Consider the following 144,179-nt stretch of genomic DNA (forward strand, 5'->3'; position numbering starts at 1 on the left):
TCCCTTATAGTCTTCAGAGTAGAAATAAAGGAAAATTGGTCGAAACTGATATCATTAATTATAAATATTTATTATGTTTAATATTAATATAATAATATTGTTATTTTAATTGAAAAGTTTTAAGTCAACATTAAATCAAGATTTTAGATATTGACTATTGGTTGATGAAAATATAAAATAATGTAAGTGTTGTATTCTCATAATGTAAATAATTTCTCTTAACATGTGTATAAACTTCGAAACAGCTATTTTGATTTTTAATATTAAAATGATAAATGCTATATAAGATATTATTATAGTTCATAGATTTTATATTACACTCTATTCGGATTATATCATGATGATAATCATGTTTTTATGATTGACAGATATAAGATATTTTTCAAAAAAAAGATCAATCGTGGATTATTGTAAAAATTGATGTTTAATTTTTGTTATTAGAATAAAAATAAGAAAAAGAAATATAGTTAAAATTTAATCATAGAGTATCGTCATCAGAGGCTATATTCTTAAATTCAAATAAAATATATGATAATTTCAATAAAGTAAAATTTCCATAATTATATCAGAAGAATTCACATTGCAATGTAACGTTGTTTATTCTTTGTATTCGATTTATAAAAGGTGTTAAAGTAAAAGCCCTATTATAAATATTTGCACTCAATTTTTATATAATCGGCACCCTTTAAAACAAATAAGTTTATATTTTATTTAAATAGCTTTCTTGCAAAATTATAAGGTTTCTTTTAAATAAATATTATTTTCTTTATGGCATTAAATCATTTTATCATTATAATCTTCCTTTGGCCATAAATAACAAGTTTAAAAATATAATATATGAAAATAAAAATTGAATCTTTTTATAATTATTTTATTAGATGATCCTACACTACACAAAACATAATGCATAGAATGCCCTTAGACTATATAAAGAAACACTCTCAACTGAATGTATAATTAATTTACAAGTTGTATTTATTTTTCACTCAATATTTCTATTTTTTTAATTTTTCTTATTTTAATTCTGAAAGAAATAAAAAAATTATCGAAGTTGGTAAATATATATTTCTAGTTATTAAAAAAATCGAAAAGATAAAATTTACTGTGGTTATTTAAGAATTTTTCTGTTGCTTATGAAGATAAAGTATTTTAGTATGATTCTATTTATCTCAGATATTATTTTAATTAGTGACTGTATACATATTTTAATTAATTTATTGCATTATTGGTTTAAATAATTTAGTCGTATTTTTAAATTTAAATACAATCGATTACGATTATGTTTAAAATAATAAACAATTTTAATCTTTCGCAGACACATTCTTGTGATGGGTGTTTATTTTACCCCTCAACTGATATATACTTAGATTGGAGAATGCTCTTACAATGTTTTAATTAAGATATATTTTGAGTCAACTATGCTACTTCAACTTTCCACATTAGATGCTTTCAAGGAATGGCTTTCTCAAAATCTTATTAATAAACAAGAAAACTAAATTTCAACTAATCATGCTTAAAATAAAATATAACATAATCAATTTGAAATAATTCTTTGCATTTCACATGAACTTTTTATGTTTTTTCAAAATATTTGCTACTCCCCCCCCCATTCCCTCACTCTGAGTATGCGTATGTATGTAATCTTATTCTTAATGTATAATTATGGAAAGTTTATATTTAATTTATAGGACATTACACTCATTATTCGTTTCGACAATAATCAGAGATAAGTTACATTGATCTCAAATATTTAGTTATTATTAAAAATTAGCCTATACATACATATTAATTTAAAGAATTATTGATTATAATTAACTATATTTTAATTCTTTAAGAAGAATGGATCTATTTTTAAAAATATTTAGTGAAAATGAAAATACCCTTCCCCCTCTCTCTTTTTAACTACCCTCATATTTAGATATTTTCAATTCCTTGCCTATTATATATAGTACTATATTTAATCATTTAATAATGTATTTATTTTTATATATAAGTTTTACTACTTTTATAAATAAATTTTTTTAAAGCCTCTATTTTGCTATTGGTTTATTTGTGGAATTTATCTTTTTAAATATCTCTTCCATATTTTATCAAAGACCTAATATTTTTTACAAAAAAAAATAATATCGTCTGTATTGTGTCACAGTCCATTTGTTAATATTGCAAGACAACAATATAAAATAATAAATATAAACGGTTTATGATTTTTTGAAAATATAAATTATTTTGTTTTGCAAAAATATTAATTTCTAACTTTAATCACTTTAAAAACATGAAAAATATATTATACCTTATTTTTCTCATCTTTAAAGTAGATGTGCATGGCTTAACAGTCGAGGTTTATAATTATGATATAATATTTTTTTTTAATTTACTGGTTAAATTTATATACATATTTTTTTTGTAGATTTATAATAATTTATATTAAGGTAAGGTTAAAATTTGGACAATAATCATTATATAATTCTTTATGATATAATTATGATCAAACTAATTATTATATTATGCATAGCCAGAATTTTATTTTTTAGAATGAAATTACTGTACTAAAATTATAATAAACACCCTTTAGTTTTTAATTTTTTATAAAAACTGAAGTAAAATAGATATATTTTAAGTTTTTGAATTCATAACATTGTGATATAATAAGGTATGGGTATGCTAATAAAAAAGTATATTTTACACTTTTAAAGTTATTGGAGAATTTTATTATCCTTCCACCAATTTATGGCAAAGGTTTGTATCTGTAGAGGTCAAATTGTTATACAACTCATAGAATTCCCCAGATATTCTTGACATCTACATTGGATTTTTTTAAAATTTAAACTATTTTTTTAAAAATTTTTAGTTGCTTTGAATTATTTTTTACTATATATGAATGATTCTAAAGGGAAATGTGAGTGAGTAAATGTTCTATTAAAATGGTTCTTTCTTTATATAATTCTAATATGCTTGTATTCGAAAATATTTGAACAGCTTTTTAAAGTTTCAAACTAAACCAATTTTATTGGTTTTACAAACAAAATTTGATTCATTATTTCTTTATCTGAATCTAAACCAGAACTAATATTTTTGTTTTGGTGTTGATCTGAGATTTATATTTTTAGGCTAAATGGCTAAGGCAAGGTTTTAAAATGAATTTTAAAAAAATCGAATCTTTTCAAACTAATTTAAATTGTATCATTTAATATGTTGGAATTAAAAAATTTTATTAGTAATCTCTAAAAAAACAATATTGAGCCATGTACATTAAAATATTTTATTAAAATTCTCAGGAGGTAGAAGAAATTGTTTGGCTGAGAACACTGTTATATTGTCAAATAGCAATATAGAAAATTTTTTAAAATTATTAATGATATTTAGTCAAAATTGATTATTAATCTTTAAAAGGTTCTAACTAGCTCACAAGCTTCTTTTTTTATAGGTTTTCATTTATATCTCAAATTTTTTAATGGTTCCAATAGCATTTAAGTTTGGCAAATCATAACGGTTATTTAACAGTTTGGTTTTGGCATAATAGATTTGTTCAAAGTTTGGTGATTTAACAATGCTACCTCCAGATATCTCAATTTTTATTACCTAATTCATATTATGACTTCATATTTTTTCCTAATATAATGGGCCACACTACTTTTAGATTGGAATTTATTTTATTTTTTTGCTATTTAGATTTTTTTGAATTTAATTTTAGATTTGGATTCATTTTGTTTGCTAATTTTAGATTTAGATGTCATATCATTGGCTAATTTTTGATTTAAATCCCAAAATGATATTTTGGACACACCATACCTTTCCAGCATGGTTGATACATTTTTATTATAGTAAAAAGTTTTTTTTTATTGGTATAAATAAAATATGCTTCAAATTTATCAAAAATATTTAGAAAAATAAGTGGAAAGAGTACCACCTCTCCCAATCATCGGGAGACATAAATATTTTAAATAATTTTAGATGAGATGAAGGGGAACGTTGCATTGATTGCTCCATCATATTTAAAATCTGTTTTTAATCTTCAAAATTAATAATTTTATAAACAATTTATCAAAGTGGTCATTCAATATACATCAAATTATATAATTTGTAAAGTAGATCTTGAGAGCTTTGATTCAATAAATATATTATATTAGGGATTATTAATATATTGTTAAAGGTAAGGCATTCTATAGCTAAGAGTGATTTTTGCCATACCTTTATAACGTGATTTTCAATAGTCATATTATCCTTCATGAAAGGGTGTATATCATTTTCACAGATATTATATAAAATACACCTTATTCTGAAGGATAAAAAAAACGCAGAACCCAAATGCTTTAATATAGGTCATTTTATTTTTAACCGATTATGAATAATCCCTGATATAATCATTCATTAAGCAGAGCTCACAAGACCTCATTCCCATCCCTATAAGCTCGATGATACTGAGACCTCTCTGATGACTAGAATCATAAATTGAATACTGCCTATAAGGCCCGTCCGAGTTACCCCTCCAAAATTTTTAGTTACACTGCTGTGATGTATTGTAACATCAACTACAAGAGCCTCAAGTAGCACTTAAATAAGGGTAAGAAATATATTTATAGCATTTTTTTAGCAGAAGATAAGGGCGAGATTTTCATGGATACGCTCTTGATTGGTTGTCAGATTTTCGATGACATACACAAGTATGAATGAATATTTAAAATAAAAATAAAAATCAATTCAAAATTATGGAAAGATTTGTAAGTAATTAAGACGATCAACATGAAGGGAGTAACGAGATGCACAGTCGTAAGGTGAAACTATCCTTCTTCCACCACCACACCACCCCCCAACCCCCGCCCCTTTTTAAAACTATTTTTTTATTTTTTTTAAAAAAAAAGAAATCGATAAAAAAAAAATTAAATTCCAAAAAAAACAACAACAAAATGAAACTTTATAATTTTGTATCATAAAAAAAATGGTTATCGTTAGAATCTATTGATCCGTTTTTTTAATGCTAATAAATGCGGAAAGTGCAAAATCTTAATCAAATCGAGGATAGATTTATTTTTTTACATGCACTAGGAAAAAAGGAAACGAAATAATTATTATTTTTTTAATATTAGAAAATAATTATATATATATATTATATATTAAACAAAATTCGATATTTTGTCGATCCTCCCCCCCCCCCTTCTCTTTTTAAAGAAAAAAAAACATAATTGGTTAATACTTTTTTTGAAATTATGATGATTGTTGCGATTGTCGATAAAAAGAAAAGTTCTATATCGATTTTTAAATAGTTAGTTGTTTTGTCTTCTTCCCCCCTTTTTTTTACTATAGCCAAATCAATAACGAATATGTGGTTCGAGGGTTAATCACCTAATTCGGCCCAATCTACAGGCGCCTGTCGCTAAATGTCGGCTAATACGGCTCAATCTACAATCCGTTAACATTGAGACGTTTTAAGTCATATCAGTTTTTATCTCAAATTTTAGCTGCTATATATAAGCAGAATCCCTAGGCCAAAGTAATAGTTTTGGGCTAAAATCTCGGGTTTAACCGATTGTTTTAGCCGACAAATTGGCTTAATAACGACTAGAAACCTAGTAATTATTACCCAACTATGAAGAAAAAACCCGGTAAATATTGAAGCTTCTTTAGTTAATTCTGTGTAATTTAGTTACATTTCTAAAAAAAGAGCTAGAACTCTAACGGTAGCTGACAGATAACTAATTGCCTACTTAATACAAAGTTGTCATTACTCATAACTAACTATATTTTTATATAAAAAAAATATAATTCTAACAAATTGCATTCCAGTGTTTTTTTTAATATGTAACTGTAAATAGTTACAAATTTGGAGTTACCTATCTAGAACAATTAAACAATTACTTCTTATATTAAGTAATTTTTGATAACATTTATTTTTTACCGCTTCTCCCAAAGGGGCTATAAAAAAAATAGAGAAATTAAATTAACCAACTAATGGTAAAGGGATGGTTGATCAATATTATTTCAAAACTCTCATATTTCAAAATGGTACGGTATCATTTTTCAAACTTTTTACGAGGATCAATTTTCAAACATGTTGTAAAGTGGCTCGATTTATCCTATTTTAAAATAGGATTTTTTATCGAGGATAACATCACCCCAAGCCTCGAAATTTTTGTTGATAGATGTCCAATCATTTCTGGCATCTGTGAACTAAATTTACAGACCCATAAATATTGGGTTAGCCCCTTTTTTTTAAAAACACTACGCTCTTATATTATTCTACTTAAATATTGTATCTCTTATATGAATACATAAATGTCGCATATAATTGTTAGAAATAAAAAACGATTGATATATTACAAATATGTCGAGAAGAATATTTATAAAAGAAAAAAAAACTATGCTACGCGCCAATTATTATATTCTTTTCAGATCAGATCGACTTCGAATCCTATATACAAATTATTTATTTTTGAAGTTAATCTTAAAAAATCGTTTTTTTTGGGGGGGGGGGGGGTGGATTGGAGCATTCTATTCAGAAAAGTAACTTAAGATTATAGGATATTTTTGGTAAAATTGATTCTCACTCAGGATATTATTTAAAAAATTGGCTAAAGCTAGAAAACCTTCTGAAGTTCCAAAATGTTGAAATATATGATAATTCTTAAAATTTTCTAGAATTATGTTTTGGGTCGTTTTTATTTTTACACAAAATAATGAAGCATATTTTGTTTTTTCCCATAAAGTTTCGAAAGTTCGCGAATTTTTTTTTTTATTATTTCGGGTGGCCTAAGTGTAACGTATATGAATGGTTTAAAATCATTTTCTAATCTCAGACAGCTATTTGGAATTCTAAAAAGCGAAGGGGGAAACTAGACGAGTTAAGTGCGCAGACGCAGACCAAGATTTGGAAGAACTTTAAAAAAAAAAAATTAAATATCAATAAAATAAATATAATCTGGACATTTTCAAAAAAGATAAAATTGATGGGGTGAAAATAAATCAATATCTTTTCTATCCCTTGAATTTTTTTTATCACTATTTAATATGGACGAGGGATGGAAGGGAAAAGACAGTGTAATTGAGGTTTTATCGATTATTTTTATTATAAAATTTATATATTCTTTCGAATAACTAAATGACTGACGGCAAATTATTACCCCCTCATCCTGTCAATTAAAGGTGATATAGATGACAGAATGTAAAATATGCCCACCCATCCATTTTTTTGAGTTTTTTTTTACGCTACTTCCAAAAGCTGATATACTTTTTCGGGAGATACTTAATAGGCATTTAGATTTAACTAGGAATGTAGGAAAACGAAAAAAAAACTCCATTTTAACAATGGACGAATTGAGTTATAAGATTTCGCAAAATATTTGGAATAGAATAGGTATAAATACATTTTTCCATAAATATTGAAGTAAAACTTGAAAAAAACACGTCAGTTTTTTTCCCCCAAAAAACGGTTATTTTTTATTTAAATCCTGGAATAAAACTGACAAACAACCTAAAGAAAGTTTCATCATCCTAATCAGAGTATCGGCACTTGAATTAGAAATTCTGGTAACTTAATATCTTAACAAAAGAAAAAAAATGCTTCCATTTTCTAAAATTTGGGAAAAAATGATTTCTTAGATTTTTCCTTCCTTCTTTCTTTTATTCGCTTCTGAATCTCATCTATAAATACAAGATTTGTTTACGAAACGTTAAATCAACTTTTGGTTTGGGACAATGATTATCTTTTAAACTGCGCCGATTCAAAATCTCTTTGTTGTCTATTATTGGCCCGTGTCATATCAGCCATTACGTTTTAAAGAATAACTAGTCGCCTTTTTAAACAACCATATTTCGATATAATACGAGATCGATAAAATCCAATTTTTTTAAAATATTTTTCGTGGAATTGTTATCTAGATCGCAAATTAATTTTTTATTTATCATTCCTTTATTTTTTATCATGATTTTTTTTTGTTAAAATTTTATTTTCATAGTAAGTAATCCTAAACCGTTGATTGGTTTATTTTATTTTTTCGAAAGTCGCATTAAACGCCATCCCAAATTCCAAACTAGGTATCGATTTTTTTTATATATAAAATGCGATGCGAATGGTTCGTGACAAACATTCATATTTTCAAGAATATATGACGGCGACATCTGTCTTAAAATATCCTTAGAAAGTTTGCGCCAACGGACCAATGAAACGAGAGAAATTTTCTAATAGCTTTTATTTGTATATTAAAATATTGTTAGGTAAGAAATTGGTCAAACCAATTCCCCCCTCCCCCCCATTTTTATCAATAGCTTTTCATGTTCAATGCTTTTTTTTGGTAGAATTACCCACGAATTGAGCGTTCTAAATTCCGCGTTGCAAACGCGAATAACGCATTTTGGTATCATGCTAATTGATCAAATTATAGCTTGGCGTTGGAAACAACTTTAAAATCATTCATTCATTTTGCTCGTCGGTTATACGACTCCAGTTCTTTAAAAAACTCCGTTTTTTGTTCTCTCACAAGAAAACCGACAGAATTTTGTCAACCAGATAAAAATAATAAGGTGAGGGGGGGGTTGGACAACTGCACGGGCTGTCCATGCCCGACCCGAAAACTTGGGTAATTATTGGTCAATTATACAAATATGTAAGAAAAAGTAACTTATCTTTTAAAATGAAAAATGAAAATATAGGATTCAAATTTTTATTGATGATATTGGAAGAAGAATGCAGTTACTCGAGAATTGATTTATCGGGAAAAAGTATAAAAGATGGATATAGAACACTATAATTCTCAGCCGAAATCAAATTTTGGCGGTAAAAAATTATTATCTAACCCTCGAGATTTCGCGCGTATATGACGGAAAGAAAACCCTTTTTTGATCCGAATCTCGAGTCTTACACAATATTTCTTGTTTAAATTCTAGGTTTTTGACAACACCGACATTATCTTAAATATAATCCACCAATCATCACAATTCTTTTATAACTTGCTCATTTACAAAAACTTTTATTTTTTAGGCGGTGTTCCAAAATATCGAAGAATTTAATATCTAAAACTTTCAGGCCATTTTTTTTTTTAAAAAAAAACAATAAAAATATGGCCATAAACATTTAAATATTTTTTAAAAACTTTATTTTTTAAAAAAAACATATAAGCTTTGAACTCAAATCTTATTAGCAATTTAATTTTTAAAGAGTTATAAAATTTTCATTAAAATGATTTTTCAGCGTGTTTTTTTTGTGTTTTTGATATCAGAGACTTATCGGCCCTAGGCCCGACCCTAGAGCCGTATTTTAATTTTTTAGAAACTTTTTTTAAAAAAAATCCGGGCCGAGCCTTGAAACATAACCCGTGGCAGGCCGGGCCGTAAAAAAATTTTTGAAAAAAAAAATCGTTTTTAAAATATTAGTGTCATTTTAAAATAGATTATCTTCGATTCGTAAAACAAGATAAAAAATTAAACTTTAAAAGGTGCAAATATTATTGATATTTTCTAATTAATTTTTTTTTTACCTTAAAGCTCATGATATTTACCAACAGATGTCTTAAAAAATATCCATAACTTTCGTCACAAGTATTTGATATAAAAAATTATCTTTTAAATTATTCATACATCAAAATAGGTAGTCACAATCCTTTTAAGACTTTTTATTAAATTTATTAGATTTTTTTTTTACCTGTGTTGTCAACTCTCACCCCCCCCCCCCCCCTACAATCTTTTAAAACATTCTTTTATATCCTCTATACAAATTAAAAAATATCTGAATAAAGATGTCGTCAAAAATTATTATGATTTTTTTTTGGATAATACACATAACATAACGCATCCATGACGATGTTAGAAAAAAAATATACATAATTTAGTTTTAAATTTGTATTTAATTCCAAAATTTCGACCTATAAGATTTAGTTTAGACTGATGTGTTATAAAAAAAGGTTTAACTTTGTATACACGAAAAAATATACCTTTTATTTATAAATATTTTTCTTTAAAATTTACAAACTAACAATTTTATAATTATAATAAGCACATAGTTTTGTTGGCAATCGAAATACAAAATTAACTTAAAATTATACAAGTTTTTATAATATCAAAAAAAAATCCTTATTTGATCCAAAAAAATTATTTTCGGCTATCAATTTAAGTATCGAAAAAAAAATATTATAATTACTTAGTTGGCAAATTAAAAAAAAATTTTTTATCTGTAAAAATTATATAATAATAATAATAATTGGTCGTATTGGCTAAAAAAAATGTCGGTAAATGATACCGGAAATAGGTGGTTAAACAAGTGATATATCGGAAGGCTCACTCGAGCGCGTTTTAATATACGGTAATCATATGATTTGTTGTAATTTTAGGCTATTGTCTAAAATATCAAAAAGAAAAATCTCGATTCGCGAACTTTCGAAATTTTATCGAAAATTAAAATATAAGCTATGATAAAAACGTGTCCAAAATATAATTCTAAAACTTTTCGAATTTTTGACAAAAAATGATTTTTGGACAATAGCCTACAATTTCCATATATTTTATACTCGAAAATTTATGACTTCATATTTTCTAGCATTGTTAAAGTAGCGACTTACTTTTTTTTTTAAATGATGTATCTTTTAACAAGTTACTTTAAAAAAAGTAACGATATTTTCTTTTATATAATGAATTAATTAAATAATTCAATTTCCGAACTAATTTTCCTTGTCTTTTTTTTTACTATTTCAAACGGTGACCTCTTTCAATTATACAAAATAACTTTACAATTAATTTACGCAAAAAAGATATTTCCTATAGCGGCTATTTTTTGTTTGTAGTTGATAAAATTAAAATAATTTAACTAATTTATTTATTTTAATTAAGGCCTATACACATATATATTTTTGCAAATACATTTTTAATACGAGCTTTTATTTACCTGTTTTTTATTTTCTTATTAAGGAGACGAAAAAATATAAAACATTGTTTTTTTTCTCTGTTTTTTTAAAGTCTGCCAATATTTTGTTGGAAATTTTTCATTATCACTCACAAATCATTATAATATCTCTCTCCGCTCATTTGGTTATATTATATATTTTTTTTAAATGTTTATAAGGGACGAAAGGTATATAAAACATTGTTTTTCTTTCTGTTTTTTTTAAATTTTTATTACTATAACTATGATTTTACGAAAAAAGGATAATACCGATATTTTATTGCAAATTTTTAAAACCTGCCAATATTTTGCTGATCATTATCACTCACAAATCTCATTTGGTTATATTATATGTTTTTTAAAATTTTTAAAAGGGACGAAATTTTATAAAACATTGTTTTTTTTCTGTTTTTTTTAAAAAAAAATTTTATACAAATTTTTAAAGTCTGCCAATATTATGCTGGAAATATTTCATTACCACTCACAATCATAATATCTCATAAATTTTTTAAGTTGAATTTTTGGGTTTCAAAATTTCCCTTAAGATGATTTTTTTTTGTTTTTTATATTTGAAAAAAACTGTTTTTAAATAATAAAAAATTAATTTTATAAATTTAATTTTGGAATACTAACATAATTTTGTTAATATTATTTTTAAACCCCCTTTTTCCGTTTATTTTATTATTCCTACTCTTATTGTCCCAGCTTGATCGATAGTATGGGTAAGTTTACTGGGAATTTAAAAAAAAAATGTATTCCTAACGAAGTTTCAACATTAAAATATATAATTTGCGAGATTTGTTTAATAACTGAAGTGGGGTAATCACTGTGTTTTTTTAGCCGTTTAAGCCAATTTTTAAACCGCGTTTTTAGCCGAAAACTATGACTTTGTCCACGGGGTTTTTCTTAAAAACACAGGTGCTCAAATTGGAAAGGAACCAATATAAATTTAAACGCCTTAATAATTGACGAATTTTTCCCAGCACTCTCCTGTAAGATTGAACCAATAACAACTACAAATAGGTATTCGATTTGTCATAAAATAACAATACGCTAACTTGCGGATTTAATCTTATCGAAATTTGAAATGTAATTATTTTTTAATGTAATTATAATTTAAAGTATTTAAACTACCTTATTATGAGATAAAATGAATTACAACTGTTAATATGTATTCCTTGATTATTTGATTATATCCTAATAATTTAAATTTTTATAAGTTATTTATATCATAAGAAAAGAATCTAAATTCAATTTATAAGAGTTTAAATTTTTTTTTTTTTTTTTTCAATACCTTGACATATTAATTTATCTCATTATAAGTCTTATTTCGATATTTCTTCAATGAAAGATCTGTAATATAATATTTAATTTTTTTCTATTAAACACCGTCAAGCCTATCATTTACTCTTAATAACCAATACAAAATTTTTCAAGTATATATTTTTCATTTTATATGACTTTACATCATTTTTTATAAGTAAATGATTGCAATCCACTACTTCCATTTTTTTTCCCGAAATTTTAATTGTTTTTTATAAAATATATTTTATAAATTTCAGAGACCTTCAGAGGTATCATTTACACAGCCCAGCCCGGGTTTTATATTTTCAGGCCCGGCCCGGGTTTATATTTTTAGGCCCGGCCCGGGTTTATATTCTCAGGCCCGGCCCGGATTTTTTAAAATTATATTTTATTTATTTATGATTTTTATAGCTAATAATGGCGATTTCAAGTATTTGGTTTTAAAATAATCCACCCGGGGCCTGGGTATTTTTTTTAAAATTTTTTTATAACCGAGTCGGGCTTAGGTATTTAATACCATCAACCCCGTCATTCTTGACGGGTTACCAGCTGATATAATTATATTAAAGTATTATTGTGAGATAAAAAGGAAATACAAAATATTATTGTATATTCCTTTACTATTGAATATATTTATTAATTTTTATAAATTATCATAAGAAAATGAAACACACTTAGTATATATCAGGAAAAATTTACCTAAGCATTTGCAGTTTATCTTGGCATTCGCAGTTTATCTAGGCATGCGCAGATATTAACCAAAAATGAAGTCCCACCCCCCCCCTTATATTTTTAAAAACCGTGAACATTAATTCTAAATTTATCGTTTATTATAAAAGTAATGCGTCCACACGTTTTGATAGAATTTATTTCATATATACCCCCCCCCCCTTCTCTTTCCCTGACTACTAATAGTTTTCAAAAAATTATATCGTTTTTTTATTATACAAAGAAAGGTATAAGAGAAGAAATTTTTTTATCTTTTGCGAATTTGAAACGCCTAAAAATTGGCAAAAAATTTAAAAAACCAATAAACTCTTTAATAAATGTATATATATTTTTTTAAAAATTAAATTTACACCTGCTAATTTTTAATATAATATTTTATTGTTACACAGTTTAAAATAGTTTATAAAAAACCAATTATTTTAATCTATCTTTTTTGTCTGCGAACACATTTTTCATCCCTTCGATTTTTTAGTAAAAAGAATATATTAATTTTTTTATTTTTTTAAAAATAAATATAAAAAAATGGTTTATAATTGCTTTAGCATAATAGCATTTGATGATTAGCAAAATTTAAATCTCTTCGGCGAAAATCAGTGCAGTTACGCTACCGCTTAGCGATTCTCGTTATCGCGCTTAACTACAAGCCAGGCCTAAAGCGTGAAGCGTGGTTCCTTTAATTATTTTGTTCAAAAAATTATTGATTATATTCCATAACATTTTTTTTATATTTAAAAGTGGACTTTATAGGGATTTAAGGGAATGATATTCCCTGGAACGAAATTGGAAATCCCCGAATATTTATTCATTTAATTTCCCAACACTTTTGCAATACAAAGAAGTTTCAAACTTGGAAAAAGATTATGCGTTTCGAAATATATCTTTTCCTGAAGGTATTTTTGTGTATCAGCCATGTTTTGCCTCCTTGAAAGGCGATACTATATTAGAATATTTAGTGACCACAACTTATATTCTGAAATTACATATATTTTTAAGGTAGTTAGTTATTTTAATAATCGTTCACAAATGCATCAAAAAAAATGTTATCCTTCAAATTCAGTCCTGAGATAGATTCATTTTACATTAAAATATATATTGTCCCTAATATTTTGATATTTTTGACAATTTTTTTACAAAGTTCCAATAAAAATTTTTTTTAGCTAAAAAATATCATTCCACTTTTCTCTTTTCCCCGTGGACTGATATCTATTTTGTTTGAAATCTAAGTTGACGCACTATAGTCACGATTGCATATAACTTTTACTTTATAGGCAATCTCAAGACTTCCCTGATATACTTATTGCACCCATCATATCCGGTCATTTATTTAAAAAATTATGTTTAAATATTTCACTTCGCTAAGAGATTTACCTCAAAGTAAAAGCCATAATTTTATGAATAATCTTCTTTTTTAAATATAGCAGTGTCAAATGACAATTTTGCAGGTTTTTTATTTTAAACCCTTACCATATTAATAACAGCTGATTAGAATGCCTCAACTTATTCATAAAATGAACTTTTTCTTCCATATTTGATGGCATTGATGCTTATATTTATAGTTTACGAACTGGATACTAATTTTAGGTATGCGACAGTATTCTATCAAGTACTTCATAATATTTGTCTGAAGATTTAATATCCATTTACGTTGAATCTATTCAAATTTTTCAGAGATGCCATTCGCGACAATCAATTTTTGTCCTGCCATCTTTTATCATTATAGTGCACACAAAAGGGGGTATATCATTAAATTACTTTTCTGGCATCCCCTCGGGGTAATACCTATTCCCTTTTTTGAAACTTTTGTTTAAATTGAGGTTGCCTTTTTTTTATTAATATCGTCGATTCAAAATTTTAAATAAGTTTCTAAAAATAAGGATTGCCTTTGAAAATTATATTATCGTCTGCGTTCTTATTTTCTTTAATTTCTAAATATTCCTTTTTTTAGGATTATAAGTAAGTTATTTATAATACGTCTTTATATAATATTACAAAGCGAAGAATAGAAAAAAGTAATGAAAAAAAACCTATTCTCGTTTTTTTAAGTAGTTGCTAATGCTAAACGGTAATTTTGTCAACAACGCATGCGCACTATTATACGCTCAGAAGCTCTGCCATAACCCTCAGCCTCAGTTAATCCAAAATTGTAATTTTTTTTTACCTCTTCTTTCTATTTCACGATTATGTAATATTTTTTTTAAAAAAAACAATTGCATTTTCTAAAACTTTAAATTTATTCATTATATTTTTTTTTACCTTTATTCAAACAAATACAAATAAAAAAAACTTCCCCTGCCTGCCTGCTATTAAAAACAATTTATTGTATTAAAAAGTAATATGTGGTAAGTAAGCATTTTTATTGAATTTTTGTGTTTAAAAAAAATATAATATTTCTTTTATATATATTAAAATGTTTTATATTTTTAATTTTATATATTTAATTTACACCTGTCGCCAAATGGAAACCATTATGAGCTGAATGAATTGAAAATCTTTTTTTAATTTAAATATTTTAATCATTTTTTTCAATACGTTGTTGGCTCTATAAGCCTAGTATTTTTGTTAAATTGAAGTATATGATATGAAAAATAGCGTTAAAAAATAAAAAACATTTTTTAAAAAACGCATTATAAACTGTTACGCGTTTTTTAAAAATATATTATATAAAACGCAACCTATTTTATTTAAAATACATTATATATGAGAGAAGAAGCTTAATCTCTTTTGAAGAAAAAAAATTATATTCTTGACTCTTGAGTATGAAGGGACATGGAAGCAGATTTAAATCTTGATTTTTTATTCGTAAATTATTGATTTTAATCATGCCCAAACCCAGACTTAATTTATTTTTTATATTTTTATTTTAAAAATAAATGATAATTTCATTTAATGTTTTTTTATGTCTTCTTATGTCTAGTTCATCTTATTATAAAAAAAAATGTCTCTCCTTATGATCTATAATAATAAACCCTTTATCGTCTGCCCTAATTAGCGATCGTCTGCCTTTTTACGAAACCCTTTTTTTTGTGTATTAAGATATATATTTTTATAAAGTTGTAATACATAAATTGAATAAATGATTTAAAATATATGATATCGTCCATTCCATGTCAAATAAGCAAGAAAAATTTTAATCATTAGCAATTATATTACCTGAGATATGGGAATTAAAGGTAAGAATCGTATTTTAAAAAAAAAACCCTTTACGGATGGTAAATAATTAGTTTAAATATTAGAATCTATCATTTCAATTAACACTAAATCAATAATTTAATTGATCCCAAAATTTGAATAACATCGAAATTTATTATTCAATAGTAAATTTGTAATTACTGACAAGTGTCAAACCTAGATAATGGGTGAATAGAATTATCATGGACTATGGGTCATTGAGGTCCGGTTTTAATCGTACTCTTTGTCTACTATTTCATTTCATATCGTTTGGGGCGTACAGATAAAAAGTAGTTATCCAATCCGATTACAAATATATAGTCGTAATTGTCCTAGTTTCTAATAGGTATTGTTGATATTTAATTTAATAATTAAAATGTCAATCAAAAAAATCATTTTTATTTCCCTTATGTGTTTTTTGATATAAAATATGGGAACATATTTTCTTCAATTAACAAATCAAGATATATTTTTTCGTTTTGAGTTTTGTTTTTATTGGTAAAAGATCGTCATTATTTTTATATTTAAATATGTAATTATTTTGTATATGATAATAGACCACTTTTAATTTTTTTATGAAAATATTAATTTTTCTGGATTATGTGAATTAATTTTTTTGATATAATTAATTTGTTTTATTGGATTAATTTTTTTGCAATCAATTTTTTTATATTAATTGAATAAAGATATTTAGCTTTGAAAATAGTGTATGTTTCAAGGGTTTAAGTTTAAATCTTTTACTTACTATTAATTAACCTTCTTTAAAAGATATTTAGCTTTGAAAATAGTGTATGTTTCAAGGGTTTAAGTTTAAATATTTTACTTACCATTAATTAACTAACTTTTTTAACATCTTTGATATTTTATATTGGTGCCGTGACCAGGTAATAATAGTGGTGAAATAAGAAAAGGAAGGGATGTCATCTTCATTAGCTGATGCCATTCCTTTGGAGAATATTCCGAGAGATCTCCGTTTAGGGAAGGAATGACCTGATTCGCCTCGCTATGTATTCTCGATATACATTTTAAACAATTGCTAACTTGAGAGCCTTTGTAATAGTATTTCCTCCCATATTCAAATAAATGTTGTGAGGACCAAGACTCAAGATCTTTTAAAGGTAGTCCCGCTTGAGAAGAAATAGTAGTAAGTAAATTGTCCATAAACACTTTAAGATAGTCTGTTGGAGTCAAGTTTAAAGACAATAATTCTGCTTGTGATGGCATTTGCAAAAGGACAACCTATTGTCTCCCTGTCCCATTAAATCAATTTTGGCACCAATTTTGAAGGCGGCATATTGGATTAAAGTTGCCGTGAGGAGGGTTTAACCTTTTTGTCTCAAACCTTCCAACCAGCCTTCGGGTCCATGGTCACATCTCCTATCGTCTTCAGGGTCAAGTGTAAATTTGTTTTGTTGAGGGGGCACCCATTTATCTTCAAAAATAAGTATGCTTTCTTTTGGAAATATTTGTGAATATGAATAAATATTTTGGAGGTTAAACAGGTTGTCTAATTCCAAAAACGTTGGAGTTGCAAATTCTAATCGAAAATTTGTGCACCAAGAAGAAAAGTCTAGAACTATAAAATGGCAGCTAATACTATTGTAATCAAGGGTGCCGTCATTTGGCATATTGTTATTTGTAGCTTTTCTTCGGACATGGTCATAGTTTGACCTGCTATATACGGGAGAATAAAATCATCTAAATTCTTTTCGGTACAAACTTGGTAGATCCTCATTTCGGGAGTCATTTTTCCATAAAGCGACCTGCTAATTTCAATTCATTATTTTTGACAATTGCAACCAGAATTTTCCATGAAGTAGGAACATCTGGTTCATTTATACGATCAATAATTTTTTTAGCACAGAAATCATCTGTTAGTATAAAATTTACAAGAGCACTTCTATTTGAGTATTTAGGTCCTATTGGGAAGTAACCGTACATGCTTCGGTGTGCCTGATGGTCATATTCATGTACCTATTCCTCACGAGATGGTATTGCTTTATCAGCGAGTAAGTCTGAAATATCGACGTGATAATCGAAATCTAAAGTTTATAAGACTTTGCTATTCTCTGTTTGTAATAATATACTTGCAATAACTAAGGAAGGCCATGTTAAAACATCAAAATATTGTCTAGGCTCTTGTAAGAATAAACGACATAAAGATATTGTTTCGGATCTACCTATAGTATTACAACATCCATATAGGTCATTATTTTACCTTCGATCAAAAGACGTTCATCTCGCCTTAGAGATGTCCGGATTATGGAAATGTTTTGGCCATCCCATTATTGATATGGACTCGGCAGTTTCAAGCTGGATATCCAAGGGTTCAATATATAAAGGTAACCTCAATTATATGGGAACAGAGATATGTAATATGTTTTAATTTTTTCGCGCGAATATTATAAAAGAAACAGGAAATGGCCCAATATCGAAATGCATCCGAAAATTCATCCTGTAATTAAAAGTGCATATTTGTCAAGCAGTTGGCCGGTCGTAGAAATCAATGGAGTCCAAGTCATTTTTCCTTCGTAACTTTTAACAAAACTTTAGATTTCGGTTATCATGTCGATATTACAGACTTACTCGCTGATAAAGCAATAATACACTCGTGAGGAATGGGTACATGAATATGATCATCAGGCACACCGAAGCATGCACTGTTACTTCCCTACAGGACCTAAATACTCGAATAGAAGTGCTCTTGTAAATTTTATGCTAAAAGATGATTTCTGTGCTAAAAAAATTATTGATCGTATAAATGAACGAGATGTCCCTACTTTATGGAAAATTCTGGTTGCAATTGTCAAAAATAATATTGAAATTAGCAGGTCGCTTTTATGGAAAAATGACTCCCGAAATGAGAATCTACTAAGTTTGTACAGAAAAGAATTTAGCTGATTTTATTCTCCCGTATATAGCAGGTCAAACTATGACCATGTCCGAAGAAAAGCTACAAAGAACTAGCAGCCATTTTATAGTTCTAGACTTTTCTTCTTGGTGCACAAATTTTCGATTAGAATTTGCAACTCCAACGTTTTTGGAATTAGACAACCTGTTTAACCTCCAAAATATTTATTCATATTCACAAATATTTTCAAAAGAAAGCATTCTTATTTTTCAAGATAGATGGGTGGCCCCCTCAACAAAACAAATTTACACTTGACCCTGAAGACGGTATGAGATGTCACCATGGACCCGAAGCCTGGTTGGAAGGTTTGAGACAAAAAGATTAAACCCTCCTCACGGCAACTCTAATCCAATATGCCGCCTTCAAAATTGGTGTCAAAATTGATTTAATGGGACAGGGAGACAATCAGGTGGTCCTTTTGCAAATGCCATCACAAGCAGAATTATTGTCTTTAAACTTGACTCCAACAGACTATCTTAAAGTGTTTATGGACAATTTACTTACTACTATTTCTTCTCAAGCGGGACTACCTTTAAAAGATCTTGAGTCTTGGTCCTCACAACATTTATTTGAATATGGGAGGAAATACTATTACAAAGGCGCTCAAGTTAGCAATTGTTTAAAACGTATATCGAGAATACATAGCGAGGCGAATCAGGTCATTCCTTCCCTGAACGGTGATCTCTCAGGAATATTCTCCACAGGAATGGCATCAGCTAATGGAGCTGGCATCCCTTCCTTTTCTTATTTCACCACTATTATTGAAGCAGGGCACTTACTGCGTTTTAAATTATCCTGGTCACGGCACCAATATAAAATAATCAAAGATGTTAAAAAAGTTAGTTAATTAATTGTAAGTAAAATATTTAAACTTAAACCCTTGAAACATACACTATTTTCAAAGCTAAATATCTTTATTCAATTTATATAAAAAAATTGATTGCAAAAAAATTAATCCAATAAAACAAATAAATTATTATCAAAAAAATTAATTCACATAATCCAGAAAAATTAATATTTTCATAAAAAAAAGAAAAATGGTCTATTATCATATACAAAATAATTACATATTCTTCAAATATAAAAATAATGACGATCTTTTATCAATAAAAACAAAACTCTTACTTCTTGGCCAAAATCTCGAGTTCGTATTTATAGTTGGCTAAATCTAGTGGTTTGACAACACTAGCTAAATGTGATTTGTGACAGATACTTTTAAATCCTAATCTTATATATTTTTAGTTACTTTTAAATTTTATGCATTATAAATGAATTGAATATCCATCAATGCATATCTTATGCAAATTATTAGTATCGAGCCACCTTACCCCCCCACCCCAAACATCCGGTTTACTGATTGAATAAGAGCCGAACGAATTTATAAACAATATATTTTATTTTTTTTTAAAAAACTTCCAAAAAATTGACGAATTGAAAATATTAACCAATAAGATGATACCGAAAGTCTCGTGATTTCGCCAAAATAGTGCCAAACTTTTGCCATTTTTTGTGGAACTAGATATTATTATTTAAATCAATGCATAAGTAATTAATTATTTTCTATTATCATTTAAAGGCCATGGTAGGCAATTCCCTTTATCTCCCCGATTTCAAGCCTCAGATTGTCATGAAATGCGGATATTATAATCAATACCTGGACAGGACTGGAATATGGTTATCCGATTCGAATGGTATTTGCACGGACAACAACACCGCCATTACCGAGTACTGCAGAAATGTAAGTTTAAAAATCATCGTGCTCAGACTCAATGCTGTCTTATACCCCCCCCCCTGGTTTAGCGTTAAGCGGCAAAGTATACAACGTACGATTTTGTATACTTTGGCGCGAATTCGGGCTAACGGCGAATGCGGGGGTTTATTATGAGCATTTAAAAAAGTCTAACTATAAACCGTTTTAAATTTGGCTCGAAGCTTTTTATCAAAAAAATTTTTTACATTCTATCCTTTTAAATTAAAAATAATCATGGGTATAGATTTATCCTAATCTAAATATAACCAACATAATGCCGATGGGGAAGACCATCAAAGTCGACAATTGGTGCGCTCCCGATCAATTGAAGTGTGACAAAGTTTTTGACGTCTATCCTATCAGATGTTTGGGTAAGTGATAATTTGGCACATGACGAAAAAAAATTTGAGCATTATGGGATTTAGGGATATGCTAGATACGATATTTTTACCCATTCCGGTATGGGATCCCAAAAATTTGATTATCCGGCCGGGTTCAATACCGGTTTTTAAAAAAAATTTTCCAACTCCCTTAATACGTAGAATGTGAATAATTTATAGGGTAGAATAAACTTTAAGGATATGGTTTCACGAATACAATTTTTATACCATCTTATAAAGAGGAGAGGAATATCTCATGTTTTTTATTTTAAATTACATGAAAAAAAAACAGTGAATTTTTAAACATTTTTACAAAATTAAAAAAATCAAAATCGTTCGGCTGAGTATTATAATGTTCTATATCCATTTTTCGAAATTTTTTGCAGGGGAACATTTTTTTAAAGAATTATTTCTAAATTATATTTTAATATTTTCATTGTATTTGGAAGAATACATTGCTAAAGAATTGGATTTTGTCGAAAAAGATATGCATTTTTGAAATATAGATGTAGAACACTTAGAACACTATAATACTCCGCCGACGATATATTTTTTTAAAAACCGGGTTTGAAGGAAATATCTGGTATCGGACAACGAAGTATTCAATTCTTTTCAACACTTTACAGTATTCTCGCGAATATTAAATGAATCATGCTAATTCTCGTTCCTTTGGTATTACAATCACCAAAGAATGTATGTTGTTTTAAAAATAATTTTTCTTTAAATTTCCGTTAACTTTTATCTATTTTTGTCGCGATTGCCCAAAGTCGTTTATTGGGCTGTTCCGTTAAAAAAGTGAACTCACGAAAAGTGTCAGTTAGGGTAAAACAGAGTCGACGGTGGATTACCATGTTTGAAAAGAAATGTATCGTATTTTTTTTACCCGATATATGATAGAATTTATTGGCAAATCTTAAATAAATAAATTTTTTTGTTTCAAATAGAAGGCAAATTCCAGAGCGAAGCATTATTGGTGCCCGAGGGGTGCGTGTTTGATCACGTGCACAGTTCCAAGTTATGCAAGGGCCAAGATTATTGGAAGGCCAAAGCTGCCCAAGCCTGCGCGATCAAATTTAACAACGTCAATAAGATGCCCAGAAGGAATAGGGTTCCTATTGTCGATGTCGCGGCCCTCAACTCTAAATCACCCCTGAGGAGTTATTCTATGCTCTTGCCGTGCGATATAGGGGCCTTTTCGGGCGTGGAATTCGTCTGCTGCGCCAATAAAAATGGCGAATCCCAAGGCGAAGACATCAAAATACCGAACGATGTCGTAAAAGGGAGCAAAGAAGACGGAGATGATTACGTGGTAGAAGACAACAGGACTAAACAAAAGGGGGAAATCGCGGATAACAACGTTAACAAAATAGGTATTCATTTTTAGTTATGATGAACTCATTACCAACAACGCATTAAAAAGTGTATTAAGACCAAATGTAAAAAGGCATAAAATGACATTCAATGGCGTCTGCTACAGTTGACTTCATTTTATATACAATTTTTAAGGTAATTTCTTCGGTTATATGCCATTAGTCATAATCATAAATATAAATTTGAATCCTCCCCTTCCCTATCCAAACCCCGACTTTAACCAACACAGTTTAATCTTTAATAAATACGTAGAAAATGGTGGTCGGGCGATATCCAGCTGATATTGACCGAACAACTCACGTGATCCCATTCAGATTTTTGAAGCTATAAATGAAAAATGCAATTTTTCAACAAAATAATAAGTGAGTTAGTTGTATCTTCTATCAGGATTTGCAAGAATGAATATTTTCTAAAAAAACAGAAAAATTGTTTTTTTTCCTCCGAAAAAAAAAACTGTTTTTATTAAATTAATACCCATCATTTTAAACTTCCTTTTATACATGCACAATTTAATATCTTTAAAATAAATTTAAAAAAATTTCCCATAGACCTTTTTTACAATTATAAATAATTTTATTTTAATATCGATTTTTTTTCCCCGCTATCTATCTATAAATTCCGATCTAAAAATGGGAAAAAAAATTTGTCAGCCATTTTGTTTTTTTTTGAAAAAAAATAAAAAAAACCAATTTATTTTATTATTTTTTTGACCATAACAAACGGATAGAGATAGTGAAGTGAGAGAAGTAAATGAAGTTCGTTTACCTTTTTTTTCGCTTTAAAAAAAAAATTAAATGAGATATAAATAATAATCGAGATAAGGGGCGGGGGTTGGGTGGGTGGGGACAAAACGGACAGGTTCGCTCGAAAACGTTTTATCGAAATTGGACAACAACAAATAATCGCGAAAAGGCAGGAGAAAAAAAAATCTAAAATTAATAGTTTAATGAGGTTATTAACACCTTATTTATTTTTATTAATTCTTATCTGTACATTTTTTTTTGTCCCTAATAAAAACAAAAATGTTAAATATAAAAAAAAAATTCAATAAAAATAATTGAAAAAAAAATAATCATTTTTTTTTTAAAAAAAGGAGTTATTTTGAAGAATATTGTAGGAAAGAAAGGAAATAATCCTTCTTCTTTTAATGGCGATTTTCAGGTTTATCCAGGTTGGCCAGTTTTTCCTCTGATTTAATTATTAGGAATTTTTGAAGCAAGGTTTTTACAGGATGACCTTCCTGACATCAACCCCTTTAGGTGGTTTTAACACCCCATCGAGAAGACGGTGATCTTATTCTAGACCCAGACTACAGGGAACCTTTTAGGCCTCCGCCACGACGATGCTGAGGGTAGGATGCTAAAAATTGGGAATCTCGCTTATATCTCCTAGAAAATTTTTAGTAAATTCGAAATTAGGGGAATAAACACTCTTATTTAAGTTTAGAATTCTAATAACAAGTGTTTTACACGGTTAGCATCTAATTAATATTAATTTCAAATTTACTTTAAAAAAAATTTCTTGGGAGATATGAGAGAAATTTTTCCAATTTTTAAGCGATTTTAAAACCTATCCCTTAAGATATAAATACTAACTAACCTGTAATATTGGAGAGCTCCACGTATTAAAGCGCGTACTTAATCCTTCTCTACTCTGGTGGGGTGCATGTTACCCCAAGCCTGTTCAAATTTTGATTACTTTAGAACAGTCAAGGCCCGAAACCCTGTCAGGGTAGTCATAACTTGAAAAAAATAAATCTTGACCTGAAGATGGATAACTACTCGTGGATGACTCTTTTTCGAGAAAAATGATTACTATTATCAAAATAATCATAACAATGAATATATAGAAATGGGAATATATTTGGGTTGAAATTAGGGGAAACTATACCAAAGGAATTTAAGGCATTATTATTTTTTGGAATAATTGAAGGGTTGAAAACAAAATTAAATAAAAGTGTTTTGCAGCATCTCAAATTAGGGGGTGTGGAAGTGGAAAACGTATAAAATTAATTATGATTGAAAAATGATGAGGCATGGATTTTATGATTGTCCTTTCTACCCTCAAGGAGATCAGCTAGACCTTAGGTTTAATTCAGTGAAATTTGTTACGACCGCCATTCAAAGTTTAACATTTAGTTCGCTTAAACCGGCTATTCCCGAAACTCCCCCTTTTATCAGTTAATCTTCAGCCACCCTGAGGACTCACCATTCCAAATTTGTAGTTTCTCATAAAAATCGGCATTACTTAAACTTTTACACCATTTCATTCATTTAAAATAATATACGTCAATCAACTGTGATTCTGCATCGGTCCGAATTTTTCAAGCCCGGACCGACCTGCCCGCCCCGATCCCGAACAATTTTTTTTATTTATTATTTGCCCCGAAATAAATGTAACCTTCCAGAAGGTTCTATTTATAGAATGGTATGCGTTGATTTAGCGGAGAACGCTGGAACAATTGACAACTACTACCAGCGCCACAAGATTATTTCCCTTATAATTTAAAATAAGTTGGTTATTAAATTACTGTAAGGTGTGTATGTTTTGTGTCCAACAGACGCACTCGATGTGTAGAATATAATTATTTTTTTTAAATGGGTTAAACTATAATGAATCTTGGAAAATAATTCCCCGGAAAAAAAAATCCCAGTTTAATAAGATATTAAAAAATGACAAAATTAATAAAATTAGAGATCCACGAAATAAAAATGTTTAAAATTTATTTTTTTAAAAAAAAGCCATTCCTTCGCAGAACGAACCTTCCTACCACTCCCTTAGAGCTCAAACGATCATTTTAGCGACCCCTCCTACCGTAACTTACCCAACTTCTTCACGACGAACTCCTAATAATTCAAGCGCCAACGGGATCAACCCATTTACCCAAATCGACGGAATCATCCGAAACGGACGTTACGCAGGAAACTACTGGGGTAACGGATGATGGAATGGAGAAGGAGCAAGGGGGCATAAAAACTTACTATTCCGCCTTCGATAAGGACAAGGAACACGAACGCTTTGTCGGCGTTAAAAACTGGATGAAAGAGAAGCGGAGGAAGACCATCATTAATCTCATGAGAGATTGGACCCTAAGCGAGAAGCGGTACAACGATATCAAGGCCAAGGATCCGTATTTAGCCCAGAGATACAAACAGGATATTAGCAAGGTATTATTCGTTTTGTAATGATCGTTATTATTTTCCAAAAAAATTATAGTTGAAAACAAGTAACGAATTAAGGTAGCTCGTTACATTACTCAGTACTTTAAATGTTTTCTCTGGGCTTTGACTTAGCCACTTCTCGGAGAATGGGACGACCTTCAACCGCAGAATGGGTGGGACGAAGATTTGTAAATCAAAAAAAATAAGGCTTGCTAGAATGGAAAATGAGGGGAAATAAAATACACGTAAGTTAAAGAGGGATAGCTCATTTATAGCTTATGACGTAATGGTTTAGTATTTTTTTAAATTTGAATTTAAATAATAATGTTGAGGGCATTAAAATAATAACGTTGGAAAACTAGCAGGGCCGTTAGTCACGTGACGGTAATGGTGAATCGCAAATGATGATGGATCACATATAAGGGAGAAGTGGCATGAATGGCCATGATGTCGTTTTTGTCAAAAAAAAAAAGATTAAGAAATGGGCTTAAATCCAACAAATATGGTAAATATTACACAATATTAAATTTTAAAAACTAAATTTTCTTTTATTTATATTTTCGAAAAAAAAACTAAATTGATTAAATATTTTTTTTTTTACTAAAGCAGAAAAATTTTAATATTTTTTGAATAATATGAAGAATTAAAAATAATAATCTATTTTCTTTTTTTTATAATGCTATATTATATATATTTCCAATTATTACAATACAAATTATTATAAAATAAAATAACAAACCAAAAAGACGACTATTTTATATAACAAAAATAAACTAAAAATCCATATTTTTACTCACTGCCTAACATCAGCTCCACCCTTCAGAAGAAATCCTCTTCTTCTCTGCGTCCGACAGAATTAAATCCAAGAAATCCCCCAATGCTCTCGACCACTCTGAGCGGAGGTTTACTGCCGGAGGAGCGCGTAAGAAGACAAGATGGGGCGTGTGAGATGAAGATTGGAAAATCGATTCCTAGAGGCTTGAAACACCGGATGACTCGGCAAACGGCTCAGAGTGGCCGAGAACATTGGGGGATTTCTTGTATTTTATTATGTCGGAAGCGGATAGGGAGGAAGAGGATTTCTTCTGAAGGGTGGAGCTGCTGTTAGGCAGTGAGGAATTTTAGTTTATTTTTGTTATATATAAAATAGTCGTCATTTTGGTTTGTTATTTATTTTTTTTAAATATAGTTGTTTATTTTTTATAATCGGCATTTGTAAAAAAATAATAAATAATAATAATTTGTATTGTAATAATTGGAAATATGTATATCTTAGCATTATGAAAAAAAGAAAATACATTATTATTTTATTTCTTCTTATTATTCAAAAAATATTAATTTTCGGCTTTTGTGAAAAAAAATTAATATTTAAACAATTTTGTATTTTTTTTTCGAAAATGGAAATAAAAGAAAATTTAGTTTTTAAAATTTAAAATTGTGTATATATTTTCGGTATAAGAAATAAATTAAGAAAGAACCGATTTAGAAAAAAAAAAGAACCACTTAATCAAAGTTATCAAAAAAAAAGGAAGTAAGAACTCTGAACCGAAAGAATCCCAAAACTAGGGACTCTAACAGAATTTAAGGGGTACTCAATATTAAAACTACCGATCCCACATCTCCCTTTAGTGGCCTTAAATTTGTCAGTTACTATAATATTTCCTACCAAGTATGGTAGTGAGGAAAATAGGAATCGGTTGCTCTCTTTTATTTTGGGACACTTTATTTTTTTTTAACGAAATAAAATATAATGATTTTTTTCTTACTCGTAATAATTTTTTCATTTGAACAAAAAAATAAATAATTTTTCTCCTTTCTTCTGAAACGCAACCAAAATTGATTTGTAAAATATGGAAGACAACAATTATCAAATGATAATGAAACTCTGGAAAAAATGACAGCTGTCTTTTATTTAGTTATTTTTATCTAACTAGTGTTGTTAAACGGCTCAATTTGAGCAAACGGCTAACTCAATATTTTAGCCAGAAAAATAAGGCCCTAATTATCGAGATTTCGATAATATATGTCTAAACCTTTGTTCCTTCAACAAACAAAATCTTGAGTTGTTGCGTAATAGTATTCTGGATGAAATATTGAGTTAGCCATTTGTAAAAACGGCTCAAAACGAGCCGTTTAATAACACTAATATGTCATATCTACTGCCAAATAAATATGAATTATTTATTAATATAATTAATCTAGAAATAGCAATTTTTAATATAAATCCTTTTTAATAAATATATTAAAAGAATGGACTGCGCAAAAAAAAATTCAAAAAAAAAATTTTTTCGCAAACAAAAAATGACTTTGCAATTTATCATAAAAATGACTATACTTTACATAAAAAAAAATATAAACACTTCCTGTATTTAAATTTTGATATGGGAAAAAATTACGAATACTACTGGTTAAAAATTGATCACGCGATCAAAAATTAGAGCAATAATATATATATTTTCATATGATTTTAAAGAAATCAATATTAATGTAATAATATTGATATATACATTTTTAAATGGTTGTTTAGAGTTTTCAAAAAACGATTTCAGCACTCGAAGCCGAAGAAAAGGCGCAGAAGAAGCAGCTGACAGCTATCCACGAACAGAGAGTCACCTCTTTACTCAACACCAAAAAACGAAAATTCATGTTCGAATTTTTGAAGGAACTCGAAAAACCATATCCATCAGTAAAAAAAAAATACATATTATCATGATTCAAAATCAATAAATGATATACCAAATTTTTTATTCATTCCTAAAAAATTATGCATCAGTATGAGACTAGAAGATTAGAGGCAAATGATTTTCTAAACTTTGTATTTTTTTTATAAATAATATATTTAAAAACATTAGGAAAACAAATAATTTATATTTCGAAGTTCGTTATCCAGTTAGTTTTACAAAGTTAAAATGTTCTTTTTATAACAAAATTAAAACGGCATCTAACTTATTCTTTTTTTAAACTTTACGTGCTACCATTTTGGAAGTCGGCTCTAACACAAAAATAGAAATGTGACAATATTTATATATTTCTTCTATAAAAGCCCGATCATCTTAAAATCGCCCTGGAACGTCTCCTTAGAGCCGAGGAACGTGACAAAATGCACGTGATCCACTATTACGAGCACTTGCTTAATTCCGACCCTGAAGCAGCCGCCAGAGTTAAACGCGTGGTAGCTAGACATATTATGGACGTCGAAAGGAGGTTTAATAGGTCACTGGCCATGCTCAAAAGACGCCTCCCCACTTCTAGCTATGACAAAATAGCGCCTCATATAGGTATATAATAAAGATTATACATTTTTAAAAAAAATATCATGTCCGCGATTTCTGCATTTCATGCGACAACCCAACATGGCTTCCAATGCCGACCCTTTATTATTTAATTTCATAAATTTTATCATTTTTCGGGAACATTGTTTTTATTCTTTAATAATGAGGGTGTTTTTCGCTCTAAATTTATTAATGTATTTCTATATGATTAGCATCATTTCTTGAGACTATTAAAACGAGGAATGGAGATTTTGCCGAATTGACCAATTCTATCGTTCAAGACGAGTCAGATAAAATTCAAGCATCAATCCTATCGGAAATATCGACTTCTTCACCTGGCTGTAAATATTTTTTTATTATATTCAAGATTTTGTTGTGTGTTAGGCCATGTTCTTATATATTATTATGCTAGCTAGATTGGCCATCTATTCAATTAAAGTGTGCATACACAGGAGTTCAGCTATAGACATTATTTTATGGTGGCATTCATCGTTTAAAATTTTTTTAAAAATTCTAATTGAATGGAATTTTCTTTAAAAAAATACTGCATAAATGATTTGGAAGCTATTTTACAAATCCCCTTGTAATTAAAGTTTGTTGAACGATACTCTTTGAATGTATCGGTATGGAGCTAAATTGTTTTAAAAATGTATCTAGATACAGACAAGACAATATCATACTATCTTGATACTTTTCTCAACTCTGACCGTAATAAATGACGCTACTAATTTTCATGTTTTACTAGATATTAAATACCGATTTATACGCGGTGAAAGATTACGCTAAATAGTAAAAAATGTGATTGATCAAATATCACCTTTCTTATTCAATTTGTAAGCCGCCACCACATAATAAAATAATATATCGCATCAAAACTGTTAGATAATGATGTTAATTAGAACCCTTAGAAATATGATTTATATTATTCATCTTAAAATGCAAATGTTTCATTTAATTATATAAATTTTTTAAATTTAGCAAACACTACAACAAAATCACTGAACCTGAAATTATCACCTCAAAAATCGGATGATTCACCTTACGACGATTCCGAAGATGACGCAGACGATTCTTACGACAATGATGATGATGACGATGACGACGATGAAACGGTCGATAACGAAGTCGTTAACAACAAAATCCAGAAAAAGGTGGCAACCTCCACGACTATCGGTGAAAGTCAGATGACGGCAACCGCAAGCACTGGTTCACCCATTTTGTACGCCAAACGGAACGACGATCAATTATTTCATTATGGGGACTCAAAAAATTTGGTATTATATAAGACATTTTTTTTAAAAATATTTATTATATGATCTTTTATTTGAATTTCTTATCATTTAAATATTAAAAATATGTTTTCCCTTTAAAGCCATTTTACTCTTCGGGCCTGACTTCCATCAAAAACTCTAATCGTCACTCAACGGCCTACCTGACAACGAAATATGATTTATATTATTCATCTTAAAATGCAAATGTTTCATTTAATTATATAAATTTTTTAAATTTAGCAAACACTACAACAAAATCACTGAACCTGAAATTATCACCTCAAAAATCGGATGATTCACCTTACGACGATTCCGAAGATGACGCAGACGATTCTTACGACAATGATGATGATGACGATGACGACGATGAAACGGTCGATAACGAAGTCGTTAACAACAAAATCCAGAAAAAGGTGGCAACCTCCACGACTATCGGTGAAAGTCAGATGACGGCAACCGCAAGCACTGGTTCACCCATTTTGTACGCCAAACGGAACGACGATCAATTATTTCATTATGGGGACTCAAAAAATTTGGTATTATATAAGACATTTTTTTTAAAAATATTTATTATATGATCTTTTATTTGAATTTCTTATCATTTAAATATTAAAAATATGTTTTCCCTTTAAAGCCATTTTACTCTTCGGGCCTGACTTCCATCAAAAACTCTAATCGTCACTCAACGGCCTACCTGACAACTGTAACAATCCTAACGCTCTCGGCCTTCGCTGCCATTTTGTTAGGGGCCGTCATGATAAAACGAAGATTTACCACTATAAAGAGATCCAAACACGCTCCAGTGCCCACTTGCGAAGAGGATTGCGATGGGAAGGAAGGAAATGGAACCAACGGAAAGGCTAACGCGGGAATGTTTAAGAAGAAAATTTTCAAGGTTTTTTTATAATTAGATTTAACCCAATAAAAGTATTTATTGGACACATTTTAATTTATATGACACGATATTTATATATTACAAGTCTATAAAGCTTAAATAATTTAATTATTATCAGACGCTTCCATACTCGCTGGCGGTATATATTCCTAACAACAGATGCTTTCAAATTGGCGAATTTTTTTTTATATTTAATTTAATTTTATGAATTTCGTAAACTAGTATATAAATTTTTTATTCATTGAGTTTATTAAAAACCATTAAAACATAAAAAAAAACCAATTTAAAATATAAAAAACATAATTAAAAGAAATTTGAGAGATCGGTTTACTTGCATTGCTATAGAATCATGAATAGCAATGCAATTTACTTTGATGAATAGCCATCATAATGGCTTGTGTGAGAATCAACGGAAATATCCCATGCTTTCTGAAGAGTGGATGTGGGTCTGCTAATGCCAATTGCCCACTCAAGTGTGAATAGTGCCTTTTAGGTCAACATCATAGTAGAAATTAAACTTAAACCCCCTTAACATTGAGGAGATAAAAGCAATAAGAGAGAGGAGGGATGGGGAATAGGAACCACTCGTTATTTACATGAAAGAGAGGCATAGAGCCACGATTTGTCTGAAAATTTTATATTGACGATAGCCTCCGGAATTGTTGGATATGCAACTCTTACTTGAAGAGGAAATCTTTGTAATGAAAAATTGGAGCTGATATAATAGCATACATGATCTTGAATATGTTAAAATAATTTTTAAGTAGAAAGAACGACTGGTAGGTAGGTCTTAAATGTAGTGAGACCACCAATTGAAGAACCAAGATGACTAAGTTCTGGGTGGAATTATATTCCAAAGAGATTGGTTAATAGAATTTATGGGAGAAAATTTCTACTTTGACATATTAAGAGATAAACCCGTAAATAAATAAATATTTTTCGAAAATAATATTTTATTGATTGAATAATTGTATCTTGTTGTTTTTTTCCCAAAAAATATTATACATTCTTATTGGTGATTATTGGCCGATACATTTGAGTATCGGCTAAAACAGATGGAAATAGGTTCATCTCTCATTAGCATCAAACAATATCAGTTTTATTATTAATCTATTAAGATTTTTTTTTAAAATATAAAAACATTTTACGTTAGGATAACGTTAGTGATTATGTCGAAGTTGATAACCGATCCCTCGAAGAACGCAATTTAGCCAGCATGCAGGTGAACGGGTACGAAAATCCCACTTACAAATATTTCGAAAAAATAGCCTCCAAACCATAAAATTTGTTAAAAAAATTTTTTATTATTCCTAACCTATCATTGCTATAGAAGCAACATTTTCATTTTTCCTACTTTTTTTAATATTAGAAATTAATTATAAAATTAAATTTTGTTAGTAAGGGGGGGGGGTGTGTTTTATCCCAATAAGACATTCGTCGAAAAATTGTAATATAATCTTACTTTTTTTTTAAAACAAAAATGACATTAAGCGTATTATTGTAATCAATGTGATAATATGATAGTTTATAAAATATAATGTATATTTTAGATATTTCATTTAGATGGCAATTGACATATTTATTCTTCTTTTAAAATAAAAACCAAATATTACTTAAAGGTATAATATCAACCCGATTTTTTTTTGTAGCCCTTTGCCATTAATATATATATATATATATCTATTTTTTTACGAACTATAAAAATGAAGCTTAATTTTTCCGATTGTAAAAAGTAAGAAAGCTTTTAACCTTTTACAATTTTAAAATGTAAATTATATTTATCCACCTTATTTATGTTTGACCAATCAATATCGACTTGTCTAATTTATACATATATATATATATAATTTTTTTATATAATTTAGTGTTCCACCCCCCACCCCCCTTCCTCCGAATCACTCATAAAAAAAATATGTCAGAATTATTAAACATGATTTTATACCGATGCTTCCAAAATCAAAAAAAAAAATTAAAATAAAAATCTTTCTTTTTTTAAAAATAAATTGTTAATTTTTTTTTGGTATTTACAGAATCTCTTTAAATTTTGAAAATCAAAACTTAAGCCGACACGATTTTTCCTAGTGGATTTTAGAATTTATTTTAAATAAATATGCCGATATTTTGCCACTCATTCATGCTTCTTTTTTTCTTTTTCTTTTTCTTTCCCAACTTACAAATGAGCTAAATTATACTCAATTTTTTACAAAAAAAAATAAAATCTTATATGTAAAAATAAAGGCTACATTCCTCATCCCATTATTAATAACTCATAATGTTTAATATTATTTTTCCTAAAAAAAATATATATTTGCTATTTATTATTCCATTTAATTTTTTTATATAATATACTTATTATCATATTTTTATCCCCAATTAAAATAAAAATATATATTGTAATATTTCTATAATCATGTGTAATCATTTTATATTTTTTTAAAAAATATCAAATTTTCACAAGATTTAAAAGTTTTTTTTTAAAATTTAAATTAATGATTATTCAGCATTTAATTTTTGCATCATTAAATTTACCCTTCTTTTTATATATTAATTATTTTGTTATTATTATACAATACAGTATATCTATATTATATTATACCTATCATTATTGAACTTTTTCTGATAATAAAAACAATATTCGAATTTTTTGGCCCTTTTACCTTGCTTGTTAAATGATATTTTAAAAACCTATTTAGCAGGTTTTGAAATGATACTTTTTAAGTCACAAAAGTGTTTATTTATAGTAAATAACAATTTAACGGTGGAACAGAAATATTCGTTCAGAATAACGAGGATTTGGCAAATGCTAATTTGCACAATATCCGGCCTTAAGATAACTGCTTTTTATACACCTACTTATATTTATAAAATTAAAAATCATAACTTCGAACTGGCGCTAAATTAAGAATAATGGAGATATAAATACTTGGTAACAAATGGCATATAACAATGCTTAGACTGACGATGCATTCATAATAATGCATTTGAAAAAGCGTCGTTGAATGCAAATCAGCTGGACCCGCCATTTTGGTAATCCATATGGTAAATTATTCTCATGTTAAAAACTACTATTAAATTGATAACTTCTTATTATCTCGATGATCAGACAATTCTTTAAAGTTTGCGTGAGACATAGAAATAAATTGGCCTCGCGTTTAAAATTTTAAATGGCGTCCCCAGCTGTTTTCATTTATATACACTTCTTAATGAATACATAGTCAGTCTAGGCATTATTATGTGTCATTGATGGTAACTAATAAATTTTGTAAAAATGACAATTAAATTATCTACCCTGCCGATTACATATATGTTAGTAGCGTTGGCTCAAACTCCCTCCATATTTTTAAGATTTTGAACCCAGGCAAACTGGAAAATCTAATGATGCCCCCTGTAGGTATTTAAAGAAATAATTACATTTGGGGATATGAATATTAACTTCACAGATACTAACTAATTAAGTAATTAATTATTAAACAATTCTGATTAATTTTCTAAGTGTTTTTTCTTACTGCCCAGAGAATAAAAATTAATATTTTATAGGCTCAACACGCACATGTGTCAAAATTAGGAAGCCCCCCCCCCTTGCTTTTAGAAGAGTTATGAATTTTAGGGTGAAAAGGCGCATTACTTTGATATGATAATAAAAGCAAAAAAGAAATTGAAATGAATAATTTTGTCAGCATGGAAAGTTTTTTTAATGCATTATTATTTATTACTTTGTGAATTTTTAAATAAATTATTAATTCAATGGCTGATAATTTAAATTTAGTAATTTTTACCAACTTTGGACCATATATCTGTAATATTATTAATAGTAAGGAGTTAAAATTTTAAAATAGTTTTAAGTTATAAGAATCTTAGATTACCTTGTTAAAATTTTTTCAAAAAGATATTAATTTTTTTTTATCGATTGGTTCTAATTTTATTAAAGTTTCGTTTGGTCTTATTTGAAGGTAATTTTCTAAACTTTATTTAATGCCTTTATTAAGTATCAAAAAATATATAATAGTAATTGTGCTAAAAGGTAATATATAATAATATAGTACAATAATTTATAAAACACATGTATACAATTTTTATACAAATTTTAATATTGATTTGTAAAAAAAAGTTATAAGGAAAAAATATAGTTTTATAATTTTGTAAATACCCCATCTAACCTAACTAAAATTAGATAAGAATGTTCTCGTCGAATTTAGGATTCAATGTTATCAAAATTTGCCTGCGCAGAATCCGTAGATAATTTCAGTAAGCTATAGCGGGGTATGAAAAAGAAATTAAATGATAGAGACTTTGTTTCAGAATAATCTAATAGGCTTTTGAACTTGGGTGCATTTTATTATCCATATGTCACCTTTTAATTTATAAAATATATTATATTAAAAAATTAATATATGTATAATTTTATTTTAATTTTGAATTATATATCCAATTTGAGAATTCAATCATTAAAGGTGTACCCCACCTAGCAATCGGATTTGGTCATCATATAGATATTTGCTAAACAACGACTAAAGTTTATTAAATTCCATAAGACCAAGTTTTATTTTCAATATACATATATATTAATGAAATCACGTGAGTTTAACCATACCCCGTGGCACGGAACCATATAGTGGGCTTCAGAAAAAGAGACTGGTTTGGAACTCAGTTCGAGGTTTATAAAGTGTTTCCTCAATGATCGTCTTTAGCAATTTCAAACTTTAAATCATTATTTGAGCGCGTTTTTTAAATTTAAAAAATCTAATTTTACACGTAAGACAATGTGCTCCATCAACTGTTTGGAAATAACTCAATGCTGATTTGCTAGACATACTATCTGGTGTACGAAGAATTGCCAATATTCTATTTTCTAAATATTTTATGAATTATAAATGACTCAAAGGTTAGCTGCAAAATTGTCTAAAATTCATAAGATAGGCATTCCAAACATGATAGAATATATTTCTGGTAAACCCCGATTTTTATATTTATTAAAACACAAGCTCTAGCCGGAAAAAAACACATTGACTCTAACATATATAAATTTAAAGGGGAAAATTACGAAGGTATCTATTAATAAAAAGAGATTTTTAAAAAAAATAAAAAACGTTCAACACCATAATGCATCATTACCCCTCATAATTAACAGCTATAGACGCCATTTTGTGGTCAATTTTATTCTTTTATACTTAGTGTAAAAAAAAAATTTTTTTAAAACAAAAACATAAATGTCATTTCGTCATCATGCAGACCACCTACAACTAATAGACAGTTATATGCATTTTCAATAAAAGTATCGCTAGCTTAGAATAATACATTCATGTTATTGGTTGAAAAAAAGAGAAAAAGAAAAGATAAAATTTTCCATTTTTTTCTTTTTTTTCTATTCTTTTCTACCCTGCTTCCAGTTTTTCTTCTTTTCGCCACCTCTACCCTAGATTTTCAGGTGATCAATTTCCATTTTAAGGAATGTATACATTTCTTCTTGGTCTTATTTCAACTCATTATCTTTAGAAAATTTTCCTACCAATTAATTTATATTATGTTTAACAATGAGGTTTAAACCTTGTTCTTGACCAATAAGTTCAAGTAAACATAGCTCTATTTTCAAGAAACTTTTTGGATCCCTTATTTCCAAAAAGTAGAAAAGATAAATTTCCCATAAAAAGTGAAGCAAAAAAAAAAATTAGCGCGCTAATTTAACGATGGAAAAATTCCTGTCCGATATTTATATATCCTGCTAAATCTCAAAATTATAGATATTTTAAAAAAAACCATCCAAAATTGATTTAATTTTTGAGTATATATACCAATGACATATAATAATACCTAGACTGACGATACATTCGTTAAAAGTGTGACACCAATGAAAACAGCAGGGGACGCCTTTTGGATTACCCGTTTCGTTTCATTACTAAAAATTTTAAACGAGAGGGCAATTTATTCCTATGTCTGTCGCAAACCTTTAAAGAATTGCCTGATCATCGTGATAATAAGGAAGCAAGTTTATCAATTTAATAGTAGTTTTTAGCTTGGAATACTATATGGGTTACCAAAATGGCGGATCCGCATTCGACGACGCTTTCATATGCATTATTATGAACATATCTTCAGTCTAGTTATTATTATATATCATTAGTATTTTTTTTTACCTATCAGCTCCTTTACTCGTCTAGAAAAAGAATTTTTTTTGAAAAAAACCTACATATGTTAGATGAGCTTCTGTCTGTCACTGCAAAAAATATATAATAAGCAAGTAAAACTTTAACCTCTCTTACAAAGGGAAGGGTCTTCATCCGATCCATCCATACAATCATAATTGCAATCGCACTGAGCGTTGGGCCTTACACATTGCCCGTTTTTGCACCGAAATCCTTTATCGCAATCTTGACCAGGGGGTTGTGGGTTAGGACGATCTAAATTAAATGTTTGATATATTATTAATTTTTTTGCAAGAAAATAAGAGATTATTAATTATTTTATACACAATGAAAATTGTTTTATATGAAAAAAAAATATAGAAATTTAGTCTTTGCTAGGAACGAACCCTAACATTGCCTTTGTTGTGTCTGGAATTTCACCAACTTACTAAAAACCAAAAAAATCTTAATAAGATTATCAGATACTCATTCAAAGATTTTTGTTATTTTTACTTTTCTCACGAAGAAAACAATTGATTTTATGAAGGGATGGGGGTATTCTTTCTGCTTCTATCGCTCAAGTGTAGGGGCCACTGCCAATAAGGAAACCTTTAGAAGAGTATGATGTTTAAATGAATTCAAATACCATGGAGATTGAAATTTTCCAGATTATTCATAGGGGAATAGCGAAAGAGAGTAAAGATTAAAAATGTTGATATCATTACTTTTGCAATATTGGGGCAATTCATCCTTCCCAAATTTGCAATCATTTTTACCATCGCACACATATTCCCCAGGGATGCAGGAACCATCCGCGCATTGAAATTGATTGGGAAAACATTGCGGCATTTTAGGGGGAGGCTCTTAATTTAAAAAATAAATGTATAATATATTATGTATTAGCGCGAAATAAAATTGTTTGAGACCAAAAATTTTGTTATAATTAAATAGTTGGAATATACAAGTCATTTTAAAAATTCTGTAGTAATCAAGCTATAAATATTATCGAAACTTTTAAAACATCTTTCAGGAATTTCATCATCTCCATTCGGACAATCCTTGATTCCATTGCATACGAATTCTGCAGGAAGACATTTATCGGAATACTGACAAGCAAATTGGCCAATCAAACATCTGGAAAACGTCGGGAATTTGGGGGGAGGCGTGGGTTGGACTAATAAATAAAAAAAAATAAACATTCCATTTTGTAACCCATTAATTGGTGAATAATTTTAACCAATAGTAAATTAAAATTATTTGGCCATGAGAGTATCTCCTACATATAATTTTAGAGTTGTTAAAAGTATCGCGATACATACTTATGTATCTCGATAAATTTCTTAATTCATTTTAATGAATGTATCCTCCGATCTAGGTTAGATATCAAAGTCATTTCTAACATAACTTTGAAATAAAAAATATTTATTAAATATAATGATCATATTTTTATATATAATATATTATATATCAAATTATAAAATTAAATACAAAAAAAACAGGATTAGCCTGTACGTTGCGGATTGCTTAGAATTTTTTCTTTTAAAAAATGAGTTCGGTTCAGGTCGACGTCGGCAAGTCGAACCCCAACCAGTTCTGAGTTCGGGTTTAGTAAAAGTTCGGGTAGTTAGAAAGTGCAAGTCGTATGGTGTTAAGAAATTATTTTTACAAATGTATTTCCGTAAAAATATTTATTCGAATATATAGTGTAAAAAGGTATCTCCTATGCGACGAAATAATGCGTAAGTAATATTTTATATGGATATTGCATTTGTAATGCATTTTGGAATTCGCGGCAAAAATAATGATCGCGGTAATTCATTGGCGGAAAAGAAGATCAGTGGTAAAGACTTGCTATGAAATTGTATAATTTTGATATTTATATTAATAAAATCACTTTTTCTTCATCTTTTTATTAAAAAAAAAAATTTTCCAACCCTGGTAATTTCTATCAAGGTTCGAGAAAAATGTGAAAAACTAGGGTCCAGGGGTAAGTCTGTACCCATGGGAAAAAAAAATCATAATAAATTATTGTTGATTAATTTCTTATAGCCACATCATATTTATTTTAATGATAGTTAGGATTTTAATTTTTAAAATTTGTGAGAAAATTATAATTTTTCATATAATGTATAATGTTGTAATTAGTTTAATATATGGAATCAATCCATAGGGATTTGAGATTTTAATCTTTCTCTCTCTCTTCTCTTCTCTTCTCTTCTCTTCTCTTCTCTTCTCTTCTCTTCTCTTCTCTTCTCTTCTCTTCTCTTCTCTTCTCTTCTCTTCTGACGATGCATTCAAAATAATGCATTCGAAAGCGACGCTGAATGCAAATCCGCTGGACCCGCCATTTTGGTAACCGATTTAGTAATTATTCTCATGTTAAAAAGGCTATTATAGATTCATAGCTTTCTTCTTCCTTATTATCTTGCGTCAGGTATAGGAATGAATTGGCCTCTCGTTTAAAATTTTTACTAATGATATGGGCATTCAAAATGGCATCCCCAGCTGTTTTCATCGATGTACACTTTTAATGTATGCATCTTATCATATGTCATAGATATAAGCATAAAATTTCAAGAGGTGCACTGAATACCAAGTCAGATAAACAGTAAAATCTGTCTAATTTCATCATCGTTGAGACCGAAGATTTTTGTTCAACTTAGACAGATGCCCAAATTTGTCAAAACTAGTATTAGTTAGAAAGGAATTTGATTGGAACTAAAAAATTTGGCCAATTAGGAAGTTGCCCGAATTATCTAGAACCCAAATTAGACAAGTTTTACTCTATTTATTATTATAATATTTAACATTACGATTTTTATGAACGCATTTTTATTTATAACACATTTTCATCTACATGGCGCATTGTAATTAATTTAAATTAAAAATTAGATGTATTACTACTAGTGTTGTTTATTGCCTAAGTCTGGATATCTCGATAACATATCCCTAGAACTTTGTTTCGTCTATGGGCAAAATTTTCAGGTTGGAGTAATATCTTTTTCTGGATGAAATATTGAGCTAGCCGTTTTAACAACACTAATTATACTACATCTCTGATAAATTTCCAATATTGACAAATATGGCCAACAAACTCATGGGTGATTTGTATCAAAAAAGTATCGATAAAAAGTACTTTATCAGTATTTATACGAAATATTACATTTTTTAAAGGTGTCCTTCAACAACTCTTATATATTTGAGGGGGTTTGATTTAATAATATTTTTATTTTAGAAAAGGGCTGAAATGTTTTTTTATTTGCGTGATTAGAAATCAAAATTTTATAAAAAAAAATATTTATATAAAAACTTTTAGGGCAAAACATGGCTAACTCGTCTAGAGCGTTGGAACAATCCTGAACTTTGTCGCAAACTTTAGAACCAGGGATGCACTGCCCATTGTTGCAATCGAACTGCCCTTCGTAACATCTGCACCTTCCTGCATTCATTTTGTTTGGTTTTAAAATAAATTAATTTCAAATCATATTTTTAATAAAATCCTGCTCCTGTTATGCTTACAAGAAAGAAAGAAAGAAAGAAAGAAAGAAAGAAAGAAAGAAAGAAAGAAAGAAAGAAAGAAAGAAAGAAAGAAAGAAAGAAAGAAAGAAAGAAAGAAAGAAAGAAGCAAATAGATGTCCAAACATTTCTGCCAGCTATGGGCAAAATCTTTAACTTTTACATAATGTTATTTTGGTTATCTTAATCTTAGACCATTTTTGTAAAATAGACCCGTATCGGGTTTTTTAACAACACTACTGGAGAGGTACCATTTGCAAGGCCCGGCCCGGATTTCTTTTTCGAAAATTTATTTGGCCCGGCTTTTCGGGTTTTATATTTTCAAGCTCGGCCCGGTCCATTTTTTTTTAAAAATAAAATTTGCAGGCCCGGACCTTAAATTTATTTTTGATTTTTATAAGCTAATAATGGCGATTTCAACTATTCGGTTTTAAAATATCCGACCCGGCCCGGCCCACCGGCCCGGGTATATTTAAAAGGCCGGGCCGGGTTTAAGGCCTCGGGCCTTTAAAGTGTTTCGATCAAATAACTAAACAAAAATAAAGGCATTTATTAAAGTGGAACAAAGCCATATTTTTATTTGAAGAGATTCAAATAATTTACTTACCAGTTTTTTTGCTAACTAATTTTCTGTTCATATTTTAGAGTTAACACTTTATTTTTTTTTTTAAAAATAAACATATGTTGCTTTAGATTTTTTTAAAAAAAAAAAATTCCATTTAAGACTAAAATAATTATTCTGGAAGATTCGAGTTCTTGGAAATTAAATTTATATAAATTGCCAGTCGAGACTAAGAATGTCAGATGTGATAAAAAGGAAAATTCAAATTTTTTTAAAAAAAATAATGGCGATTTGAATAAAAAAAATGAAATAATATAGAAATCTCAGAATTTTGCGAATAAAGAAAAAAAAAGAAGAAATTGATCATTTTGAAATCGTTCACATATGGCGAATGTTTTTTTTTTAAAAAAAACTTTTTAAATATCTAGTATGGTTTGTCATGTCAATCATTTCAAATTCAGTTTTTCTAAGTTATTTTTATAAATATTATATCAAAGACCTGCAGAGGTGCCATTTGCATCGTACCCGACCCGGCCCCGGATATTTTAAAAATATTTTACACGCCCGGGTACCCGGGTCATATTGCTTTAGGGAAACTGGGTCGGCTCGGGTCTCTGTTAAAAATTACTGCCCGGATATCCGGGTCTGTGCTATAGGACTGGGTACAGCAGGTCTGTATTTACAGTATCTTATGAAATAAAGGCTATCGATTTGTGTGGCATTAGGTGAAAATGGGGCAACAATACCAGCGTTACAAACCGTGACGAATATCGGTTCGGATGTACATAAAGTTCGGTTTTGTAAAAGATAATAATATCGGTTTGGGTTTGAACATTTAAAAAGGGTTGTGTAAAGAGGTCGGGGTGGGTTTGGACCCTAAAGTCAAAATATTCTTATTATAATAATTAATAAATATTTTGTGCTTTGGCTCGGGTAGAGAAAAGTGAAATCTATACCGAGGTTAAACGGCTCGAATTTAGCCGGTTTTTTAAAATGGCCAACCGCGAGATCTTTGCCAAAAATATATCGCGCCATTTTGAAAAATATGTTCTTAAGATGGCAGGAGGGTTTGGACATGTATTTGTGAAATTTCGAGGCTTTGAATTTTTTTTTGCAAACGATCTTGAACATCGTTTAGTAAAAAGGTTTTTTTTTTATTTCAGAATTTTATTTTGTTTAAAATAGAATGAGGTCTTAAAATTATTCATTCATTCATTCATATTGTAATGTTGGTTAACGACCCTGAACGCGCGCGAATTGTGCTAGACCCGTGCTAGACCCCTTCTCGCGTAATTGCGTCAGGGTTTTCTCGCGAAAGAAACCGACAACACACTGTGCTACCCATATAAGAATAATTTAAAGGCACAAAAAAAATTTACTATCTAAATTTTCTTATTTTTTTTATAAAGTTATATATTAAATAAAGTTATTCGAACAATTTTATTTTAAATTTGAATAATTTGTCGGCAAAACTGAAAAAGAATCCTTTTCATAAGGCTAGGTAGAAGAATTTTTGACTATCTTATTTATTCTTACTATATTATTTACTAAAAAAATTCTTTTATAAACTTTATTTATATAATATATTTTTTATTTAAATCAGAAGTGAAAATAATTGCTACATTACGAATTGTTAATTTTTATAAAAAAAAACAAATGTTTTTTTGAATAAAAAACTTAATGATTCATTGATCCTAGCTAGCCTTTAAATCAATATATACTCACCTAAATTTGTATTTTTTTAAATTTTTCGTTTTTTAGCTTTAAATATTTTTAGGCACGGCTCAAAACTAAGGCGATATGAAGGCATCATTTCACCTGTCAAGTGTCAGCACAAAACATAAAACACATGTTATAAGCCTAAAAATAGTATTTAATATTGAAAATGTGTTTGCGCAAAAATAATTTGGTAAAAAGGTGATTATTTCGTATGCTAATTTAATCCAGGTAAAAAATAATTCTCTCCTTCCGATCAATAATTTTTTGGTTCAACTATCTCAGCCACTATCAATTATCTATCCGGTTAAAAATAACATTTATTTGACTGGGAGCGATATCAAGATTTTTTTAAAAATTCTTCCCTCACCCACCATTTTTTGTCAAGTGTTATATTTAGGCAGACATTGAATACCCCCCCCCCCCATACAATTCGTCAGAATTACACCTAAATGGTTAAAGAAAAAATGACCCATTTCCAGAATTGGTGTAGTTGCCTTGCTGGAGAGCAAACTCTAGTGGCAATAAAAGGCTAAACAACATATAGGTTTTTTTAGGATTATTTGGAAATCTGAGCTATACGAGACAGCCTAATCTTGGGGCAATTTGGGCTCGGCTTCGAAGGATTGGGGTTAAAAATGGGTTAATCCGTTTTGGAGTGGCCTCTAGCGGAAGCGATTTACTAACACCACACCCAGAATTTTGATCGAGTCGATTATATTAAGAATGCTCGACCTCTGATATCGACCGATAATAAAGGTATTATTATTACCTAAATTAATTTTAATATGTATAAATATGAAAATAGAAATATTTTAATATATATATATATACTTTCGGGTAAGAGTTAAGATTTTTTTTTACATGTCAGGTCAAAATTTTTAAATTGCGTGAGAAATTTGGTTAAAAACTTCTATTTTGAGGGAGAAATTTTAAAACTGGGGAGTTTTGGGGGAGGGAGATGTCTGTTTGTAAACTAAAAAAAATCGCGGGAGTTTCCCACTGATTTGGGGAGGGGTTAGGAACCTGGAAACCCTGTGTGCGCAAACGCAATATCATATAGTTTGAAGTGATAATTTTAAATTATAGGCAGATAAAACACAGATGCAGGGCTAATATATTATCCTAAGTTACGGGAAACGTTTCCCCAGTGTGGTTAAAAATTATGCTGCTTATAATATTACAAACCTGATATGTCTAACATTCGCGGTCATTTTAGGGTTTGTAAAAAAAAATTTATCGCTTCAAATATATTGGGGGCCATTTTCAAATTTTAACTAATAATATATATATATATATAAAATATCCGCTTGCTAACTTAAAATCTTATCAATTTTTCTTCAAAAAAAGTTATTGTTAGGTAGAAACGCAAAACACAAAATTTTCCCAACAATTTATATATCATTTAAAAATGGAATAGAGAGAGAAGTAAAAAAGAAATACAGAAGGAAGAAAAAAAACGCTTACCAGGTAAAATGGTCGGAAAATTGGTTGGAGGCGGAGGCGGTTTAAAGGTATAATCCTTTTTTGAAGGAGGTAGAGGTGGGTACGGGAATTTGATTCCAGTATTTACATCGTTGAAGTTTTTATTGAAGTTAGGATTCATCCAATGAGGGGGCCTGGCCTGGGGTATCAATTCAGGATTTATGACACCGCCAATCCCCCCTATATTCGATCCCGAGTAACTCTTTTTGCCGCCATTTGGATTTCCGGATGGAACGCATATGCCCCCGCACCAATAGTTGCAGCAGAACATGCCGAGCGGGCATATACCTAGTTGGAATTAGGTAATGAAAAAAATTTTTATAGTTATATAATTTCGAAAAAATTGTGGTACCTTGTTGGTTGGCATCTGATCGACATCTATCCTTACGCGATAAGCAAAAGGAGTTTAGGTTGAGTATACTTATGAAATTACCGTAGGGACTAGGCGAGGGACCTGACCCGGGAGAACATCTTGGCGGCGAAGTAGAGATCGGTGGGCCAATATTTTGATTCCCGCCAAAAAATTTGGGGGAAGATTGAGAAGGTCCACGAATAAATTGGTTAGGAAATTGATTTTGATTCCCACCAAAAAATTTGGGGGAAGATTGGGAAGATTCTGGAATAAGTTGGTTAGGAAATTGATTTGGATTTGGAGGAAAAGAACCAAAACCGTTCAGTATGGGACCGAAATTGAAGGCTGTATTGACTTTTGTTTTGTGTATGAGAATTGTTAATTTGATCATCAAATTAAAAATAGAATAAAAAGAATACAAAGAAGTATATAAGAAATGGAATGAAGATTTATAAATACGAACAAAGAATTTTACCATAAAAAAGGTCATCATATAAAAATATTCAAATTTTTGTTAATTATAATTAAATTAATAAATTGTTAAATTTAAACTTGAAAACAATTCTAAATAATTAAAAAATATCAAATGCGACCAGTTTATACAGAATGGATTGTCTGCTTGCAAAATGAATCGTCTGCTTATATTATTAATTCTTAAATATTTTTTTAGGCATGTTAATTCTATGATCCTTAACCTATAACTTGAAAGTATATTGTTTGCTCGAAAGAACATTTTGACTTCTTATATGATCACAAAGAATCTAGAAAAGTGAGGAGAATGCAATCTGAACTTAAAATTTCTAAATCTTCCACCATATTGATGATTTAGCTCACACTAAGGTAAAGATAGAAATTAAATTTATTTTAAATTTTAAAGCCAAAGGTTATATTATTATTCACACATCTTTAAAAAAAATAGGCATGGAATGGATCGCTCATAATCACGCACTGTTCATGATAAAACCCATTTTGATATGTTCTGATAACATCAAAGATAAGATTATTAGAAATAGAAATGACTATTAAGAACTTTAACCCTAAGCTAACAAATATGTATAAGTCATCTGAAGTTTGGATTCCAATTGGCAAATTTTAATTCTAAAACGAAGAAATAGTGCATTAGAATTTTGCAAAGGAAGAAATACTAAAATTGATTAAATGATCGTTTTAGATGTTCTAAATAAGGTTTGTCTTTATTTCTGATTTAGATCATATTTGTAATCATCTGGTATAAAATGAGAAAACAGATGGGCAAAGCCTCCCCACCTAAAACAAATTTGAAGCAAGATACCAAAATAAATACAGGATATTGTTTAAAGTGTTTGAAAGAACGTGGTAATAGATTATGAACGAAGAATAATTCAGAAATGAGATAGAAACGTAATATTAACAATAACAGGTTGTCCTGGATAACTTCTTTTCAAAAGTTCTAAAGAACGCCTTCAATGTTAAATATTATAAAATGCGAATTTTTACATTACACACGTTTTTTATAAGCTTTAAAATAAGAGAAATTTTAAACTTAAAATATAATATTTTTATTGTAATGCAACACCTGATATGTGACAAATTTTTATATAAAAAAAATAGATATTTCGATACTTTGGGGGTATCTATAATATATTATAACTTTTTAGTCATGTGACTTAAAAAAATATATGCAGCATCCATTTTCAATACTAATGTGATTTTTTAAAAAACGGAAACTATATTTATAAATTGAGATAAAGTGTGAACTAGGAATGTTTTTTTTTATTAGTTTGATTTTAGTGTTGCCTCACAAAAAAATTATTAGTTCAAAATAGAAAATTCCCTTTCCCAGCATGTCACTCATTTTAAAACCACGCTTATCAAAAAATATCTATATAAATCAAAAATTCAATCTAATGTTAAGATACAACACGATCAACATATAGCAATTAGTAAACAACGACCAATTTTTTTATGCAAATGAATGCAATAGGACATATTAATTTTTTTCAACACGAGTCCTTTCTACTACATATCATCCCCCAAGTAGTGGAACCACCAAGTTGGATTCAGAAAAAAAATATATGAATCTCACGTGATTCGAACCCAGAATCTTCAGGTTGAGGTATCTCAATCCGAAGGACAGGGCCAGAAGACGATCTTCGAAAAACAATTTTTAACACGTGTTACCTCGAGCGTATCAAAATTTGATTCGTTCAATATCACGCCAGGTTATATCTAACATTAACTTAATATATAGGTGAACACGATGGGGACAAAAAAATCAATTTTTTCGCTACAAGATAGTTTTAATTTTTTGATCATAAACGATGGTGGAGCTCCCGAGGGTAGTTAACGCTAAATCACTTAACTGTAAGCCAACTTAAATATGACTTAGCCAACATAGCTTATAGAACTTAAACCCCTAAGTTCAGTCTCAGCTTGAAATAAAAATAGAGGCGGGCTTCCGGTCAAAGAAACTAGTGTCCATTTTAATCAAACTAAAAGTTCGCCCTTTTTTAAATTAACTAAGATCAAATCCCAAAGTGGAAGAAAATAATTTTTTTAAATCAGCGAGTTCTTAATATCCAAAGTTCCCGATAATTGAAGATTTTATAGATTCGATTTAATATATATATATTTATATATAAAATTAGATAAAATTACCTGATATTGTCGATAAAAATATTAGTAGTAATAGGTGAAAGTTATTTTTTATGCGAGGAAGGTGATTCGGTGACAGATTTTCCGAGGATTCCAATCTCTTCCTCAAAATTCCTTCGGTATTATTACGCGTCATTTGGGGACAGGAAGAGAACGGGTAAAAGATGAGAGAATGATTTTCTTTATGGCATATAACAAAATATGAATATTTATTCCCGAAAATCTTAACCTTTTTTAATTAAAAAAAAATATTAAATAAAAATTAATAATGATTCAATAATTTTTGTGCCTTTTATTTACTTTAATATTTTTTTATATATATCAAAAAGTTTTTCGTTTTTGAAATCAAATATTTAAAAATAAAATAAAAATTAATCATAATTCAATATTACATTAAAATGAGTTATAAAACTAATATCATTCTTATTACATAAATAAAAATATGAAAAATAAATAAATATATTAATTTTAAAAAGTCACTTCAACCCCACCCCACATTCCTTTTGAAGATTGACATTTGTTTTATTGAAATCAGGTCCGAAAAAGTGTGAATTGGTTCATTGAGCCCCATAAAAAAATTAATTGGGGTCTTTGGACTAAAGCTAGTGTTGTTTCGCCCATTTTAGCCGATTTCTGAAAAAAGGCTCTATTTTATGCCGGGTTCAAACAAAGGTGATCTCAATTCTTAGAACGGGCTGAGCCGAAAAAAGCCTTATTTTTCTAAATTTCAGGTTTTCATATGGCTCCATAAATTATATACAATATTTATTTTAACTTTACCATGTTTCTTATAAAATAAATAACACTTTATTGATCCTTCTTAAACGCGTTACTGAGTTATTTACTCGATTTTCGGCCTTACAATTTGATTTGACTTATATAATTTATCGGCCGGTTGGTGGTTATAAAGTCGTAAGATTTTAAAAATCCGGGAGGACAAAACCCGAGCCAACCCGGGCCACCCTAACCGGGTCCGAAAAAATAAATAAATTTGATGACATCACAATTAAAATTGAAAAATCATTTCTTGGGATGGTGTAAGTCGGGAATCTAGATTGAATCACATCCGCAACACAAAACCGAACCTATATAAAGTTTGCAACTCGAACATGATAAGTATCTTAAAAAAGGTAGGTGAACCCTTTTGAACCTTTGTATTGACAATCAGTCAGTTTGATTGGCTTTCTGTATATCATATTATATGGTAGTAACTTACCCGAGTCTAGCGTATAAAAGTTGATACTTTGCAGGGAATGCATACTGATATATGCTCCCCTTTTCCTTTTTATATCTCTAACCAAGTTTGAATGGGAAAATGTTCGAACCCGGTTTTAAGGATTCGAACCCGGTTTTAAAGATTCGAACCGAACGAGTATTATTATTCTGAATCTAAACCACTATTCGATGTGAATCCGTTCGTTTAAAATTCCCCATTACGGCTCATATTTTTCGGTTTACTTGGAAATGATATACAAAAATATACAGCTTATTCAAAAAATGAAAATACCCAGCGTCAAGGTTTTAGCCAAAAATAGAGTCGAACTTGAAAAAGTAGATAAAATATTCGACCCTCTGAAAACCTTCGATTAAAGGACAATCATATGATGTTGGGCACTTCATTAATCGCAAGATTTAAATAATAAAGTGCCAGATTAACGCCATCTACAATTATATTTAAAATTACCCGGGTAGGTTTGGCCAAAAATATAGTCGAACTTGAAAAAGTTTAAAAAAATATATATATTTAAATCTGGGGCTTAAAATTTAGACGTTTGAAGGCTTTTGATAAAAGTACAGTCATATGATTTTGGGCACTTTAATCTTAAGATTTCAAAAAAGAAAGAAGTGAATCTTAAATTCCAAGTATAACGCCATCTACAATCATAATTAGAATATAATCATTTAGTTATCTATCATATTTACTTAATGACTAATGAGTAATGACACACTTTTTCTATCACTCCTCCTAATTAAATTATTTTCAAAAATTTTATTTTTGTATTTAGTTTTATTAACTAATTTTTGTGTTTGTCATCTATTCGCTATTTTCTCGAATCTATGCTACAAATATTTAGTCGAATTCTCAAAATGGAGGGCAGGCATGCTGTCGTTAATATTATGAAATTTTTTCAAGAATTACATTAATATATTTATTTTTTTTAAATCACATGTTTAATTTTTAACAAAAAAGACAAAATTGAATAAAATTTGTTTTTCTTTTAAAAAATAATAAAAAGAAAAGGGTTGATTTGTGTACGAGTCAAGGAAATATATATTTTTAAAAAAAAATAAATTAATTTAAATATTTTTTAAAAAAATCTAATTTAATTATTATTTTTTTAGATTTAACATCTATTTAAAGACTTCCGGAAAACTCGAGTTTTCTTAGGAATCACTAAAGCTACACGCAAGAATATGGAGATAAAGTTGCGTTCTCTTTATGACCCTCGTTATATTAGCAATTGTCCAAAACTTAATCGCACCTTTTATATTGCTTAACATGAATCTCTCCTTACAGTGCCTTAAAATATCTTGATTCATCATTTGCTAGCATTTTATTTTTAAGGAGGTCTTCTTTTCTTTCCTCGATATCATGTCAGTGGATGCATGAATGGGGCGGACAGGCAATTCATATTTATATATTTCAGAAGAGAGATTTACTAAGAAGATACAGTATACAAATTATCTAGGGGAGCCTGGGGTAAATCTTGGCCTGTTCCTTCAAATTATTGGCTGCTCTGCATCTAGTTCTCGCATAATATTTCCGATGTATTCATGGGGTCTTCGCTAGATAATTATGTCCGAACTCCAAACTATCAGAAGCCGTTTATTGTCATTAGCCCCTTTGCTTTAGTTATTTAGGCTTATATGTTATTTCTAACTTATTTACTCCTAACATTAATTACAGCATTCGACCCATAAGGGTGGTTTTTTTTTTCATTTTATTTTTTGGGGGGATGTAAAATATTATTTTTTGGCTGATAAAGTATTCATTTACATGACTTTTAAAATAACTATTTCTCACGAAATTATGTTTAAATGAATATTTTAAAAAAAATCGTATTGAATTACATGTGAAAATAAATAAATTAGCAAGTGACAAAATTATGGATAATATGGGACAATATTCTTGTCATTTAAAGTTATGATTTATTTAATTATTTGTAATAAATGGCTTATTTTCGTAGCAACTAATAGTTAAAAATTATAAATTTGAATGGAGGAATCAAAAAGAGAAGAAAAAAAAATTAACGAAAGAAGAAAAAAAAAGAAGGCAATAAGATTAGAAACAGATCGGAAAAAGAATAGAAATTTTCTTTTAAATAAAAAGATTGGAAAGAAATTTTAAAAAAAATAAAAAATAAACATTAAAAAAAAATTTTTGTATCTAAAGCCTGTATTTTAAGAATAATTGTGTTTTTTGTATAATTGAATTTTATTATTTTTTGACATAAAAAATATATGAATAAAAGCAATTCTTATTTACATAACATGATAACTTAATTAAACTTGTATTTTTATATTATATCTAATATAAATAAGTTATTATTACATAATCAAAATGTCTTATAAAGATGTTAGTTTATAATAGCAAATATTTTTAACGAAGAATTGTAATAATTCTTCCATTTTTTAATGTTAAATGAAAGCTTCCTTTTTTTCAAGTTTAATCTAACGTTTTTAATTTGATAAAGTGATATCAGAGTTGAGGGTGGGTGATTTTGTAACGTAGAACGGTTAAGAAATGTCCCGGACAATAATACCCACTTGACAATTAAAATCCATTAGTTTTTTTTTGACTTCCCGTGAGTATCTGTAAGACTAATTTTGAGATTAACGCGATACTCATAGCTCCACTTGAAAAAAAAAGTTTGTACGTTACCATATTTGTTCAAAAAATATCGCCATTGTTAGCCATTTTTAAAAAAGTAGCTTCAATACATTTAATATTTTAAAAAAAGCGTATAAATAAGAAGAATGTATATATAAAGAAAATTGAAAAATTTATTTTAAAAAAAATTATAAAAACGAATCTCTTAGGTCGCGTGTAAGGGCGTGAACCGTGAATAAAGATCAGGTTAGATTTTGCCCATAGCTATGGGCATTCATTGTGGGATCACCAATTTTTGATGAGATGTTACGGCCCTAAAAATTTATTATAGCCTTCAGAGCCGAAATGAGTGTTCTGACGGAATGATAAAAATTAAATTTGTTTTAAAAATAAAATTCAAATTTCCATGTCTCTCTTTTGGATAAATGGTCCGTCTATAACCCATGCCCATAAATTCAACTATTTCACATTCAAACGTCAAAAAAGAATATTGACATAAAATTATTACGTATACTTTATTATTTATTTTGTTACATTTTAACAGGGTTATGCATTTGGACCTGTTGTCAAATGCTGTTGTTAAACGGATAGATTTGAGTCGATTTTTTAAAACCGGCTTACTCAATATTTTATCCAGAAAGCAATCCTAAATATTTGGCTCATGAGTGGCACCGAGGTTTGGACATCTTTTAGCGAAATCTCGAATTTTCTGGCTAAAATATTGAGTTAGCCGTTTTTAAAAAATTGGCCCAAATGGAGCCCTTTGACAACGATACTGTAAAATATGATTAGGTCAATTGACCCATATTTGACCTGTCAAATTCAAATAAAAGTTAATTTTATTTTATATAAAATAGTTTATGATAAATCTATGTAATATTTTATAAATTAATGTTTCGCTCTATTCAATTTTTTATCATTTATTTTAAAATCAATTATTGGGTTAGAATATTCTTATTAATTTTATTGTTGTCGAAGTCGATTTCTTCCTAAGAAAATTGCCCAAAACTCACCAGTTTTTAAGATGAAGTAGGAATTTTTAGTAAAATATTACACCTATCTTAATGTTAAAAGTGAGGTAAAGCCTATTCCAATAACTTGAGGCCAAAATCTGATGGTTTCTTATGAAAGTTACTGCTTTACACATATTTTGGCGAGTAAATATATATGGCAGCTTTTACTTCTAAAATTTATCACTTAACCTTCAGAAATGTCTAACTTGTATCATATCACATACGATACTAAACTTATATTGGGGATCCATAAATAATAATAGTTCTTTCTTTCTTTCTTTATTTGGATCGATTTATATATTATTTTTTGTCAGATGGGAAAATATTAAAATAATAGCATGACATCTCGTTTTTTATTAAATCGGCCAAAGTACATTTATTCCTAGTGCTGTTACATGGCCCGATTAAGATTTTAGCCAAAATAATATTATGTAAACCTGGATATTTTGTTCATTGATGCTGAAAGGTTTGGACATTTGAAATCTCAAGGCTTACATAATATTATTTTGGCGAAAATCTATCACCTTGAGCTTATAACAATACAAGTAGTAAAGGTTAAAGAATAGTTTCAACTTTTAAATTTTTTTTCATATTATATATTATTGGTAATTTCCATGGAACAAAAATCTTACTTCTTTAACAAATGCTTTCAGAGCTTACTTTCTGCATATTTATATTTGCTCCAAGCATTTTATTGACGATGCCCATCTGTAATGATTGATATTTGTACTCAAAGTAATACAAAATTTGGTATTATTAATTATCTGTTAAAACCATGCTTTAGCAAAATTATTATATTTATATCAAGATCCAATCAAAAATTTAAAAATGAAATTATTTTAATATAATTGTTAAACATTACGTGTTAATTAATTAAATATAACATTTTTGAGTATATAACCGTTGACCACAAATACTCCTGTCAATTTAATTCATTTGACCGATCAACCCAGCATTTTAATATTAATATCATCCAAATCTAGAGCTGCAATCAGAAAGCTATGCCCTTGACACGGGCAATAGCGCTTTTAAATTTATATAAAAATATTTTAAATACATGAAAAATTGCCAAATGAATATTTATTTATAGATTATATAAAAAAAAATACTGTTATTATTTATTAGTTGACGTTCTTGAATTAATTAGCGAGCACAAAGCTATTTATTAGAAAAATTTTCGATTTTTATTATAGCGTTTTAAAAGAAAGATATCGAATTCACTTAAATTTATTTTAAGTTTTGTTTTTAAGGCATCAACCAATTAGAAATTATCCTTTATAATCTTTTAGATATAATGAGACTGGAAAATTCCGACTAAAAAAACACTTTATTACTTATAAGCCTTTAGTATTATAGATAATGCGGAGATACCAATCTTAAAATAATAGTCTCATAAAAATTAAATCTTTTACAAAAATTTTGGAAAAGTCGGTAGCTACCTAGCCATTAGTAAATATACGTCTAATCTTAACCCTAGCCATTATCATATATAAGCATCTAACTCCCTATCCCTGAGCGATTATCTTTAATATGTATCTAACCCTAACTTATTATCTTAATATGCATCTAACCCTAACTTATTATCTTAATATGCATCTAACCCTAACTTATTATCTTAATATGCATCTAACCCTCTAACCATGAGCCATTATCTTTAATATGTATCTAACACTAACTTATTATCTTAAATATGCATCTAACATCTAACCATCAGCCATTATCTCTAATATGTATCTAACCCTAACTTATTATCTTAAATATGCATCTAACCCTCTAACCATGAGCCATTATCTTTAATATGTATCTAACCCTAACTTATTATCTTAAATATGCATCTACCATGAGCCATTATCTCTAATATGTATCTAACCCTAACTTATTATCTTAAATATGCATCTAACCCTCTAACCATGAGCCATTATCTTTAATGTGTATCTAATCCAAACCCATTATCTAAAAATGCATCTAACACCTTAATCCTGAACAATTATCTTATAATGCGTCCAAACCCCTAAACCATTATCTTAAATATGCATCCAACAATCTATCCCTGAACCAATACCTTTAATATGTATCTAACCCTAACCCATTATCTTAAATATGCAACTAACATCTAAACATCAGCCATTATCTTTGTATCTAATCTAAACCCATTATCTTAAATTAGCATCTAACTCCCTAACCCTGCGCGATTATCTTTAATATTCATCTATCTTAATCAGTATCTCTAGAAACTATTTTAATAGTCCAAAAGAGGGATGATTTCACAAAAATATTTTCCTAACTGGTAATCGAATCGAACAAAAGAAAAAAAAATATGATATAAAATAATGGCTATTAGTTTTAGCAAAATTTACTCTTGAAAGAATGGAATAATAAAGTTTTACAGCTATAAAAAAAAATTAAGATAAGATATTATAAAAAGTATCTATAATAAATTATTAGAATGATTATTTATAAATAAGATGACATAATATAAAATAATGACATTATATATTTAAAAAAAAAGGTTTCAGTACACTGAATATAGGTAAAAATAATAATATCATATTTTGGACGGACAAAATGTAAAATTTAACAAAATATTAAATACTACACAATTTATATTTGATAATGATGATTGGCTGGCTACCAAACAAAAATATCTAGGCTTTTAGACGAGATCAAAATCTATTAGTGTTTTGGCACATATGCTCCTTTTGCAGGCTAAATGCAGGAATTCGCAAATGATCTAAAATTCATTAATTAAGTAAAAAAAATTTTTTAAATATAATATACAAAAGCCTGGGATCAAACTAAAATAATCTTACAGGCCAGCCCAAAATCCAATCTTTTTTCCGCAAACCTTTAATAATTGTTTTGTCCTAATCCCCCAAAAATGTATAAAAGTAAATTTCCTATTTTATTTTTTTAAAATCCTTTCAATTCCCGAGTCCAGTGGGGAATTTAAATTTTTTTTTACGCTTTCAAGACGTGCAGCGCTCTATTGTGTTCTAAAGAAAATGCACTACAAATAGTGTAACGTCTGAAAAAAATTTGGGGGCCAAACAAACCGGGCAAAAAAGATACGGGTCAGGTCGGACAAAATTTTCTTTCGCATATATATATATATATTTGATGAATCTCTGATATTTCATATAGGTGATAATTCATAAAGTATAGTGTTTTTAATTTAAAGCCACTCACAAGGTTTATAAATAGTTGTTTGTTTTTGGTGTTCAACAACGCATATTTTGGTTTAGGGCCTTGTAATTTAAAAATAAAAAACGAGCTAGGCAACCTTAGTAAAAAAATTAAAACTCCGGGCCTAAAAATCCTCTTACTCGAAAATTTATTATCTTTAATCTTGTTTGAAATATACCTTTTGTACTTGTAGAGTTTAGGATAATTGGCATTATGAGTTTCAAACGATTTAAAATGGTTTTTGCAATACTGGTTATACTATTCCAAACCATTTTTATAAAATCAATTTTTTGAGGTGTTTAAAAAATTTTTTTTGAAAACTATTAGCGCCATCTTTCGTTTAAGTTTTTATAGTTATTTAAAATACAAAAAATTATAGCGTCATTTTTTAGTGATCTATAAAAATAATTAAACTTTTATAGCTAAATTTTAGATAAGGGATGGTATAAATTGTCACGAAATATTACTAATCTTTCAGAATATATCATTTAAAATAATAATTAAACATACATTTTTTAAATAAGGTTAATCTTTAAATCCATGATAATTTTCATTATTGTTAATTGTCTATCCCTGTAATTTACAGAGACTGTGAGCAATTCGTCAAATGAATAATCCATAATTTTTAATTTAAAAATAAAATTATTTGTATAATCAGTACCGTCCGTCGTTCCTCTCCTAAAAAAATAAATTATTTTAATTTATTTACTTTTTTTTTACATAAACTAAAAAAAAGCGTGGATTTTATTTTATAAGCAAAATATTAAATAATGATTATAAAAAATTTAATATTTATTATATTATAAAAAAATATAAAAAATCTAACTTTGTAAAAAAGTAAATTTTCAAACAAATACAATTAATGATTTAAAATTTTCGGATGGTACCACACTCTCGTCTCGGGTGATGTATTATTTTTTTTATATGTTATTTATATTTTTTTAAAATAAATAATAACATTTTTTTAAATGGATACCTTATGTATGATTAAACTTGTGAATGAGTTTTGTCAAAATAAACATTTAATATCGTCAGGAATTACAAAATAGTTTAGTGATCTGCATCGGGGCTTATTTTTGAAACCGATCCGGCCCGAAATTTTTTTAATAAATTTTGCCGACCCGGCACGAACTCGAAAAAAATTTACCGGCTAAGGCCCGATTTATTATAAATAATTATAAATAAACGATAAATATGTTATATGGCGTCTAGTTTCTATAAATTGTTCTAGGTATATGCATATTATTATTATTGTTATTAATTTAAAAGAAAATAATATTGATTTTTTTTAATGTATTAATATATTTTTTTTTTTATTGATTGATTGTTAGATTTTAGTTTTTGAAAAATAAAAGATTTTTAAGATAATCTCAAAAGTGTTCTAGATTTTTAAGTATAATCTCAAAATAAATAAAATCGAAATAAAATTTTTTTACATAAAATTGATAAATTTAGATAAAAAAATTTATCAGGCCTAAGCTCGACCCGGCCCGGCCCGAATTTTTTTTAAAAATATAGGCCCGAAGCCCGTTCGGACCAGGTACGGGCCGGGCCTACTCTTGCAGATCTTTAATATACTTCGTGCAATATCATATTGATACTTCGGTAGAAAAAAAAAACAAAAGTTTGCCATACCGATGAAATAAGTGTGTCGTAGACCTTTTTTTAATTATTATGATCTTCATTTTGGCTCAAGCCGAAATTTATTTAAGATTTGTGTCGGTAAACGGCTGAAAACTCATCTAGTTTTCGAGTCTAAAATTGACTCAGGCCGGCTTTTTGAGTCAAATTTAGCTCGAGTGGGCTCATAACTTGATTCGAAATTTATTTATTTGTTAGCGTTGTTAAACGGCTAGCCGGATTAGCCTTGAATCGGCTTGAGCCATCGATGAGCCGGCTTGAGTCTGAGCCGATATTTTGGCTCAAAATCTGGCTGAGTTTTCGGCTAAGCCGGCTTGGCTCAGCCATTTAACAAAACTAGTTAATACTTGTAGAAACTATTTTTTAACATCATTACATGGATTTTTTTAATCGGGTGATTCATTTATTTTTATAAATTTGTAAAGAAGAAAAAAGAAAGATATTTGTTTTTTTTCTTCTTCAAATCAAATTATTTGTTAAAATTATCAATGATATTTTGAACATATCATTTTATAAATAAAAAAATGTGTTAGAAGAAAAAATGGATACCGATCAAGTTGACAGTCCTATCAGATTGACTAGTAGACTCAAATGACGTATAATAATACCTAGACTGACGATGCGTTCATTAAAAGTGTACATAAAAACAGCTGGGGACGCCATTTTAAAAATTTTAAACGAGAGGGCCATTCCTAAGTCCGATGCGAACTTTATTAAAGGATTGCCTAGCCATCGAGATAATAAGGAAGCAAGTTATCAATTTAATAGTAGTTTTTAACATGAGAATAATTACTTTATGTGCCAAAATGGCGGGTCCAGCTGATTTGCATTCAACGACGTTTTCAAATGCATTATTACAAATGCATCGTCAGGCTAAGTATTATTATTATATGTCATTGAGTATACTACAAATTTTTTTTTAGATATCTACCATTATTTACTACATTTTTTTTAAAAAATTCTAATATCTAACCTATAACATTAAATCTCCTCAAAAAATCAAAATAAGTCCCGATATTTCTTCAAATTTTAAAAAGAGGGGTTCTAGTTTCTAACTTAGCATATGAGATACCCCAAGTTGATCCTTTATCCAGTACTCTAAGCCAAGTCACTCCGCAAAGTTCCCAGACATATTAAAATGAATATTACTTGAATATGTTTATTTTTATTTGTCTGTCAGACCCCACACTAGTGTTTTTTTATGATCGCATTAAAAAGTTTGATAGTAGGTAAATATTAAATTTTATCGTGGTTTAACCCAAAAAAGTGCATCGACCGAATGGTAGAAATACCGTCTAACACTGAGTTCAATATCCGTTCGAGTATCATACTCTGAGTCTTGGAATTCATAACCTAATTCCGCGAAAGATTAAGATTAATAACTTTCTTATAACATGAACATAAACCTTAAACTACAATAATATAAGTAGAGAGAATTTTCAAATTTAAAATAGGAGAAAAATAACTTTGGAATAGGCTTAAGTGGTCACAATCACAGTGGGATATGATCTAATACAATTTAACAGCTGATCTATATTTTAAAAAAATTTAAAAATCGATCAGCTGTTAAATCTTGTAAGATCGGGGATCCCACTATGATACGGGTTAATACTTACGGGAACCAAAACCAGAACCCATTTTAAAGGATCATAAAATCGATTTTTTTTATTCCTATTTGAGCTTTCTCAAAAAAAAAATAATCTTCATTTTAAAAAAATCTTCAAAGATTTTTGAAGAGCATTCTCAAAATCTGGTTTCTGTTTTAAAATGTTGGTTGCGTGAATTGATTTTTGTTAAGAGGGATTATTTCAATTATTTATTTTTTTATTTTCTTTAACAGTTTGGAAAACGGAATACTAGAAAACAGGGGTGAAATTTTAACAACCGAAAACCACTCCTCAAGGAACTGTGAGACAAGAACCACATTGAAGCAGATTTTTTTTCTTGAGACAAGGTTTTAAAGTTCTGATTAATAAATTCGACTTTAATGGTTCCTTTTTTGGAACTCAATTATAAAAATTATAATCCATCTTTTAAATTAATAAATAAATCCAAAAAAAAAATAATAATAAACCCAATCGATGAAACAGGCCACAAACACCGCTAAAACCATAAAATTTCCGCGGGTAACGTAATCGATGCTAGCTATAACCAATATTTCGAATACCAATAGATAAACCTCGTTGTCAACCAAGAGGAGTCGTTTTATAGGACTTAAAAAGGTATCTAAAAGCGAGCGAAAAATTTAATAAATATAAAAAAACTGTCGAGATAAATTTCCAGATTTTGTTTCGCCCGTAAAAATTACAATAATGTTTGGTGATGCAAAATGGCTACCTTCTAGCCGATTTTTTAAAAATGGCTAACTCAGTAATTCATCCAAGGAAAAAAATATATTATGCGAACCTGAAGATTTTTGTTCTGGCACAAAGATTTGGACATTTTATTAGAAAAAAAGAAGATCTTAAGGCTTAAGCAATATTTTTTTTTCTGGCTAAAATATTTGAGTTTTAAGCGTTTAGTGACGAAATAGGGATATACTCAACATTTAAAAATTGAAGTATCTTATACGCATGTGCAAATATACGTATTTCCTCAACAATTTTAAAAAAAAAATTAGCCGCGCGCGTTCTAGTGATTGAACGTATGAGCGAATTATGTGTCATATGTGACGTCATTAAATTATCGCTCAAAAAAACGATTTTGAAATTACTTTTGCGATTTTCGTCGTGCAATAATTTATAATGCGAAAACGCTTGAAAAAAATGAAACGATTTTTTAAAATGTAAATATCGAAGAATCGCTAAAATGCTATAGTTAGAGCGCAGCCATATTGAATATATTTAAATTTACATGTTTCCTAAAAAATTATTTTTTTTTCCATTTTCTTTTTAATTTTAATTAAAACTATATTTCAAAAGTGGGGAAGAGGAAGGCTTGAATCTTCCGATACTCCAGAAACCTAATTACAAAATAAATTCAAATTCTAGGAACTTCCTATACATTGATTGTGCGAGAAAATAAAAAAGAAATAATGTTATTATAATTGCCTAAAGACAATATGCATCAAAGTCAGATAAATGAGACAAAATGTTATTATGACAATGTACCCAGGCGCGTAGCTAGAAATTTCTTCGGTTAAGGAGGGGTTGAGGGTGGGTTAGCAAATATATCCCCGAAAAAAATAAAATGTCCTGCACTGTGTCCGGCATTAATAAAAAAATATTATTTACGTGGATATAAGTAGGACATGTGCAAAGGTAGGTTCATCTCGATGTTCAACACCTTCTCGATTATCGTCTTATAAACTATTTGGTAGGGCATATAGTGGAAAAAGTTTTTGCTGAGGAAATCGATCAGGAGACTGTTGGTGTATTGATAGGCCATGATCCTTTTATCCAGCATGTCATTCGTCGTTCCTATCGTAAATATTCACATCATGAAAAAAGTTAATTAATCAATCTAAACGTTAAATGGTCAGCCTAGATAACTGACATATTTTCGAAAAGCATGCAATTAAATTGAGATGCAATATTTCTAATACATGGCGGTAGCAGGATAGTAAATACTGAATTCGAGAATATTTAAAATTTAAAGGAAAAGTTTTTAAAAAAATGAAGGGACACGTGATGTTATTAAAATGGCGGCTCGTATATTTAAATATAACTCTAGTAGACGCCTGATTCATTACAGACACTAACCCTAGCCCACATCTTACCATAGTAAATTTTTTTATGAGATGTTTAAATGCAGCGCCCTAAAACCCATTAAAATAGTGGGTCTTAGAATAATTAGCGGTTTATGGACGCAAAAAAAGAAGGCTTAAATTTAAAATAATACGGTTTATTTTTTTAAAAGATGCGCAAAATGAATATATACAAGTGATACCAAAAAATATTTATACTGACTTATATTTGGTTGGTAAATTTTATGAGTTGTGAGTGAGGATTGATTTTAAATAACTATTATTTTATCTTCTCCTTACGGAACGTTTTCACATCTCGAAATTGAAATAAGAATTTCCCCGACAAGTCCATTATATTACTTACCACATGTCCTCTTTACTAATATAAGGAAAAGGCCAATCGTAAAAACATGATTTCCCCATTCCCTCGCTCGATCCACTACCACCACGCTAGATCTTGAGAAGGAATTAGCAAAGGTCAGTTAAGCACTTTCAGCCCAAAAAACCTATAAATTATGCCCGAAGTAAAAGTTTCAGTTAGAAATTAAACTTCCTCCATATTCATTTTTAAAGAAACAAAGGGTCTATTGGGACTTTTGTTGGTTAAGAAATGTCAAAATTATTTTTCCCATGAAGATAACCTTAGGGGGAGGGAGGAGTTATTTGTTTCTACAGATTTCTTCAGGTGGAAAAAGAGAAAGCTACAGTGAGGGGGGGGGGGGGGTTATAAAGTAAAGCATATGTTTTGAGTTGCGACCTCAATTTTTTTTTAGAATAGCTTCTTAGCAAATAGTGTCAACTTTGAATTATTTTATTTTTTTGTTTTACGCGACTCTACATAAACTAATCATCACAACACAAACAACGAATAAACTATTTAACAAATTTACCTGGTTTGGCGATCGTTAAAAATTGGTTAATCAACGGCTGCGACGTAAATTTAAAAAAAAAAATTCAGATTTTTTTTTAAAGATAAATAATAATCCCTAAATTTTCATGTAATATATCCAATACTAAATTTTTAAAAAAACAGATTAGGAAGTAGTCTGATAACAATTAAAATTGACGTTCCGTAACGCGTTTAACGGTTTGTAGGTCCCCGTCGACCTTTTTCGGTTCGTAATACGCGATTTAATGTATCACATAAAAGGATTTGGCGGAAAGATTTAGTATTTCCGGGAACAAGACCGGCCTACCTGACCCGTTTTTTGGACCGATATTTGGGCGCGTTCGTAAACGGCTCAAGATACCGACAGAAATACGGGGTGGAGTTTTAGACTTTTGTGTGCTAGCATACTAATCTTATTTTATATTATTACGGGGGTTAATTATGTTTTCTTAATTATCGTGAAATGCCACTACAAATTCAGTATTTTTAAAGATTTTTTTCCGCGAAAATTTTAATAATATAAATTTTCTTCTTTTTCATATACGTTTATATGTATATATAAATATATCCTTGAAAACATTGTACACAAAATCCATTAATAAAGAAAAAAATATAATATTTAACAACAAGCTTCCCCTTCTTAAGGGAACAAAAACCCGGGACAAGTGATACATTTTGTCGCGTAAATCTAAAAAGATATCAATCGGCGTGTAAAAATTCAATACATAACTGACTCGCACATAATTCGATATTTATTTTTTTCCGCATCGTTTCATAAACTTTCTCTTGGATCGAAAAATAAAAGTTCGTGGTTAATAAGGAACTGTAGATATCGATTCATATCTTACAATACTCGGCAAGATACCCAAATCTTACCGATAATCAACGACCGGTACAACGGATGTAAATAATCGTGTAATCAATAATCAAATAGCCGTACGACCCCGAATACCGTATGTCCGATAACGTCAAAGCTGAACGATACAATATCGAGACGACAAACCAGAGATACGAGCTTTCATATACCGCCAAAGTAAAGTAAGGTGAAAGATTAGATATCAAGGGAACATCAACTATGTAATTGACGTACGTTCTGGCCCAACTGTATAACAATGCTGTAACGGCTATTATTGAGGAACAGAGAACGTTTATGAAACGATGCAGAAAAAAAAGAGTAATATAAATATAATTCTTGAATTGTATGTGAGTCATGTATTGAATTTTTGTACGCCGATTAATTTCTTTTTTTATAGTTAAGCGCGAAAATGCATCACTTTGCCCCGGGTTTTTGTTCCTAAAGAAGGGGAAGAATGTTGTATTTTTGAGTTAATAGATTTTTATATAAAATATCTTAAGAGGATATATATCAATAATATTTTTGTAAAAAATAATTATGTATGCTTTCATGAAAGAAAACACATTAACCCCGAGGTAATATAAAGTATTACATGACAACAATAACACAAAACAACTAAATTTATTTTAAGTGAATATCCTATTACGACAAAAATTAATACTATTGGTAGAACTTTGATAATAAAAAATTTTTTTTAAATCACATGTGCAGTGGTTAATCACGTGATAAATATATTATTGATAAATTGCCGTTGTGGTGGAGAGTATTACGATATCGAATTATATCAAACAGTTATTTTCATTATTTATATATTAAATAAACATTTAAATTTCTTAAAATGAACGAAAAAAACTTGTTGAATGGCCAAAATGGATTGATTTAGGAGGTTGCTGGTGGAAGGATTAAGACTAATCTCGTAGCACTTGCCATTCATCAGGGAAGGCGGCTGCGTTTCTGGACCGCCTCCAAGAGCTTTACTATCCTGATCGGAAGGAGAATAAGGCGAAAAATTATTGGCCCCCATACCAGAATCCGCGAGTTGCTTCATTTTAAAAATAATTTATACAACTCATTACGGTAAAAGCATTTTGCCTATCATTTTCGACCTTAACGAGTATATAACTTTAAATAAGCTAATCAGTTTTAAAAAATTGATATTATACAGGTTCGAAAAGAACATTTTTAGGAGGGCCGTAAGAATTCTATTTTAATTAGATTAGTTAAGTAGTTGAATATACCATATCATCTTTTATTCGAAAAAAGGAATGAGAAGTCACCTGTTGTGCATGATCGATGATATATTCGATAAAAGAAAAAGACCACCCAATTTTATTGCACTTTATTCATTACAATTTAGTTTATAATATCGAGGATAGCTGTTCCAAACTCCCTTTAAAACAAAAAATCGATTCAATTTGGAAAGAGAACTATTCTACACCCATCGAGATACAAATTTATACGCGATACTTCTGGCATATAAAAATAAAGTAGCGAGAAAAAAATATGTCATGTATTTGGCGCCCTATCTCATATTTTTCGCAGGGAATTAAAAAGATGTTATAAGCGGAATTCGAGGGCCGGAACCGGAAACGCTTTAGAGCGCGTACATTATCGCGAACCCTTTATAACCATATTTTTTGGTGGGCGATTTGGAGAATTTAGTTGTAAAAATCGGGTCCGACTTATACTTAATCCTTAAAAAAAGCGAACATCCGGCAAGGTCCGAAAATTTTTTTGACGGGCCCGTACTGGCATTATCCCAAATTTTTTGACATTTCGGATAGTTCACTCCGCACACTGCTGGGATGACGATTGCAAAATCGTAAATTTAAATATATAAAATCAATATTTAAAATATAATTTTTGAAAAACACGAAAAAACGAAACCTTGCTATATCTTTGTCGAAAAATGAATTCCTCGAGCGTCAAATTTCCCGTTCCAAACCCGTTGACGCAATGAAGATAAACGGCGTAATTTTTTTCCTTCAAGACCAACAAGGAAACGTTGTTGGTTTGACACAGGGTGATCAATTTGGGGAATATTCCCAGCCGACTTTGGCTTTTGTTCAAGAGTTTTAGCCGATTAAACTTATTAGGAATGAGAAAGGGGATAATTAAAATATAAAATGAGATATTTATTATTTTTATTAGAGAGCTGCAGGCCCGGCCCTAAGCCCGGCCCGTATTTTAATTTTTTTAAAATTTACCCGCACCGGGTCGGGCCTGAAATTTTCAAAAAAACCGGACCGAACCGGGTTTTGATTTTTTAATATTCGATGAGATTTTTGATACGAATAATAAATTGATTTTCATCTTTATTCGACGAATACTAATAAGTAACTAGGCATTATGTCTAGGAAAACAATGGCTAAAATTTTAGAGTTAAACCACTTGAGATCAATGATCCGTGGATGGAAACGCCATTTTGAGCCATGAATCTTCAGAGATTAAAAAATTCGTTGTCGCAGAAAGAATCCTTCGTTAGCCCGATAGATTTTATTAATTTGAAGGGGCTTGGGGCCAAATGATCCAGGATTACCTGGTACGGAATGAATGTGAGGTTGTTTAAAATGATTGCATTTGTTAGATTTTGCGGCTATTCAACCCTAGAAAGAGAGGGTAAGGGAAATGATTTTACGAAATGATTTACACAGGTTTGAGTCCAGAGCAAGGGGTGAGCCTTAGCTTCTTTTCTTAAGACTAAACGGGTGTAGATTGTTTTTTAAATAAATCATTTTCTCGCGACTTCTTTCTCAAGGTCGAAAATAGCAAAATTGACATATGCGAATCATTTTTTAAAAAAACCACGCATCGATTCCAATAAAATTCTGATATTCCTGGCTTATTTAAATCCTTGGCACTTTAGAGAATTATTCAAATTTACTGGGCAAAAATTACGTTTTATTAAGGACGATTTTAAAGAAAGGATTTGTCGTTCAACTGCATTTCCATCCTTGGATAATTAAACTATAGTTTTATAGCAAATTATTTCCCTATTATATATATATATACAAATTTCGAAGAAAAAAACGCATCATTTATGTTTCAATTTTAAGATAGGAATTACCAAAAACAAGAAGAATTGACGACATACGCATGTGAGAAATGCCAGGACCACAAAAACGACGGATAAAATTGCGAATCTGAGAAGGCCACTCACGGGCAGGCATGTCAAGGTTGCGTTGCCGTCCGTGTACACATCTATCCCAGGAGGATCATTTCCGGTATAGCAACGCGCGAATTTGTTATATTCAATCAGCTAATTGGTCATGTTGTTTATTTATTTATAATTCATTATTGTTTCGCAAAAAGATTATTTTCTAATATTATATCCCAAATTTAAATTCAAAATTTCATTTATAGCATCATTAAAAAAGATAGAAGATTTATTTTATCAAACCTGAATGATCAAGAGTCCGGTAAAGAGAACCTTCCTGTTAGGAATATTCCTGAAAGTCTGAATCTTGCACCAATATTCGATGCAACGCATGATCCTGCTAGCGCTACCCGTGTTAATGTTGTTACTATACTTTTCGTAGCCAATCCCGTTATTCATTTTAGGATCGAAATTTTTATTGGCCACCATTTCGAATTCTGTTTTGATTTTTCCATCTTTCGTATCGTGATGGTGTTTTGGTAGAGATGTGGGAGAATTCGAGGAAACGTGTTTCCGTTTGCTTTTCTTATCTCGGTGGTCGTGCCCCTTCGATCGTCTGCTTCGGGTAGTATCGTCCGCTTTGTGATCATTACTATTGTTATTATTGACATTATCGTCCGCTTGAGGAGATACCCCTATTTCCGGTTCAGAATTTTCGTACCCTGGATTATCGACAAAATAATTGTTATTATTATTACGATTTTTCCGGGAGTATTTATTATGATCCTTAGTTGAATCAGTGTTTTGATAATCTCTGTGACTTGCGATATTCATGTTATTCTGAGGGGAGGGGTTATATAGATTGTAAGGATAAGGAAAGGGAGAAAAATTTGAAGAAGGATCGATGAAGCCGTTATTAGGAAGGGGATAGTTGGGATAATTAGGTTGACCGGGCGCGTTATTGAAATGAGGCGACATAAAATAGGGAGGCCAAAAGGGTACCGAACCAGTCGGCGCGTTAAATAACTCGTTCTGACCAGCGTACATCCTTTCTGGAGGGGGGTATATCTCGTGATTAAAAGTCGTTTCCTCTTCTCGCTCCGCGTGTTTGTTTTTTTTATGCTTTCGTCTGCTTTTACCATGGTGAGCAGACGATAATTCCTCTTCTTCCTTTTTATCGTTTGGATAGGTGTTGGGATTCATGAAGTTAATATTCTCCCAATCGATAAAAAACAATTCGTAATTAGTTTGCCGGGATAAATGGTACAACAAATGAATGGCCTTCAATAATTTTTTTTTGTTTTAAGTTTAAATTTTTCAAAAATCAAAAAAAGAAAGCAGAAGATAATATGTATTTAATAAGAAAAAATAAAACCAAAAATGATAAGGCAACGATGATGCACAAAACGAATGGTCTTTCTTGAAACCTTGTGGGCAAAGGATAGTTCATATTTTCCTTGTGGATCTAAATAACGTTATCCATGAAATAAGAAGATTTTAAAAATGGGTAAGTTATAAAAATTGAATAATTGCCTTATTCGTTAGAAGCTTTGTTGGTAATTATATATAGGTCATCATTAATTTCAATAAGAATAGATTCTAATAAATCAACTGAATTCTGGGTGATTTCATTAAATCGTCCCATATGTTTATTTTACCTTATATCGGATGGACACGATCAGAGATAACGTAGACACGGTGGCGAAAATCAGAAGCGCGAATGGCCCACAAAAGTGAAAAAAGAATTTGATCAACAAATCCAAATCGAGCGTCTGCTTACGAGCATCGGCCTGCCTGACCCAAAGCCAGACGCGCAAGCACGAATGCGCGAAGCAAATCCAACCAACCACGGCCAAGATGATGAGGTTAGTACGACCGAGCATGCGCGAGTGAGGGCGGCCCACGTGGTCTATGTTGAGAATCGTCTGATTTTTTTGAGGGTATAAATTTATATATTTTTCAGTTTAATAAATAATCTTGGCTATACATTTTGCGCAACCAATCAAATATTTAGAGTCAATATTTTCTTGATTTTATTTTTTAATACTTCGACATGCCTTCCAGAACCAGCGATATTGGGAGTGGGATTGAAGTACGTTTTAGAATCTAATCTTTCGTATTGGATTAACATTATGATGTTAGGTATCCCTTTGCTATTGATTCTACATATGGTAGATGAAAGAATAAAAAGAATAATTAATAAATAGATAGCTAATGAATGGTGATCGAAAAATGATGAGTTTAGGGATCATTCCACGTGAAATGGATTAAGTTTCGTGGATCCTTTTCCAAATCGAATGAAACTTTGCATGATGATTATATATGTTGTACTTAAGCTCCAACTTAATTAGTTCCGCACGGATATATGGGGTATTAAAGCTAAAAAAAATAGTATCCTAATATGAAAAAATAGATAAAAATAAGGATTTCTTCAATATATATAAATGATAGAGACCTATATTTGGTATCATTAGATAACAATTGAAACCCTTTCTCTTAAAAATAATATAATTTCTTTATAAAAAGTCCAGAAAGGAATGTTGAATTTTTAATATCTTTACCGGAGCTTAAATTTTATCAAAATTTGTTATAATATGTTCGTTAAATAAATCTATATAAAGTTAAATTTTAAAATTGATGTTGGGAAAAAAAACGTTATTCAATATTCTAATAATTAAAAAAAAATAGATATATATTCGCCCGTAAAGGTGGGGGGGGTTTATTGCGGCTGTTGTCATTTAAAGAAACAAACTATACTTTTTTTTTCTTCCACGTTTACAGAATATATTGATAACATTAATTTTTATATATTTTATACTTTTAAAAACTATTTGAATTTAAAATTAAAAAATATTTATCGACTCTCCTAAATTTTTAATTAAATCTGTATTTAAAAAAAGTTAGACTTAAATATATTTTTTAAAAAATTTAATCTCTAGCACAAGAATGGAATAAAAAGAAAATATGCTGGCTTTAATCCATTAGTAAAACAAAACTATATTTAAACAAATTAGGAAAGTCATAATTAATGTTACATCGTTTTTTTTTAAAAAAAAAACTAAATTCGGATAATAGCTTGAGCTACGTACTGCCAAATGTGGTTACAGCATTATCTCTGATTCTAAGGTAAAGTATCGTTCGAGAACATCAATGCTTCATTGCACAAGGAACCGAGGAATTTCAAATTAAATCATATAGGAAAATCAAATACCTAGCAAAAATTACGAGGGTGTTAAGTCAAAAATAATTTGGGATGAAACAAACATACAACGAATTTTAAAAGATGAAATTTTACGCGCTATAAACTGGCACGCAAATTTTGAAAAACAAGAATTCGTTCAAAATGCTCCAGAAGGTTCAGTGGATAATATTGACAGGTCAGCTGTTTTTAATGGTAATTATTAATACTCACAAAACGTCGACCCTTTTGGCGTACTGAACGAAAGATGGCATGGATTTGATCGCGAGTTGCGGATTTTGGGGGCGATTGAACAACAAATCGACTACGTTCCCGGAAGATGGATGGGTGGAATTAACGGGATGAGTAAACGTTGGGAAGACTTGATCGACAGTATTGGAAACGTCGAACAATCCCGGGGATGCCACGTTTTCGGCAACGAAAAAACGGCGATAAAAGGAACGTTCGGACAGCATTCCTTTCATGTCATCTTGGGCAGGGGAAGATGCGTAATGACAAAAAAATTAAATTACAAATAATTTTACCTTTTTTTTTAAACTCTTCGTAGCCGAATTGGCGCTGAATGCAGGGCCAATCTGTTTTTTTCTTCAGTTGAACGTGTTAATTTTTCAGACTTTAAATCGTTTTTTTAGCGCGTTTTCCCGGAAATACATTCCAGAAAACGTAATCTACTCATAAGTTAATGGCAATTTTTTTTAAAAATTCATAGGGTTAGGTATTTCTAAACATGCTGAACTCATTTCTAGTAAAGAAAAAAAAATGTAGAAACGCGTTCAAAAATGATTTTAAATTTGAAAAAAAAAAATAAACACATTAAATTGAGAAAACATAATGGACAAAATTTTTATGAAAGTTGATTGGTTACATATTGGACGTAGTAAAAGTTTTGAATAGATTTATATTAATTCCGATATTTTAAATTCTTAAATTAGAATATTTAAAAAATTCTTATATTTACAAGAATTTAATTCTAAAAATTACTCTATTTAATTTTTTATTTTTTTTAAATAAATTTACTAAAGTTCGAATTTTATAAAGCTTTATAGTGCGCACAAATTGAGCGTTTCAAAAAACGCTGCGTTGCAAGCGGCAAATAATGCATTTCAAAATGGCCTCGCGCAAATTGGTAAAATTACCGTTTGGCGTTAGCAACCATTTTTCAAAAAAAAACGGAAATAGGTTTGCTTTTTCATTTTGTAATATTATATAAAAATGTAATATAAAATAAACTTACTTATAATCCTAAAAAAAGGGAATATTTTAGAAAATTAAAGAAAATAAGAACGCAGACGATAATTATAATTTTTGAATTTTTTAGAACTTATTTAAAAATTTGAATTTGACGGATATTAATAAAAAAAAGACAGTTACGTTTATTTCTTATTTAAAAATATCGGCAAAACGTAAACGCTCAATTCGTGCGCACTATTATTATTCGGCATCAAATTTATCCTTAATTTTTATATAAGATTCATTTCTACACATATTTGACATAAAAATGACTGCTATCCATTTCTAAAACGTTATGTCGGGCTTAAAAATAATCCTGTCATATATAATTACCAGAGGCCATAAATTCGCGCATGATATTCTTGGAGGATGTATAGACGGGGAAAAAGGAAGAAGGGATTGATTCTGATTCAACGTCCCTTTTGGAATCGCTAAAGATGTACAGCGGAATAGGAATTAGTGTCCCCGGAGAGTCCTTCATCGATATGTCTGTTTTTTTTGAGTATAAATATTATATTCGTAGTTTGGAACGCGAAACCGGGTCGAGTCTAAAAACCGGAACTAGCAATCGGAACCGGCTTTTTATAACTTACTCACCGAGTTTACGACCGGTACTGAAACCTACAACTGGTTCCTCCAATCTAAGAGCCAAAGCCAACGACGTAAATAAACTAGATTAATTTTAGCCCAAACATGAAAGTCTACCATTAGTAGTGTTGTTAAACGGCTCGTTTTGAGCTTCGTGCAGAAAAATATTACACAAACCTGAAGATTTTGCTCATAGAAGGAATAAAGGTCTAGACATAATTATTGAAATCTAGAGGGTTTCTCAATATTTTTCTAGCTTAAATATTGAGTTAGCCGTTTTTAAAAAATCGGCTCAAAACGAGCCGTTTACAACACTATCTACCAGAGCCAATGACATTAACTACAGCTGGCTTCAATGTAAGTACCATTTAAAAAAGGAATCGTCAGTCCAGGTTAGTATTTAAGCAATCATTTTTGACCAAAAGTGGGAAACCCAACCTTTTTTTTTTCTCGAAAAGGAACGAGAGAAGGGGTGGTTAGGGGGGGGGTTAGAATCGGTTTCCTAGAAAAAAAAAGATTCGAATTCTTTAGAATAAATATTCTACACGTGCCTAAATACATTTCCCGAAAAGTTAAAAATAATTTAAATTTAAAAAAATGGCGGTAAATAAATGATTAATACGTGTAGAATACCTAGGTTCCACGTCATTACAGAGAAACCATTACAGAGAAACCATTACAGAGAAAACAATTACAGAGAAACTTTTACAGAGAAAACAATTAAAGAGAATGTCGTTTAAAGAGAAAACAATTAAAGAGAAGAAACTTTTACAGAGAAAACAATTAAAGAGAATGTCGTTTAAAGAGAAAACAATTAAAGAGAATGTCGTTTAAAGAGAATTTTTTTATAGAGAATTATTTTATAGAGAATGTATTTTACAGAGAAACTTTTACAGAGAAAACAATTAAAGAGAATGTCGTTTAAAGAGAAAACAATTAAAGAGAATGTCGTTTAAAGAGAATTATTTTATAGAGAATGTATTTTACAGAGAAAACAATTAAAGAGAATGTCGTTTAAAGAGAAAACAATTAAAGAGAATGTCGTTTAAAGAGAATTTTTTTATAGAGAATTATTTTATAGAGAATTATTTTATAGAGAATGTATTTTACAGAGAAAACAATTAAAGAGAATGTCGTTTAAAGAGAAAACAATTAAAGAGAATGTCGTTTAAAGAGAATTTTTTTATAGAGAATTATTTTATAGAGAATGTATTTTACAGAGAAACTTTTACAGAGAAAACAATTAAAGAGAATGTCGTTTAAAGAGAAAACAATTAAAGAGAATGTCGTTTAAAGAGAATTTTTTTATAGAGAATGTTTTTACAGAGAATGATTTTATAGAGAATGATTTTATAGAGAATTATTTTATAGAGAATGTATTTTACAGAGAAACTTTTACAGAGAAAACAATTAAAGAGAATGTCGTTTAAAGAGAAAACAATTAAAGAGAATGTCGTTTAAAGAGAATTTTTTTATAGAGAATGTTTTTACAGAGAATGATTTTATAGAGAATGATTTTATAGAGAATTTTTTTATAGAGAATTATTTTATAGAGAATGTATTTTACAGAGAAAACAATTAAAGAGAATGTCGTTTAAAGAGAAAACAATTAAAGAGAATGTCGTTTAAAGAGAATTTTTTTATAGAGAATTATTTTATAGAGAATGTATTTTACAGAGAAACTTTTACAGAGAAACATAAAGAGAATGTCGTTTAAAGAGAATTTTTTTATAGAGAATGTTTTTACAGAGAATGATTTTATAGAGAATTTTTTATAAAATTTTATTTAAAGAATATGATTATATTATAAAAAATGTTAATCTATATAATATATAACATTTTTGTATAAATTTGTGTAATTATTACTTAGGGTGTGCATATTGTTTTTCTGATACTATGTGTTAACTTTTATTATAAATATTAAATATTTCGATATGTATGAAATACTTACAAAAGACCAATCTTACATCTCAATTTACCATCATTTATTTAATACATTAATATTTTAATTATCTTTTTGCTAAACTTTCTTAAATTTGTTCATCATTTGAAATAAAGTGAGTTTTTTAGAAAGAGATACTAATTTTGAAAGAAATCGGTCCAATAGATAAAATTTAATTTTTTTACATCATTATATTTGGTAGCATTAAAATAGAGTAACATTGACACAATGCAAAACTCTATTTTTGAATTTCAGAAAGTTTTATAATCTTATATCATGTTTAAATAAAATTTTCGAAGGTTAAAAATTTTAAATTATAGATGTGACACACGGATAATCTATTCTTTAGTTAAAAGATATTTGTCAAGAAGCGACAAACCTTAATCGTACACCTCTATGTGGTTATCAAAATATTTTTATGGCAGTAGAAGTGTTTATCAATTGAAAACAATCTATGTTATGTTATTCTATATAAACGACATTCTCTATCATTGTTTTCTCTATAAAAGTTTCTCCGTAATTGTTTTCTCTATAATTGTTTATTTTGTAAATGTTTGTCACTAAAGACCATTTTAGAATATTTTAAGTAATAATTTAATTATTTTTTTAAGTAATAATTTAATTATTTTCTTTTTAAATTTTGATAAATTATTTTTAAATTATGGCTGAATTTATTTTAAGTAGTCGAAACAATCAGTTACTACTTCTTGATTTTTACTTATTTCAAAAGGAAAAAACATCTTATTGGAGATGTATTCAATTCAATGTGGACGAATGCAGTGGACAAGCAAGAACTAAGAACGGAATCCCTATATTCCACAATCATAAACATAACCATGTACCAGACATTGCAGATATTGAAGCAAGAAGAGAGCTAAGTAGAATTAAACAAGTGGCTTCTAGTTCCCAATCTCTGCCCAATAATATAATAGCCGATATATCATTGGTATGACCAAGTCAATCAGGCCTACAGGAACGGCAGGCGCTCTTCCTACTTGGCGTCTTTTCCTTCGAATTGTCCTTTTAATTAAGGAACAACTGGGCATTTTCCCAGTGGCGGCTATGGATATATTGCTAGATATATCGGCTATTATATTATTGGGCAGAGATTGGGAACTAGAAGCCACTTGTTTAATTCTACTTAGCTCTCTTCTTGCTTCAACATCTGCAATGTCTGGTACATGGTTATGTTTATGATTGTGGAATATAGGGATTCCGTTCTTAGTTCTTGCACGTCCACTGCATTCGTCCACATTGAATTGAATACATCTCCAATAGGTTGTTTGGTTAGATGTTTTTTCCTTTTGAAATAAGTAAAAATCAAGAAGTAGTAACTGATTGTTTCGACTACTTAAAATAAATTCAGCCATAATTTAAAAAAAAATTTATCAAAATTTAAAAAGAAAATAATTAAATTATTACTTAAAATATTCTAAAATGATCTTTAGTGACAAACATTTACAAAATAAACAATTATAGAGAAACTTTTATAGAGAAAACAATGATAGAGAATGTCGTTTATATAGAATAACATAACATACATTGTATTCAATTGATAAACACTTTTAATGCCATAAAAATATTTTGATACCAATCGAATATCAATTATCCAATAATAATGAACAATTTTACTTTATGATAGTGGTCATCATGATCACCGATGCATAATATTTTCTACCATTAAAAATTTACAATTTTTATCAACATGCGATAAATGGTATGCAGATGACACATTCAAAACATGCCCCCCTCTCTTCCAGCAAATATACACCATCCACGGGATGAAACATAAAACCATTATTCCCGCTATTTATGTTCTGATGGCATCACGTCGCCAACAAGATTACCTTAATATTTTCAATCAAATTAAAAATTTCCAAATTTTTTAAATCCAAAAGTTATTATGATTGATTTTGAATTAGCAGCCTTATCTGCTTTTAAACAGTCATTTCCAATGACTGCAATGCGCGGGTGTCTGTTCCATGTGTCGCAATGCATATGGCGCACGGTCCAGAAAAATTCCCGCATTTGCAATGCATACAAAAGCGAAACTAATTTTGCTATGTATATAAAGATGCTAATGTCACTGGCATATGTCCCAGTTGAGGACGTAATTCACGGATTTGAGGAATTATGTGCCTCCATATTCTATCAAGAAAATAGGGCTATTCTCGCCCCCTTGATAGAATATTTTGAAGAGACATGGATTGGGAAAATGATAGCGATGGAGAGGAGGTCTCCAATATTTAGTATTTCCCTATGAAATTGTTATGAATCGACACTAGCTAGTGAACCGAATACAAATAATTCTGTAGAGGGCTGGCATCGGAGTTTTTCATCTCATATAAGTTCCCATCATCCAACGATCTGGAAATTTATAAAGAGTTAGTAATTATATTGTATTTTAAATTTTAAAAATCTTTTCATTTATAGCTCTCAAAGACGAAGATAGCCTTAATAGTTACAAATTGGAACAATATTCTTTAGGACTATTAGCTCCAGTGTCAAAGAAAGAATATCGAGAAAGATCCAAAAGGATTCTTCTAATTGTTGAAGATTTCCATTCAAGAACCATGATGGATTATTTAAGGGCTTTATCCCACAATTTAAATTTAAATGTTTAATTTAATAATATAATTGTATTTTTTTATATTGGTATATTATTTATACTATGTTTATTTGGATTTATTATGAATAAAAATTTATTTGATATTTCGAAATGAACATTGCTAACCTCTTATTTGGTATTTTATCTAGGTTTATCTTATAATAACTTCATATACAAATGGTATTCTATTCTCTAATTTGGCATTCACAAAATATAAGAAAGCGCTCTATATAACATTTATTTCTTATTTATCATCATTTTAAGATTATCTAAGGTTTATGTAAATCACGGATAAATTACACCAAAAGCTCAATAATTATTTTTGAGAGCGTTTTAAATTTTTTAACCAATTTTAAAATATCATATGAGAAATTCTAATAGTTTTCTCTATAAAAATTTCGCTAGTTATTTATGAAAAATAGTAGTGACTAGTTATATTTAAAAAAAGAAAACTAGTAACTGTAACTAGTTATATTTCTCCAAATTTAGCTACTAACTTAACTAATTACAGTTACATTTCCAAAGTAACTTTTACAACATTATATAAGGTAATTATAATATTTAATATTATTTCAAATACTGTAAATTTTTTTCCTTGTAATAATTACACAAATTTTTTATAAAATAATCATATTCTTTATAAAAAATTCTCTATAATAGTTTTCTCTATAAAATAATTCTCTTTAAACATAAAAAATTCTCTATAATAGTTTTCTCTATAAAATTATTCTCTTTAAACGACATTCTCTTTAAACGACATTCTCTTTAATTGTTTTCTCTGTAAAATACATTCTCTATAAAATAATTCTCTATAAAAAAATTCTCTTTAAACGACATTCTCTTTAATTGTTTTCTCTGTAAAAGTTTCTCTGTAAAATACATTCTCTATAAAATAATTCTCTATAAAAAAATTCTCTTTAAACGACATTCTCTTTAATTGTTTTATCTGTAAAAGTTTCTCTGTAAAATACATTCTCTATTAAATAATTCTCTTTAAACGACATTCTCTTTAATTGATTTCTCTGTAAAATACATTCTCTATAAAAAAATTCTCTTTAAACGACATTCTCTTTAATTGTTTTCTCTGTAAATGTTTTCTCTGTAAATGTTTTCTCTGTAATGACGCGATACCGAATACCTAACCTATAAAATTTCATATTTTTCGAGATCGTGAACTTTTCATTTTTATTACTGACAACTAGGGCTATTCGAATAAAAGCGTACGGATCGATCAATCTACTATTCGTATTCGATTCGTTCAAAAATACCGAATACGAGTATTCGTTATTCCATTCGTATTCATTTTTTCGAATAGCCTTCTTGGCGGCAACGCGCGAATTGACTGATCACGTGAGACAAGTTTTAAAAAAATTCATACTTACACGGATCGAAAAATATGATGCCAGGATAGGGAATATTCCACAATCTACCACTGTCGATGTAGCACTAAAAAAATATATTTTTTTTAAAAAATTTTATACGTCATTTTTTGTCATATATATATATACAGTATTAATATGATTTGTTGTAACACATTTTCATAATGTGAAAAAACATTCTTGTATAGTTAAATAACTTTCCATAATTATTGTAAAAACATTTTGATAAAATTTTTGATATAATTTTTTAAAATTTTTTTAAAATTTTTTTAATAATAAGAGTTTTTAAACTTTAATGAAGATTTACGTCAAAGTTATATATCGAATATAATTTTTTTATGTTTTGGACCCAAGTTTAAGTGGGAAAATGAGAATAAAAATTTTCTAAGATTTTTAGAATAATTTTTTTTTTAAATGCATTATAAATTTTTTTAAATTTAAAGTATTATTACCATATATTAATGTTACTTTTAGTTATCTAAAGAATGGAAATCAGGATAAAAAATTTGATAATTTCTTAATAAACATAAGTGAAAAAAAATTCGAATTTAGGGTAATCAGATAATTCTTATTTTTTTGGTTTTAAAATTAAATAAAATTTAAAATTTCCTAAAATGACTCATACCAAAAATCATCGAGATGTGCCACCAACCATTCTACCCATAACGGAAGCCAAGACACTTCATTTAACTTTCCGTAATTATTGTAAAAACTTGTTGAGAAAAATACATCCTTTTTTAAAAAAAACTTTTTAAAAACTTGAAAGAAAATTTTGAGAAACACATTATATTTTTAAAAACTTCCGGTAATTAACTTAAATTAAAACCTATAATAATTCTATCTTAAATTTGCGACAATTTTAATTTTAAACTTCTATATTTTATAAATTTATAAATTTTTTTTTCTATAAAAACTATATTTCCATTTTTTTAAATGTCAAATTTTACTATCGCTAGTATTTTGAATCTATCTCCAGTTTCAGGTTTGTTAATATAATATTCTATTATTTACTAACCTTATATATAAAATTCTAGATACACCTAATGAAACTTTTAATTCTCACGGGAGGTTATCTGAAATAACAAATAGATACCAAAGTTATTCACCTATCCCATCAAATTCCCTTAGATGCCTTACTCACAGTACAAATAATGTTTTAAATTTAAAATAGGTATTGTAAAAATCTTAGAAAATTTTTTTTTGTATAATATCTTTTAAAATTCTAATTTTTCCACTTAAATTTATGTCCAAAACATAAAAAAAAACTATATTCGATTCATAACTTTGAAGTTTAAAAACTTTTTAAAATTTTTTTTAAAAAATTTAATTTATATCAAAATGTTTTTTACAATAATTATGGAAAGTTATTTAGCTATTGAAGAATGTTTTTTCACATTATGAAAATGTGTTACAACAAATCACATTAATACTGTATATATATCTATTTTTGGCGGGGAAATTAATTTGGCGCATTCAATTGTCATTTTGTCAAGTCATCTTAAACCTTATTCTTTTACATTCCTTTGAATTAAAGTACGACAATTTTTTTTAGGATATCAATTTCATTTCTTGTTTTATTTATCAAAAAAAAAGACACATAATTCCCAATAATGACATATATTATTTATTGAATAATTTAATATCGCGAAAACATTATTATTAAATTAATAACCAATCCCACAACGATTTACGGTTTTGATTGACATCTTGCATAATAGTATTACAATGAAAAATAATACCTATAATCCTTTGAATATGCCCTTATTTGGTTGAAACCGAAATGCTCATAACGAGCTCAAACGTAAAAACCGAAATCAAAACCGAATTCTGAAAAATATCCGAAACCATTTTTATTAGCCCATTTTCTTAAATTCTGCTTAAAGCAAAATTGCAAAAATGTAAAAGGTATTTAAGATCAAAACTTTGATATGCGAATAACGGTTAAGCGAAAGGATAGATGCCCTGATATAAGTATCCGGCAGAGGGCACATCAAGATGGCGGAAAGATCGAAAAGGCCCAAGCAATGTCCATTCAGATCGTAGGCCTTCAACTTTATCTTCGCATCCTTCAGGGCCTTAGGTTTATATATATAGAATAAAAAGAGATTGATAGGTATGATTGATAGGTATTAGAGATACGCAGTGCCAGACCCGGTACCCGGCATGAATCGGGCTACCTTTAAATCAAATATATTTGGGGTCGGCAAAAAATTACCGCGGCGGGCACGCGAAAAGTATAAATGTCAAGTGCACTTAATGACCTAATTTTATTAAAAATAAAGTATTTTATTTTGCTTATAATTTTAATGATTAAATATCAGAGTTGTTAAAAGATACTTTTTAAATGGATCTAGATACAGATACAACGTCTAAAATATTATCTAGATACAGATTATTTAATCAAAAATCTATCTAGATACAGATACAGATACCACATTTTTATATCTAGATACAGGATCTAGATAGTCCTTTAACAACTCTGTTAAATATTGACCTACTATGTGATTTTTTTTTGTTTGCTATGATAAGAAAAATAGCGAGGCCTACATCCTTATCGTTATTGGTTATATTTCCGTAGGATATATTACCGGATTTTAAAAAACCGGGTCGAGTAACCTGAATTTAAAAATTCGAATCGAGCCGAGCTCACGGATATTAATTTGGACAGGCCGGGCTGGGAAATTATTGACTTCCAACCAGATCAGACCTTAAAATTTTGCCATTTGCAGCCCTTTAAGGTATAAAACAGTCCATAAAGTTAGCTTGTACTGTTAAAGGTGATCATCTAAAGCATTCCGTGAATCGATTTAGTTTGTTCGAGAAAAAAAAAATTTAGGTATTGGCCTTTTATCAAAAGGATAATTAGTGCAAAGATTTTAATAATTAATAAGAACTGACTTCTCATTCATTAAATTAAAGTTTGAAATGTTGTTGAACACATACGCCATTTTGTTTCCTTTATAGGATTTTTGTATAATGAATGAAGCTCTGACCTTCTTTTAAAGTTATCACAAAAATTGACCAAAAATGGTGTTAACAGTTGATCATATTTTGTATTGATACCACTGATAACAAAATTAGCGATTCATTCATTAAATGCATTTTAAAAATGTCCGTATATATATGAATCAGCTATTAGCGCAATTTTGATGGTTTACAACGTCGATTAAATGACATTAACGTGCATTCTTATAATGATAAATTGGTCAATGTGCAAATAACAAAATGACGCTACAGCTGATTCCTAAATATGGACACTTTTAATCAATCAATGGTTAATCTATAGAGCATATACATTTACTGATTGACGCGCATTCAAACGAATGGATCGTCTAGGTAGAATTAATATGCTACCACCATTTACTCGATGTCATAGAGTAAGTTCATCGTGTTATATAACGTTTTTATACGTTGCCACAGTTTAACTGACTCCCACTTTAGCTCTCTTATTTATTTTAAATTTTCGAAAATATTAGTAGTATAAAATGGACAATAAAAATAAAAGTTCTCACCATTTTTTCTTTGCCGTCAAAGAGGGCGTTGAGATTGTTGGCCATATAGGAGTTGTACAATATAATGGGCACATCGTTCATATCGTCAAGCGGACGGGTCGAATTAGAGATCCTATCCATAAACACAATTTTTTATTCATCATATCTTTCATTCATTAATATTCTCTCACTTTTATTTTTAACCTTTCTTCCTTCCATTTCTTAAATTTTAACTCCCTTCATTATTTTTCTATTTTTTTTTTACAAGAGTCCAAAATTTATTCTTTTCTTCTAAGTATAACCTAGCAAAAAAAATAAATAAATAATTTGTTTCATAATTTATGACCTAGACAATAGCAATGGAAGTTTAGCATCGACCAAATCCCTAAAAACTTTGCACCAATAGTTTAATTCGGCGTAATGGCTAAGTACGCAATAATTGGCTATCATGTTGCAGGCCGTTATGTTGTTCTTGTACTTTGAAGAAAGGGTTTTGAAGTATGTATATTATATATATAACTATATGCCTATTTATTCTACTTGAAATATTTCTTTCTTTCTTTCTTTCTTTCTTTCTTTCTTTCTTTCTTTCTCTTCTCTTCTTTCTTTCTCTTCTTTCTCTTCTTTCTTTCTCTTCTTTCTTTCTTTCCTATGAATATAATGTAATGAGTTAGAAATTTCGTTACTATATAATTATTATACATTACATATATTATATATATATATATTAGTGCTGTAAATTTACACTAGTTACTGTTAAATACAAGTAACAATGTTTATTAATGTATTTTGTATTGTAGAAGACCTAAGGCTTAAAACGACATATTATATTATATATCGTATTAAATTGAAATTTTGAAACGTTATATACATTGATTTTTATATAATATTAAATTGATATTAATTTTGTATATAAACCAAGATGATTATGATTACTTTTACTTTTTGTTTTTATTTGATCTTAGTAAAGAATAATTAAATTATTAATATTCTTAATCTTCACGGATTCTACATTCTAAAATTTATATATTCTTAACCTTCAATCTTCCGTAGGTATTCAATACAATCGTCCCAAATTCTTTCTAAACCTTTTCCGCTAGTATTTATTCTATATTATTTCTTGTTCATTATTACTAACAGCGTTACTTTTTTTTAGAGTAAAAGGAACTCCATTCGTTACTCGTTTCAAAAGGGTAACGCGCAACGCGTTGACTATCTTATGCTTGAAAGTGTGATAAATAATATTAATTATTTTTTCCCCTCATATGTTAACCAAAGTAGAAAAATTATCGATTTTTTTTTAAACGTATTAGCTTTATAAAGATTTATAATATTAGGTTTATTGTTATTGTTTTACATCATTATTATTATGAATATATATATATTTCGCAATTTTTAAAGGGATCATAACTATATGGGATCATAACTATCAGGGATCTTCACGGGATTCCTTTAAAATTTCAATTTTTTAAAGGAAAAAGAACTATACGACACGATCACGTTCGAACCATGATATAGAAGAATCTTATTTTTTTAAAAAGCGTTTTCCGCGCGTTTCGTTTCTTTTTCTTTCTAATTTTTATTGTTAAGATAGTTTCTTAAAAAAAAGAGAGAGAGAAGGAACGAGCATATTTATTTCTTTTTACAAAAAATAAGGTTAACCCCATGATAAAAGGAATGAACTGGTTTCCATTTCCTCACAACCGTACCTGGGTAGGGTTGTTAATCGGCTAACTCAATATTTTAGCCGGAAAAATATTTTCTAAGCCCCGACATTTCGCTGATAAATAACCTTTGTTCCTTCTATAAACCAAATCTTCAGGTCTTGCGAATATTGTTCTCGATGAAATATTGAGTTACCGGTTTTTAAAAATCGGCTCAAAACGAACCGTTTGACAACACTAGTACCGGATATTAATATCAAAATGATATCATCGTATTTTATAATCACCCGTTGCGTGCCTTTTTTTTAAATGTAACGAATTTCTTTTTTAAAGTTACTTTCTTTTTACAGCACTAACATAAGAAAATTCTTAGCGAATTCATATATTTATATTGCATTTACTCTGCACTCAGAATCGGCAGCCTTCAATCGTTCACGCAAAGGAAAAGATTTGAATGTAGTTTTTGACTTGAATATTTAATTTTTTTTAAAAAAAAAGAATAATTAATTAGAATAAAATAATATTTTGATGTCATATTTTAATTGTAAAAATTTTTTAAAAAAAGGGGAATTCTTAAATAACATATTATGGCCAGTTAACACGTAGTATATGGCCAGTGAATACGTACCATGTTTTGACTGGCCAGAAAAAAACAACTTTCACCTAACCACATCTAGCCGCTCATAAACTATTTACAGATAGAGCTTTGATTCTAATTATTTTCAAAGATTAATAATCAGGCTACACGTTGATTTAAAATTTGTTCGGTAAAACCCAAAATCTCAATAAATTTTTTTTTAAAAAAGCAAAAAAAATGGCCCATGGCCCATGTCACATTTCTCTTACTTGAGGTAGATTAAAAGATTTCGAAGACTCGAAGTAGGCATCAGGCATGATTTGGTTCTCGTTATAACAAGTACCGTCTAACAAAACATATCCATTTTCCTTGTTGATGCATCTGGATAAATTGCTAATTTTGATTATTTTTTTTTAAAAAAATATATACATTTAAATTTAAGATTGGGACAATTTATAGCATCTCTAATTAATTTTAAAATAAAATATATATTATATAATTATAAATTAATAAAATTATTCATTAATAATTTTTTCTTAGATTTAATTAATTTTTTAATTGAAAAAATTAACGATGATTCTAATCAATTCATGCATATTTATTAATTCAAAATGATCAACAATGGTCACTCAATTCATCAATATCTATCTGTGGCCAGAGGTTCGAACGAACCCGAAACCGAAAAAAAATCCGGGTTTTTGGGAAAAAATCGGAACCCGAACCGAACCTGAACCGAATTCTGGAATTTATTTTTAACCCGGGTTCAACCGGGTTCAGTGTATTGTTTAAATTAATGTAAGATATTTGTTGTATAATTGTAAATACAAATATTTGTTAATAAATTTTGACACAACTTAATTTATTTACGCCATTTTTAAAATAGATTTATTCTCAAAGATTCCTATTGGAGTGTTAATAAATTTTAAACAATTAAATTCTTTTAAGCCATTTTATTTTAAATTTTTAACCTATCCTCAAAGATTAGAAAATTAGAGGAAAATGAAGGAACAACTCAAAAGTAAATTATTATATTTGATATTGTTAATTTAAAGAATTACGTCTAAATTCTCTTCTCTTCTCTTCTCGTCTCTTCTCTTAATTTTTTGAAATCAATACATGACTAAGCTTTGTATTTTTAACTGTATTTTGCCTATAAATAAAATAAAAAATTTATTTTTTGTACCAAATTTATGTCTACTTTTTAAATTACGATTTAATATAAGAATTTTTTTTTTATCAATTCAAAAATTCTCAAACCCGAGTGAACCCGAACCCGAACCTGGGTTCAAAAATATTTTCCTATACCGAACCCATCATTTTTATACCTTAAACCGAACCCAAACCGAACTTTGCAAAAGTTTTGTAGGGTTCGCATCATTCAAAACCCTATAAGTTATCAGGAAGCTATTAAGAATTCAAAGCTTCTGAGTGCTGTTAAAGATAAAAGAAATTTAATTAGAACTACCCGCGTTTTTTTTGTGAACATCTATTAAAGGCTCTAATTATCATATGTAATATTATTTTACAAAGATTTTATGGAACATGTTGACGATTAAATTAAAACTCATCCAGATAAAAGTATTTTGATTGCAAAAATAATTTAAAAAACACATTTGCAATTTATTAAAAAAAAATTTAAACTTTTCCCAACTTATATGAATAATTTCACTATTCTCCCAAAGGTTTGTAACATTTAACCTTATATTGTTTATTATATATAATTTTTTAGATTTTTCTTCAAAGGAAGAAGTATCTTATTCTCAAAATATTTCGCGTTCAGCTTTATTATATAACAAATGATTCTTTACCCAATCAAAAAAATAGTTATATAATAAATTATACATATCATCAACTACAAAAGAAATATGACAATTGGAGTCAGGAAAAAATGGCTCAGTAATCCTATACATGAACAGGCGTGTATAATATGAATCAATGATTAATATTTAAGAATGTAAAATTATCTATCAACCAGGTTTTTGACAGCAAAGCTAATTTCTGGAGAAGAAAGTGTTATACTTATATTCCCGTAGAAGAAAATTGGTGATTTAATATATATATTTTTTAATTTATATAATACTTATTTTTTTCTTGAGATATTATAGTATTAATGAAATGCATTTTATCAAAAATGTACCATATTTCCATTCGATAAATCCCCAGATCTTAAAGAGTAAGTGTTATAAGGAAGTAAAATTTAGTTATAGTATATATCAATATACAAATTTTAAAAAATTTGAGAGGACCAGGTTAACTTTATTAGATTTGATATTGAATTCTGCATATACAAAAGTTATAGAATAAGACAAGAAAGAAAAACAGCTTCTATTACTATCTACAGAAACTATTTAGACATCATGCATGAATAGAATTATAATACATTTGTAATTATGTCAATCCTTATTTAATTTGATATTCATTGATTGGTAAAACTAAATGAATACTCATGTTATGAATCATTAAGAATTAAAATTACGGTTACAGTGTATGTATAAAATAAAATATGATATAATTTTAAGTATTACTTTTTATTAATTTGAAATTGATTGGATATTGTTGAAACAATTGAGCTATCTATATATTTGTGTTTAAAATTACAATGTAATAAAAAATGTTAAGATTTATTGTAATCAATGCAATAATTCTATATTATAACCTGCTAAAATAGACTGCAACTGGTGTTGTTTTGATATTGCACATAGAAGAGATTGTTGCAGTGACTTTTTAATAAATTTTTATAATGAATTTAAAGATATTTATACTTGGTAATTATTATCAGATGCCCAATCATATCTAACAGAATTGCCATCATAAAATAGACAATCTAATATGAATATATATTAGAGATATAAATAAATGGTTTACTTTTGTTTATAATATTTTGTTGCATTGAAAATAATATTTGCATTGAAATATAAAAAAGGCGTTGCTCAAAAAATCTCATCTAGCAATATTGATTTTTTCACATATGGTTTCGATGAGTGCGTGAATAATTTAAATAACCAATATCTTTGACTTTGAGTACCAAATCACAAAATGGAAAATAGCCCATTAGTCCAATTTTAAAATTTCCTTTTAAGAGTATAATCATAATATTATTGTGTAAGCCTGGTGGGGATTTTTCTCATAGATGGCAAAAAGGTTTGGGAGTCTATTTGCCACAATTTGAGGTTTACATAATTTTTTTTTGACTAAAATCGACGCTTTTTAACAATACTAATATAATATGATCAGATTTGCCAGGTAAAAATTATTAAATTTATGGTAGATTTTTTTTGAAAAGACTTACCTCCCAAACTCTTTAATGAAATAAATTGTAAAAAATTTTAATTACTGGCTTTATTTCAAAGAATATAATGTGCCTAACCCTAATCCATTCTTACGATAATTGTTTTATCATTTTTAAATTTATACAAATTAGCTTATATGAAATCGCAATAATTATAAAAACCTCATCCTTTTATCGGTTATCATATAAAGCTTAACAAATTTAAGAGTAAAGGAACCACCATAGATTTTTAAAAACTTCGGTGTAATATGCATTTTTGCACTGGCGTAACCAGGATTTTACTATGGGTAGAGAGCACTATGGGGTAAATTTTACCCCATAAAATTGTTGGAGATCATTAAGTACACTTATTATAGCTTTTGGCTATATTAGATTTTTATAAAAATAATTTTGGGTTTTTACTTTTTTTTTGTCAAAATTGCTTTTTTTTCTAAAAATTTTGAATTATAGTCATTATTTTAAAAAGTTATTAATTTTTACTAATTTTTCTCAAATTCTTACTAAGTTTTACGAGCAGTTTCTTTTCCGTCGTATCTTATCTTATCTTCTCTTTAAATCAAATATAAAATACATGGTATCTTTATATAAAAATTTTTATATAATTTTTTAAAAAAATTTAAAATGTGGAAGATTTTGTGACAGTTTTTATGGTATCAGAAAATTTTAAATGCGATAGTTAAGTTGAGTGTGGTACATTTCCACTTATTAATAAAATCGTGGCAAATGTGGAGGACCTGGCAACCCTGAATATGGTAAAAATTTACTATATTTGTTTATTATAAGTTTAATAAATTAGAATACATACTTATATTACATCGCCCATATAATATTTAAGATAATTGCACATATCAAATATATTTATTAATCCATATGACACATACAAATAAAAGCAAGATATATTCATCCGGATATAACATCATGATAGATGATATGGGTGTTAGGTAGTTAACCTCATCTAATATTATATTATATCAATAAAATTATATAATCATTATATCTATTATTTTATTGGTTCTAATTAATTGTGGTTAATATTTTAGGCTGCCAATTAATGGGGTTAACAATAAATATATTTATTTATTCAACAATCTTATTTCAATATCAAGACTTCTTTATTGCTGAAAGCACAAAATAAAAATATAATAATATAATAAAAAAATTAATAATGTAATACAACAAATTAAAGATATTCATAACCCTCTTATTTTCTAAAATAATACAAATTTATTAATAATTTATTTTTTATATATTTATCATACATATCGATCCATTACATATTATTATTTTTTTACGTGCATTCATCACATATACATATATCTTTACAACTAACAATACTTACATACCTATTTCACAATAATCCTATCTAATTGACGAATATAATCATTTTTAATGTAGAGATAGTATAAATAGTATATTACAATAATCAATATCATTCATCTCGCTGATTGATCTCCAACCGGAGTATTAATATCGACCGACATCCCACCGGAGTATTTGGATAAAAAATAATGTTTTTTTTGGCAAAGTATATCGAAACCGGTAAAGTTTTGGCAAGAAATTAGTAGATATATAATAAAAACATGGCGCATCAAATGTTTAAGGTCTTTTATTCTCAGGGGTCATAATGTTATTCGCGTTAACATTGTTACCCCGTCAATCGCTCTTAGTGTTGTTAAAAGGCTCAATTTGAGCCGATTTTTAAAAACGGCTAACTCAACATTATGGTCAGGAAAATATTGCCTAAGTGTCGAGATTTCGCCAATAGATGGTCAATCCTATGTGTCATCTATGAGCTAAGACTTTATGTCTGCACTTCTGGATAAAATATTGAGTTAGCGGTTTTTAAGATTCGTAACAACACTAATCTCTCTACCCTGGCCTCTCCTATATATGTTACGCCTATTTGGTGATTTATAAAATTTTAGATAATCAAGTTGCCAAAGCATTTATCAGCACTTATTATAACAAAATTAAACCCAATCGTTATCTCATCCCTTGGACATATGTCATGCGGAACTTAAAAATTTTTTTAAAAAAAATATAGGTAGCAAACTAAGAGCCTGCACATCAGAACCCAACGAATATTATTTTTCAAAACAAAATATACAAATTATCATTTTAAAATATTTATTATTCATGTTTTTGGGGATCTTGTCTTTCTTTCTTTTTTTTTCTTTCTTTCTTTCTTTCTTTCTTTCTTTCTTTTTAAAGCTTAATTATTTGTGTATTATTTAATATTTTTTTTTACGGATTTAATTCATTTATAAAATATACATTATATTTAACTATTAAATATTAATACATATGACTATATTTTTAAAATATAAATAATTCTCTCCCTCCCCCCTCCTATATTATAACAAAATAAGAATAAAAAAAATCATTAAAATATGTATACCTTATAATTTAAAAAATGTATCGTTTAAGCACCCCCCCTCACCTGTCAGTGACAAACACCTTTGGTCACATGTCCATCATATTTTTTTAGAGCAATCTGTTTTAATTTTTGAATAATATTTGGCATATTGTTCTTCACTTTTAAAAAAAAATGAAAACAAGATTTTTCTAAAAAAAATTTTTTAAATAGATATAAATCTCTAAGCGGAAATAAATTATATGTCTTTCTTGATTGACAGTATGACAGGTAAATGTCAAAAAATGTTTTTCTGTAAAAAAAATTGAATATGAAAATGTTATAACCCTCAACAAGATTTATGAAGAAAAATGAAAAGGATTTTAATTTACCAAAAATTTTTAAGATGATAATATAAGTAGCATACAAGCTATTTTTATAAAGATGATTGGTTGCGTCTTATTTTCGAAAAATAGTGGTAGCGTTCCGCTTTTAAAAGTACCTTTTTAACAACACCCATATAAGCCCCAAAAAAATATTTCAAATCTTATTTTATATATTTTTTGGTTCGTGTCAATATCCCTCAATTATATATTTTATATAGTATATTATGAAAGAAAGAAAAAGAAAGAAAGAAAGAAAGAGAAGAAAGAAAGAAAGAAAGAAAAGAAAGAAAGAAAGAAAGAAAGAAAGAAAGAAAGAAAGAAAGAAAGAAAGAAAGAAAGAAAGAAAGAAAGAAAGAAAGAAAGAAAGAAAGAAAGAAAGAAAGAAAGAAAGAAAGAAAGAAAGAAAGAAAGAGAAAGAAAGAAAGAAAGAAAGAAAGAAAGAAAGAAAGAAAGAAAGAAAGAAAGAAAGAAAGAAAGAAAGAAAGAAAGAAAGAAAGAAAAGAAAAAGAAAGAAAGAAGAAAGAAAAGAAAGAAAGAAAGAAAGAAAGAAAAGAAAGAAAAAGAAAGAAAAGAAAGAAAAAGAAAGAAAAGAAAGAAAAGAAAGAAAAGAAAGAAAAGAAAGAAAGAAAGAAAGAAAGAAAGAAAGAAAGAAAGAAAGAAAGAAAGAAAGAAAGAAAGAAAGAAAGAAAGAAAGAAAGAAAGAAAGAAAGAAAGAAAGAAAGAAAGAAAGAAAGAAAGAAAGAAAGAAAGAAAGAAAGAAAGAAAGAAAGAACATTTCTTGTAAAATAAAATACAAATTGTCTATTTAGAACCGTAGGGGCTTAATTTTGTTTCTGATTAAATAAGTACACATTGCATAATAAACCTTTTGTAGTAGAATTTATTAATAAATATTATTTTTTTAAATATTTTATTCCCACGTGACTTCTAAAATTAACCAATCAGGTGAAGAAATAATAAATCAACCTCTCTACCTCATCTGCTCTTTTATGTTAAAACAATATTCAATGAAACCTGTCAAATTTCAAATTTGGGAACTGTTAGGGAACCAAGATTTTTTTCCCCCAATTTTGACAGTTGCCCATCATCAAGACCATTCACATTTTCTAAGGAATTTGAATTTTTAGTCAAATTAGTGAGTTTTTCCCGAATTATCAAGAGCCCAAATTAGACAAGTTTTACCTAAATCATCAAAATACAATTTAAAATATTTATAATTTTTATCCTGTTTTTTTTGTTATAGAGGAAAATCGATATTATTTTACAACGTAAAGGTAAAAATAATAATATCAAAATAAAAGACAGAGAGGTAATTAATTTTTAAATTTAATAAAAATTATTTATTTTATTTTTTAATAAAATATAAAAATAAAAAATAAATAAAATAAATTATATAAAAATTAGAAGAAAAAAAAAGATGGTTTTAAATTTGAGAAACCCTAGAAGTTCTAACGCGACGTTATCTTCCCTGCTGAAGAATATATCGAGGGATGAAATAGAACCGAGAAAAATATCCAAGCAACATTCCAAGATTCTCGAAAATTCTAGAAGCCTTTCGAAGGTTTTTTTTTCATTAATTTTAATTTCATTAATTTTAATTTCTTTGATATATAATTTTAAATGATTTTTTATTTTCATAATTGTCGATTTATTTTGATTGTTTTTTTACATCCAGCTAATAAATGTCTTATTAATCTATCATATCCATTTTTATGTTTAAGAAAGAAAAAATTAGCTTTTTAGTTATGGAAAGTTCTTTCCTTCTTTATTTCTTTCTTTCTTTCTTTCTTTCCTTTCTTTCTTTCTTTCTTTCTTTCTTTCTTTCTTTCTCTTTCTTTCTCTTTCTTTCTCTTTCTTTCTTTCTTTCTTTCTTTCTTTCTTTCTTTCTTTCTTTCTTTCTTTCTTTCTTTCTTTCTTTCTTTCTTTCTTTCTTTCTTTCTTTCTTTCTTTCTTTCTTTCTTTCTTTCTTTCTTTCTTTCTTTCTTTCTTTCTTTCTTTCTTTCTTTCTTTCTTTCTTTCTTTCTTTCTTTCTTCTTTCTTTTGTTTAATTTTTTGTCATTTAAGCTTAGGGTCCATTAGAGATGGCGTCGGCCAACATATGATGATTTACCAAAACAGTTCCCCAGATTTTAAAATTTAATACAACACAATTACTTACCATAAACCCATACCATTGCCTTAATAACTAAGTGTGTTTTTGCGAATAAAATAACTAGATTCTATTTGGTTTCTAAACTCGATTATAAATTCAGCTGACGACGACCATTCTTGAAAGGTTCTTCTTCGTCGTGAAGCAATCTGAACCGATCCTGATTGGCTCTCATTAGCCAATCAAAAATCATTACTGATAATTAGTGTTGTTAAATGGCTCGTTTTGAGCCCCATTTTTAAAAATGGCTAACTCAATATTTTATCCAGAAAATAATATTTCCCCAACCCTGAAAATTTTGGTCAACAGATGGAACAAATTTTGGTGATCCATTAGCGAAAATCTCGAGAAAGAAAGAAAGACAAAAGAAAGAAAGATGCAAGAAAGAAAGAACTAAAGCTAAGAAAGAAAGGAAAAGTTATATAAAGAAATTGAAAGAATAGAAAGTATATGGATTCTTTAACATTGATCGTTTATAGCGCGCATTTTTTTAAAATTTTTTTAGAGATTCCCGGAAATAGTATTCTAATAAAGATTGCCCAGAAATAGTATTCCAACAGTTGTCTGCCCTATACCATGAATATCAGTGTCAAATTTGCCAAGAAATTTTGAGTTAAAATTTATATTTGGAAAATCGATTTTCATAATTTGATTATAATGAATTGTCTGAATCAAGGGTAGGGGTACTTTATACATCTTTGGAATTTCTTGTACGCGCGCTATGAATGATTTAAATGGTTAAGTTTGGGGTAAATTACACTGAATTCTATTGGAAACTCTGTTACATTCCGATAAAAATAAAATAAAGAAAGAAAAGGTTTCATTCTCAGCTTCGAGTTCCTCTTCCTCTTTATCGGGCCAGGATACGGGAGACATACTCAAAAACCAAATTTCCTTTTCTTCTTCCGAGTCCAATTCTTCCCCCAGGATTAGCAAAGCTAGCGATGATAGCCAAGACATTTCCGAAGGCTCAAATTCTTCTGCTAAAAGAGATGCCAAGAAACGGCGGGATAGCGTGAAAGATTTCGCGGATAAAAATAAGAATCATGAAGAAGATAAAATTAAAAGTCTGGATATTGGTAAAAAGTCTAAAGAGCAATCCTTCAGCAGTGATGATGGCGAAAACTCTGTAATAGCAGAAAAAACGAGCGATATAAATGCCCCTTCCGGGCGTCTCACAAATAAAAGGGTTAGTTATTCGGCGGAAACGAGCAAATACAAACCGGAAAATTTAAAAATGAAAAGCGGAAATGAGAGCGAAAGTTTAGAAGAGCGGAGTTCGAAGGGTTCGGGTCTCACCACAGCCAATCACGTGTATAATGATCGAACGTTAACGGGTAAAAAGGATTATCAGAGATACGATGGCAAAATGAGTGACCAGAAGATGGTCGAAAGTATCGATTTTAGCGACGATTCCATTAGCGGATATGGTTCTAATCCAAAGGCTACCCGTAGAGGCTTAGGTGACACCAAATATTTGGAGTCTCCTAGCCGTAAGAATAGTGTCAATACCATGGCTATAATTGATAACTCGTTTTCCAAGCCCGACAGAAAAGTATTATATAAATTATATATATTTTTAATACTACTCAGATATTAGGTTTATTTAATTATCATAAACACCGAAAAAACCCAGAAACACGTGATTAATTTTAAAATCCACGTGACTAATTTTGAATTAATTTCGAATTCATTTTTTTTAATCTGAACTTGATTGGTCACAAAAATTTTAAATTTTTTTATAATTATAATTTCAAAACAAAAATTGAAAGAGTTCTTTGAAAATAGATTCTTCGAACAAATCGAGATCTGTAACTACGGAGGATTCTAAGGATTCCAAGGGCGGAAGAAGAGATTTACCTGGGATCAAAAACAAAGTTACGATCATGGAAACCATTCATGATCACGAGAAAAATCGACTGCCAACCCCTAATTTATCAAGCATTCAAAAAGGAAATAGCGTCAAGGTTAGTTTTTTAAATATAATTTTATAGCTCTATTCTATCCTTTATATATATGTTGGTATAAATGATGTATAAATGCTAAGGGGGAGACAGACCGGGGTGCATGTGAGCCCTAAAAGGCAGAGGTCGATAAAATTAATATCGAAATAAATAAATATCTCATTTTATTGCCCTTATTTACTTTTATGTTGCATTATTTTTTTCAGCAATATTAATTTTTCAAGAAAATAAAAACTAGCTCGAGGAAAGGATGAGGTATACCCGGGGTAAGAATGAGCTTTCCCGTTCCCGTGAGGCACTTTTGAGCTGATAATATTGATTCTTATTTTAAATATAAAAATTATAAAAAAATTAGTACACATTTAATCGACTTGGAAACACCAAAATATGTCGCTACGATGACTCCCAAGTAGTCTTGTTAAACGGCGCGTTTTGAGCCGATTTTTAAAAACTGCTACCACAATATTTTAGCCAGAATAATATCGCCCAAGCCGCGAGATTTCGCTAATCGATGTCTGGACTTTTGCGCCATCTATGGAGCAAAATTTTTAGGCCTTGCATAATATTATTCTGGATAAAATATGGAGTTAGCCATTTTCTTTCTTTTCTTTCTTTCTTTCTCTTTCTTTCTTTCTTTCTTTCTTTCTTTCTTTCTTTCTTTTTTTTCCTTTTAAAAATCTGGCTTCAAATCGACCGTTCTAACAACACTAATGTATGTAAACTTTTAAAGGACATCGCCAACTAATATAATAGATATCATTGAGTAGTATATAAAGCTCTAATGATATGGAAGTTTATTTTTTTGGTCTTGAAGATTTTTTTTTTGAATTTGAAAGATTCCAAATTCTCATGTGAGGATTCCGGATAAACCCTTATTCCAGAAAAACTTACGTCACCATGGCCTATTCAGACAATTTTGCGATAACTTTGATATTATCCTTAATAAATTATTGAGTTCATAATTTTACAGTGAAATTGTCTGAAATTGATAAGATAGGTGCTACACAGGTGCTGGGGTATGCTGAGGTATTATTCCTTCAAAATCACGTGTTTAAAAAAACCTTCAACTATAAACTATTTTAAAATCTAAGATTTCTTCAACCCCTAGTGGAATACCAGGTCACATGGAATGACCTCAATAATACCACAATTCTCATCCAATCAAATAATTATTTTTGATTTAAAGATGTCACTCATTCAGAAAATACTAACGATTGATTAAAATTTAAGAAAAATATATTTTTTCTAAATTATAATTTTTAAAATAATATTTAAATATCTCTACCCCAACCCACCACCCTATCATCTTGGCTCAAAAAGTCGCAAATAGATAATAATAAACTAAGCGACTCCCAAATGAACGTCATAGTCGAAAAGCACCCTATTTACAGGGCCAAAAGCGTGAACGTAGCCGACATCAACAAAGGAAGCTACAAAGATTCTTCCGATCTGGATAAATACGTGAATGGGATGGTTACCGAGGAATATTCATCCACGAAAAACGAGATGAAGATGTTGAGAGAAGAATTCATGTCAGTTAAAGTTAATTTTTTATTCTTTTTCTAGTTTTTTCTTTGATGACCTTCAGATTTAACGCGCGAAACGGAGAAAACACACTTTTGATTTTTATAAAAAAGATGGGATAGATAATATAAACAAATAATATGAGTTAAAAAGTATTTTTCAAAACAATTTTTTTTATAAGAAATAGAATCTTGTCCCTGGTTGGTCTTATTCCTAAAGAGTGGACTGCTTAGCAGTCTGTACAGCTCTCCTTCTAAAAGAGCCAGCCTAAAAAGGAGGAGGCTATTTAGAATTTACGTAGGTAACAGTAACATACTCTCGGTGACTCTTTCCAAACCAAAATATTTGTATTTTCTAAACACAGTAGACTGCTAAGCCGTTCTGTCGAGCTTTCCTTCTAAAAAGCCTAAGAAGAAGAAAGCTATTTAGAATTTAGGTAACAGTAACATACTCTCGGTGACTCTTTCCAAACCAAAATATTTGTATTTTCTAAACACAGTAGACTGCTAAGCCGTTCTGTCGAGCTTTCCTTCTAAAAAGCCTAAGAAGAAGAAAGCTATTTAGAATTTAGGTAACAGTAACATACTCTTGGTGTTCCAAATCAAAATGTTTGTATTTTCTAAACAAAGTAGACTGCTAAGCCGTTCTGTCGAGCTTTCCTTCTAAAAAGCCTAAAAAAAGAAGGCTCCTTAGAATTTAGGTAACATACTCTTGGTGACTCTTTCCAAACCAAAATATTTGTTTAACGAACCAAAATTGGGCGTCCTCGCAACTGTTAAGATCTGTTTAGCACTAAGATAGACGGAAATATGTTTTAAAAAATACTAAGATCTTAAAAATGAGCATTAGGAAAGAAAAAATATAATGTAAATTTTTGACAGAGTTCATCTCATAAATCGGCTCAACCGACTCCTAAGAATGTGATCCCGATCCGAGTTCAGCCAGATTAGACGCGGATCCGATTCGAACCGGTTTGTGCGAGGCGTTTTACACCCACATTATAATTATATATATACTATATACCAGAGTTGTTAAAGGATCTAGATCCTGTATCTAGATATAAAAATGTGGTATCTGTATCTTGAATGATTTTTGATTAAATAATCTGTATCTATATATAATTTTAGACGTTGTATCTGTATCTAGATCCATTTAAAAAGTATCATTTAACAACTCTGCTATATACAAATAAAAAAAAAAATTATTTTAAAAAAAGGTCTTTTAAAAATGAAACTAGAGATAGCATCCGGCAACTGAGTCACGTGATGGATAAATTTTCTTCTATCGAACCAAAGACTAGGGATTCACTCTCAACTGATCGGTAATTATAATCCATAAATTTTCATATATTATTAAATTAAATACACTAATGTCTTATTTGGGCTCTCGATAATTCCTACAACTCCCTAATTTAACCAAATTTCTAAATGCCAATCAAATTTTCCTATCAACTATTTTTGTATCGGAAAATGTACTGCCCATGTTGGGCCAAAAAATTTTGATCCCTATACTTTGATTTCTCTTATCGACAATTTTAAATACCAATTATTTACGTGCAATTCACCTATTGGTCCAAAAATTCCCCCTGTTTTTATTGGTTCTCCTGTATCTCCTGACGCCACCCAATAAGCATTTTTAAAAACAAAATATTTGACGAATAAATAAGTCTAAAAAAAGGAATTTATTTATTTATGGCTCATTTCTACCTATCATCTTTCAAATTGGTTCAATTTTCTAACATGCCAGAGTATAAAGGAAGGAGATGCCAGAAAAATAATAATTCAATTATACCCCCCCCCCCCTTTTTGAAAAAATTTGAACTATTTAAAGATTAGATTTATAAATTTTATATTTGCTGATGATATTCAGATGATAGAATATTTTAAAAATAACCCAAATGTTAAAATACTTAAACAATTTTTTACTCGCAAAGCTTTGGAAGGAAGGCATCAAACCAAACTCAAACTGACGCCTTGATCCAGAGAATCGTAAATTATTTCCAATTTTTTTTCTGTTTTTTTTAGATTAATATAACACTCAAAGTTTATTATAAATTCACTCCTCAACCTTTACAAAGGGGAATGAAGTGAAACAGTATATAATAAATAAGGGGAAATATTGTTTCCCCAAGAGAAATAGACATTAATACCAAATTATAGTTATAATTTATTTCTTTTTCGCAATTTTAAATAGGCAAAAAGTATAGTCAGGAAATAGTTACAATTTAATTTAATTTAAACTTAAAATTCTTATCTTTAGAAGAGAAAGATACATATGTTATCGTCAAAACGCGTTTTATTTAAAAATTTAAAAATAGGATTTTTACCGGAAATATATTCTATCATGTTTGGAATATACCTATCTTACGAATGTGTAGACAATTTTTCCACGAACTTTTATATATATTTTATATAAATTATAAAAATCACTCAAAGGTTAAACAACAAAAGTGTCTACAAATTCGTAAGATAGGTTTTTCTAAACGTGATGGAATGAATACGTTTCCGGCAAATTCGGATGCATAAATCTTTAAAAATGCGCTCAAAAAATTATCTAAAGGTTGATAAAATAGCACAATGCCGGGAAAAAAACACATATTACCCAATCTATCTCTATTATTACTTTCTTAAAAACAAGTTATTTTAAAAATTCTTTCACCATTTTAATTAATTAGTATAATCAATTTTATTATTAAAACTTCGGGCATATTTGAAAGAATACTTATCTGTCAATGGTTAATAGTCCGCACCCGCTTGACGCATTATACCTTCGTAATCTTAAGGCCTCGTTTTATTAGTAAACGCGATGTCGTTCGAACAAACGCGTAATTAATTCGTGGCTCAAAACTAAATCTTAGCCGTATTTTAAATTTACGCGTCCGCTTGAGCGCATCGCTATAACTTTTGCGGATTCCCAAATCTATCCATAAAATAACCTTTAAATTCCCTAAACCCTAATTAATTAGCATAATTAAGAAATTACGTTTGCATTTGCTTATTTCTTTCTTTCTTTCTTCCTTTTATTTTGGCTAAAGGAAAATCTTGAGAAAATTTGTTACGAGCTAACCCGAACTATAAAAGACAACAATAAATATGGGAGCCCAAAGGATTTTAACGATTCGGGACTCGTGGACGAACGTACCGACAAAACTTTGGGAAGTAACCGAAGCCTGACACAGTACGACGAGGGTTTCGACGAAGGACTCAGAGAACACCGTAATTATATATATATTCTTCCTTCCTTCCTTCCTTCCTTCCTTCCTTCCTTCCTTCCTTCCTTCCTTCCTTCCTTCCTCCCTTCCTTCCTTCCTTCCTAATCAGCTGATCCGGCGCGATCTACAGGGGTGAGCCGAGGAAAATTTATTAAGCATTCAGGCGTGAGCTTATTTATTCGTGTTTTCTTCACTGAGCTATGCTTTCAAATAACAAAAAAAATAAAAATTTAGGCTTGAAAGTAATATAATTCAAATTCGTTATTCAATATTTTATGAGTTCTCAAAGAAATGATATTTTAAAATGTCATTCTTAGCTGCCAATCATTTTGCGAGATATTTTAAATTTTTTGACAATCGGAGTGCTCGAAGCCCCAAGCATTTGAGAAAAATATACTTGAAGATAACAAAATTTATGATAAACTATAAACATATGCAATGACATATAATAATACCTAGACTGACTATGCGTTTATAATGCTTGAAGGCGTCGTCGAACGCAAATCAGCTGGACCCGCCATTTTGGTAACCCATATGGAAATTAGGCTCGTGTTAAAAAACCACCATTAAATTGATAAACTTGCTTTCCTTTTTATATCGATGACAAGGTGATTCTTTAATAAAGTTTGCGTCAGACATAGGAATAAATTGGCCCTCTCGTTTAAAAAATTTTTAAATAATAATATGGGTAATCAAAATGGCGTCCCCAGCTGTTTTCATTGGCGCATATTATTTTTTTAATGAAAACATCTTCAGTCTTAAGTCATTGAACATAAGATAGTTACTTCTCCCAATTACTCCAATATATATATTTTTTTTTAAATACTAATCACACACTTTCTAGTTTTTATTTTGCAAAAAAAAAAAATGGAGTCGGTGAGAAAATGGCGGAGAAGTTAATAATGGTTTCTCTATGACGTATTATTCTCATACAACTCCAATCGCGATATATTTATCAAAACTTATTTTTTTAAATAAAAAAATTATAGGTGCAACAGATGGATTGAATTATAAATACACTTCAAGCCGAGACAGATCACCCTCATATCTACAGGACATGTCAAACATCGATCTCGATTTCCAGAAGTCAGTAAAATATAATTAAAATTTCCCCCCCGCCTCCTTGTTTCTACTGTAGACTGAGCCCAAATAATCAGCTAAAACTTTTAAGTGGATCGAATTAGAAAGAATTTCTAAAGATAATTTAGGGGATTCAGTAGGAAGGATATGAAGGAAACGAGTCATGGGAACAAAATTCGATGATGACATTTTTCCAGTTTTTTTCCTTCCGCCCGTTATCTAGAATTTAATTCTTAGAACCCTAAATTTAGAACGACAAGTAAGAAATATCTTCGCAGTGATTAAAATTCATATTATATAGCAAATTTGGAAAATTGGAAAATTTGTCCCAAATATGTTGAGATTCATATTTAGCATATTTATTTTTTTTTCCAATTGTCGAAGAAATAACATTTTCTTAAGTCATCGAAATCAGTTTTTAATATTTATAATTTCTCAAAAAAATTCAACAAGACAGGGATCATTTATTCATTATTTTTGGATCAGATTGAATTATGGACGAAACAGTTCAGTTTGTGTTTTAGAAGAAGGCTTAATTTTTTTAAAAAACGGCAAACTCAGTTTAACTATAAAAATATTTGCCTAAAGTCACGAGACCTTCGTCGCCATTGGGAGATGCTTAGACCTTGGGGGCCAGGCTCGCATATGTTTATCTGGATAAAATTTTGAGTTAGCCCTTTTTTTGCGAAATCGGCTCAGATGGAGCAACAACATTACTGAGAAGATCTTAAAAATTATAAAAAAAATTATTATTTAATTTTTTGGTTTTTGAAACAAAATTATATTATTAATAAAATCGAAATGATCACTAACTCTCTCCACTTTTTATCAAAGAAATTTTTATTTTATATATATAAATTAATTGAATATCATTCAGCAATATGTGCGAGAAGGAAAATAGGAACGATTTCCTGGACGATAATTCCTTACTGCTTTTATATTCCCCAGAATTTATATACGATCCAATCATGGACGGAATATCCCAAAAGATCAAATCCATTCAAAACAGATTTCATAAAGTTTAAAAAATAAATTTTTTTTGGGGGGGGGGGGGAATATGGGTGGCGGGTTAGTGTAAGGGGGGTAGGGAGGGGATCATTTAAAATTAGCATAATTTTGAGAATTTGAAAAGGGTTACCGCTTTTTTCTCATTGGTTACTTCCAGAAAGTCGAACCAATCGGTATGGCGGTTCAATTCCATTCCGGATCTTAGTTTTAAAAAAAAGTAAAAACCAAATAAAAATGTTTGCAAAAACTTTAAAAAATAAAAAAAATACTGAACAAGAATTAGAGAAATTCTCAACCCATCCCTTTAATAATATATCTTTTAAATCCAAAAGTCCCTTTTATTCACAATACTAAAATAACAAAACTAATAAAAAAAATATATAAACAAATACCAATAACTAACACATTACAAAATTGGTCCCAGTAATCCAATATATCTTCTTTGTTCTTTTTCAGCTGGCATCTCGTAATCTCCCCATTCTCACTTCTTCCCCCCCCCCAAGGAAAATTAATTCTTCGTGTCATAAAAATGACTGACATTTAGTATATTATATTACGACTTTGAAAGTATAGTAAAACGGTGTCCTCGGAAGAATATATTTTATTAACTTTATTGATTTAATTTCAAATTTACAAAACGTAAATTACTATTATACAATTTATAATATCCTTATTTAAAAATGAATTTTCCAAAACTTTTGCAAAAATTTTATCAAAAAAATTATATTAACGAAAGTTTTGATTAAAAAAAAACTTAATGTTAACTATATGAAAAAAAGTGAGACTAAATTCTAATATAAAAATAAACTCAGAAAGAAAAACTACTGAATTAAAGAGCTAAATTCAGAATTATAAAATAAGGAAACATAGAACGGATTGTATCTATATTTTTATTAAGACACAGTAAGTAAAAATTTAAAGGTTTTTATCATTAAAAAAATCATGAAAAATTAAAAAGTGATTCTTTGTAAAAAAAAATCAACAACATATTTTTCAGAAATGACTGACATTTCATTAATTATATACAATTGATAAAACTAATATATATATATCTATAAAAATTGATTAACATTATATTAGAATATGTATCGTTTACGACAAATTTAATAATAAATATCGGGGAAAAAAAAATATCTTTTATAATCTCTTAATTTATAAAATAATTTTTTCCTTTTAAATTTCAAAACTTTAATAATGAATAAAAAAAATATATCGAAAAATATATATTATTATAATTGGCATTTTTCTTTCCATATAATAATAATAATTCTCCACCAATCAGATGTATATAATCCATCTGATTGACGTTTAACAAAAGTAAATGGAAATACACGCTTGTAATATAACACATACTAGGACATATAATATCAATTTTTATTATATTTTATTTAGAAAATTAATACATTATAACACTGGTTACGTCAGTGTTAGTGTTAAACGGCTCGGATATAAGCCCATTTTGTAAAAAGCTAACTCAGTATTTTTAGCCAGAAAAATAGGCATAAGTCTCGAGATATCGCTAATAGATGTCCAAATCAAACCTTTGTGCCGTGCCATCTATGACCTGAATCTTCAGGACTTGAGTGAATATTTTTTCTGGCTAAAATATTGAGTTAGCCGTTTTTTTAAAAATCGGCTCAAATAGAGTCGTTTAACAAATAAGATAACGAGTCAATATGTTATTTCCGGTAATTGGAAACTCTAATCTTACTAAAAAAAAAATTTATTCCAGCATGCGCAGAATCTAAAACAGATACATATATACGTTATAAATCTGAAACGTTATTTTAACCAATCAGCTTATGATTTCTTTTTTAAATTCAGAATTTTTTTTATAAAAATTCAATAAATAAATATTTATAATTATTTGAAAGCCTAAAATTTTGTAATGGGTAAATATTCTTGCACATGCTGGGATGAAATTTTACCTTAAAAAATTTCAAAATCTGTAAACTTTTATAAGTAAATAAATATTTTGTAATTTTATATGCTTAAAAAAATATCTTCAAGATGATATTATCATTTCCAAACTCTGGGGCTGGAATGGCCATGTTTCTAGCATATAGGTATTCAGTAAATTAAAACTTCTATATCGCAATCCAAATTTTATCTGGTTACTAAAACTTATGGAATAAGTGGAAATTTTTTCATTTAGTTTATAGGTGAATACAAAGTCAATACGGCAACGATTTTTTCCTATAACATATAAACTTTCATTAAATTTAAATATTTGTCACCTTTAAAAATTCTTATTTTTGTCAAACAAGATATATTAAATTATTATAAACCAAATGTAATGATGATATAATAAATATACCTTTTACAAAAAAAATATTTACTCAAAGGAAGCTCTCATGCTGAGTCAAACTTTAAAAGACAGTTTGAACAGGGACAGCGACAAACTAACCAGATTACGTTACATGGAAACTTTCGATAGTATTAGTTATAATAATTATTTATTTTCGTATTTTTGACATTTTTATTGTTATTATAGTTTAAAAATGAGTTTATAATAATATCTTTTCATCCGTCGATAATCACTATTACGTAAGACACCACTACACCCCCACCCCCCTTAAGCTAATGACAATTTAATAATATCTTTTCTCAACCTTCTGTAATCACTTCTACAATCACTTATGCCAATGACAATAAGATAATATCTTGTCAACCTTCTATAATCACTTTTACACCCCCTTAAGCCAATGACAATAAAATAATATATTTCCAATCTTCCATAATCACTATAACATACGGCACTACTACCCCCCCTCCTAAGCCAGTTACAATATTACCCCCTGCTACTTAAAGAGAAGAAAAAAATGTGAATTAAAAAACGAAAATTAGAAAGAAATCTGAATAATAACAAAAAACAAAAAAAAAATGAGGATAACTAAATGAAAAATAACAAAAAAGAAAGGAAGTCAAAATTAAAAACAATAGAAAATCGAAATTCCCTTAACCTACCCTATTCTACCTTACCCTTAAACTCCTTTTATTCTATTGAAGACATTATGACTTTCTACATCTTACGATTTAAATAATGGTAAAACAATCATGCCATCCCTCCGATTCCAAGTAATAGAAGTGCCTGCTTACTATCAGCTGGCCTCACTGAGGGTGCGCGAAAGTGTGCCTGACTCTGCCTTTTAATTTAGCATGCCTAAATCTTCTATTTCGGCACAAGTCCTCTTTTTCTAATTTAGTTAAGACATATTTTCTATTTTCGGCGAGTTTGGATTTTCTAATGGGTCGCCTAATCGAAATTGACAAATGCGATTCTGCAACTTCTCTTCTCTATAAATTTTTTTTTTACCTTGTAATTAGGCTAAATAAAATTTTTTTAAAAATCCTATAGAAGCTGACAAGTTTGCATCGTTCGATCTCGACTCAATGTTGGATTCTCAATCGGAATCTTCATCAATAGAATATTATTACCCAAAAATTCGGCGCGAAAAGGCGGGAAGCGGTAACTGCTCGGAGAGAAAAAAGCGCGGGTATCAATCAAATATTGAAAATCGTTTTCCATCAAGCTTAAAGTTAGTTGTTTATTGACTCTTTATCGTCATGCGCAAATTTCTAAGAATTTGAAACATAATTTGTTAAATTTGAACCTATCAAATTTCGGGATTGATCTGACTACATCCTTTTAATCGCCTAGCTAGCAAAACGATTGGATCTTTTAAGTTGAATGACGGAACCAGAACCAATTAAGAATTAGAATTAGAAATAGAACTAGTAGTCCTGATACACACACTCTCGTTTTTTTGTATATAAGCCTATACTTTAAAAGAATATAATTATTTAAAAAATATTAATCTTTTTTTTTATTGTTAGAAAATCACAAAAATAACGTCATACTCATAATTAAATAATACATTTTCATTTCTTTCTTTCTTTCTTTCTTTCTTTCTTTCTTTCTTTCTTTTTATCGCGTGTGCCAAAGAAAGTCCATAATAAAGCATTGAGATTGTGAGTTAAATGCCTTCTCCAAAGTTGAAGCTATATTCTCAAAAGAATGTATTAGAGGAACTTATGTTATATTTAAGCGTATACAAATAACATTATTTAATTATATATTCCCTTTTATATATATAGACATATATTTTTATAATTAGGAACGAATATTCAAAATTTTGTCCCCAATTACACCTTGGACCGAAGAATGAACTAATCATCCAAAATAGTGAAATTATCTAAAAAAAATTTAAAAAATCCTCAATTTTAAACTACATTTTTAGGAATTTGAAAAATGTCATTTTACCTCTTATACTATTCATTATTGTGTATTTAATAGATATTTTTTAGAATAATTTTTAAAATTATTTATATATAATATGTAATTGTGTTTTTTTTTAAAAAACAATAAAAAACAATAGAATTAACATATTTTTTTAAATAATATTTTATGTATTAATTTAGTTAAGCGGCTTCCGGAGTGCAGATAGCAATTTTTCGAAATATAAAAGGTTTTTCACGAATTTTGAATCAATATTCTATTTTAAATTTAGCTAAAAAAAGAAGATAAAAAATTAATATTAATATTTCATTCCCTTCCACGAAAACTTTAAAGTATATATTTTCTTACATGATGCAAGATAATTTTATCAACCAAATAAATTTTCAATGATAATAACTATGATATGATTATGATTAGGCAACATATCTAAAGTGTGTAAAATGTTCAGATATCCAAAGAGATAGACCGAATTAGCTGAGCAGAATTATTTCTGAGGCTTCTTGTACTACAAGAAGAATGATATTGCAAAAAGTAGCTTTCGATATCCTGAATGAGATACTTCATCTGAAGCAGATACATTATTAGCTCTCAAAAATGACAGCCGATTATGTTTCTGCATTGGAATGCATTTAAAATATTTAATTACACCACATTTTTACGCCTCATTTTTTAAAAAAATCGTATGGAATTGGCTGAAGCTGAGAGAATCGTGAATATGATTATATTGGCACTTAGAAAGAAAACTAAGAGATAATGTTGATTATTTCAAGAGATTTATATGATTGTTGAGGGTGAAAGCTAAATTATATGATTTTGAGATTGGCAAGGAGAGACTTGCTACTAGACCAGTAGCGTCCCTTGGGGAGGGGGGTGTGCAGGTCAAAACCCCTAAAAAATTAGAATAGTTACCCTGAAGCAAAAAAAATTTTTTTTTAGTAACTCCCTAATTTCCTCCTGAAAAATTAAAAATAAATTTTTTTTAGATAGCCTATTGAACGATTTCTTTTATAAATTCTATCAAGTATTATATATAGATTTGATTTTATTATTTAAAAATTAATATGACTTTCTAAATTATTAAATAATTGCTATTTTAATTATTAGATTAGATTAATAACATATAAATTATATTTTCACAACGTCAGCCAACTTGCACTAAATTCTGTGTTAAAAAACAATGGAAAATATCAATCATAATGAATGTCAGGTTGAAGCTTGATAGATTTTTTATTATTAAAATTATTTTTTTTATAAACTTAATTAATAAATAAAATCATCTATATTAAATCGAAAATAAACAAATTTAATACTGGAATTTAGCTGTGTTCAAAATCAATTGATCCAATTTTTAAATTTAATTATCGCTTCCTAAAAATATTTCCAAGGTCCAAACTGAGTACAAGAAATTTCTTTGTTATAAAAGGTGAGTAGATATAGTTGACAAATCTTCGATTATATTCAATTATATTAGGGTTTGACTAAATGCCTAGATAAACTATAAAAGAATATTACTTTGGCATCCTACAGGTTGCCTAGAAAACTGAAGTTATAGGATCATCTGTTCGTATAATAGTCGTATTTCCCTTTTTTATCTCATAATGAATAGTTAAAAATCCTTCAATAAAAAAAATAATTATAATTTCGATAATATTAATAACCGCAAACTGGATGGAGCATTAATATTTTTTTAAAAAAAGAACTTACGCCACCTCGCGGATTTATTATTATTGAAATTTAAAAAAAAATTTAGTTAACATTTATTCCACGATATAATTGTACTGAAGGATTTGATAAACTATTTTACTACGAGATTTAAAGTATATTCTTTCATATCATTTGAATAACATCTAACAAATTTTATAACTTATTTATATCGTAAGTAAATGAACTTCAATCCAATTAATAGAGTATATATATAAATATATATCAAAAATTTTACGATTTGTGATTGAGTCGTTTATATTCTCTTCTTCAAGTATCATTACTGATTTGGTTAAAAATTTTTCTTATATATTAATCCATTCCATAAAACATTGTCTAAAATAGCGATACAATATGTAGCTGTACCAAAACCGTTTTTAAGCCTAATATATTAAAATTTAATGTATCGTTTATAGCAATTAAAGCGGCTTCTTCTATATGTATCTATCTACTCTATAATATTCAAATCAAAATTAAAAAGGTGTAATTATAAGTATTTTTTTTTATAGTGATATATAGAGAAGAAAGAGATAAATATGTGACTAAGATGAAAGGTCACGATTTGGACTCTGGAGAAAATACCGATGTGTTAGCAAGTCGAACAGTGGGTCACGATATATTGACGATTTTAAAGGGCCTTCCAAAAATTTTTTTTCTTTATATTGGAGTGACAAATTGTTACCGAAAATTTTAATCATTTTTTTTCCTTTATCACCACCGAAGTTACATTTTTTTGGATTTATGGCAAAAAAAATTTTTTTTATTTAACATTTTTTTTAAAAAAACTAAATTTAAACCTTTTATTAAAATGGTAAAAGGAGAGAGAAAAAAATAAAACATTTGAAGTTGGTACAAATTTTTATTTTTGCTTATAACTTCTTTTCCCCTTAAATTCGGCTACTATACGGATTTAAGCACTAACGAAGCACTAAAAAACGATATGATTCATCGTTATTGCATCCAAATGTTAGGCCAACTTCACGGAGCTATCTGGCTGAAACTTAGAATTGAAATATTATTTATTATGTACAAGGTAAAATTGTATTTGTTTCTTAATATATATATCAAAACATAATAAATTTACGAGTTTTGACCGTGTAATATCTTTTTGAAAAAAATTTCCTTTTTTTTTTTAAAATTATTATTATTATAAATTATTTTAAAAAAGGATACAAGGTAAATTAATAATATATTTATTAAAAAGGCACATTCTTTATTATCATTTGGATGATTAGAGAATCTGCAAAACCGGCCCGGTCTGCGCTAAAACTCGGCTGGCTGGCGGGTAGCTTTGTCGGGTCCGATTCGAGCTGATTTTAAATAAACGGCCAACTTAATATTTTACTCAGAAAAAATATTACGCGAACCTGTTTGCTCACAAGGTTTTTGACATATATTATCCAGCGAAATTTTAAGAACTTGGGCAAAATTTTTCTGTTTCTAAATTATTAAGTTAGCCGTCTTTTGGGGGGGGGGCCTGTGCCGGAAGAAAAAAGTTTTAAAAAAAAAGAAATTATAACGGTCATAACCGGAAAATTAATTGGGGTGGGTAATTTAACGGACCGTGAAATTTGTGCAAAATAATTATCGGGTTGCGCATTAGGCCGCATTCCTAGTGGGACGCGATCCGACACGATTTAACAGCTGATAGATTTTTAAAATCTGTTTTTCGTGAGATCAATTTTTTATTATAATAATCATTATTTCTTATATTATTATTATTTATTTATTATTGTGTTGAAGATAAAAGGTATTATTATTGATAAATAAAAATTGGTCTCGTAAACAGATTTCTAAAGATCGATCAGCTGTTAAATCGTTATCGGATCGGATACCACTATGAACGCGGTCTTAAACGGAGATCTGCCGAGGTATCATTTGCAAGTTAGCCCCGGATTTAAAAAAAAAATTTTTAGGGCCCGACCCGGGTATTTTTTTTCTTCTTATCTCCCGTTGTAAAAGGAGTGAGCTGGAATTTACCACATTTTCGATTTGATTGGTCGATGGTAATTCCATTATTTCCATATTCCTCTCGTAATTTAATTATAGTCTTTTATATAAGTATCCAATCCTTTGTGCTCTCTCTCCCTCTGGTAACACCTGTAAATTGCCAAAAATATTTGAGCAAGGCACCACTTGTTCCTATCGCTTCAGCTTATATTGTATTCCTTATCGCTCAATCCTCTAACTTGGAAGATAAATTATTCTAAAGAAAATCTAAAGTTGATTGAATCTATTTATATTTAATAATTTTTATCTCTCCATCAAAACCCGAACTGAAAACTGCTTGCAAAGCCCAAACCGAAAAGAACCCGTCAGTGTTTGGCGTAAATCGCGATATGCGGAGAAAACCTTGTTGACATTCACCATTACATACGTTTTTTTAAAACCCTCAAGATAGAAGTTTGTTTTATGTATTTTAAATTTGATGTCATTTTAAACAATAACAAATTAAACAAAGTTTTTTCTAAATTTTTTAATTTACAAAGTCAATCAATATTTACGGGACTCACTAGGCGTTTGTAATATTTTCAGGAAAATATTTCATTATTATATTATACTAGCTGATAGCCCGTCACTCAAGAATGACGGGGAATCAGTCGAGTCTATAAATCTTCCATCAAGTTTTATTCTGAAATCTGGGTATATATATTTGCCTATCATAATAATATTTCCCATATGATTTAAAAATAGAAGTGGTAGCTAAACTTGAATGAAGGTTTACTTTGTAAAAGTGATTATTATTGGACCGACGTTATAATCATTTTTTATTGGACAAATATATTTTAAAAGAACACTATTGGCTAAATTTGATTGACGTTTTTTGAGGAATAATAGATTATATTATATATATATATATAGAATTATTTGTTTATCTCATTTAATTATTTTATTTTTTTTCCAAAGAAAGGAAAAATGTCGAAGAACAGGCTAGAATTGCTGGATGAAAGTTTCTTGGAAAACGGGCAGACACTTTTGAAATTTAGAATATCATAATAATATCCGGAATTTTCCTGTCAGGCCAACGCCGGCTTTGAAGCCAGGATATTTGTGGAGCATTCTGCCTTCAATGGCTAACGATCAACCAGTGGATTTCGCCAACTTGTATTCCGATATAATTAACATAATTTTGCCAGGGGTATACAATATTGTTTTATACTATATTATTTAGATAACTCACTCTGGAAAAAATTGCTAAGCTATACTGATAAGAAAGCAAATCCTTGATCAGGGGCCCCGTCCCTTAGAACAAGATTAGATTATTTTGTGAATATTTTGTCTATGACATTGATTTAATATTTTTAAAAAAAATATTATATTATCTAACATGTCCTGAAAATGATCATTCGCTCCATATGTGAATATTTCTCTATTTTTTTTTTGTAAAATTCCCAAGTGTCATGGATTTTTTCCTGCTGGATGCTCCTACCCTTCCTTATATGTCGAGATTATATCTGCAGCCTTTGGTTGTATAGGCCTTAATTGGGTAAATATAATATATTTAAAAAAACATTTTTGTTGATCCTTAAATCCAGAAACCATCTCTTAATCAATTACAAAGCGTTTTTTATTTTTTTAAAAAACAACTATCTCTTTTAAAATCGCGTTGTAAAACGGGCTCCTATCGAGGCGATTTTTTTTATAAGCAGCTGACTCAATATTCTAGCCAATGAAAACATTGCCTGAGCCCTAAAGATTCTGACAATGTATGTCTGGACCCTTTGTTCCTTCTACTAGCAAAATCTTCAGGGCTTGGGTAATATTTTTCTGGATGAACGACTCAAAAAATATCCGCTAACAACACCGATTATATTTTTACGCGTATTTTAATAGAGTGCGAGTCCCATATATACGGAATTAGAAATAGTGATGGTTGATTGGATGGCTAAAGAAATGAATCTTCTGGAAAATCAGGAGGGGGAGGCCTAATTCAGGTGATTTCGATGTTTACATTTCGTTTTGTTTTACAAAATGTTTTAATTTGTATATTCACAACATTATTTTCTAAGCGAATTAGCGAAGATTTTTTTTAATGCTTTTCTCCTCAAATCATAAAACTTGGAGATAGAACATTCTAATAAGTATTCAAATAATAAACCAATCATCGCTTATTTATCGTAATGTTCCCATTTGGCATAAAAAATGGATTACACTATAATTATATTATGTTAGTATCAGAGTGTCGAAATTTTTGAAATATAGGGGTTCGGTCATGGCAGAAAAAAAAAGATCGTAAAAATTCTGCTGTTCGAATTGAGGATTAGAATTTTTTTAAAGATATCGGTTCAAGGCTCTAAGACTTCTTAAAGGTTTAGTAATCTGCCTAGTAAATTTTACAAAAATCAAGCCAGGTAGAGTCCGGGATTAGAAATTCAATGATTAGGACAAAGCGATAAGTCATTTTTATTATACATTTAAAATAAAATATAAATATATTTCAAAATGATACATTTTGAATATAAAAAATTTTAGGGTCGGGCCAAGGGGCCCTAAAAATTACAATCTTGGGCGGAGAGAGTCTTGGACTGAAAAAAAAGAGAAATTTCTAAAGTTCTAGACTGAGAACTTCGATATGATGCGACTGAATATCTACTCTAACTTTAAAAATTTGTATAGTATGTATATATATATACATGCGAATTAATTTTATTAAACTAAGGGTTCAGCGAGTGAAGGGGGTTACGGTATCTATAATAGCTGCAAGAGAGAGAAAAAATTTTCTTAAATTCTTGGTGACCCGTCTCGAAGTCTTACTCACTATGGAATTTTATCCAAACTGAGGGGCCTATACATCGGACCAAGTTTTCATATTCACTTTTATATCCGGTTTTGGGTGAGTGTTGACGGCTAACTCAAGCATTCATCAAGAAAAAATGTTGCACAAGCCTGAAGATTTTGCTCGTAGAAGAAACTTAGGGTCTGTACATTATATTATCGAAATCTTGAGGATTTGGCAATATTTTTCTGGCCAAAATATTTGAGTTAGCCGTTTTTAAGAAATAACAACACTAGTTTTTTGGGGTGTTTACAATTTTCATATTTCATTATTATAGATATTTTAAACTTATTCCAAGAATAAATAAAAAAGAGAAAGAAAGAAATTTAAATATTTTTATACAATTCTATTTGTCAATATATTTTTTTTTATTAAAAAAAAATAATTGTGCCAGACCCCATTCATCGGTAATAAAATTCAGCTAGAATGAGTGACGTAACGATGACAGTGATTGAATCCGAAATTAATTCGAAATTAGGAGAGACTCGATTGCTGGAACATATCAAAAGAGAAAGAGAACTCCTTTTATACCTAGTGATGTTAAATCATCAGACCTTGACCAACTCCAATATGAGGTGGTCAAGTTTATCCCCTAAAAAAATTGACTTTAAACATCTAAGTTTTAGCCTCGACTTAATGATGGAGACTATTATTTTTTAGCATAAAAACTTGGATAAAGCCTTTAGAGCTGGCCCAAAAGTAAGATGATTTTAACAACACTACCTTATACCTTTCTATCTTTTCTATTCTATTCTATACTACAAATAAATATAATTTATGATATATTTTATAAGATGTGATGAAATGTATTTTAAATTTTTTTAATCATTATATATATACAATTTATTATATTCTTCATTAAGATTCCCTGTAGGTTGTTCAAAAGTCGATGAAGAAGATTTAGATGAATCTTGGAAATTGATCTCTAAAGTTTTAGATGATGTTTTAGATGGGAAAAAATCTTAATTAAATTTTTTTTCCAAAACTATGCATTCATATTTTTTTTAATATACTTAATATCACCAATATTTTGTAAATTTTTTATAAAATATCCCATAGAATTTTTAAATTTTCTATCTCGCAATTCAATTTTTGGCTGAGACAAAATGTGGCAAAATCTAAATTCTGCCCTTCACTTCAAAAAGACTTGTGTATAAATTGTAATTTAATAAAAAAAAATATCAGAAAAAGACAAGAATTAAAAGTGTTATAATAAAAGACTGTTTATAACTGTAACTACTCATATTTTTACCAATGTAACTAGTAACTGTAAACTATTATATTTCAAAGTAACTTTTAACAACACTAAACACAACGTTATATTAGTTTTGTGCTAAGAATTATATTCCCTTGTGCAAACGTTTTTTTTATCGCTTGTAATTTTTTAGACGCAAATTTTTTTGTATATTCGCAAACGAAACTCATTTAATATTGTAATGAATGGATAAATATTTTGTATTGAAAAGATAATATCATCTTTTTAGAAGATGGCTTGTATTATTTTTTACTTTCCTTATTTTTGATATGCAAAATTAATGGCAAAATGGGAAATTCAGAATAATTCTTCAGGGTTAGCGAATTTCAATCAATACGAGTGGTTATAGCGGGCCGAATACCCCCCTAAATAAGCGGTATGGGGTTCGGGAACTAGGAGCGGAACTTTGAGTTAAGGAACAGGAAATGAACATAAACGCGTATTCCAGAACTATCCAGGAACGTTCCCAAAAATATGTATAAATTTTCTAAAATAAAAAATTCCTATTACAGGTACATATACTAAAGTTTTTTTTTATTTTCTTTTATAAATAGTTTTTTATAAAAATAAATGATCATTAATCATATTAAAACTATACAATACTTGCATTCCTGAAGGAAGACAAGAATATGTTGAATTAAAAAATTTTCTAAGGTTCTAAGGATAAAAAAAAGAGAAAAACATAGTAAAACTTACAAAAAAAGGAATGATATTCTAATGAACTATAAAAAAAAATTTTCAGCAGATAGACTCTAGCCAAAACAATAATCTAATAATAATGCTAAATCCTATCCTATATAAATTGGTCCAAATCGTATTAGCAACTCCGTGCAGCCAAGTAAGTATTGAACGTTTTTTTGCGACACTCAAATTTATACTAACACCATAACACAAAGAACCAATATAAAAAATAATAATCTTTCAGATAAATATATTAATGCTTCGATATAATAAAAAAGATTTATTTTTTGATTAAATAAAAGGATTAATTAAAATGTGTAGATTTCTAAAAATAACATATATTTAGATATTTTTTCTAGGAACCTTCCAATAAAGTGGGGAACAGAACTGGAGCAGAAAACGGCAGCGCAAAAATGCCCTTGTTCCTGGTCCCTGCTATAAATTATTCTGTGGAAATATTAAATCACGATATTTAAAAAAAAATTAAATATTTATCTAAATTTTATTATTCAGAGGATATTTAAAAATTAATCTGTAGACCTATTAATTTCAAGAATTTAAATCTTGGCATGAAAGATTGAGTTTAGTAGATAATCCTCTAAGAATGTCTATGGAAGCATTGCTTACTTTAATATTTTTACAGTTATTCCCAACAAATTAATGGAATATATATTAAATTTTAAAAATTGAGTATTAAGCTAAGTAAATATTTTTTTTTACCCCCCCCCCCCCTATTTAATATTAAATATAAAATAAGAATGATATCATGTTATTTTGATATTTAATCTCAATTTTTTTTTAAATTATTTCAATAAAGAAATTGATTTAAGTATGTAGTATATATTTTTTTTTAAAAAACATGTTTTTTGTCAAAAAATAAGATTTATATAAAATCAAATTTTGATAGGTTATGTATGATTAATAGCTGTTTACCAAGACAGAATTCACTAACGCAGTATTTTACTCTTAAATATTTGTTTTTTGTTACAATAATATTATTTAATATTTTTTTTTAGTTCTAATAAATTATTTATTGTTCCCAAAAAAAGCATTTTTTCAATATTAACAAAAATTTATTTAACCCTCTCCCCTCTGTTGGAAATTTTTTTAAAATATTTCTTTGAATCTTTCTTAAAGATATGTTCTAAAATAACTCAAACGTGAGCCTATGTAAATCTCATAATAGAATAAATTTTCACAGTCTTGTCATTAATTAATCCCATGATTTTCTCTTAAAAACTTTTACTAAATTTTTTTATTTTTTGAAAGCTAATCGAATTTTAAACTTAATTATTCTTCTCCTCTTCTTCTTTTAGCAAGTTGGTCATAGACCTGCGCCGGTTTTTTTCCTCGAGGGTACCAACAAACCTCTTACCCAGGGGTTTTTAAGTGAGGGTGGAACTTCCCTATACCATTTTTTTATAAAAAGATTTAGTAACAAAAATTGTTTTGTTAATGGATAAATATGTGTTATAATTTGAGCTGGGGTGGCTGTAAGTTAAATATGAAATAATTTTTTTTTTTACTAACTCAATATTTTAGCCCAGAAAAATATTGCCTAAGACTCAAGATTTCGATAATATATGTCTAGACCTTTGTTCCTTCTATGAGCAAAATCTTCTGGCTTAGGGTCTAATTTTTCTGGATAAAGTAATTGAGTTAGCCGTTTTTAGAAATCGGCTCAAAATGAGCCGATTTAGCAACACTTGTCATAGTTAATTCTTTAATTTATAAGAAGTATTCGATAAAAAAAAAATCAGGAATTTTGAAAATTTGAATTATATTTTTTTTTATATATAGTTTACTTGATCACTATAATAATTTATATTTAGTATCATTGATTGCGGATTGGTTAGATTTCTTCTTTAAATTTATTCCAGTCCTATATGTAGTGTTGTGGAACGGCTGGATTTGAGTCGAATTTTAAAAAATGGCTGACTCACTATTTTGTATAGAATAATATTGCACAAGGCCTAAAGAGTTTTGCTCAGAGATGGCTTGGACATCTATCCGAAATCTCGATGCTGAGACATTATTCTTATGGCTAAAATTTTATGTCAGGTTTAACAACACTTCCTATATGCCTTTTCTATTCATTCCAACATATGGGTTCTGTTAGGGTTTAGGCATGCCGTAGGTCTTTAACATCCTAAGCCTCATCTTATATCATCTATTATAAGTATTACGCATATTACTATTCTCAACACCAGAGATAAAATGATAATCGATAAGAATTTTATAACCAATAGTTACTAGACGCTAAGTGGGAGTACTGTTTTAAAGACTGTCAGTATAAATAGGATAAATTTTTAGTTCGCTATCTCTCTCTCCCCATGAATCCCAATATTTTACTATTGTAAATGTATCTTAGGTATAATAATTTACACATTTACCATTCAATTTTATAACCAATAGTTACTAGACGCTAAGTGGGAGTACTGTTTTAAAGACTGTCAGTATAAATAGGATAAATTTTTAGTTCGCTATCTCTCTCTCCCCATGAATCCCAATATTTTACTATTATAAATGTATCTTAGGTATAATAATTTACACATTTACCATTCAATTTTATAACCAATAGTTACTAGACGCTAAGTGTGGGAGTACTGTTTTAAAGACTGTCAGTATAAATAGGATAAATTTTTAGTTCGCTATCTCTCTCTCCCCATGAATCCCAATATTTTACTATTGTAAATGTATCTTAGGTATAATAATTTACACATTTACCATTCAATTTTATAACCAATAGTTACTAGACGCTAAGTGGGAGTACTGTTTTAAAGACTGTCAGTATAAATAGGATAAATTTTTAGTTCGCTATCTCTCTCTCCCCATGAATCCCAATATTTTACTATTATAAATGTATCTTAGGTATAATAATTTACACATTTACCATTCAATTTTATAACCAATAGTTACTAGACGCTAAGTGGGAGTACTGTTTTAAAGACTGTCAGTATAAATAGGATAAATTTTTAGTTCGCTATCTCTCTCTCCCCATGAATCCCAATATTTTACTATTGTAAATGTATCTTAGGTATAATAATTTACACATTTACCATTCAATTTTATAACCAATAGTTACTAGACGCTAAGTGGGAGTACTGTTTTAAAGACTGTCAGTATAAATAGGATAAATTTTTAGTTCGCTATCTCTCTCTCCCCATGAATCCCAATATTTTACTATTATAAATGTATCTTAGGTTATAATAATTTACACATTTACCATTCAATTTTATAACCAATAGTTACTAGACGCTAAGTGGGAGTACTGTTTTAAAGACTGTCAGTATAAATAGGATAAATTTTTAGTTCGCTATCTCTCTCTCCCCATGAATCCCAATATTTTACTATTATAAATGTATCTTAGGTATAATAATTTACACATTTACCATTCAATTTTATAACCAATAGTTACTAGACGCTAAGTGGGAGTACTGTTTTAAAGACTGTCAGTATAAATAGGATAAATTTTTAGTTCGCTATCTCTCTCTCCCCATGAATCCCAATATTTTACTATTGTAAATGTATCTTAGGTATAATAATTTACACATTTACCATTCAATTTTATAACCAATAGTTACTAGACGCTAAGTGGGAGTACTGTTTTAAAGACTGTCAGTAAAAATAAGATAAATTTTTAGTTCGCCATCTCTCTCTCCCCATGAATCCCAATATTTTACTATTGTAAATGTATCTTAGGTATAATAATTTACACATTTACCATTCACTTGAGAGAGCAGATCTGATAATTTTCATGATAGGAACTCTGAAATCTCTTGGAATTTTTATTTATTTTTTTTTTAATAGCGTTATTCGGAAAATTGAAAAAGTTTGAGAATTTTTGTGATCACATTACATCGGTAAGTAGGGTTTAACAGGAAATTGAAGTAAAATGTAAAGCTCATGTAGAAAAATTCGAGCATGTTCGAAATGCTTATGCTGAGGTAAACGTTGTTGATGATCATCCGCTCGATCAGATAGTCTATACTCATTTCAATCATAGAAATAGGTAGCAACAATACCACAAATTCGATCCAGAGTAGTATGAGCGTCCTTGTAGATTGCAATTGTTCTAGTTTTCTTTTCTCGTAGAGAGCGCTGTGCCGCTTGTCGTTGAGTTGAATCAAGGAAGCGCGTGGCGAGAGCGTATTTTCGTCACTTCTCTTTCTCGTTTCTCCTTGGCTAGTATTTTCGCTAGTGATAGTAACGGCGGGTTGGTTTCTCTTGTCGAAGTAAATCACGGAGAGTTGAATGCTAGGAACCTTAAGTTTCGATTTACCTTCGAAATCATCTTTATTACGATCTTCTTGACGACGATGAAATTTGTTAACATTTCCGCTTGGCGCGTTATCGGCTATGGAGGAAAACTTCTCCTCTCTGACAACGTTATTTGTAAGCGATTTAACGTTGTCTCCAGGAGATGTCTTTATCGTTTTGGAAAGTACGGAAGTTTCGCGATCTCTAGCTTCGATAGGCAGCGTCGAAGTAAAGATAGACCCAATTCTGGTCCTTTCCTCCCTTGGGGAATCTTTTTTAGACTCGCGATGATTCATTCTATCAGGGGGAGACATTAAAGATAGTCTGCTACTATTGTACATATCCTCATATTTGCTATTAACCTAACGTTATTGGAAGGAAAACAAATATTACTTTTTTTAAAAAATAACATTTCATGGATAGAATTCAAATTCTAATCTAATCATAGTGGTTTTTTCACTGTATTCTTTTGCGTCACTATTGGGTATTTTTTTTTACAAAATTCAAAATGGGTTGTAACAACTCATTAATAGTTTTTACAAAAAAATGTTACATTATTAAAAATATAAATCAAGATGGACGTCTCGAATTATGGTATAAACAAATCATTCATGTATATAAATAAAAACTTTCCGTTTATTCCTTATGGATATGAGTCTGAAGGCTAGAATCGACAAGAACGGTATAATCTTGATAAACATTTCTCTGCTAATCTGATAAGCCATCCAAATGTGCATATTTTTACGCACAGGAGGTACGTATATGATGTACGAATAAAATGTCTTTAAATAGGTAAAATATCGCGAATTCGTGTCACGGGTATAGAGCCTATTATTTATAGCCAAAATCCTGGTGCCGCCTTGCAATCTATCGCGGTACATAGTAGCTAAGCGATTTTGAACGAAATCACTCCTCATGTCAATCACGCAGGGTAATCTGTGCTCGGTGAGTTCTCTCCAAAAATAGGTGGGTAAATACCACAATACGGAATACGCAAAGGATACCAGCATAGCTCTCCTGACGTTCTTGAGGGTAAAAATTGTTCTGTACCTAGGGAATATAAAACTTTTAAGGATCTATTAAAGCGATAACAATGTTTTATAAATTGCTCCTGTTTGAAATTTTTTAAAATAAATCCACTAGGAAAGAAAAAAGATTCTTTTTTAAAATTTCCTTAAAATATAAATAAATAAACGATTATTTTACTTTTAAATGCCCAAATCAACTGTGAATTTCAAAGTGTTCTATTTTAAATATTAGAAAAATAGTTTAAATATATTTAAACATGTTTTCCTTGTGTATTAATATTTTACCTAGAGAAAAATTTAAAGTATATTTTCTTATATTTTTTGATTGGATATAAGAATATTTTATCAACCAAAATATATATATATTTAATTAATTTTTACCTCTACTAATAACCAGGATTAGGCAAAATTTCTAGGATGCATAAAATTTAGATATCCAAAGGGACAGAATTATGCTGTATAATTATTTCTGAGACTCTTTGTGCTACAGAAAGAAAGAAACTGCAAAAATATGACCGACAAATAGGGTATTCTACATCATTGGATCTAGAAAATCTTATTTTGAGTTCCCTTAGAGTAATGTCATGATGGCCTGAAGCAGATATTCCACCTGGATACATTATTAGATTCTAAAACAACTGCCGTTTTTTTTGCTCATGAATATAAATGTGTTAATAGATTATTTAATTAGAATTTTATGAATGATATGGATTTGACTGAAGTTATGAGAACCCCCAATAATATTAAATTAGAAACTTAAAAAACTAAGAGAAATAACGAAGAATTTCAATAGATCTTTGTGATTGTTGAAGCTAAAGGGGAATTATAATAATTTCGAGATTATCAACCTCGACTTGCATCTAGTCAGGCAAAATCATTCCAATATTAACCTGGGGTCAACTTGAGGATTAGTAAAAAATAACCGTTTTTATTCAACTTTGTATACATTTTTTACTCAAATCAATGAACGATTTGTGATACAGCCAGCAAGTGGCTCTAACCAAATTCTTATGAGGATATATTAAATCTCGATATTGAAATAATAAATTATAGCCAAATTTTTTTCAGAGGATATATAAATGTATCTTAGAATTTTAAATCTTAATATGAAAGATAAATTTCACTTAGAATAATACTCCGAGAAATGCGATGGAAGCATTCTTCAAAATATATTTTGGAGTTTTTTCTTTCAAATATCAAAATTACTTTATATTTTGGCAACAATAACCTATTAGTTATCGGCATCAAAAACCTTTTTCTTCTTTGCAAGAATATTGATAACCTTAAAATCGATTATAGAGATTTCATTTTCCAATATATAGCAAAAATTATTATTGAAAAACTTGCGCACAGTAAATTTCATTTACGAACCATATCTTGATTATCTTTTTTTAAATAAATCATATAAATGTTTAAATCTATATTTTATTGTGATTTACATAGCGATTAATATAGCTATAATATTTTTAAAAAAACAATATCATATTCGCTTTTAGATATAATAGTTTATTATTCGTGCTAGGAAATTATCATCAATAAAACCTATTTTGATAGCATAGTTAGATCTAATAAACAGCAAATACGTTTAGAATTCACATAAGATTAGGTATTTCGAACATGATAGAATATATTTCCGATTAAATCCTATTTTTAGATTTTTTTAAAAAACGTGCCCAAAAAATGATTTAAAATTGTAAAAATAACAAAAAACACATATGAAAAGAAGTAATTATAAATAATTATATTACGCTCAAATGTTCGCGACAAAATTTACTAAATATTTCAGAAGTATGTTTTTTTTAATTAAAACAGTCGCAGTAAAATACTCAGTGACGTTAACATATATACGCATACCTGAATGGGTAAGAGATGGCCACCATCTCGTTGAGCGATAGAATGACGAAGATGGAATAACTCCAAGCTAGCAACGGTTTAGTCAGAGGGTTATGAAAATGGGTGATGTAAGTTATCCAAGCTTTGCTAGCCCAAACCTGATGCTTTTTGTAATCTCCGTAGACCTGCATGATGGGTGCTACAGCTATGGAGAGAACGTAGAAAAAATTGACCGTGAAAAATACTCTCATCAAAAATTCTCCAGTGTTGTATCTTTGAGCGTACCCCTGTGGCGGCGGCTGTTTAGTTTTTTCGCGAAATTATTAGCGATACCATCCTCGAGGGAAGCCCCCAAATAATCCGATTTCAAAATTGAGCTGTAAATTAGTTTTATTTTATTTTAGAATATAAAAGGTAAATTTTACCCCTAATATAACAAATAGAAAAAAAAATTAAACTCGGCCATTAAATGTCTGATCAAACTTTCTGTTGCTACATAATCTATCTAAAGAGATAGGAGGGAGCCGGGGCTGGATAACAGGTGAAATATAAGGGCTGTCAGTTAGAACGTTCTAACTCTAAGATTTTAAAGGTTAAAATTTGGAATATTAAGAACAACTAAAAATTCTGAAAAGGAGAAAATTCCTTGCATACTTATCTAGGGAGTCAACAAATAAATAACGCTAAATAATTTTTTATTTAAATTTTTTTTTCAATTATGATTTGGGGCTTTAAAGAATATTTAGCAATATATTAATAATTTTATACCTAAATATTCATTGTATATTTGCAACCATATAACTTATATTTTACAAAATTTGTGACTTATCTCAAATTTAAAAAAAAATTACATTAATATATACTTATCATTTTTCTAATCCTTTTTTTTTTATTAGAATCCGAGTTTCTTTAGAAACTGAGAGCTGCAAACTAGCGCAAAATAATTATAAACCACAAGCATCTGTTTAACCAGGAGGGAGAGAGTGTGTGTATTTTTTACGCAAACTATATCTTGCTAGGTGTTGGCATGTAAGCTGTAGTTCATATTCACGTTTTATAGATGAAGTTATAATAATAATATTTTTTTAAAAAAATATATAACCTATCATTCCTCGATCTCCTAATTTCTCCTTTTCCGGCGCCATTAACCGAAAACGAAGATCCCTGAGGCCTTCCAGGATAGCGTTTCTTTCTCATATTTTTACCCATTTGGGCTAAGTAGTCGAGCCAATACGTAAACCAATAAGGATCCTCCGTGTTATTGGAAGAGACGTAGGCTCCCAAGAAGTTCCCTACGAGCCCCATAGACAGAAAGATCGGCGACAGTAACTGGTAGACGAATCGAGCTTTTGGCAATATGGTATAGATATCGCTAGAAGAAGAAGCATTTATCCAACAAGGGAATTGGGTTAGGGAATCTTCGGGTAAAACGGAAAGTATGAAGTAGATCTCGGAGTCATTCAGCATGATAAATATTTTCTAGGAAAAGTGTACATGGAATATTCCTGAAGAACAACTGTTCATTATATATTCTCATTTCAAGGGTAAAAAAAATAAATAAGTTTTAATCTAATTCAGATTTTATGTATGTTTTTCAAATTTTATTAGGTAAAAACAAACCCAATAAAAAACAAATAATTATCGATTTGAGATTTTGAGAGTAGAAATAATTATTATAATTGAAGATTGGAATTTTCTCGTTTAAATTGTAGAGAATCTTTATATATATATATATATATATATATATTATATAATATTTATTACAATAGAATTAAAATATCATCAGGTCCTGTTAATACTTGCTTTATATTTGGTAGTTATATATTATAATGATTATCGAAAAAAAACCTTAAGCGGCGATAATATTAATAGGATGATTCAAAATTATTATTATCGTGATATAAAATCAATAAAATATTATTGGTATTATATGTATTATTATGTATAATATTATGACAGAAACGCAAGAATCAAAGAAATGCTATCCAAAAATAATATACGATAAAATAAGGTGAAAAACATTGGTTCTGGAAAAATTTAATTTGTAGAATTTAAGATGTTAAAAAAATGAAAAATATTTTAGATCCTTTTAATATAATATAAAATTAAATTAAAGATAGTAATATTTTATTTGAAAATATAAAAAAAACGCTCGCTCTATAAAAGCGGAATAATTTGTGACTAAATGATCCCAAAAGACGCGGTTATTTTTTTTTTTAAAAAAAAATAAATTCCAAGGGGTTCTGATGAAATGGCTCTTAATTTTGCCGCCAATAATTTTTTTTAAAAAAAATTTTCAACTTCCGCTCGACATATTGTCCAATGGGAAGAGAATAACGATTGTAAACATAATTTGTCATTTGTTAATTTAGAATTTTTTTTTCTTCTCTCTCTCTTTAGCAATATCAGCTGGATTAGAATTTAAATTTTTTTTTGGAAAATGAAGAGACGCATATGTTCGTTTTTTTCCCCAAAAAAAATAGAATTATTGGTTAAATTAGGTTCATCGAATAAGTACCCAAAGTTTATTTGATAAGATCTTCTAAGATCTTGTCTTCCACTTAGTTCCTATCACTCGCTAAACCTAAATCGTTTGTTATATTTCCGAATCCGCTCCGTAGATCTTCTTCTACAATCGCATACCTCTATAACGTTTTCTTTATAAAAAAAATATTTATGCGACATATCCCTCACATTTCCCTTTTTGTGACTTTATTTTTATATACTTAAAAAAACAACTAAAAATGGGAATTAATAATAAATAGAAGAGGTGAAGTGGCCTAGTCAGCGCATAGGGCCCATCAGTGCTTGGATCTTTAAATCTAAATTGTCTAAAATTAACATCCATTATTATATAATCATTTGAAGTAGTAAATACTTTAAAATAGTTCTTAATATGATTAAATACAATATGGTGACTTAACTATAATTTTCATATAGATGTAAGTTAAAAAAAAATAATTTCAATACAGTTAAATTAGGGAATGAGAAAAAAAAAATAGTCATTGTTTATCAATTTAGATGCACGTAGTGTTGTTAATTTGGGTTAGATTTTTAAAATCCCGTTTAAGATTTTAGCCATATATTTTTTTTGATAACACTAGATGCACATTCATGCAGTGTGGCTGAGCTATGGAACGAGTCGACTGGACAATAAAAAACATTTACCCTGCCTGAAAATTATAATTATTTTACATCTTCTAGATAGATTGAATTAGTACTCATCATTTGAGTGAAGAAAATATATTAGAACTGCAGGCGAACCATTATAATGCTTTCGAGGCTTATCGCCAACTTATAAAAAAAATGCGTTATTATTATATTCTAGCTAGAAAAATTTTTAGAGTTTAATAAATTGAAATATATTGTTAATAATCTGAGATGTTTCCTATAATTAAATAATTTTTATAAGAATTTAAGATTCTCCTTTTTCCCTTTTGCCAGCAAGGTAAAAAGATAATAAAAACAAAATGACGGAAAAAAATCAAAAAGTTATGAATGTGAATGTGAATAAGAATATAAGCGTATAATCTTGGACGAGAATGAACAGCAAGAATTTAACCGTTTAGACAGAATCTTTGTTCTTAAATATATATTAGTGATTTATTACAATTATAAGGTTCCAACTTTATTTTTGATCGAAATTGAGATAGGGGGTAAGATAATATTCATTCAGAATCGTATCAATTGTTATCTATTTAATATTAAAATATAATTAAATCAATTTCTATTTATTCAAAGTAACGAGAATTATTTATTTATTTGAGTATGGGGGGGGGGGGAGAGGAGTGAATTTATTTCGGGTATTTGGATCAGAAATTGCGGATATCATGCGGATACGACCAGAAAGTTGATATTTCATAAATTAGATAATAAATAAAAACAACATGTAATATACGAATATATCGTAACAAAATATAAAAAATGGCCAGAATCTTATTATAGGTAATATCAAATCAATTCATAATTTATGTAAGGAATATTAGGCATAATTTGGGTAATATTAATGATAATAATTTAACGAATATTAAAGTCTATTTATATAATCTATATCCTTTTTTATTCTTGCTTCTAAGTTCTCAGGCATCGTTTACAAGTAAGCGTGATTCGTTCACGTGATACGAAATTATTCGCTAAGTGATAACGTTATTTCAAATTTCGTTTTCTATTGGAAAAAAAAATAAGGAATGACGATCAACTTTTAAAATATCATTTAAATATCTTATATAGAGAAGGTAATCGCCGGGGTGGCCTAATGGGTTAGATGTATGCTTGGAAACAGAAGGATAAAGAGGACGCAGGTTCAATCCTGGGAGCATGATGACTGATGTGTAAAGACATATGGTAAGATGAATTTCGGAGCTTAGAGATGACACCTCGGTCACCGACAGGCCTGGACAGCCGGGTGCTAAGGATACCTGTCCAATAAACAAAATGTCATAGAGTAGAGAGTTAATTATATAGAAATAAAAGTACATTAAAAATTTGTTTTTTTCTTCTGAAGATCTGGTTTACGAGGGACCCGGGACAAAAAACTCTTAGCAAAATGAGACTATTTGAGGTTAAAATAATGAATTTTATTTTTAAAAAAGATATAAATTATTACTTAAATATGCTTAATAATTACCCAATTCTATCATTTGTTACAAATTATTTCTTTCTAATTTACTATTATATATTACATAAATAAATATTACCTATTTCTTGTTCAAAACTGCTTATTTGCGAATCTCATTTTAAAAAAAAATAGAGAACCTAAGTGTTATTTTATATGATATTTTTTTAAAAGCTGAGATAAATTTGGGGTTTTTTATCTTCATCCCGGTCCATTGCACCGTCCTGTTTGGGAAGAGGGGGCTAAGAATACATCTCATTATCAAAAAAAAAAGATTTTAGGTGACGCCGCCAAAATTTTTTATATACTTTGTGTAATGTTAATTTATTATTTTCTATTCAGAAAAAAAACTCCTAGTGGCAGGGGGGAGGGGATAAAGATAGAACTAAAATTTTGGGCCCATGTTAATTTCAATAATGGCATTTTGATTGGGACATTCCTTTTTACCCCCCTCCCCTATAGATATGTCAATGATTCTACCTATAAAAAATATTGAATAAGGAAAAATATGGTTAAAAGAGGTTTAGAAATTTTATTTGTGATATTTTATTTATTGGATTTAGCATATCAAATAAATGAACATATTATGCAAGGTAAAGTAATTATTAAAAATATAAAAATTGGGTCAAATTTAGATGAAAATATATATATTATGATTTTCCGATTGTATTCGTCATCATCGGTACGTATTTATTTATTTTAAATATCAAAAATAATAATAAAAAAAATGTTAAATTTTTTTTATACCAGAACACGGTCGCCCAGCCTGAACGCGGGTAGGGTCTAATATTTATTAATAAAATTGAGCCTAGCTGTGCTTATATTTTTAAGTAATAAATTATTCAATTTTGAGAAATCAATTATTATATTATAAATATTTTGCAAGAAACAAGGCGCCAATTTCTTATATAAGTAGAATATTGTTTTTATATTTATAAAAATATTCAATGATTCTACATTTAAATAATTTCCATGAAGTGGGGGGGGGGGTTAATTTTTATTATAATTTCGGACAAGGCTTTTTAGGATAAAATATAAATTTCGCCAAGATCGGGCCGAGCCGAAAAATATTTTTAAAAATAATTTCTTACGAGCAGGACTTAAAATATTATGCCCGATGCACTAATATAACCTTTTATTATTATTCTCATTTTTTTAAATTAATAAATATTAGGCTTTTAATTATATATTTTTTAAGAGGTCTCTAACTAGTTAAACCGGTTCAAAAATGATCCTTCCATCAATTTGGTAATATTTTTAATAATTACTACATTGCATCTTCATCAAAATCTTTATTGGTTGTGTAAAACAACCAACATTATAAACTTTTAATTAACTTATTCATTACGCATTATATTAACTTTTTTTAAAAAATAGGCAATAGTGATTGTGCTCCTGTCTATTTTTAAGCATTCAAATTGGCTGTATCGAATGCCATTAACCGAATGCACACTTATTTTACAACGCCTTTTATATCGCTTTTTACGTAATGTGATTAAGTGTTAAAAAGTACAAATCCGTGATTATTATAAAATATAAAAGCACAATATGCGATGAAAAGGAAGATCATTTTACTTATAGATTAATTTGTATAATTGAACTTTTCCATTTTGCCTTATAATTTTAATATTTAATTATTTTTAATAACGATAATTATAATTTAATTTAACCCCATGATACAATGTTATTATTGTCTGGATATATAAAATTAAGAAAAGAACTTCTTACTAACATGGTCGACTCCTCGTTATTTTGTTTTTAAGTTCTACCATTACTTTAGACACCTAACTTCCTTAAAGATGATAAAAGTCACACTCCAAATCCCGGCTCTCTATCCTGCCAACTACCGTTTTTAAAAACCTCATTTGTGGTTGATTTTAAAAAATGGCCCGATTAAGATTAGCTAAAAATAAAATTGTGTAAGCCATAAGATTTGGGGAATAGAAACCCAAACCTTTCTGATATCTATGAGCAAAATAGCATATTCATTTGGTTATAATATTAATAGAGCCGTTTTTAAAAATCGACTGCAATTGGACTTTTCAACACCACTACTGCTAACGATACGTCCCCATCTCTGAACCCCTCGCCTATTACCCTTGAGCTAGTTGGCGTTCTAAAGAATATAACAAATATCTCCATTCTCAATTAACCAATATTATTTATCTTTATGATAAAAATGACTTTAAAACTTAATCATCTATTAGATAATTCTCTCTTAACCGGTTTTCCATAATGTATAATAATATTTATCATTTTTCAAGCAATATTTCTAAATGGCACATTTCAAATTTGGGATTATTGCATATAATAAATTCGCATTTAAACGGTATCAATTATATTTACGATAACCACTCTTATACATTTGGAAATAGAAAAGATTAATCGTCGATCCCATGGTTTAGTGTCCTGGAAAATAGCAAATTTTTCAATTTTTACATTTAAAATAGCATTGTCTATTCGTAAATTTTTAGGATTCAATTTCACGCTTATTTAAATAGAATTACTGATTGATTTCATATAAAATTAATGGGGGGAGGGGGGTTATTAGATTTCGTTAAAAAATTATTGTAAAAGAAAATAAATTCCAACTAATAATTCCTTATGAGGGAAAGGTTTTTAGTCCCCCCCCCTCCAATATCCTATCTATCCTATTGCCTGATGAACCATATAATTTTTACCTATTATATGAAATTTTATTGTATAATGTATTTATGACGATTTTAAGATAATTTCATAAAATAAATAAATATATTTAATCAGTATATAAACGAGGAATAATAATAAATTACACTCTATTAGACTAGACCGCAATCAATCATATTTCATATTTATTAATTTTTTATTAAATATTTTTTAATCAAATATAATTTTTATTTTATTTATCATTTTTATTTGAATAGCTTCTTCATTTGATTGAGTTTTTTCCAAGAAAGGTAATACGATTTTTTTTGATATATATCAAAATGTTCTTCAATATTCTCAAGGATAATTTTTTTTAAAATTATATTTTAAAAAGTTTTGCCATTTTCCTATTTTTTTAAATCAAAGCAACTAGGTATATTGATATTTATAAACCTTATTAGCTAATAGGTCATATATATTTATATAGTTTTAATAAAGGACACAAAAGAGACTGGTAGATTGTTGTATGAGTCATAAATTACCCAAACCATCATTATCTGGACAAAGAATAAAAACTCGCAAAAGAGGTATCATGTTTACATAATGTCATCAGATATATTATGTTAAAAAAATTAGATGAAAAGGAGAAATATGAGCCAAATCTTTTCCGAGATAATATTGTATTCTTTCTCAACCAATGTGATGATCTTGAAAAGGCATATAAATATTTAGATGGAGCTGGATCAAAACTAGACTATCACAGATATGGAGAAACCTTATTTGACATTTTGATCACTGGTGCCATATTAGGTTAAAATTAAAAAGTTTTATTATTTAATATGAAAATATATTTGGTAATTAATGATGAAAACATCTACATTTATAAGCTTTAGATTACAATAACACTCAATTAAAAATGTATAAAATCTTTACTATTTTAAAATATTAATAATCCATTATTTTACATTAATAATCTTCATTTAGCACCTGGGGGAAGCTTAGTAATTGATCCTGAATTGGGGATATGTAAAATATCTGTTTTTGAATATCCCAATAATGATGAGCAATACAAAGCTTTGGCACAAGTAATTTTTTTAAAAAAATTTATAGATTTTATAATCACTCTGCATGGATAAAAAATAATTGGCCAACATTAAATTAAAAAAATGAATCTACAATTTCTAAATATTTAGAAAATAAAATGTTATTTTTTCTCAACATCTATTTTTACTTAAAGGTTTTTTTTGAGGAATTAATTTTATTATGAAAAAATAAACGTATTATAAAATAAGTTCTGCCTGGCTTATTATATTCAATGGTTGCTTTAAAATACAATTTAGCAAAAAGACATATTAAATTTTATTGGATTTCTCCACAAAAAAATATAAAGAATTATTATGTTCAGGTTTTCACAACTTGTTTATTAATTTTCAATATAGATTTAATTGTTAATGGTGAATTAAAATTTAATAACTAAATTTATTTATTTTTAAACTAGGGGAACAAAATTTTTTTAGGGGGGGGGAAGAGGGGGGCTGGGTTCTCCGTAGTTATGGCCCTGATAGTTCATAAAAAAGTTTCTATCCAATTGAACCTTTAAGAAATTAATATTTTAAATCAATTTGAAATGATCTAAATTAACAGCATTTTTTTAAAAAAAAAATAACATTTAATAGTAAAGGTCAAAGTTGTTAAAGGATCTCTAGATCCTGTATTTCGATATTAAAAAGTCGTATCTGTATCTAGATAGATTTTTGATTAAAATATCGGTATTGAGATATTATTTTAGACCATGTTTCTGTGTCTAGATCCATTTAAAAAGTAACAACTCTGGTAAAGGTGCTAGTGTTGTTAGACAGCTCATTTTGAGCCGATTTTTAAAAACGGCTAATTAAATATTTTACCCAAAGAAATATCGCCTAAGGCTCCAGATTTCGTTAATAAATGTCTAGACCTTTGTGCCATATATGAGCAAAATCTACGGACTTGAGCAATATTTTTCTAAATAAAATATTGAGTTAGCCGTTGTTAAATATCGGCTCAAACTGAGCCATTTAACAACACCGGAGTTGTTAAAAAATCTAGATACAAGTATCTAGATATAAAAATGTGGTATCTGTATCTAGATAGATTTTTAATTAAAATATCTGTATCTAGATATTATTGTAGACAATGTCAGTGACCCCTACACTTTTTGAGGGATAGAAGCAGAATACCCCCCTAAAGTACCCCCCCCCCCCCATTGTAAATTATTTTTTGACACCAATAAATTTCAAAAATAATTTTTATTGCATCAATATTAATATAATATAAATATAATGTAAAAAATATATGCTTTAAAAATATTATTTTTAAATTAATAATTTAGATAAATTAGGGGAAGAGAAAGCAAAAGAATTTATAATTTCATCAATATTTAATTGTTTAAATAAATTATTTTCCATTGATAAAATGGTTAAATTATTAAGAAATGGATCTTTCATGACACTACGAAGTCTTGTTTTAATTAGTTTAATTTTACTCATGACCCTTTCGGCAGTACATGATGTAGTAGGAATAGTTAATAAATATTTATATATAATTGTTAAATTTGGGAAAGCAGAAAAATTTATAAGCAGACGATAAGGTAAAATAAATGAATAATTTCTCCAGTCTGAATCATTCATCTCAGAATTATTATCATCATCAGAAGAAGCTAAATAATGTATTAGTAAAAATATTTTAATTAAATAAATTTACAATTCTCTGAATCTGACAAATCTTCTTTAACCACTAGGTCACAAGGAATAATTACGTCCCCCGTTTTAGCCATTTTATAAATATTTCTAAACATCAACATTTCCTCAAAAACTTGACATGCATTTAATTGATAAAATTCACAGATATCCTTGATATCATCTTTAACAATTGCCTTTTCCGCCATTCCCTTTGGGGTAAAAAATGATGTTTGACTCAAAAATTTTATCGATTCATTGTTAAATCTTTTACTAAACTGCATGATAATTAAATCAAGTGCAGCATAAAACACACTGATTTTAAAGCTAAAATAAAATATTATATTTAATGATGAAAGTATATATATACCTCTCCTTTTTGGATTGTAATGTTTGAAGTCTTGAACTTTCAAAATCAAAAGGTAAATTTCTCTTCTTCATAAAATCTTGGGCCTTTGAAAAGACATCCAAAAATTCAGTGTTATTATCTATTTTAGGATTATAAAATAATAAAAGATAATAATTTAAATTATACTTCTCATATTAATCAGGCAATCTTTTGCAAATTGAATTTGATTTATTGCAAACCCTATATCCTTCGAAATGGTTTGCAATTTTGTACAAGCCAAGCTTGTTATCAACAATATTTTATCCAAAACACATAGTGATAAAATAAAATCAAATTTTTCTATTCTATAGACTATAGCACTAGCCATAGTGGAAGTGGCATGATCTTCAGAATCCTTTAAATTTGCCAAAGCTGCCCTCAAAGCATCATAAAGTAGAAAAAAATTTACAATCGCCTTATATGATGTTAGCCAGCTTCTATAAATATAAAATAAACATTATATATCGAAACAATTAAGATAATATTGCCGAGTGGTATTCTTGATGCGTAAAAATCTATGTGATTTTGTCAGTAAGACACTCTGACATGTTTTGGACACTCCTTATCTTTTAACACCATTAAAATATACATAAATTTCGTCCAATATTCCCAAGACATTTCGCAGCTCTTTTACTGATTGGCATAATTGAACAACTATTAAATATAATCGATGACAATAGCATCAAATAAAAGCTGCCATTGGCGCCTCCGCTCTAATCAAAGCCTGCACTCCATTAATTCTTCCACTCATGTTTGAGGCGCCATCAAAGCTTTGCCCCACTAGGAATTCGAGTGGTAGATTCATGGAGCCAGGCTTGGATATTATATTCTTTTTAATATCGAGGCCTGTTGTATTTCCCTACAATAAATGTCTATCAGCCTTTCAACGGGCTTAGGTGTCTCGCTATTTTCAACATATCTCACTATCAAAGCTATTGCTTCTGATTTCGATACATCATATGTGCCATCAACTATAATTGAATAGCACCTGTTGAATTCAATCTCCTTTTGAATTTTTTTATAACCATATTTTTCATGGTTTCAATAAGAATATTTATGTTATTATATGATAACAGATTTGAATATAATTTAGATTTTAATCCCTTCATTTTTTCTCACTTCTTCTTTCTTCATTATCTTGTATATACATTTTAAGAACAGGCTCAGAATCTGCAATAAGTTTAATAAGGCTCATCATATTGCCATCTTGTTGCCTGTTCCCTCAGAAGGCTTGATTGTGAGATAAGCATTTATATTTTTTTTGGTTAATATTTTTGGGCATATTTTGACAATGATTTAAAAATTATAAATGATTATATATAAGATTTAATATTTAAATTTTTACTATTCCCTTTGATAAAATTTTAATTTTGCGCCAAATCTTGAAAGTGGAAAAATAATTTTATGATAAGAAATGTCGGATAACAAACTAATTTGCTAAACATCGACCATAAAAAATTTTTTAAAAAAAGAAAAAAGTACCCCTATAGAAATTTATAGAAGCAGTTGCTTCGGACCCCCCCCCCGTTTTAGGGGTCACTGGACAATGTATCTGTATCTAGATCCATTTAAAAAGTATCTTTTAACAACTCTGAACAACACTAAAAGGTACACAATCAAGCTGCAATCAGTTTTTCAAACAGCATAGAAAACTAATTTTTTTTATTGGTTTTTAGCTAAAATTTGGTTATGTTTTTTTTTAAAAGCAAGATTTACTATAATATAAAATTATTATTGATAACCTAATTTTATATTTAAAATTGTATTTTAGTTGTTCAATAAGATTATTAGAAGATACAAATACCTTGAAAAGTCTTTGGAGGATGATTTGAAGAAGGTAAATAAATATTTTTTTTTATTCTGAAAATTAATATTTGAGAATCTATATAACCTCTCCCTTTTTTCTTTAACTGAAGGAAAATTAATTTTTTTTTAATATATACATGCATGCTAACTGTATAATTCATATGGTTTTTTTAAACTGACAGATTTACTACAATATATTTTTAGTATTTAATAGTAATTATTTTGAATTGCGATTAAAGACATATTTTCTAAATATCAAAATATTTCATCATGACATCTTTAGACTAGAGGTCTTTTAATAGGCAGGTTTTAATCCAATCACCTGCCTATCCATTATTTAAAAATAATTTAGACTACTTGTCCTCCTGTCCATTTATCTAAAAAAAAATATTTAGCCTTCCTGCCCCCCCCCCATGCTCTAAAATTATTTTAAAGGTCCAATTCACTCTTTATTTTATTTTAATCAGGTTTAAAAATACAAAGCATAGACATGTATCAATTTTAAAAAAAAATTATTTAGACATATTTCTTTAAATTAACCATATATTTAATATAATAATTTTTACTTTGACTTGTTCACCTTCATTTTCCTCTAATTAAATAATCTTTTTGGGAATAAATTTACAAAAAAAATTTTAAAAATGGTGCAATTAAGTTGTTCAAAATTTATTAACACTTCACTTAATTGGAAATTAGAAAATATCATAAAATCTCAATTAACATTTAATATCTTTATTAGGATTTTAAACAATACACTGAACCCAGGTTCAAAATAAATTCCAGAATTCGGTTTGGGTTCGGATTATTTTTCAAAAAACCCGGGTTTTCTTCTTCGGGTTCGGTTTTATTCCCTGATTTTAATGTATTTAGTAGGGAGGTACCTATACCACTTTTTGGAGACCCATCCGATATTCCAGATATTATATTGATATCAGCCGATAACCAATCCGATATCATATCTAATTTTGTATTCTGTAAAGATACCGGTTTTAATTTTTGATATACTTTTTGTTATTACAACATCTATAATTTTTTTACTATACCATAACATATGTCATTTAAATATATTATCATGATCAGTTATAGTTTATATTCAATTCAATTGCTATTGTTTATATAATAAGTAATGACATTAATCTATTTACATAATTAGTAATAAACAAGTATATTATGAAATTTGAAATTAATATTTAAAATTAATATATCGAAGATTTCTTTTTAGAAATACCAAATTTCCAATTTATCAGAGATCGGTCTGCGGTGATGGGGACTTTTAATATTTACTAGCATCACTAAAAACAGATTCTGAAAAGATTAGTGAACACTTTTTTAAACAGAATGCGAAAAAAATAACTATATTGCAGAATGTTTATTAACTAATTATTACTATTAAAAAAATTAAACATAAAAATATTATTTCGATTTTATTTATAAAAAATAAATGGTTTTTTAGATATAACTTTTTTTAAATTTTGTTAAAAGCGCCATTTTATATCGGATCGGAAAATTTTATAATATTTGCCTATAATCGATATTTTAATATGGGCGAAGTATCGGCCCGATCCGATATAAAACATCGGTACATCTCTTGTATTTAGACTTCTATTTATTAAATAAAGTTTCCTCTGCTAATTTCATTCAAAAAAAAATCATTAAAATTAATCTGCCCATTTGCCCGCATATTGTTTTCAAAAGTATTTTTTTTTGGCCTATCCAATGACCTCTACTCTAGACTAGATTTGCCAAAAATGGAATAACCTATTAAAAATCTTCCCATAACATAATAATATCAAGGGGAGTACACACTTGGTAAGGGATTATTCGAATTTTTTTTTAAAAATATTTTTTACAACTTTATGATTTTGAATATGGAAATTATAGGTTTTGGTGTTTATCAAAGGATTTGATGAGGAGCAAAAGAACAAGCTCTCTAAATTTATAGGCGTTCTGCTGGCTAATAACTTTGTAAGTGCCAAAGTTTTGGAAACCCTCTTTCAAGATCATTTAGTCAAAGATGGTAAACAGATTTCATAAAAAAAATGTCTCTATTTTTTTCTTCAAAATATAACCAATTTAAATGTTTATTTATTTAATCCCCCCCCCTCCCTTCCCTTGCTTTATAAAATTTGACAGAATGTGAGATTAAGAAGATCAGAAGAAAATTTTTTTAAGTATAATCAGCTGAGTGGTGAGAGTTGATAAAAAAAAAGAGATACAGAGAATTGTTTATTATAAATCTGAGACCTGAAGAGGTTAGAAATTACAACCTGACTTCGATATAAGAAAATCATGATCACTCACTTCTATTTTGGCTAAGCCTGACACGGATAACTTATAACTTAGTTTAGGATATTTTTTATAATTTTGGCAGCATTTTATAGGTTGTATCAAATGGAGATTGATATAATATGAGCAGTAAATAATGAAACGGCCTGTTATATCATTTGTTTACTGATTGATATAATTTTGAATGACAGATTTATTTTAAACACAAATTATATATGGCTCCTCCCATATACTTGGACCAGGCTTGCAGGAAGCAGAATCACCAGAAATCATTTACAGAACTTTTGTGCGGGTATATCAGATAACTGACAGGGGAACCCTTCTTTCTAGCACTGTAGTTTTGCTGGCAATATATTAGGTTATTTGTCCAATAATAGTTTGGTGGATCCTTTGATTTACTCATTGCAAAAGAGGAAATGTTCCAAGGTCATGCGGATTTTAATATACGCACTAGAGGTTGACCCAGGCCAAACTGGCCTGCGGAAATTTTCTATCGATCTTTTTGTCCCTCCCCATATTTACTTTTACTTGGCATGTAAAAATATTTTAATATATTTTGTAAAAGTTTTCGGACTTGGTTTATAATAAAAAAAATTTTATAAATATTTTGCACAATTTGTCTAACCCAAAAATTCTTTGAGCCAGGCTACCCCAATCTCCACCAACTACCATAAGATTATAGATATATAAAAAAAGAAATTTATTGTTATAATTAATATCATAGAGTACCAATTATTTATTACAAATAAAAGACAACATTAACAGAGAACCCAGTATTTTTGTGAATTTCCATCTCATTTGAATTTGTTTCTTGACTAGGTTATCGGTGAGGTGATTGTTTGTACGATCTATTTATATTTCCCCCAACAGATCAGAATGGCCTCGTTGCCAGCTGAAAATTTCATAATTATTGTATTTTTCTTTTTTTCAATACTTTCAAATTATAGATAAGAATTTACAATAATGTAACATTATTAATTTTAGGTTTGGCCATAGAATTCGCCAAATCCGTCTTCAAATCGTGGATTAATAAAAAGGAAAGCATTACAAACGTTTCCAACGCCCTCAAAAGAAACAATTTGGATGACAAGCTTTTGGTAATCCTTTTTTTACATGTCTTGTTCCTTCCTACCTTTTCATTTAACTAATAAACGTTTTCCTCCCAAAAATTACTAGATTATTTAAAGTATTCAATTTTTTTATGTTGTGTCGTAATAAAGTTTTTTGGTAATCGATATTTTCATTCTCTAGAATTATATGAACTAGTTTAGGTGATTCATTTCACGTTTAACATAGCTGGTGAAGGACGGGCGTCTAATTTGGTATAATTTTCCTTAAATTAACACATTGTTTAAAAAACTGATATAAATAAAAGACATTAAAATTAAATTCCTAATTTTTTTAATTGGAAGTTTTCATTTGCTATAATCTTGTTCCCCTGCAAATTAAATTGCTTGGGCCAAGCCTGCTACTAATTTTATTTTTTTGCTCTTTGACTCTCTGGTTATGTTCTGAAATTTTTAGTTGAAAAAAAATATATATTAATAAGACGTTTTAGTATAAAATAAAGTAATATTAAATAAATTACTAAATTGCCTCAAATTATCCTTTTAAATTTTTTATTATTTTAGGGTATTTTTTTAAACTTAGGTTGCCAAATTTTTTAATTTATTTTTATGCTTAAGGTCAGTTCTGAACCAACTTTTCAAAAACAGTAGATATTTTGTACCCTATCTTATTAATTTTGCTATTTTATTTGATCTTAACTTATTTTTCGAAATCTTTTATAACGATGATTCGACACGTATAGAACCTGCTCCCTCCAAATAAAAGGAGTGCGGCTTACTTGGAAGAACACCTAAAAGCTGCGGGCCTTGAATCGTTGGTCACGCTGCACAGGGCTCAAGTATGCGATGAGACCAAGAAAACATTCAGAGTTCACCTCAAAAAAATGCTTGGCGATACGGATCTAAGTTTCGACGAGGTTGATTCATTCCCATTTATCGAATCTAAAAATTTTTTTGAAAAAATATTCTTATTAGGATCTGAAACAAAAACTCTTTTTTTTACTCTTATTTTTTTTAGATGGTTGGTAAATTGAAAAGCCTGCAACAATCCGGGAATTTCGAGGAATCGGATGTTATAGTTTTGGTAATTATTTATTTTATATTCAATGTTCTGTTCATAAGTTGGTATTTGCACATTTTTTTTTAAACTAGATTTGATTAGATATGCAGTATATCTCTCAATTAATTAACATATCTTTATTATAATACACATTTTTCTTTGGGAAGATATGGAACACCCTGATGAACATGGTCGAATGGAACAAGAAGGAGGACTTGATAGCCGAACAAACTCTCAAGCACCTCAAAGTGCATGCCCAACTTTTGAAGGCTTTTGTCACTTCCCCCAAAACTGAGGCTACTTTGTTAGCCAGGGTTTGAATTCGTATTATTATTTGTTTTACATTAATTAGATCACGTAATTCTGTAAAGTAAACGTAATTCTGTAAAGTTATAGGGAAAATCTTTATTACGAATCATGCAAGATGATTCACTTAAAAAAACAAATAAGTTTTTTTATTTTTTTCCAGGGAATTATCTTGTGTTTACTCTTTATTAGCAGTATTCATTAAAATGAATAATTTTAATATTTTATTCGTTTTTCATCTTAATTAGATCCAAGAATATTGCTACGATAACATGAATTTTATGAAGGTGTTTCAAAAGATAGTCATTACCCTCTACAAAAGTACATATTTTTTTTTTTTAACCTATCTTCAAAGTTGATTTTTCGTGAACAATATTAGAGTAAAATATAAATGCCAAAATTAAATCTCCTATTTATTTTATTCTATCTTCTTTTGTGAATCTACTATTTTAGCTATATAAATTAAACTTAAAAGCTGTATGTGTATTAGATCATTAATTATAATTATTTTTTAATTTTAAATCCTATTTTTCAAGAGCTGAACTTTGTTGCCAAATATAACTTTTATTTAGTAGTTTGATTTAATTTTTCTTTGGTGGGGACATATATCATAAATTATAATGTTGCGAGTATTTAGAAAAGTAGGTTTAGAGTCAAAATTTATATTCACATTTGTTGGGAACGACAATCATTATCCAAGATATGGAGTTTACAAATTAGTGGCAGACATTATCTCATGAGGATACGATATTGATATCACTGGAGTAATTAGCAGGAAGGGTACTTAGCAGACTGGAACATATAGAGGGAACTCAGTAGACTTTGAAATTTTTTTGGGTGTGAGGCAGTGAGTGTTACATACATAGGTGCCCCAAGAAGCAACAAGGGAGGCTGTGCCAATCACTTGATGAGTTGAGACTCGAGTGTGGCGTGGAAAGGCTGCACAGCTCAAAATACCGTGGGTGGTTACCCACAATTTCACCTATATGGATAGACGAGGGTTCAGTGACATTTTCAGGACACGGAATGGACCCAGACGAATGAGGATCTGGTCTGCTAAGAATATTTTTTTTATTAACAGGTATCATGACCATAATCGAATTGGATGGAAAAATAATGATGATTTTCAATTAAAATCTTCTCCCTTTTTATAGGGAAAGCCCATAAATATTAAAAAAATAAATAATAATATATAAAAATATGAGAATCATAACAAAAGACAATGCTAAAAATAAAATATTTCGAATGTTCCACCATTATAATATTTGGCGACCTTACCTGCGGTATTCCCAGCTGTGCAGCTTCTCCAAGCTCCTCTTAAATTCCCCCTCCTGCTCACGTGACCCACTGCCTCACCTAAAAAAGATTGGAGTTTCATGAGTTACACCACAAGGTTCCAGTCAGCTATATACCTCCTGTCTTTTTGCTATCCATGCGGATGGAATCAATAACCCATTCTCATGGGCTAAGGCCCATCATCTACTAGCCAAATGCTCCATATCTTGGGCTTAATGATTGTCATTCTCACCAAATGAGTCTCGAGATCCATATACTTGAGCAGGATATATACTATTATATAATATAAAATTTTGATTCTAAATCTACCTAAAGAAGAATTCACAATCAAGTTTTTTTTTGTTTTATTTATTTAACATATTCTTCTTCCCACACCTCCATTCAATTCACCCACTAATTTTAGTTACTTTATTTCTTTTCACAAATCAATAAAAATGTTTTCTTATTATATTTTTTCCAACAGAATTTAATTTATAGATACGAGCAAATAATTTTTTTTATTTTTAAAATAACCCACTATCTATGACAACTATCGTTGGGTGTCGATTTTTTAGCCGGCTAAAAATTCGCTTTAAAAGGAACTATACTGACATCAAGATTTTTCTCCTATACACAAAAACAAATTCTTAACAATTTTTCTTTAATCCAATTTTTCTATCAATTTCCTTCCAAACAACCCAATTTTTTCCTCCAATTATCACGCTCTATTATCCCATTAATCCTTTTTTTTACCCATCTCCCCACATCTATTTATTATCATTTATTTTTCCTTTTACTCTTTAAGTAATATTACTTTACCATCGCTATATTTTTTCCTTTTTTTAATCTTCTAGAAACAACCATCTTCCAACTTGAGTAAAGTAATATCTGTCTCACTCCTTTCCCCTCCTTTTAACGGTTCCCTTCCAACAAATATCACTTTTTTTTATTTCTACAATTTTTTTAAAAAATATTTTCCGAGATCCTAGTTTACGTATAACCATTTAATTATTAGAAAAGGGTAACATAGTTTAATACTCCCTCTACCATACGAAATTTGGCCAATATTTATTCTATCTTAATCTTGAATATCACTTCACTGCATAATAAATTCAGCCAATAAGGGTGAGGGTTAATTCTATTTAAATTCCGAATCTCATTCTAATTTTTGTAACATACATTACTTTATTTGTTTTATTTCATTACTTCTTTTATTTCTTTATTTGGAAATTGATGGAAAGATTGGAGGAGAATTTCTATTGATGAAAAAAAAATAATAGAAATTAGGGGAAATTTTTTTTTTGATTAGGTGAAAAAAATTCTTAATGACAAATTAAAAACTAAGTAACTATAATTATTTTTGTGGGTGATATTGCATGGAAGTGAGGGAAGGGAATAATAAAATGGGAATCATGACTAACGTATAAAAATATTTTTATTGTGCACTCTAGTGATGCAAAAATCATTCCTATAAGCCGATTTTTCTAAACGGCTACTCAATATTTTAATCCAGAAAAATATATTATGAAAGCTTAGATTTTTATCATAGAATGGCACAAAGGTTTTGGACATTAATGTAAATTATTATTATTTTTTGTTATAGGTGATGTCATAAGTGAAGAAACGATCATAGATTGGTACACCAAGAACCACTCGTCGAAGGGAAAGACAACATTCCTCGAGCAAATGAGATCTTTCGTTCATTGGTTGCAGAATGCTGAAGAAGGTAATGAAGATGGAATTTATTCGTTATATTTTCAATTTTTTTAATCTTTTTAACAGAGAGTGAAAGTGAATCGGACGATGAAATAATCAATGCCCTTGCTGACGATGAAAATAAAATTTTAGATGGAATACGCGAGATTACTATCGAAAATGGAGCTGTTTGAAAAATGATTTATTTTTTTTGAAATTATGTTTTTATTAAAAAATTCACAATTTTTATTATATTTATAAATCATATTTAATGTTTAAAAGATCAACCCTTATATATATTATGATTTATTTAGCTTAAAAACATTTTTTTTTATATAATAATTTTTTTCTTAATCCAGAACACTATAAATTATATAACAATATTTTATTTGCATAATTTTCTTCAAGCTTATATTGAATTATGTTTTTGCCTTATCATGGCCAGTTTTTTTAATATATTACATTATATAATATCATGTTTTTTGAGAAAACAAAAAAATAAAGTTTATTAATGATTGACCCCATTATCTAAATGGTATTTTTCATGTGTATAGATATTATATATATAATTATATTAAATTAATTAATATAAGGATGTGGCATAATCGAAGCAATCTAAAAAATATTTTAGTGAAGATTGTTTAATTTAAATAAATGATTGTGTTAAGTGTTATATAACATGAAATCGATATCTACAAAATGATGATTTTTTTAATTGGTATTTCACAAATCCTTAAGCACATAATGGGAGGAAGTTCGTTTTAAAATTTTGATGCGAAAATTATTTTAACATGCAAATAAATTATGACAAGCTTCATGTTAGAATTCAAAGAAATTTTGATGGCTTAGATTAATCATCAAAAATATTTTTGTAAAAATGGATGGGAATTTTTTTTTACTTACAAACACAAAGCAAAACGGCCTTCAAAGGTTCTAACAAAACTGCTATTTTTTACCAACTTAATCTAAACCTATTTATGAATCAAAAGGTCTCGAAGTTATGAAAAAAAGTATCTATAATTCAGAAAAAAATGACAATAGAAATAAGAATGAAAGAACTTTTTTTTATTAGAAAATATTTTTTAAATAAGAACAAAAAATTATATGCAATTGCATTTTTATATACGTAATAAATATGAATGTGGAGTATTCCAGGGTTAATTGTGAATGATAAATTATTCTTTTCATTTAAAATAACTCAATATGAATAATTTGTATTTGAATAAGCCTAATCTAAGGTTGTAATTGTAGTTCAGGGTTAAAGTCTGTAAATAGTTGGTTATAAAAAATCTCTAAACCTCTCATAGTTGATTCAACCATTATTTGGTAAAAATTTGGTCTATTATTTTTTAAAACTCAGAAGAAAAATGAATTAAATATAAAAGTTCAGTTATGATTCAGGAAATTATAAAATCTTAGGTAGGGGTTTATAATAAAATTTTATATATAAGAAAATCATGTGAAAAGATATTACTACTATTAGTTTTCAATTTTATTTGTATATTCAATTATTAGTATAAAAATATATAAATGAATATTTTATGATACAAAAAAATATGAAATAAGTGAAGCCTATTAATGAATTGACTATTGGATGTAAAAATTATATTATGGGAAGTAATTTTTTTTTAACTTTGCATTTGTTTTACATTTCCTGAAAGAGCTGATATTACAATGAAAAGAGATGAAGTGAAGTATCATTGAAGATATCATCCCAAGATTTTTCTGTGTCTTTGATTTTGTAATCATTTACCAATGGAATTTCTTCCACACTACCTTCTCTGAGGAGTGCATATATACATGGATATAGAGACTTCAAATGATTAGAAATATTTTTACTAGACATACTGGCAAAACTATTTCCAATCAATATAGTTTTATTTAAGATTGCCTTGCTCAAATTATTGGAGACAGCATTGGATACCACAACTTTAAGGGTGTTTAAATAATTTCCACATAACAAATTTTCATAATGAATCATATCACAATGAGGCATGTATACAATGATTAAGCAGTTTTCAAGTATATCGGAAGGCATATATGGGGTGAAATTAAGACTCAGGTATCTGGATATGTCAAATTTGCAGTCATTATTATCGGGTATTAAGGTATGTCTAAGGTTATCAATTAATATCTGTTTTTCGGAATAATCATAGCAAGGATCATAATTAATTATGCTCAAAAGATCAAATTTTTCAGAAGCTTTTTCAATATAATTTGCTATTGCAGAAAAAAATGCAAGTTGGTGAAATGATTGGATACTTGTTGAAAAATGGCCTAAACCAAACAATATCATCAAGACCTGGATTTTTGAATGATCATTAATATCAAAATTTTTATCTTCATCACTTATCAATTTGTGAACAGAAGATATTTTATGAATTGAATGTGATAAAAGAGAAAAATTATGATGCCAAAATTTGGTAGAGAGAATATTTTCACAAGTCATTCTTAATCTTGTTGTAAAAAACCTTTTGTCTAGCAATAAATCTTTATTTTGATTTAATGTTTTGTATATAAATATAATTTGGGGATCATCCATATTCTTATTTGCCCATTTTTTGTTTTTCTTGCGATGTTTAACAAAAACAAACTCGTCCTTTTGCATTATTTGATTGTGATAATTTTGGTTACAGTTAATGTCAAAAGATTTTACAATGTCCATAATAAATTATAATAATATAATATATTTATTCTATTAATTTATTATCTTCTTTAGGTAATAGAGATTGATATTCTTTCTTTAATGTTTCAATATCTCCAGCTTTAAAAAGCTCTAAACATTTGTCTGTATACTCTTTTGCATAACATGCATCAAATAAATCTCTTGGTGTGATTTCTTTTTGCACAACATCTCTCACACGATATGATACATATGGTTTTAGCTTAATAAATATGATTAATAATAGTGTATATATATTATATAAATATACCTTAAAATTGGTTAAATCTGGAACAACTAATTCAGGTATTGCCTCTTTATAAATGTTAAATATTCCTTGTTTGTTTTCAATAAAGCATGTATAAGGTAAAACATCACCAGCTGATAATGCATCATAAAGCATATTTAATTAATTATATAAATACGTGGAGTATATTTGTGTTGTTTATCGTGAGCCCTTGTTTTGCCTTTGGTTGTATAAAAAAATCTTCTAGGATTTCTACGACTGAATAAAATATTAGTGGTTGATATAGATCTTTTGAAAATATTAAAGTAATTTAAGGAATTTTTCTCAAGATTCATTTCAAAATGCCCAAATTGCAATTATACATAAGGCGTGAAGTAAAAATCTAGAAAAAGTATTAATATGGCTACTTTATCTTTAAATCAATGATTCATTGATAAAAGCTTGAATCATATTTAGACCCAAGACATCTTAAGTCTGATGGCCTTAAAAAACATCATAATTAGGAATTATATTTTATAAATACTAAACAATGCTTAATTATATATTAAGTGGGTAAAAAAAATATTGAAAATCAAACTAGGAGTATTTTCAAAAAGATAAATATAGGCAAAAAAATTATATATGAGAATTCGTTCTTTACATCAAGAATAGTATTTTCTTTATGATCTAGGGCTAAAAAAGCTTTGCCTGAAGATTAATACCCCGTCTGTCATAATTGGGTTTAATTCAATGATATATAGTTATATATATCATTGGTTTAATTATGATTAGTTACGATCTATATTTTTAAGTTCTTGGGCTGTAGAACTCGGATGAGGTTAGATGCATTAAGAAAATGAGAAGAATGGAGTGAAGATTGAACAATAAAGTGATGGAATGTTTGAAATAGGTCAGACGGATTGGGCACGGTTATATGGAAGTGAAAAATATTCTAAATATAGATGAGGGTAAATTATTTAGGATTAATCTAAATTTTTATTTCTTACTGCATATCAGAGAGTGCAGAGGTGCCTTTTACACGGCCCGGCCTCGATTTGTTTTTTCCAAAAAACTTTTTCGTCCGGATTTTTTTAAAGAAAATTTTCAGGCTCGGGGCCCAGATTTTTTTAAAAATATAATCTGTTTATTTTTAATTTTTATAGCTAGGTTTTAAAATGCAGCCCGGCCCGGGTATTTAAAAAAATTTATAGACTCAGCCCAGGTATGTTAAAAAATATATACTGCTCAGACGGTGTATCCAGGCCGGGCTTAGGTCCGAGCTTTCCCGTCTCTGCTATATATACATAGAATTGTAATGAAATAATTTAATGTGCAAAGAGTAGTGATAAAAAAAACTTGATTGCTAAAAAGAATAAAATAAATGAAAATTTAAAATATAAAATATATATAAAAAAAAATTTTATATAAAGCAAAAAAATTGACATAAAATAAAGTTAGTGAAAGGAAATGATAAAAATAAATATAAATTTTTTAAAAAAAGAAAAATAAATGATCAAAAATGAGAAGAGGAAAAAAAATGAGAAAATAATAAGAAAAATAAAGATTCAAAATGAAAAGAGATTGCAATTTAAAAATAAAATAAGTAAGAAAAATACAAAAAATTTAAGAAAAACACAAAAAGAAGAAGAAAAAAAAATTATTTAACAAGAATTTTAAAATATTTAATCAAATTTCCTTTTTTAAATAGGAATTTTTTCTTTTTTTGTTTTGACTATGAGAAACCCTATAAAAACAAACACCAAGGGTTTATGAGTTTTAACTCGAACCCGGGTACAAGAATTTTAAATTTATATAACAGCAACTTATTCAAAGCCGATTTCCTATGAGGGGTCCGAACCCGCCCCAGGCCGATATTACCCTGGAATTGATGGTTTGTGTCCCTAAATTGATCTCGGTTTGGTCCGTGGTTTCAAAATGCCTAAGCAAACAATTTTAAATTCTTGAACCCAGTTTGGGTCCACATCCCTAGTTATAAGTTTTCAAAAAATATGCTCCTCTATGCCCAGTTTCTCTAAATAAGTTAGCTTATTTACAAAACGCGAACCTGTATTATTGTTTTTTAAGAAAATCAAGCCTCGACATTTTAATTTGAATCTAACCTCTATTCGCTAAGGTTGGCACCCTTGGTATTCACCTTTATTTAAAGTCTTATCTCAGTCAGAACACATATTGTTCAGCTACACATTTATCTAAAAAGAATAAAATTAGCTTCTCTTCACAAATGGAATTAATTTTATGAGCTGTTTCTCTCAGTTCCATTCTCGTGCTTAATGTATTTTTGAAGAAGAAAAACATTAAAATCATTGAATTCTTGATAATAGTCAATTTTTACCTTATCAGAATTAACTCGTAATTTGCT

The 144,179-nt window shown here is 28.7% G+C and overlaps 5 protein-coding genes across 7 annotated transcripts; 3 read left to right on the forward strand and 2 right to left on the reverse strand.

Annotated features, from left to right (window-relative positions):
• The first annotated feature begins 2,167 nt into the window (after nt 1-2,167).
• LOC135929746 (amyloid beta precursor like protein 2-like) lies at nt 2,168-32,449 on the forward strand. Its single transcript, XM_065466449.1, is given in 14 exon segments — nt 2,168-2,338; nt 20,554-20,715; nt 20,972-21,098; nt 22,052-22,477; nt 25,220-25,419; nt 25,421-25,645; nt 28,167-28,325; nt 28,683-28,917; nt 29,124-29,252; nt 29,890-30,185; nt 30,284-30,362; nt 30,423-30,718; nt 30,817-31,077; nt 32,231-32,449. Coding segments are annotated over 14 exon segments (2,790 nt in total). The 5' UTR covers nt 2,168-2,272; the 3' UTR covers nt 32,360-32,449.
• Nucleotides 32,450-35,274: 2,825 nt separating this feature from the next.
• LOC135929856 (SCO-spondin-like) lies at nt 35,275-47,677 on the reverse strand. Its single transcript, XM_065466586.1, has 8 exons — nt 47,465-47,677; nt 44,828-45,181; nt 44,458-44,763; nt 40,507-40,635; nt 38,209-38,370; nt 37,922-38,059; nt 37,326-37,472; nt 35,275-35,428 (listed from the first exon to the last, which is right to left on the reverse strand). Exons 1-8 carry the CDS (start codon nt 47,595-47,597, stop codon nt 35,373-35,375), a joined length of 1,425 nt encoding a protein of 474 aa, XP_065322658.1. The 5' UTR covers nt 47,598-47,677; the 3' UTR covers nt 35,275-35,372.
• Nucleotides 47,678-54,844: 7,167 nt separating this feature from the next.
• LOC135929393 (uncharacterized) lies at nt 54,845-85,298 on the reverse strand. 2 transcript variants are annotated; one of them, XM_065465947.1, is made up of 23 exons: nt 85,201-85,298; nt 85,098-85,159; nt 84,992-85,055; nt 84,861-84,909; nt 82,605-82,728; nt 82,160-82,225; nt 80,441-80,571; nt 80,116-80,227; nt 78,526-78,678; nt 76,607-76,670; nt 70,420-70,575; nt 69,070-69,325; nt 67,705-67,819; nt 67,316-67,582; nt 67,033-67,122; nt 65,961-66,938; nt 65,628-65,819; nt 64,448-64,648; nt 63,414-63,602; nt 61,706-61,742; nt 60,364-60,549; nt 59,205-59,356; nt 54,845-55,037 (listed from the first exon to the last, which is right to left on the reverse strand). In XM_065465947.1, the coding sequence occupies exons 1-23, from the start codon at nt 85,277-85,279 to the stop codon at nt 54,960-54,962; spliced, it is 3,801 nt and encodes a 1,266-aa protein (XP_065322019.1). In that variant the 5' UTR covers nt 85,280-85,298; the 3' UTR covers nt 54,845-54,959. The 2 variants fall into 2 exon arrangements, 1 of the variants encoding a protein (XP_065322019.1); XR_010572581.1 differs by lacking the exons at nt 54,845-55,037; nt 61,706-61,742 and having other exon boundaries at nt 59,217-59,356.
• Nucleotides 85,299-89,780: 4,482 nt separating this feature from the next.
• Nucleotides 89,781-103,525, forward strand: LOC135929747 (putative uncharacterized protein DDB_G0277255). The gene is made up of 12 exons (XM_065466450.1): nt 89,781-89,924; nt 91,321-92,067; nt 92,285-92,479; nt 93,797-94,008; nt 95,217-95,321; nt 95,934-95,988; nt 97,035-97,215; nt 98,201-98,297; nt 99,169-99,310; nt 101,645-101,735; nt 102,658-102,796; nt 103,418-103,525. Exons 1-12 carry the CDS (start codon nt 89,781-89,783, stop codon nt 103,497-103,499), a joined length of 2,190 nt encoding a protein of 729 aa, XP_065322522.1. The 3' UTR covers nt 103,500-103,525.
• A 23,043-nt stretch (nt 103,526-126,568) lies between these two features.
• Nucleotides 126,569-139,346, forward strand: LOC135930531 (eIF5-mimic protein 2-like). Of its 2 annotated transcripts, none has more exons than XM_065467332.1 (13): nt 126,569-126,625; nt 126,802-126,901; nt 126,951-127,124; nt 127,299-127,399; nt 131,188-131,253; nt 133,104-133,239; nt 134,493-134,605; nt 135,319-135,492; nt 135,594-135,659; nt 135,803-135,949; nt 136,190-136,262; nt 138,820-138,942; nt 138,999-139,346. In XM_065467332.1, the coding sequence occupies exons 2-13, from the start codon at nt 126,841-126,843 to the stop codon at nt 139,103-139,105; spliced, it is 1,341 nt and encodes a 446-aa protein (XP_065323404.1). In that variant the 5' UTR covers nt 126,569-126,625; nt 126,802-126,840; the 3' UTR covers nt 139,106-139,346. The 2 variants fall into 2 exon arrangements, with proteins under 2 accessions (XP_065323404.1, XP_065323405.1); XM_065467333.1 differs by lacking the exon at nt 126,569-126,625 and adding an exon at nt 126,704-126,747.
• Nucleotides 139,347-144,179: the final 4,833 nt, after the last annotated feature.

The sequence above is a fragment of the Gordionus sp. m RMFG-2023 genome, chromosome 5, assembly GCF_954871325.1.
Source record: "Gordionus sp. m RMFG-2023 chromosome 5, tfGorSpeb1-WG-v2, whole genome shotgun sequence".
Classification (NCBI taxonomy): domain Eukaryota; kingdom Metazoa; phylum Nematomorpha; class Gordioida; order Chordodea; family Parachordodidae; genus Gordionus; species Gordionus sp. m RMFG-2023.

Coding starts and splice junctions, on each gene's coding strand:
- LOC135929747 (XM_065466450.1), top strand. CDS start 89,781: ATGGTTTTAAATTTGAGAAACCCTAGAAGTTCTAACGCGACGTTATCT. Junction 97,216..98,200: donor CGAAGGACTCAGAGAACACC/GTAATTATATAT, acceptor AAAAAATTATAG/GTGCAACAGATGGATTGAAT. Junction 98,298..99,168: donor ATCGATCTCGATTTCCAGAA/GTCAGTAAAATA, acceptor AATATCATTCAG/CAATATGTGCGAGAAGGAAA.
- LOC135929393 (XM_065465947.1), bottom strand. CDS start 85,279: ATGAGATTTTTTGAGCAACGCCTTTTTTATATTTCAATGCAAATATTA. Junction 76,671..78,525: donor ACCGTTATTCGCATATCAAA/GTTTTGATCTTA, acceptor ATATTTTTTTAG/TGCTACATCGACAGTGGTAG. Junction 67,123..67,315: donor TCGTGTCCATCCGATATAAG/GTAAAATAAACA, acceptor AACGTTATTTAG/ATCCACAAGGAAAATATGAA.
- LOC135929856 (XM_065466586.1), bottom strand. CDS start 47,597: ATGACGCGTAATAATACCGAAGGAATTTTGAGGAAGAGATTGGAATCC. Junction 44,764..44,827: donor ATCAGATGCCAACCAACAAG/GTACCACAATTT, acceptor AATTCCAACTAG/GTATATGCCCGCTCGGCATG. Junction 40,636..44,457: donor TTTTCCGACCATTTTACCTG/GTAAGCGTTTTT, acceptor AAATGAATGCAG/GAAGGTGCAGATGTTACGAA.
- LOC135930531 (XM_065467332.1), top strand. CDS start 126,841: ATGAGTCATAAATTACCCAAACCATCATTATCTGGACAAAGAATAAAA. Junction 127,400..131,187: donor AATACAAAGCTTTGGCACAA/GTAATTTTTTTA, acceptor ATTGTATTTTAG/TTGTTCAATAAGATTATTAG. Junction 131,254..133,103: donor TGGAGGATGATTTGAAGAAG/GTAAATAAATAT, acceptor TGGAAATTATAG/GTTTTGGTGTTTATCAAAGG.